Consider the following 144,179-nt stretch of genomic DNA (forward strand, 5'->3'; position numbering starts at 1 on the left):
AGACTCAGGATAGCCAACTCAATATTGAACCAAGTCAGAGAACTGGCAGAGGTCAACTTGAAAGCTTACTACAAAATTAGAGTAATAAAGACAGGGTGTACTGGTAAGAGAAAAGACAGATTGGGGGACAGAAGAGGGAACTCAGAAATAGACTCACATGTATAAAATCAATGGAACTTTGACAAAGGAACAAAGGCAATTCAGTGGAGGAGCTATAATATTTTCAACAATGATAGCGGAACAATTGAATATCTACATCAAAATAATAAACCTAAACAAGACCTTACACCTTTTCAAAAATTAACTCAAAATGAGGCATACTCCTAAATGTAAAATGCAAAACTAGAAAACTTTTAAAAGATAACATAAAATCTAAGTAACATTTTTTAGATGTAACACTGAAAGCATGTTGATTATTGATTAAAAAAAAGTTAATGGACTACATCAAAATTAAAAACTTCCATGCTGTGAAAGTCTCTATTAAGAGAATGAAAAGACTAGTCATAGAGTAGGAGAAAATATTTTCAAAATACATATCTGATAAAGGACTTTTTATGCAAAATGTAGAGAACACCTTAAAACTCAACAATATGAAAACAAGCAACCTAATTAAAGTAAAGGCAAAGATCTAACTGAACAGGCATCTCCCCTATGAAGGTATACACATGGAAAATAACCATATGAATCCCAGCACTGCAAAAAAAAAAGGAATAATGTTCAGTTACAACATTAATGAACCTTGCAATTAGGTGAATTATATCAACAAAAAAGGAAGGAATCCAATCAACAAGACTATAGTGTTACAGGATTCCATTTATATGCATTGTCCATAATAAGAAAATTTATAGAGATAAAAATATTAGTAGTTACCTAGGGCTCACTGAGAGTGGGAGAGGTGAGTTAGTAGGTGAAGTGATTGTAATTGGTATGGGATTTCTTCTGGGAGTGATAAAAATGTTCTAAAATTGAATGTTGTGTCTGACATAACTATGAATATACTAAAAATCATTATCTGTATACATTAAATAGACTAATTACATATTATGTGAATTGTATCAATAAAACATTACTTAAACATTAAAAAAATAACATCATACAATGAGGGAATTGTAAATTAAAACATGAGATACTACTCCACTTCTATTAGAATGGCTAAAATCCCAAACATTAGCAACACCATCCTGTTGATGAACAACATGAACTCTCACTAATGGCAAGCAGCATTGCAAACTGTATAGCCATTTTACAACACAAGTGTACCAGTTTCTTGCAAAATTAACATAGTATTATCATGTGATCCAGCCATTGTGCTCTTAGAAATTCACCCAAATGATCTGAAATTTTATGTCCCACAAAAATCTGCACATGAATATTTATAGCAGATTTATTCATAATTGCCCAAATGTGGAAACAACTAAGGATGTTCTTCAACAGGTAAATGGATGATCAGATGTACATCCATTATCCTTCCATCAGAATATTATTTAGTAATAAAAAGAAACACTATAACTCAATGGTAGAGTGCTTGCCCAGCATGCATGAGACCCTAGGATTGACCCCTAGTACCACAAGAGAGAGGGGAGGACTATCAATCTGAGAAAAGATTTGAAGGAATCTTAAATGCATATTGTTTAAAGAAAAAAAATCATTCTGAAGGGAGCACACACTATAAAATGCCAACTATAAAACATTCGGGAAGAAAAAAAAATTATTGAGACTATAAAAACATCCATTGTTTCCAGGGTTTGGAAGGAGAGAGGGAGGAATAAATGAATGGGGAGCACAGGAGCTTGGGGAGGCAGTGAAACAATTCTGTCCTGATACCTTAATGGAAAATACAGGAAAATCATGCATTTATAAAACAGTACAACTTAAAGGATAAAATACAATGTAAACTATGAACTTTAATAATGCATCAATATTGGTTCATTAAATGTACTGCACTAATGTAAGATGTTAATGATAAAAATTATATATAAGAGTAGAGGAAAGGGAATCTATTGGAACTGTATTTTGCACATTTTTTTCTTTAAATCTAAAATTGCTCTGAAAAAAATAAAGTCTATTAGTAAAACAACAATGACAACAAAGTATTACTTTGTACCCACAGGGATGGCTACAATCATTAATTGTGTATAATAACAGGTGTTGGTAAGGATTTGGAAAAATTGGACCACTGCCTCAACATGGGTTATTGGGAATGTAAGACGGTGCAGCCACATTGGAAACACAGTTACAATATGACCCAACAATTCCACGCCTAGGTACATACCTAAGATAAGTTACAACACATGTCAAAACACATAAGAATGCCTATAGTGTTATAATTCACAATAGGCAAAAATGGGAAAAATTCAAATGTCTATTAGCTAATGAACAGATAAATGAAACATGGTATATCTGTAAAATAGAATAAATGAAAGGTTAAAGCATGGATCAACCTTGAAAACATCATGTTCAGAGAATGAAGCCAGTTACAAAGGGCAACATATTACACGACCTCACTTATACGAAATGTCCTGCTTGTCAGAGACTGGAAGGAAGGAGAAATGGAAATAAGTACTAATGGATATGAGATTTCTTTCAGGAATAGTAAAAATGTGGAATAAAATAATGGTGATGTTTGCATAACTTTGTGAATCTAATAAAATCTCTCAATCACACACTTTAAAGGGGGTGAGTTTTATGGTATGTGAATTATATGTCACAAAGTTCTTATTTAAAACTTTGAAAAAAAAAAAGAAAAAGAAAAATACAACCCAGAAAATCTTTTATTTCAATTCTATAGGTAGCTCAACATGTCAATCTTGAAGATTTTCAGGGAAGTTAAATTTTGTATAAGAGTGGGCTGTCCAGAATCTTCTCTCTGCCTCAACTTCTGTTATCTGTAAAAAGAAGCTATTTATGCTATTTGATAGCTTCAGGTGAAACCTAAGTTATGTAATTTATGTTAGTTTATTTTTCTTTCCTGTTTATTTATTTTACTTTAGTTTTCTCTCTGTTTCCCCCTAGGGAACAAAATCAAAGCCGGTTCTTTGGACTCCTTAGAAAATAAATAAAAATCATGTACACAATCCATTCTCCATTTTGATCGTTAATATGGTGATGTTTATAAAATATTTATTTATCTTTTATAAAATATTTATTTTACCCATGAACCATTTTCATAAAGGTGAGCTTATGGGAATGAATCTACTCCTACCACATAATTCTTTCATGAGAGTGGAGTTCCCATGACCTAGTCATTTCCAACTCGGGCCCACTTATTAAAGGGTTCACCAGTTCAACTCTGCTATACTGGGGACAAAACTTACTGCAAAGGAAACTCTGGGGGACAAGCCACAGGCTAGCTGTGTCATCAACCTTGTCTTTTCTGAACCCATGTATACAACCTTAATTAAGAAATATAAAAGCTCCAACAAATACATGAAACAATGTTCAACATCTTTAGCAATCAGGGAAATACAAATCAAAACTACACTGAGATTTCATCTCCAGTTAGAATGCAATCATTAAGAATACAAAAAAATAATAAATGTTGGTGAGGATGCGGGAGGAAAAGAAATGTGTATATGCTATTGGTGGGATTGTAAATTAGTACAACCACTGTGGAGATTAGTATGGAGGGTCCTCAAAACATCAGAAATGGAAAAACCATATGGCCCAGCTATGCCACTCCTTAAAACACATCCAAAAGAGTTAAGGTCAGCAAACTATAGCAATACCTGCCTACCCATGTTTATTGCACTACAATTCATAATTGCTGAACTATAGAACCAACCTTGTTGTCCAGCAATGGATGAATTGATTTAAAAAGGTAGAGTTTTATAATGGAGTTTTATTCAGCCATAAAGAAGAAGGAAATTATGGCATTTGCAGGAAAATGAATGGAATTGGAGAACATCATGCTAATAAGATAAGCCAGATTCAAAAAGTCAAAGGTCCTAAGTTTTTTCTCATATATGAAACATAAGAGAGAAAAAGGAAAGAAAAGGACCTCATCAAAAATAAAATTGAGGGCTGGAGTTATAGCTCAGTGGTAGAGTGCTCACCTTGTAAGTATGAGGTCCTGGGTTTGATCCTTAGCACCACATAAAAATAAAAAAAAAAGTATTCTGTCCACCTACAACTAAAAAAAAATACTAAAAAATAATAGAATTGAGACCATTAGAGTAGACAAAGGGGATTGAGGATAAAGGTATGGAGGAATGTAATAGACATTATGTACAATTAGAATGCTCTAATATAAAATGGAAAAAGAGAAAAATGTAGAGCAAATTCCTACTGACAATGATTTATTGAATTATTTGACACTTAGAAAAGTAAAAAAGAAATATAAAACCTGGATAACTCAACAATTTTTCACTTAATGGAGTAAAAATTGTCATTGGTAAGTATCTCAAGAAGGGTTTCATCAGACTATAGCAGAGACGAGGAGAGGACTTTAAAGTTCCATATTTATTTTTGGGAGATGAGTTAATATTTATGTGCAAGCTGGACTCTGCTGCCCCAAACAAAGGTCTGGTAGTTGTTTTTGTTTTTGTGGTCTTGATGTAAGCATTTATGAGTTATTCATGGATGTTCCCCCCCCTGCTCCTTATATTCTAGTTTCCATTTAGGCTGTGCTATGGTTTGGATATGTGGCATCCCCCAAAAGATCCCGAGTTACTGTAGGAATATTCAGAAGTCAAATGATTAGATTATTAGAGCTATAACCTAGTCTGAGTGGACCAACTGGGTGGTAACTGTAGGCAGGTAGGGCATGGCTAGATGAGGAGGGTCACTGGGGGTGTGCCCTGGAATGCTTCATCTTCCCTGAATCTCTCTCTGCTTCCTGGCCACTATGAAGTGAGTACCACTCCTCTACCACATCCTCCCACCATGATGTTCTGCCTCACCTTGGGCCCACAGCAATGAGTCAGCCCACCATGGACTAAACCTCTGTTAAAAACTTAACATTATGAAAACAAACACTAATTAAAATAAGGGTAAAAGATCTATCTGAATGGATATCTCCCCTAAGAAGGTGTAAATGGAAATTAATCATATGAAAAGATGATCAGCATCATGTGATTAGGGAGTTACAAATTAAAACAACATGAGATACCACTACACATCTATTAGAATAAGTATAAAATATATTAGAAATCACGACTGCACATTGATATTTCCAATTCCAATGAACTTCCAAGAGCTCCCTCCCACCCCAACATTTCAGTTATGAGACTGTGAGACAAAATAAACTTTCCTCCTCTAAGTTGGTCTTATTGAATATTTTGTTCACAGATGTATAGAGCTTACTAACATAGGCTGCTAGTGGATTGAAGTAATTAGAATATAGGAATAATAGAGTTTAGAGACAAGACAGCAAGTGGAAATAGAAGGAACTAGAGGAACAGAGACCAGAGCTAGAACATAGAGCTAAAGACACAGAAGGGAAGGGAAACACTGGTAAGAAGAGGGCTTAGTACAAGTTATTGTATGACTCAGAGGTACATCTGTCCAGCTTCCTAAATATGTATACAAATACCAACGAGAATCAAAAAAGTTTAAAATGCCTTATTAAGGACATACTGTCCAAAATCTTTCATAGTTGAGTTAATTACAGGTACAGAAGTAAATTGCCCAAAGTATACTGAACCCAGTCTAGTGAATTTCTAGTCACTCTATATCATAATCAAAGTCAAAGCTTAAATTAAATCAAGCTAAATTATTATGTTATGTAACACACAGCACACAGATTCAGTATGTGTCACTGCTATTTTTGTCATTTCGCATTTAGTATGTCCATATTCTAAAATTTATTCTTTAATGAACTTATTCTTCAATATACTTGAAGGTGTTGCTTATTAATACTGAATTAAATATTAAGTTCAAATATTAAATATTAAAGTAAATATTGATATTGAATTACATCGTCATATTAGTAATATTAGTTACTTTGGCAAGGATAAAAATAATATGAATATGATGGAGTTTGTGCACAGGATAGAAGTTAAGTCATTTAACAATGACTACTAAGTATCATTCTTTTCAAATTCAGTGTGCATATACTAAGCAATTGTGCAATGTCTTAGGGATAGAAGAATTCTCCCAATTAATTCATCGATCATCTCCTTCCCTTTGAATGAAACATGCTGAGATAGGCCTAGAAAACTACACTAAGCATAGCATGAATGGCTTACAGAGTTCTAGTTGTTTTGTTGGTTTTTGAGGTATAGGACAACTTCTTCACAGATATAGGAAGTAGACCGGAATTCTTAGAAATTCTATCTTGTTATCACAGATACAATTTCTCCCAAAGTCCAAAATGCAGTGCTGTGCAAAATTATCACATAAAGATACATCTACCTTGAGGCCCGGCCCAGATCTACCCACAGTGACTTCCGTGGGACCCAGGCTCACAGTAGGCCTGGGTCCATCCGCCACTGGCAGACACCCGCTGGGAGCTTAGGCTCTGGCACAGGACCACCTCTTCTGACCAGCAGACCACTGTGGGAGCCCAGGCCTGGCCCAGATCTGCCCACACCAATATAAGTGGGACCCAGGCCCAGGGTAGTTCCAAATTTGCTATTCCCCTCCCCCACTTGGGAGCCAAGCCTAACTCACTTCCATCTTGGGACACTACAGACATCACCATAGCCTTCCCCACACAGTAACCCCTACCTTTTTGACAACAGACAGGGCCTAGAAGCAGTTGCTTCTCAAGCAGGCATCCCAAAGAGAGTGTGAGGCCACCGTGAGGCCCACCCTTTCAGCCCCATCTCTGTAAGACATTGCATCCATCTTAGGGCACCTCACTATTATCTTGAGTTACCTCAACTATTGCTGCCACTATCTTTAGTTGCAGTAGCATAAATTGAGGAACAACAGCAGGGTCTGGAAGCCCAACATCAAAGTGAGGTACAGACAATCTGCACAGGTGCTACAAGAATATAGGTAGAAACTGTAATATCTCAGATCCACGATGCAAGAAAGGAAGACACATAGACAAGTGCCCCAAACAAACCGGAACCCTACAGTAACAGAACCCATGAACAGAGAATTTGATGAAATGTCAGAGAAGGAGTTCAGAAGATTCATAACTAAAATGATCTGTGAATTAAATATTGATCTAAATGAGTAAATACAGGCAAAAACCGATCACTCCAACAAAGAAATAAGAGAGCAAATACAGGTAGCAAAAGATTACTTCAAGAGAGAGATAGAGACTCTGAAAAAAAAAAAAACAACAGTGAGAAATCCTTGATAGTAGAGGATAGGAAAGGTAGCAGAATACAACAGTTACTATTATGGCATTATGTAAAAATGTGGATGTGTAACCGATGTGATTCTGCAATCTTTGTAATGTTTTGAATAACCAATAAAAAAAAGAAATCCTTGAAATGAAGGAAACAATAAACCAAGTAAAAAACTCAATGGAAAGCATAACCAACAGACTAGAGATCACTTGGAAGAAAGAACATCAGATAATAAAGACAAAGTATACAATCTGGAAAATAAAGTTGGCCACACAGTGAAGAAAGTTAGAAACCATGAACAGAACATCCAAGAATTATGGGACAGCATCAAAAGACCAAATCTAAGAGTTATTGGGATAGAGGAATTAACAGAATTTCAAACCAAAGGAACACACAGTCTCTTCAATGAGATCAGAAAATTTCCCAAGCATGAAGAATGAATTGGAAAACCAAATACAGGAGGCTTACAGGATACCACATGTACAAAATTACAACAGGTCTACACCAAGGCACATTATAATAAAAATGCCTAACATACAGAATAAGGGTAAAATCTTAAAAGCTGCAAGAGAGAGGAATCAGATCACATACAGGGGGAGACCAATTCCTATCTCAGCAGATTTTTCAACCCAGACCCTCAAAGCCAGGAGATCATGGAACAACATATACCCACCTCTGAAAGAAAATGGATGCCAACTAAGAACCTTATATCCAGCAAAATTAAGTTTTAGATTTGATGATGAAATAAAAACATTCCACGGTGAACAAAAGTTAAAAGAATTTACAACTAGAAAGCCTGTATTACAGAACATCCTCAGCAAAATATTCCACAAGAGGAAATGAAAAACAATGATGAAAATCAGCAGAGGAAGGTATTATAATTAAAAAAAAAACTAATCAGAGGAGAAACCAAGTCAAGTTTAATACCCAAAATAAACAAAAATGGCTTGGAATACAAATCATGTCTCAATAATAACCCTGAATGTTAATGGCCTAAACCCACTAATCAAAAGACATAGACTAGCAGATTGGATTAAAAGAAAAAGGCTCAACAATATGCTGCCTCCAGGAGACTCATCTCAGGAAAAGATATCCACAGACTGAAGGTAGAAAAGTCATACCACTCACATGAACTGTGGAAGCAAGCAGGGTTTCCATCCTCATATCAAAGTAGACTTCAAGCTAAAGTTAATCAAAAGGGATAAAGAAAGACTCTACATACTGCTCAAGGGAACCATACACCAACATGACTTAACGATTATAAATATATATGCCCCAAACAAACTTTTGTCAAGTTCAAGAGTCAAACAGACCACAACACAATAATTTTGGGTGACTTTAACACACCTCTTTCACCACTGGATAGATCTTCAAAGCTGAACAAAGAAACTATAGAACTCAATAATACAATCAATAACTTGGACTTCACTGACATGTATAGAATATTTTATCCTTCAACGAATGAATATACTTTCTTCTCAGCAGCACCTGGATCCTTTTCTAAAACAGACCATATATTATGCCACAAAGCAACTCTCAGCAAATATAAAAAAGTAGGTATACTACCCTGCATTTTTTCAGATAATAATGGAATAAAATTAGAAATCAATGACAACATAAAAAATAAAAATTACCCCAACAACTGGAAACTTAACAATATGCTACCAAATGAACATGGGTTGTAGAAGTCTTCAAGGAGGAGATTAAAAAATTCTTAGAGGTAAATGAGAACATAGACAAAACATTTCTAAATCTCTGGGACACTATGAAAGCAGTACTAAGAGGAAAGTTGAATGCATGGAATTCATTCCTTAAAAGAAAAAAAGTCAACAAATAAATGACTTAACATTACATCTCAAAGCCATAGAAAAAGAAGAACAAATCAACACTAAAAGCAGTACAAGGCAGGAAATAATTAAAATTAGAGCTGAAATCAATAACATCAAAACAAAAGAAACAATTGAAAAAAACTGACAAAATAAAAAGTTGGTTCTTTGAAAAAATATATAAAATTGCGGACCCTTAGCTATACTAATGAAGAGAAGGAGAGAGAAAACTCAAATTACTAACATATGTGATGAAAAAGACAATATCACAACAGACACCACAGAAATACAGAGGATAATTAGAAATTATTTTGAAAAATTGTACTCCAATAGAGTAGAAGATATTGAAGGTATCAACAAATTTATTAAGTCATACGATTGTCCAAATTGAATTGGGGTGATACTTAAATATTTAAATCAGGATGGCACTATTTAAACAGATCAATTTCAAGTGACGAAATAGCAGACGCCATCAGAAGTCTACCAACCAAGAAGAGCCCAGGATAGGATGGACACACAGCCAAGTTCTACAGACCTTTAAAGAAGAACTAACACCAATACTCTCCAATTTATTTCAGGAAATAGAAAAAGAGGGAGCACTTCCAAACTCATTCTATGAGGCCAATATTACCCTGATTTCAAAACCAGGCAAAGACACATCAAAAAGAAAACTTCAGACTAATATCTCTAATGAATATGGATGCAAACATTTTCAATAAAATTCTGAAAAATCGAATACAAAAACACATCAAAAAGATAGTGCCCCACGATCAAGTGGGGTTCATCCCAGGAATGCTAGGTTGGTTCAACATATGGAAATCAATAAATGTAATTCATCACATCAATAGATTTAAAGATAAGAATCACATGATCATCTCAACAGATGCAGAAAAAGCATTTGACAAAATACAGCACCCCTTCATGTTCAAAATACTAGAAAAACTATGGCTAACAGGAACGTATCTCAACATTGTAAAGGCTATCTACGCTAAATCCCAAGCCAACTTCATTCTAAATGGGGAAAAATTGAAAGCATTCCCTCTAAAAACTGGAACAAGACAGGGATGCCTTCTTTCACCACTTCTATTTGACATAGTTCTTGAAACACTGGCCAGAGCAATTAGACAGATGAAAGAAATTAAAGGGATATGGATAGGTAAAGAAGAACTCAAATTAGCACTATTTGCCAATGTTATGATTCTATACCTACAAGACCCAAAAAGTTCCACCAGAAAACTTCTAGAACTAATAAATGAATTCAGCAAAGTAGCAGGATACAAAATCAACACCCATAAATCAAAGGCATTTCTGTATATCAGTGACAAATCCTCAGAAAGGGAAATGAGAAAACTACCCCATTTTCAATAGCCTCAAAAAAAATAAAATACTTGGGAATCAACAAAAGAGGCAAAAGACCCCTACAATAAAAATTACAGAACACTAAAGAAAGAAATTAAAGAAGACCTTAAAAGATGAAAAGATCTACCTTGCTCTTGGATAGGCAGAATTAATATTGTATTGACCATACTATCAAAAGTACTATACAGCTTTAAAGCAATTCCAATCAAAATTTCTATGACATCCCTCATAGAAATAGAAAAAGCAGTCATGAAAATTATCTAGAAAAATAAGAGAGCCAGAATAGCTAAAGCAGTCTTTAGCAAGAAGAGTGAAGCAGGTGGCATCACTATACCAGACCTTAAAGTATACTACAGAGCAATGGTAACAAAAACAGCATGGTATTGGCACCAAATAGACTTGTAGACCAATGGTACAGAATAGAGGGCACAGTGACTAAATCATTTAATTATAATTATCTTATATTTGACAAAAGTGCCAAAAACATACATTGGAGAAAAGATAGCCTCTTCAACAAATGGTGCTGGGAAAATTGGAAATCCATCTGCAACAAAATGAAATTAAACCCCTATCTCTCACCATGCACAAAACTCAACTGAAAGTGGATCAAGAACCTCAGAATTAAACCAGAGATGCTGTATCTATTAGAAGAAAAAATAGGCCCAAATCTCCATCATGTGAGATTAGGCCCCAACTTCCTTAATAAGACTCCTATTATCGCAAAAATTAATATCAAGAATCAATAAATGAGATGTATTCAAACTATAAAAAACTTTTTTCTCAGCAAAAGAAACAATCAGTGAGGTAAATAGAGAGCCTACTAATGGGGAACAAATTCTTACCACTTGCACATCAGATAGAGCACTAATCTCTAGAATATATAAAGAACTCAAAAAGCAAAACAGCAAAAAACCAAATGAGGCCAATCAATAAATGGGCTAAGCTACCGAACAAATGTTTCCAGAAGAAGATATATAATCAGTTATCAAATATATTAATAAATATTCAACATCTCTAGCAATTAGAGAAATGCAAATCAAAACTACTCTTAAGATTTCATTTCACTCCAGTCAGAATGGCAGCAATTAAGAATACAAACAACAATCAGTGTTGGCAAGGATGTGGGGGAAAAGGCACCCTCATATACATAATGCTAAGTGAAATTAGCCAATCCCCCCAAACCAAATTCCGAATCATTTCTTTGATTTAAGGATGCTGATTCATAATATACTACAGGGGGTGGGGAAGGGAGGATTAAATGAACTCTAGATAGGGCAAAGGGAAAGGGTATGGAGGGAAAGGAAGGGAACAGAGGGGTAGGAAAGATGGTGGAATGCGATGGTCATCATTAAGTACATGTATGAAGAACGAAGGATGTGCCTCTACTTTATGTACAACCAGAGATGTGAAAAATTGTGCTCTACATGTGTAAAATGAATTGTAATGCATTCTGTTGTTACATATAACAAGTTAAAATTTTAAAAAGATGCATTTACCTTTAAACTTGCTGTATGCTTCACTGTATGACAACTTTCCATTTTCCCCTTTAAAGCAGCCCCTGTATCCAACTAGAATTTTAAAAAGCTCTATAAAGTAATTCAATATTAGCTTTTAAAGTAAAATTTTTACTATTTAAAAATTAATCAACCCTAGCTTTGTAATGATTATAGATTAAATAAGTAGTATTTAATACACAAAGTTGAAAGATACTCATTTTCAGCAGAGGCAACTTGCTGAAGAATAATTTGAAAGACTCTTTTAATATATAAAAACAGACAGATTTGAAATTATGTGAAAAACAAATAGCCTTTAAGAAGCACATACCCTAGTTTTAGGAGACCAAAATAGAGATATATAATAAAACAAAAAAATTTTTAATCTTTGAATGTATAGAAAAAGTCTTAAGGAAGTATAATTAAAGTGAGTAAAACTAAAAAGTAAAATTATCTAAAAGATTTGAAATGTAGCTTAAGTGCAGTTCACATAATTGTGCGATCCTAAGAATTTTGCCAGCATTTTGGAAGAAAACTAATTTTGATAGACTAAAGATAAATATATTGATGCCATTTCCAACTCATTGCACCATAAAAAGCATTTTGTGCGAAGTAGCACAAAACCCATCTTTCATGCAGAATAATATCAAAGTGAAAGCAGGATTTTAAATGATCAAATTAAAAGTGCAAAGTTTATAACATTTTCAAAATGGTGTTCATTGAATTCCTTCTATCTAAATTGGTCCACATAATCAAGGTAGATATTGATGTAGCTTAGCTTAATTTAAATATGTATCTGTGTATTTGTGCAAAATTAAAGCACTGAAATTTTATAGACTATTTTTCTGAACCAACTAAAACACAGTCATTATTATTTGGAAAACTATTGATCTTAATGACTATCTTAATGATTTTCATACAGGAAATATGCTATATAATTATTATTATGTGGGGTTACATTTAGCATTTCCCTACATTTCATATTTAGTAAACTGATTCATTACAATAATAGTGATTTTCTTTTTTAAAAAATTTTAATTTATTCATTTAAAACTACCTAAAATGTTTTAAAATTCTGATTCACAGGTCATTATTGCCACCTGCTGGTTACATAGTTAAGTTGCTTTTTTTTTTGGTAAAAAATTACCAATTACCTTACTAAAAGACAAAGGGAACAAATAAGCAAGTTTTAGATACATGTGACTGGATTAGAAATCTTTATGCAAGGAAAATCAGTTGATGTATCATGAGGCATCTTCATTTCTAACAACATAAGGTAATGTAGAAATATATTGCATTATATCTAATTATATTGTGCTATTTAAATTATTTTATAATAGAATGAAATATCAGGAATATTGGTTTAAGTTGTTATTGTTAATAAGCATGTAGCTGAAATGTGACTCAAATAACTGTTTAAGATAACTAGGTTCAAAAGAGATCATTCTTACAGAAGATATAAAAAGATGAAAACATGCAGGATTCTAATGAACTGTGGATAAAATAAATGTCATGATTTCCCTCTTACACACAGATCTGTTCTGTTTAGTAACAGAACACATAACTATTTAGGCAACTGTTTCAGTTTTCTCAGTTAGCTAATGAACTTAGAACATGTAGTGTTGTTCAATAATAGAACTAATATATAACTTGATGATTATGAATCCAGGTGAGCAAAATTTTAATTGGAAGTAATACTCTCCAGCGTTCCATAAAATATTCCATCTAAAACATGGTAATGTAACATTAATTAAGTATGCACTAGGTTTTAGGTGGTTTACCATAATTATTTCATTCAGTGATACCATTCAGTAAGATATATGAACTTCACTCATTTTTCAAATGAAGAAATTAATGTTAGAGTGGCTAAATTACTAGCTCAATGTCACACTGTTGATTTTCCTATGAGGGTCCTCTATGTAAAAGATTTAGAACAGTGCCAAACACTATTAATTAATCCTATGTTTACTATATATCTGATTCAAAACGAAAAATACAATTACTGCACTGCCCTTATTGTTCCAAAATATTAAAACATAAAGTGTTCTATTTTGTGTATTCATTCAAGAACTCTTTTACCAACCACTCATAAATACCTTGTATTTTAAACTCAGTACTGAACAGGTAGAATTTACTTGCTGTTAAAAATTGGGCAAATTACTATATCCCGGATCTGCAATTTCCTATAAGTTGAGTGCCAAAACATAAAAACAAAAACAAACAAACAAACAAAACACCACAGTACAGGAATGTAGAAATGCTCCCTGGGGAGAAACAATAACAACCAACCTTGTAAAACAACACATTGACCATAACAGTACTTATTGAACTTTGGGTGTTTTTAAATATTTTTATTTTTGTGCTTAGTGAATTTAAACTAGTATCCAGATGAACAATACTGTCCATAAGAGCTCTAGACTCTCAGAGAAGGAGTAATTACTGCAGCCCAAAGGTGACAAAATTCAGGTGGGCAGGCAGAAAAGGATTTTTAAAAAGTCAGTTACAGAGCCTCCTGCTGTGGCCCTCTCACTTGGAATGACTGGAATGGAAGATCAGCGTCTGGGAAATGGGAAAGTTGAAAGGTAGATGTGGGCCGATTACTGAAGGCTTGATGAGCAAACCAGGGAGTTTACACTTTATGGGCTATGTGGAGCCATGAACATTTCTAAATGGTGTTGCATCAGGGTCACTAACCTGGCTACAGTGATTTATAGTTCTGACGGGGAACTGGGGATTAGGGAGTTAAATCTCATCGACAAAAACAAACAAACAAACAAACAAAAAAACCTCGAAACGAAACAAAACAGATGGAACGTGAAGCAGTATGACTGCTGCATTATGGACTGTGCCAGAGGACATGGAATATGCCACCCCGCACCCTCTAGCGTCCATCTGTACTAGCCACTCAGGCCTCCATGGGATGGTGTGGTGACTGTGACAACAAGCGCGCACCTCTTAGTTGGTCCTGGGTAAAGACTGATTTAGGAAAGTGCTGCACGCCTTGAACACAACCCTTCTATGGCAGAGGAATTCTGACGCCCCTGGTGGAATTCCAATAAAGGATAGTAAAGAGAAAACCATGGTATCACATTACACACGTCCACCTCAGGCTGTGGGGTGACATCTCCTGACTCACGCGGGCTGGGTACCCGTCGCTCGTGGGATGGCACGTGGGGGCTGGATGCCAGCGGGGCTGGATGCGCGCAGGGTTGTGCTCGGGAGGCGGTGCGCGTGGGTGGCGCGCGCGTGCAGCTGGCGTGGAGCGCTGCTCTGCGGAGGTGGCGTGCGCGGGGGTGCTGCGCCGAGGTTGTGCGCGCGGGCGGCGCGAAGCAGCGAGGCTCGCGCCCCCGCCCTCCACGTTTCGCGGTTGCCATGACGACTGGGAAGCCCGCAACGGCGGCGAGGACCAGTCGTTGAGGCTGCGAGGCCAGTCAGGCCCCTCGGGACCTCGCCTGAGTCGGCTGGGCCCGCTGCCTAGAGAGACCCAGCTCCATCCGAACAGGGACTATGAGAAAATGGTCGGGCAAACGAGGAGTAAACTCAAAGAAGCGACTTCAGAGCCACCTGAATCTACTCGCGCCTTGCAGTCGAAGCGGCGGCGCAAGGCCACCGGAGCCGGAGCCGGGGAGCCCGAGTTGGAGAAAGAGCTGCAGGAGGAGATGGAAAAGCCGGAGCTGCTTCTGCAGCCTTCGTCCCTAAGCGGCAGAAACCTGCCAGGGGGCTCCCGGGATTACACGCCGCGGAAGATCCGAAATTTGAACGCGCAAAACTGCTTGCATCTGGAACAGCTCGCCAAAACACTACTTTTCGGCCGCTTTCAATTTCTCTTCTGTTTCCTGGAACAGGTCCGCGAAAAGGTGCACGTATTGCAGACCCTTAAGGTCTCGAGCAGGACCACCTTCAGCATAGGTGAGCAGAGCAGGCAGGAGAGCCCTTGGAAGGAGCCTGATGGCGCTCCTGCCAGGGTCCCGCGGTGCTAGGCTTTTCCCTTGGAGCCTAGAAAGATTTGAAGTGGTTTTCTTGAGTCTTAATGGAGAAGAATTTAACAAGCGTTTGTGGGTTCCTAGCAGCAATAATGATGAGATCCAAGCGCTGGAGAAGCACTTGCCAAGAATTCCCAGCCTCCTTACTTCTTGTGTTAAAATACTTTTGTAGGATTTTTGGGCTTAGTGGTCACTTCTATGTCAATAAAATATTATTTAACCTAGGAAGCCAATTCTCACACTTTGTAAAAGTGATTGGCAAGATCTTTGGGTGGGAGGTAAAGATATTTTATGCTTCTTTTCATCTTAAATAAAGCAAAACAAAGGAAGTGTTTTTTCAAATTAGTTGACATCATTGATAGTGAAAATAAGGTCAGACTGGACAAAGATGACCCAGAGCTGATACCCATTTACTTTCGGTCTGGTGTGCTGCTTCCGTGCTTAAAATTAGGGATTTTGTCTTATTTAGGTACTTGAAATAGTTTTCTTCCTTCATCTTTTGTAGTTTGGGATATAACTTAAATGTTATTGTTGTCTCTATTCTGAACCCAATCCTTGATCAGACTGAATACCAATATAAATTGAGACATAGATAAATTGTCTTTTAATGCGAGTCATTGTATTTTCTTTTCCACCAGGTTAGTGGAAGCTCCACACATGGAGTGATAACAATACTTGAGAAATAATGATAGTTCTTGTTTAGATTTTTATCACATTTCTAATTATGTCAGTAGACATATTCCACATCCAGAATCAACATGGGTTTGGAAACCACACCATTTTCCCAAATCCAACTTCCAGTGCACTGAAGTTTGGTCCTTAAGAGGCAACTGATGAGTGTTGGGTGCAGTAATGACAGACGATATCAGTTGTTATGGGAGCTTAGAAGAACAAGTTAATATTTTAGGGCTGGGAGTGAGAAAGGAGACCAGGAAACACTGTTGGGGAAAATTGGGGCTCAAATTGTCACAAAGGGCCAATATTTGGATGTATGGAGCTGAGAACAAGTATTAGAGGCTGATGGAACTGTATGATTAAAGTTGTGGAAGTAAGACAACATGAAAGCCAAATTAGGCTGAAAGGAAAGATGTGGAAAAAAGAGAAAGTAGGAAGTAAATTGAAAAGGTTGATTGGGATTGGCCTTGAAGAGTCAAATCAAGGCCGAGGGTTGGGCATTTGACCTCTATTATTTATTAGTAAGAAGGCACTGATTGGTTCTTTTTTTCAAAAACATTTTTTTTAAGGAGATAATTTGAAATTACCACCTGAAAGGGAATAATTCAGTGGCATATTAGTACATTCACTGTGTTGACACTGAATGACTTTCAAATTGGAGAATGATTTGATGAGGCGTGTGCTTCACAGAGGTTAACTCAGCAGCAGGGTGGACACTGGGCTGGACATAGAAAAGGAAATAGAATGGCTATAATGGTCTTAGCATGTAGGAATGGGGAGGGCCAGACAGAGATTGACAGGACAAAATAGGTAGTTAGAACAGGAACTGAGGGAGGTGGAGGGAAAGAGAAAGTTCAGGTTTGAAGATCATGGATGTGGTAATAATTAGTGTAGAAATGATCATTGAGAATTTGAGATTGCCAAGAGATACCAATGTGGCGAGAGAAGGGGATATAGTAAAGAGACCTGGAGAAAACTTTTAAATTTAGTTTCAGAGGATGAGAAGAAAAGGGGAAAAAAAAACCAGGTAAACGTATAAAATGTTTTTAGGAAAATAGAATGGGGAGATTTGGTGTGACAGAGATGAGAGAAAAAAAATCCAAGAAACTGATCAAATGCTACAGGAAGATTGAAGAGCATAGGAATTGAAACAGAGTGTTGATTTTGATAACTAAGAGGTCATTGGTTTTTTAAAGAGTTTGGGAACTTCAAAGGAGAAAAGTGGCCAAGAGTCTTGTTATTAAATGGGAGAGAAACAGGGGCGGTCATATTCCACACTTGGAAGGGTTCTTACCTTAAGGCAAGTGTTTTCAGTTCTAGGAAAATGAAAGATCAACAAATGAAAGACCCAAGAAAGGAAATAATTGATGGAACAACGTTTTGGAATGTTTGAGAAGGGGGAGTTAAAAACACAAACTTGAGAAACTAGGGAAAAAAGGAAAGAGACTTTCTCTTCCGAGGTGGTAGAGAATAGAAAAAAACAAGGATTACTGTTTAGAGAAATGTTGAAGTGGAGGTAAAAGCAATTGGGAGTGCTGGTGGCCCTTGGTGTTTGTTTCAGTCAAGTTGAAGACTGGGTCACCCTCAGGGTGAGACTGATAGACACAGGGTGTAGGGACATACTTTTAATCACTATATAAAGACCTAATGCTAAGCACTTCATGCACCTGGAAAGCTGTATATTATACCCATGTTTGTCCTTTGTGGGGGAGGTGTGGAATATAGGGTGACGGGGAGAGAGTTACACAAAGACTTTTGAGGATCTTTGAAAAGGTTGATGGATTTGGTAGAATCTTTTGGTAGATCTTTTCCACTTAAAATATTATTTTTAAGAATTTTTGCCAGTGCATTTCATTTTCGGGAGAATAAGAGAGTACAAATATAGTTGAATAGTACAGTTACTGTATTTCTTAAAGTTCATGAAGCCTTATCAGATGGGCATCTTTTTCCAATTTAGAGAGAACGATGACTCAGACTACATTAGATAGGAAATGTTAACAAATGTATAAACAGTGAGTAAATATTTCAAATTTTGCAGGGCACATAGTGTCCATTGTATCATCATCTTCTTTTTGGTACCAGGGATTGAACCCAGGGACACTAAACCACTGAGCCACATGCCCAGCCCTTTTTAAATTTTTTTATTTTGAGAGTGGGTCTTGCTTAGTTGCTTAGGGCCTTGATAAGTTGTTGAGACTGGTTTTGAATTTGCGGTCCTCCTGCCTTAGCCTTCAGAGCTTACAAGCATGTGCCACCTGCTCAGTATCTTCATCTTTTTTTTTTTTTTTTACAACCTTTTAAAAACATAAAGACCATTTATAGCTTGTGGAAACTACAGAAACAAACCATAGGCTGCAGTTTACCCATCCTGATATAAAGCAGGTAAATTTTGTGGAAATTATTTAAGATAAATCCAGGATAGTAATATGAAAAAAGAGCTGGAGAAACATGATTGGGGATTTCATCATTGTAATTTTTAATTCCTTTATTGAATAACTTGCATTTATTTTATTAGCCAATTTGAGTAATTTTTAAATTTTTAAAAGGGTTAATGTTTGTGGTTTTTAAGATGACTTGCTAAGTATATTTGGGGCAACCATTAGAATTATTACAAAGTCTTAGAAGGAAGGCAGAACTTCTGAAATAGTAAATTCACTTCTCCCTGACAAGAAGGAAGATATTTAGGAGATTATCAAAATCAACTTTTTCATAACTTCAGAAATTAGCCAAAGGATTACAATAACCTAAAGAACATTAATTCAAGTAAAGCTGTTGAACCCTTTGAGAACGGTAGGGTTTGTGGTATTTTTGTTCTGCCTCCTCCACCACTGCCCACCCCTTCTCACCCCTTTCTTCTGCCCAGCTCCATGGTATTCTTATAAAAAGCAACTTTCTGGTCACCAGAGGGCACAGACTATGTTTGTTGCTCTTTAAAAAGCTCCATATCTAAAGAGTCCCTATCGGACCTCATAGCCCTCTAGTAAAGCCTCATGCACAGGGTGCATGTTATGGGCCATTTAGAGGTACCTAGATCTGGGAACTCACAAAGAGCTGACACTTCCTCAAGGTTTGAATTGCATAATGGTGTTTTCAAATGGGCTCTTAAGAAATGATTTTCTACGTTTAACCATTTTCTGATGAGCTCAAGGGACAGTGTTCTAGAGTGGCTCCTGTTGGCTTAAGTCTTTTCTAAAAAAATCTGAGCCTAGTATATTTATTTACTTCCTTTTTATTACACAATAGAGAATAAGAGACAATAGAAAATAATACTGAAAAAAACCCCAAAAGTTTCAAAAGCACATATTTCATCACTCCTTTACAAATTATCAAAGAGGCATATATAAACCTTTCAAGTCTTCCCCTTTGCTCAGTTGTCAAGGTCCCTTTGCAAAAGGTAAGTGTGATTTGCAATTTGTTTTGTGTCCTATGTTCACATGAACCAGAAGTAGCTGGCCATCTATCTTTATTTTCTATCTCTCTGGACATGTAAGCAAATGCATTTGAAATACTTGTTTTAAAGGTATTTCAGGTAAAGCATCTTTTAATTTCCTTTTTTTTTTCTTTTTCCAGCTGCTATTGTGGGAATTTTGCACTGGTAAGATTTAGTTTTCTTTTGGAATAAATAAAAAAATTTGGTTTATAACTTGCCATCAGTATTTTCATATAGTAAAACATAACTTCTAGCTATGTATATGGAATATCTATATGTGTACCAATTTATAAATGTTGTTTTTTAATAAATCTCATATGTGAAGCAGAATTTATAAAATAGATTAATTATGAGAATAGTCACTTACAAATTTAAATATTCTGGCTTTACCAAAGAATTCCCCACTGTATTTCCTTAAATATTTAAGTTTCCTAGTGTATTTTGTAGCTTAAACTAAAATACTTTCTTACTTTAGAGTACCAATGTGTTAAGTGACATGAGTTTAGAGATAAAATTTTATTAATACTTGTCAACTGGTGAGCAGGTAGAATTGAAGAGAAAGACTCTAGTAGTAGTAAAGGCAGAAATAAATGACTTTGAGCATTTTACTGTGCATGGGCATTTTATTTTACAAAAGTAATCTATTTGTAAAAATCATCTGTAAAATAATGATATTTTCCATCTGGAATATTTTTGTCTCAACTGAGCTCAGATTTCTACTTTCGGGAAGTATGGATGCTGTGTTCTGTTGGAATAGTGCTGCTCTGGTCATTGTGTCTACAGGAAGCTTTTGATGTTAGCTATAATGGTAGGAAGGATTCTTACTGATATTAGTCTCCTGACATATGACCCACGTGTAAATAACGGGGAGTGGAAAACCAAGTTGATAGATGGAATTTTGCTTTATTTCCAACTTCATTGGAAAGCACCACATAATTAAGGATCGCATAAATGTTAACTGCAACTAATTTATTTATCACATATTTTGTCATTGTCTACAGCTATTGATTTGCACTATTAAAATATCTTTTAAGTATAGTTCTGTGTTCTTTGGCACTTTAAAGTTGGTCCATTATATGATACTATACTTCTTTAAAAATCAATTTCATCTAATTTTACTTAAAATTATATTCTGAATACTTTTCAACAATTAATAAAGGTATTTCCCCAACCTGGTACATTTGAATCACTTCTTAAACTTAAAAAGCAAAACAAAACAAAACTTGCCAGTGTTCTGATTTAGAAGCCTAGGGTGGAAGGAAGGGAGGAGAGAATTGGAGGAATTTTGGATATACATAGAAATAACTTTAAGAACTAAGTTAATAAATTTCACATATGTGCTACACTGGATTATAAATGCCCCAAACATGTAAGTTAGTAAACAATTCTGCTATTATCTTAATATTTATTATAAAAATTTATTTTTTATATGGCTTTCTTACTTTAGCTATAACCTAAAAATGTTTTAGCATTGGTTTGACACCCGTTCTTATTATATTTCATTTTTTCCCTAGGATACATTTAATATCACTTTTTGAAAATGACCGTCATTTTTCTCACCTCTCATCTTTGGAACGAGAGATGACTTTTCGCACTGAAATGGTTAGCCTCTATCTTCTAATGAATTCATTTGTGATTTAAAAATAGAAAGAATGTAAAGAAGAAATTTATTAGGAATGGAAATGAATTTTTGTGTCTAACTTCTGTTTTATAAATTTCCAGAATATTAGGTCCTTTAGCCACTTCTTGTTTATTTTCATCTTTCTAACACCTGTAAAGTTTTGAAGAATTTGATTCATAAATATTTGCATAGCATATTTTAAGATATGAATATTTTAAAAAGTTATATTTCTGTGACAGGATATAAACTATTATTAAATAAAGAGGGTAGCTGTGACAGAGTGTGGGCTTTGGTGACAGATCACAGGACTCAGCAGTAATGTGCTTCATTGTTTGATGGCTAATCAGTTATCTTTCTCATCTCATCTATTAAGTAGAAATAATAGTTTCCTCATAGGGTTTTAGTGAAAACAAAGGGAGAAAATGAACAGAAGCAGGTATAACAAAATAATATCTTGTTATCAGTAACTTATTTAAATATGTACATTGCTTTCCTAAATACAGTCTTTTGCATATGAAATATCTTTTAATTGTTGTGTTGCTTGTCTTTCTGCACTGAAAGGAAAATACTTCCATGAACTGATATTTTGACAATCAAAACTATGAGAAAATGGCCAATCAGAGATGAGCTAAAACAGATCTTCAATTGAGGACCCATTAGTGTTGTTTGGCCTATCAAAAATTAGGTAGTTGAATTCCAGTGAGTACGATCTAAATGGCTAAAAGCTTACAGAGTAAGTAGAAAGGGAAGATGACTGCTGGAAAAAAAAAAAGTACTCCAAAGGAGCATAACAGACTTAAAATATTTCTCAAAGTATACAGTAATGTTTTAATGAAAGATGTTCAAGAGATAGCAACTGTTGTTACCCAAACAGGGCCACGAAAAATGCAATATATTGGTAAAAGATGAAAAAGATGAAATGAAAATGGAGACTGATAAATGGAGAGACAAAAAGATTCTTCTAGACCACCATGGACAGTCCCAGTACGGATCGACCAGAACAGAGAAAAAAGCTGAAGGCATAGTGAGAGAAAAGAAAGGGGAAAAGGGCTGAGGGTGTAGCTCAGTGGTACAGTGCTTGCCTACCATGTGCAGGGCCCTGGGTTTGATCCCCAGCACCACAGGGACAAACAAAGGCCTGGTGTGTGTGAGGGTGGGGTGAGGGGGGTGTTGCTGGGTTTTGAGCAAAGCAAACAGAAGCATTGGAGCAGCAAAGGCAGCAAAGGTTTGGCTTGACTCTTAAAAATGAAGCATGTTCCCTGGGACAGATATTTGATTGGAAGTACACACATTGATTTCAGTTCCCGCTAAATGAAAACTATTTGTTCTTATATTTTAACTTGGCCTTTTGAAAAAATTCAAACCCCAAATAACTCAAGCTTATTTTGGAAACTTGAATAATATTTCCTTTGATGAATGAAAACTATATTGATATTTTTATTGGCTGCTGCCTAATATCCAGGTATTATCACACGTCAAAACCTATAAAGTGTTAATGTGGATGTTTCCTTTGTTCTTACAACTTGGTGAGCATAGTTAGCAAAAAAACTAATCATTTACTGGCAAATTTGAGTGAACTCAGGTTTTTTAAATTTATGTAATATTATTTAAAAATAAATATCAGTGGATCTTATAAGTAATACTTGTTTGGGGTTTTGGTTTTGTATAATTTGGAATAAAAGATATTTTGTGTGTAAAAAAATAAAATAGTTGGATGAAGGAAGAATGAGTCTAAAGTTGAAATTATTTTTATTATTTTGGGGCCAGAGGGTATTATTACAAACAATGTAGACCTTTATTTCCTTTTATAAATCATGCAGTCCTTTATTTTCTATCTTATTTGAAAATAGCAAGTTGACAAAGTGATATGAAAAGTCGTGCTTTTAAAAAAATGCTTGAATTTTAAATCAAAGGCACTTTTACTCTCCTAATGAAGCCATTATTTCACATGCTGAAATGATATGTTAAAATAATTCTTTTTTCAATATACAGCATTTGTGAGCAAAAGTCAATGACATTTAGCTGTCACTTTGTGCAGTGATGATAGAGGTATGAAATAAGCAGGAAGCATGAAGTTCCACTCTCAAGCTATGTTTATGATCATTATGTGATATTTCTTAAAAGCATAGGAAAAAAGGAAATTTTTCATATGCAAAATTTGCAGAGGGTCACAGAAGCATCCCCATTTATGGTAAAATTCATTATATGCCAACAATCCAAGGACTGTGGGCACAACATATTTGGTAAAATTTAAAGTATATTGTATACATATGTTAAGGCCCTATTAGAAAAGCTTCTTCAAACATTTGACCATCCCTAAAATTCTTCATTTTGAAAAACTTTAAGCACTCAGAAAAGCTGATAGAATAGTAAAACGATATCTGAAAAAACTTGCTTTTTTAAGTCTACTAATGTAATATCAAGGTGTAATTAAAAAGTCTTATTATTGACCTTTTTTTCAGAAAAAAGTTCTAAAAGGAGATGTAAAAATATTTTAAAGTTTTATTTATATTTGACCTCTGTGCTTTTTTTTTTTTAAAATAAAGGGACTTTATTATTCCTACTTCAAGACCATTATTGAAGCACCTTCATTTTTGGAAGGACTGTGGATGATTATGAATGATAGGCTTACTGAGTATCCCCTTGTAATTAATACAGTGAAACGCTTCCATCTTTATCCAGAGGTGAGTAATATTTTGAGACAAATAATAGTTGTAGAGAGAATTTTTTAAAATAAAGGCATAAAATATAATGATACTACAAGAAAATCGGGTGGTGGGTTTCAGGTTTATTGATTATAAATATTCTTGTAGTTGAGCATAGTTCCAAAAATTTCTCCCTTAATATTTAAAGTCCACATAAACCATGCCCACATGAACTTAAAAAAATGAACATTAGTATGAAGTTAGGACCAGGATAATAGACAAGCCAAATGGGAAAGAGTCAGGAGAGCCAAAAAATGTTCTGCATGAGTTTGTTGGATCTGGAGACTGAATGGGTGGCTGTGAGGACCACACGGAGGGGCAGTGAAAATGGTGATCAGAGCAGTGACTTTGGAGTTACATCACTGAAGTAAGATTTAAGGAGCTTTGGGTGCAGCTCAATGGTAGAACACTTGCCTTGCATGTGGGAGGTTCTAGGTTCCATCTGCAGGTCTGGGGAAAGAAAAAAGGAAGGTTATATTAATATTCTTTTCCATTGTTTAGTTTACAATTTTTACAACTTTAAATTTTTTTTTCATGGGAGTCTGCCAACTCTAGAAATTTGAGAAACAACAGAAAATTTGTAAACTCAATTTTTGTACTCAAGATAAATGCTGAATTTATTTATCAGGAGGTAAACCTTGCTTTTTGGATTAAAGTTATCTCAAAATCCAGAATATGAATTCAAAGTTAGTTCCTTTGGTCTTTCATGTTTTTGTAAGTTTAAAAATTATTATTTTGATTTTGGAATGTTTAAAATTATAGAAACTAAAAAGAATAATATCAGAAATGTATAATCAACCATTTAGAATATGTAAATGTCATCTTTTGCTTCAGAATTTTAAAATAAGCATTAATAAATATCATTGAAGTCACCTTTGTTTTGTTAACAGTCCAGTTTGCTCCTTTGTCATTAATTTGATGTGCATAGTCATCCAATCTCTTATTTTAAGGATTTTTAAAATATATTTTTAGGTCTTCATAAATGCTCTTATACTCACTGTGTCTTTCTCCTCAGCATTAGATTTTTAAATTGTGTGTATATATATTTATTCCTTTAATTTTAACCATTTGTATGAATTCTAAATTTTATTTATACATTTCCCTATTTGTACATGTTAAATTATTTCCAATCTTTCTATTCCATTTTTAAAATATATATTCTTGTATGTGTTTATTCCTGTATGTGTGCAAAATTTTCTCTAGAATACACACATAGAAGTGTAATTGCTATGTTGTGGTATATGTGCTTTGTTATCTTCACCAAATATTGTTAAACAGATCTCTCAAGAAAATATAGAAATTCACACTGCTGTGTAGAAATCAGTTTTTCTCATATCCTTCAGATTTCAAATAATCGGATCTCTTCTTTTAGCTGGGATATGTTTTTGTTTTAATTTGTACTTCTATTATTATTTGTGAGGTTAAATATATTGCCATGTGTAATAGACATTTGGATTTTTTGTCTATCAGTCACCTGTATAAATCTTTGTCACCTATTTGGTGGTGGTTTTCTTATTGACATTTGGCATTATTAATATTTTTGTGTAGTTATCTTTAGTGAGATGTGCTGAGCATGTCTTCTTGCATTCTGACTTCTTTTGATTTAATTAGCTTTGTTGAGGTATAATTTACAGTAATGCAATAAAACACACTCATTTTGAGTGTGTAGTTCTTTGAGCTTTGACAAATCTATGAAACTATATACCCATCATGCTAGTCTAGTTATAAAACATCTTTGTAACACAAAAAAGTTTCTTTGTGCTCCATTGTGATAATTCTTTTCTCTGTTGGATTGTCTTAGCATATCTATTGAAAATGGACCATATTATTTTTGACCAACTTCTGGACTCTGTTGTTCAGTTAATTTCTCTATTTATACCAATACCATGTTTTATTATAAATTTTGAAAGAAAAAGGTTTTCCAGTTTTTTTTCTTCTCAAAATTGCATTTTAATATAAATGTTAGCTTGTTACTTTTAAAAAATATTTTTGCTAGAATTTGATTGAGATTACATTGGATTTATAAATATAGTTAGAAAGAACTGACATCCTAACAATATTAAATTTTATAATCCATGTTTGTGATATGTAGGTCTTTATTTTGATAATTATTTTTAATTTGATTCAGCAGTGCTATTTTCTATTATATAGTTATACCTAGGTACTTCTTTTAAAAAACTATTATAATGGCATTATTTGAAATTTTTAATTTTTTTGGTACTGTAGTTGATTTTGAATGTTGACTTTACACCTGTGTCACGATCGTGCTTTGAAGCTTTTTTTAATAGATTCTTTTGAATTTTCCTATGTATATGATGATGATGTCCATGAATAAAAGCAGTTGTATTTCTTACTTTCCAGTTCATTTATGTTAAAATAGCTATACTGAGGTGTCACTGACATCCCATAACTAGTCATGTGTAAAGTGCATCATTTGATATATTTTGGCCCATGTACCCACCTGTATCACCACAATCAAGACTATGGCCTTGTCCATCATCCTAGAAGTTTCAGTACTCCTTGGTAATATTACCTCTCCTTACTCCTCCTCTCAGCTTTTTACTGCTTTTTTACAAGCAGTGAAAAAAAAATAAAAAACAAAAATAAATAGATTAGAAAACAGATGAAACTCTAGAAGAAGAAGGGGTAGGACCACTTGTGAAAACTATACCTACAAGGCAGTTTCTAGGGAGCAACCCAAAAGGAAAAACCTCAAATCAAGCTGAAGACCAGTATGATTAGAGCAATTTAAAATCCATAGGGTCCATAGCAACAATGAACTCCAACTTCACCTACCTAGTGTGGATTAGCAAAGGAATTTGCAGTTTACTTGCAGGCATTTCTCACAGATCTCAGGGTGCTGAGCAAAGACTAGAGGGAGAGAGCATTGGTAGCTAGTTAGGGAAAGGCATAGAACCCACCCATACCTTCCTTTCATATCTTTCCTGTGGAAATAATAGTTATTAAAAAACTGGGGGATAGGGTATTAAACACTTTCCCCCTTCAATACTGGTATACAAATAGGGCACAGGTCCTGATTTGCCAAACACTGGCTGCAGACATTCTTGTCATTATATTGAATGCTTTCCAGAGACTGAGAACAAGACATTGGAGGTTCACAGTCACAATGGTAAAAGTTCTAGTCAGTACTGTACAGCATACAAGGGGAATAAAATGCATATAGATTAAGAAGAATTAAAACAGTCCCTATTGGTCCCTATTTGCATATAACATGGTAATCTATGTAGAAAATCCCAGTGAATCTAAAAACAACAACTAAACAATAGCACCCAAGAGCTAATAAGTGAGCAGGTTACAGGATAAAAGATAAACAGAAATCCATTGTATTTCCATGTACTAGAAATGGGCATCAAAATTAAAAATATAGTTCCATTTACCAATACTCAAACAGCATGAAATCCTTAGATGTACATCTAACAAAATACATTATTAAGATTTGGATGCTAAAAACTGAACAGTGCAGATAAAGAGATTTGAAAGAAAGATATACCAAGTTCATGGATTAGAAGACTGGAGATAGTAAATTTACAGATTTAATGCAATTCTTATCAAAATTTTAAGATTATTGTATATACAGAAAATATTATTGTAAATATATGCGAAAGCAAAGGAACTACCTAAACTAACTTTGAAAAAAAAATAATGTGAGAAGAATCAGGTTACCTGATTCTAATACTATTTATATAGATATATTAATCAACCCTATAGTATCAGTAAGAAAAAGATACATAAATCAATGAAATACAGCAGAGAACTCAGAAAACTATATAAATATGTACAGCTGATAAAAGCAGTTCAGTGTTGGTGTATTTACCATTTTACTACTCATATTTAATGTAATTATGTTAGAGATGAAGTCTGCCATGTTATTATTTTGCTTTCAGTTTGCTCTTGGTTTTTAATTTCTCTAATTTCTGCCTTCATGTGGGTTATTTGAACATTTTTTACTATTTTGGTTGATTATGTTTTGAATATACCTCTTTATGTAATTTTAAATGGTTATCCCAGTTGTTACATCACATACACACATGATTGTTAGAGTCTTATCACTGTTGTCATTTTATTATGGTATGTTTTAGACATCAAGCTTATTTTAAAAACTTGAGAGTGAAAATTATTTTATCTAGTTTTTGAATTTCTTTCTTCTAGATGTTCTAGTATTCCTCCTCTTATCATTTCATTTTTATTTAGAGATTTTTTTCCTTATCCTTTCCCCACCCCCAAGGAGATCTCTGCTGGCAACATATTTCCTTAGGTTTCCTTAGTTTGAGAATGTTGAATTTATTTTCATTCCTGAAGGATATTTTTGCCGGACGTGATTCTGAGTTGAAGTTGTTTCAGCATTTAACAGGTCTTGAGACACCTCATTCTCCATAGTTTCTGATGAGAAATAATACTGTTTGTTGAATTATTTTTCTTCTTTAGTCAAGATTTTGTTTATTCCTTACTTTCAATATTTTTCCTATTATTATTATTATTATTTTCCTGGGATTGAATCCAGAGACTCTTTACCACTGAACCACATCCCCACCCCTTTTAATTTTTTACTTTGAAACAGGGTCTCACTAAGTGGCTGAGGCTGGTTTTGAACTTGTGGTTCTCCTGACATTGGAGCCTGGGCACAGTTTGGTTTTTAAAGGTGTTCAAAAGTATATTGTTCAAAGTAGAAAGTCTTAAAAAGTATGATGTGTTTCAGTGTGGATTTTTTAAAAATTGCTCCAGTTTAAGGTTTGCTCAGTTTCTTGAATCTTTAAGTTGATATCTTCTACAAAACATGGGAAGTTTCAGACATTTCTTTGAATTCTTTGAAAAAATTAATTTTTAATTAACTGATAAATAGAAAATAAAATTGTATACATTTATGGGATACTATGTGATATTTAGATACATATATAGTTTGTATAATGTTTAAAGCTGGGTAAACATTTATTTCCTCAAACATTTATAATTTCTTTATGGTGAAAATGTTCAACTCTTCTGGCTTTTTGAAATACATATAGTCATTACCTGTAGTTATTTACAGTAGTTATTTTACTGTTCAGTGCTACAGCAGAACTTCTTATTTTTATCTGACTGTAACTTAGTACTCATTGAACAACCTCTAATCTCTCTCCATCCCACCCTTCCCCATTTCTCAACCTTTGGTAACCACCATTCTACTTTCAGCTCCTATGAGATCAATGTTTTATATTCATGCTCTACTTGTCTCTCTCTGTTTGACTTATTTCACTTAACATAATGATCTCTAGTTCCATCCATGTTTTCAGTGAATTACAGGATTTCACTCTTTTTTATGGGCTGAATAGTCTCCAAATGTATATATGTACCACATTTTCTTTATTCAGTCTTCAGTTGTTGAGCACCTAGGTTGTTTCCATTTATTAGCTATTGTGAATAATGCAATAAACGTGGGTATTTAGATGTCTCTTGAACATTCTGATTTCATATCTCTTGGATATATACTTAGTAGTAGGATTTCTGGGTCATATGGTAGTTTAATTTTAATATTTTAAGGAATCTCCCTCCTGTTTGCCATAATAGCTGTACTAATTTGCATCTCTAACAACAGAATACAAGGGTTTCCTTTCTATATCCTTGTCAGCACTTGCTATCTTTTGTCTTTTCTATAGTAGCCATTCTTACTAGATTGAGGTGCTGTCTCTTTGTGGTTTAGATTTGCATTTCCCTGATAATTAGTGATGTTGAACATTTTCTCATATACCTCCTGGTCATTTTGATGAATTCTTTAAAGAATTTTTTTGGGTCTATTTCTTATTTTTTAATTGGATTTTTGATACTATTGTATTTTTTGAGTTTCTTGTATATTTTAAACATTAACCCCTGTCAGAACTATAGTTGATCATATTTTCTCTCATTCTGCAGCTTATCTCTTCATTCTATTGTTGTTCCTGTTCAAAGCAGCTTTTTAATTGGATATAATCCCATTCTATCATGCTGCTTCAATTACTATTTTGTAGTATATTTGATGGTAGGAAGTATAATGCCTCCCGCTTTTTTTTTTTCCCCTCCTCAATAAGACTTGGCTGATTGGTTACTTCTTCTTCTTCTTCTTCATGTCTTTGGTCAAATATATTTCTAGGTATTTTATTTTTTGTTGCTATTTTAAGTGACATTACTTTTTATTTCAGATAATTCATTACTGGTACATAAAAAAGCTACTGATTTTTGTATATTTATTTTACATCCTGTGATTTTTGTTGAATTTTTTATTTCTATTAGTTTTTTGATGGTTTTTTGGTGGAGTTTTCTATATAATAAGATCATGTCATCTGAAAAAAACTTAGTTTGACTTTTACTTTTCTAATTTGGATGCAGCTTGTTTTTTCCATTCCTTTTCTTTTTTTGCGCTTTCTTTCTTTCTCTTGCCTAATTGCTCTGGCTAGGACTTTTAATAGTTTTTGTATAAAATAGTGAAAGTGGTTATACTTGTCTTATTCCAGATCTTAGAGATAAAGTTTCTAGCTTTTTCCCATTTAGTTATTGGTTTGTTATAAATGGTCTTTCTTGTATTGAGTTGTATCCCTGATATACCTAATTTGCTTAGCGTTTTTATCTTGAAGAAATGTTTTGCCTCCCTTCCCTGAAGCCTAAGGTTGGGGGAGGGGGATGACAGCAGTCCTTGGGCCTATTGGATAATGCAGTTCTAGTAGCTCAGTGTGGGTATTGCAGGCCTGGAGCAGGGGTTGTGGGGCTCAACCTCACTCTGGGTTCACCATGACAGGGCTGGTACTGGGTTTTAAGTCTAAGGCCTGGATTTAATTACCACTCCTTCCCCCAGGCAGAAAACATCTCTCTCTGCATTGCTGAAGTTAGTTGGGAGACTGGTGACTTGGGCAACATTTTCCTCCTACCCTTGTGTCTTTTATTATTATACTAAAACTAGTCAGTGTGGTGTCTCACTTGTCTTCCTTAGCTCTTGTGAAGGTAGTTTGGTGTGTTTATAGGGAGATGATCTCTGAAGGATTTTACTTAGCTGCCATCTGCCTCTGCTTCTTGTAGTAGTTGTTTTCAAATTGGGCAGCTGTACTATTCCTTTAGCAAAAATGTTCTCTGTATGGTGGACATTAAAATTCTTCTTTTGTTGTGGAGAGACCAGGTAAGTTTTCAAACTTGTAGGATGCTTCTAAAGCTTAACAGAACAGTAGTTCTTTTAAAAAAAAATTATTGGTTCTTTTTAGTTATATATAACATTAGGATTTATTTTGATAAAAGCATGGAATATAGTTTCCTATAATTCAGCCCCCAGTTCCCTTCCCCTTCCCTTCTCCCTCACCCTGTTTCCTTTCCTCTGTTCTACTGATCTTTCTATTAATTTATAGTTTTTTAAATTAGTGTCTTATGCATATACATAATGGTGAGATTCACTGAAGTATATTCATAGTATATTCATATACATACATAGGCCAGATTTAGTCCATTGTTATTCCATTTTCCTGACCAACACTCCCTCCCTCTGTTCTACTAATCTTTTCTCTATTTTTTATGGAATCCTACCCCTTTCTTTTTTCTTATATTTGAGTAGCTTCCATTTATCAGGAAAAAAAAAACCACCTTAACCTTTCACTTTTGGGGGGTATGGCTTATTTCACTTAGCATGATAGTCTCTGTTCATCCATTTACCAGCAAATGCTGTAATATTCTGTTGTGGATATATATCACATTTTCCTTAACCATTCATCTGTTGAAGGCCACCTGGTTTGGTTCCATAGCTTAGCTATTGTGAATTATGTTGCATCCTTATCATATGCTGATTTTAGATCTTTGGAGACCTAAAATACACTTTATACACTGTGGGGTGGGATAGCTGGATCACATGGTGGTTCCATTCCTAGTTTTATGAGGAATCTCTATTATTGCTTTCCAAAGTAGTTGTCCTAATTTGCAGTCCTACCAACAATGTGTGAGTATACATTTTTGTTTTTCCCCACATCCTTACCAACACTTACTATTATTTGTATTCTTGATAATTGCCATTCTGACTGGAGTGAGATGAAATCTCAATGTAGTTTTGATTTGCATTTCCCTAATTGTTGGAGATGTTGAACATTTTTCATGTATTTGTTGGTCATTTGTATTTATTTTCAGAAATATCTGTTGTTTTGCCCATTTATTAATTTGGTATTTGTTTTTTATTTTTAGTGTTATTTTTTTTTAGTTCTTTATATATTCTGGATATTAATCCTCTATCAGAGAGTAGCTAGCAAAGATTTTCTTCTATTCTATAGGTTTTGCCTTCATACTCTTAATTATTTCCCTTGATATTCAGTTTTCCTAGCACCATTTGTTAAAATGCTTTTTTTTTATCCAATATATATTTTTGGAAACTTTGTCAAGGATCGTGTGACAATAACTATATAGATTGTCTCTGTACTTCCATTCTGTTGCAATGATCTTCATGTCTATTTGATTCCAGTACCATACTATTTTGGTTACCATTGCTCTGTAGTATAATTTGAGATCTAGTATTGTGTTGCTTTCAGCCTTACTTTTGTTGCTCAGAATTTCTTTGGCTCTTCTGAGCCTTTTATTCTTCCATAAGAATTTTAGGACTGTGAAGAATGTCATTGGTATTTTGATGGGGATTGCATTGAATCTGTATAGGGCTTTGGGTAGTATGGACATTTTGACAATATTAATTCTGCCTATCCAAAAACATGGAGTTCTTTAAATCTTCTAAGGTCTTATTCAATTTCTTTCTTCAGTGTTTTGTGGTTTTCACTGTAGATGTCCTTCACTTCCTTTGTTAGAATAATTCCCAAGTTCTTCATTTATGTATTTATTTTTTTGAGTTTATTGTGAATGAGATAGTTTTCCTAATTTCCTTTTTGGCAAATTCATTTTTGGAATATAGGAAAGTGACTGATTTATGTATTTGGCATCGTATACTGCTAGTTTACTAAATTTATTTATCAGGTCTTTTAGTCACAGTCATACAAAAGTTGACTAAAACAGTCATTGCTGTATGAAACATTCTATAGATATGTTAGGTGCATTTATTAAGAAACTTCACTTAGTTATCACTGGATGATCTATTTAATGGTGAGAGAAGTGTGTGGAAATCATTCAGTATTATTGTATTGTGGTCTATTTGATTTTTAACATTGAAAAGAGTTTCTTTTATATATGTAAATGCACCATTTTGGGGGGCATAAGTATTTATAATCATATCTTTTTGTTGGATAATTCCTGAACCAGTATGAAATGACTTTCTTTGCCTCTTCTGATTAATTTTGGCTTGAAGTCTACTTTGTCTGATATGAGAATAGCTATACCTGCTTATTTATGGCTACAATTTGTGTGGTATATCTTTTCCTGTTCTTTCATTTTCAGTCTTTGTCAGAATGGCAAGTCTCTTGCAAACAGAATATTGTTGGGTCTTATTTTTTAAATTCAATCTGACAATCCATGTGTTTTGATTGCAGAGTTTAGCCCACTATTTGCATTCAGTGTTGTTATAGACAATTTGTATTTTCTGCCATTTTGATTTATTTCTAATGTCTCATTTAGACTGATTCTACTTTAATTAACTCAGCTCATCCCTATCCTGCTTTTTGTTTTCATTTTTATTGTTTATTCATGAAATAGTTACTTGAAAACATTTTGTAATACAGGTTTTGTCATGATGAATGCTTTTAATTTCTGCTTATTATGGAAGTTTTTTCATATTTAATTCTGAAGGATAATATTTCTGGGTATAGTAATCTTGGTTGGCACCCATTTTCTTTCAGAGATGTGTGTGTATTATTTTAAGCCCTCGTGGATTTTAGGGTCTGGGTTGAGAAATAAGTTGAAATCCAAATTGGTTTACCTCTATATATGACCTGCTAATTTACTCTTATAGCTTTTAAAATTCTATCCTTATTCAGCACATCAGGCATTTTCATTATAAGGTGTCTTGAAGAAGATCTATTCTGATAACTATTTGGATTTTTATATGACTCTTACATTTGAATTTCTATCTCATTCCTAAGATTCAAAAAATTTTCTAATAGTATTTCATTGAAAAGATGGTGCATCCCTTTTGTTTGTATTTTGGAGTCTTATGTACCCTTATTAAATTTGGTTTCATGGTGTAACACCATATTTCTTGAGTTTTTTTTTATATGATCAACTTTATTTCAAGATTATACAGTTTAAGCTGGGCATGGTGGCACATGCCTGTAAGCTGAGGGGCTCAGGAGGCTGAGTCAGGAGAATCACAAGTTCAAAGACAGCATCAGCAAAAGTGAGGTACTAAGCAACTAGGTGAGACCTGTCTCTCTATAAAATATAAAATAAGTATGGGGATGTGGCTCAGTAGTTGAGTGCCCCTGAGTTCAATCCCCAGTCCTACCCCTCCCCCAAAAGATTATATAGTTTAATTCTTCAGTGTCTGAATGTGTATCTTCAAAGTGGTCTAATCTATTGGGGATGAATTTTTTTTGATACCATCCCATTTATTGCTTCTTTTTAAGTTGATTAGATATATATGACAGTAGAATGCACTATGATACATTATACATAAATGAAGTATAATTTCTCATTTTTCTAGTTATAAATAATGTAGAATCCCACCAGTCATTTGGTCAGGTAGTCATATATGTACATAGGGTAATAATATCTGATACATTCTACTAGTCTTCCTACCTCATTCCCCTCCCCTCCCTTCACTCCCCTCTACCTAATCTAAAATAACACTATTCTCCCCTAACACCCACCCCTGGCCCTTATTGTAAGTTAGCATCTACATATCAGAGAGAACATTCGGCCTTTGATTTTTGGGAATTGGCTTATTTCACTTAGCATGATATTCTCCAGCTTTATCCATTTACCAGCAAATGCCATCATTTTTTTCTTAAGACTGAGTAATATTTCATTTTCTAAATGCCATCATTTTTTTGCAATCATTATGGCAAATTGGTGATAAATTTTTAATTGGCTCTCTTCAGTCTTCCTTTTCTAGGATTTCCACTTGGTTCTTTTTCAGATTCTTTCTTTATTGAAGTGTTGTTTCACTTCCTGTATTTTCTAATTTCATTCCTTATATCTTCTTTCAGCTCATTGAACATTTTAACCTTGAATTTTCTAAATGCTTTCTCTGACATTTCCTCCACTGTGACATCAATGGTGTCAGTTGTTGAAATGTTGTGGGCTGTTGGGGTGGTTTGTTCCATTGCTTTTTCATATTACTTGCATGTCTACCCACCTATTGGGATAGTTATGGCTTCTTTTAAGCAAGAGACTGTTTCATAAGCTTCTCCCTATTAAGAGCCCTGGGTTGGGAGCATATCCAGATATCGATTCTTAAACTTAATGTGACCTCTGCTATTTCCAGTATCAGCTCCACTATGAAAGAAGCCATTGAACCCTATTTACTACAAGCACTTTAGAGCCAAGTCATGTAATATTTAACCTTATAAGAAGCAATGAACTCGTTGGTACTGTTCTCCACAGTCCCTCTAATCCAGGTATAAACTTGTAGTAGTATAGTTCTCTCAGATCAGTTTTTCCTGCTTTTTTGTATTGAGGGGAGATTGGGAATTGCATCCTAGCCCCATTCTACCATGTCATCTCTCAGTAGTTCTTAACATTAACTTGCAACTCATTTCTTTTGAGTACTTTTTCAGATCTACCCTCTTTATTCTTTCCATCCAGGATTCCAAAGACCTGAATATCAGATTTTTAAAAAATAGTGTCATAGATTTGTAGGGATGTTTTGTTTTTGTGATTTTTATTAGTATTTTTTTTCTTTGTGGCTTAGATTTATTTCTGTTGTCTTATCTTTTTGTTCACTGATCTCTCCACCTCCATTCTGTTGTTGTGGTCATCCCCTGGTTTTGCAGTCCCCCCCCACTCCCTCCCAGGGATGTGTGTGTGTGTGTGTGTGTGTGTGTGTGTGTGTGTGTGTGTGTGGTTTGAAATCTCCTTTTGGTTTTTATTTGTTTTTCCATTTTTTTGCTTAGACTTTCTGTCTCACTGCTAACGTTTTCTGGTTTTAATTTGTTTAAAGCATGTTCATAATTGCTCAGTTGAGCATTTTTATGTTTGTTTTAAAATTTGGTTAGATAATTCTAGTATTTCTGTCATACCAGTTATTGAAACCTATTGATTCTTTTCTTTCAGTTTGAGAACTGTCTAGTCTAGTTTCACTTGAAAACATATCATGTTATGCGACTGGATCTTAGAAATTTTATTTTGGCTGGCTTCTTCAGGTACCACTCTAGTGAAGGAAGAGGGAGGGCACTGTTTTTTTATTGTCAGGTGGGTATAAAAGTCCAGGTTCACCTTTGGCCTCCATTAAGTCAAGATGAAGTGTTCTCCCACTGTTGTTTGGGTGGGCTGGAAATTCTGACTAGCCATATGATTTCTGCTGAAATTTTGGTAGGGATGGTCTTATCTCTATGAATGGTGACGAAAGTCCTGAAAATGTCCTGTTATATCTCTGATCTCACCACCCTGGGGAAAGGAAGAGGTACCTTTTGGCTGCTGCATGGGGTGGAAATCAATGATACCAAGGGACAGGGATTTCTCTAGTTATCCTTCTCTTACCCCATCCCAGCAGATGGATTGGGTGGCTCTAAAGGTTGGTTTCTCTCTTGGCTTTTGTTGTTATGATAGGAGTGAGGTAGTATTTGGCTGAAGCAAAGATATTATTGTTCAAAAGTTTTCTGTATTCCCTTGCTGTTTCTTTCCTGGTATTTTGCCTTTTATAGGTGCTTTTCATATTTGTGCCTGTTTTAGCCCATTTTGTGCTGCTGTAACAAGTTCTTGAGAATGGAGTAATTTATAAAGACCACAAATTTGTTCCTCATCATCTAGTGACTTGAGTCGTTGAGGATCAAGGCAATGGCAGGTGGGGTTGTCTGGTGAGGGCTGCCCTCTGTTTTTAAGATAAAGTCTTGCTGTTACATCTTCCGGGGAGGAGGAACACTGTTTTCACATGGCAGAAGGCAAGAGGGCCAAACGTCGCAAGAAGTGGTTTTTATAAGGGCCCTTTTATAAGGACCTTTATCCCTTTCACAAATGAGGAGGCTTTAAGGTCCCACTTTTTGATACTGTCACATGGCTATTAAGTTTCAACACTTTAATTGTAGAGGCATAGTACTGCCCACTGGAATTTCTGGACTGTCAGCCTCTTTAAGAATAGATGTCATTCTTTACATTTCAGGTCTGCTCTCTACTCTGCACTTTTTCAAGAATCTTATACTTGATTTACACATAATTCAAAGAAGTTTTAGTTGTAAAAAAGTAGGAAAAAGTACATCTATTCCATCTTCCCCAAAGTAAATATTTACATTACTTAAATGTCTATATATTGATTTTCCATTTTCATTCAGTTTAAATTATTTTTGGATTTCCCATGTTTTCTACTTTGATTCACTGGATATTTAGGTTGTGTTAATTTCCAAGTATTTGGAGTTTCCCAGATTTCTTTCTGTTTTTGATTTCTGCAAATTTTAAAATGTACTTTATAATAGTAACAATGTACAATATAGTCCTGCCTGAGATGTTAGTAGCAGTGTTCTGTGCCAGCTTTCTTTGCACTCCAGCTTACTCCTTAGAGGCACCACTCTGTATTTCCTCTGATGATTTTCTCTGATTGTTGTGTAAATGCAGAAGCCAAAGAGTTGAAAAACTTGTTTCCTATATCCTCAACTAAGGTTAATTTTTACTTAATCTGCATGTGTAACATGAGGATTTTGCTGATCCGTCTAACCCCCATTCTTCCAGTGTTCAATAATGATTGTTTTCAATTTTTGGATTACTTAATTATATAGTAATATCACTACTTATTGTTCCACTAATTTCTAGCAATACAGTTTTAGAGACATTTGCTGTTCTCTTTTTATTTATTCAACAATATTTATTGATGAATAATCACATTTTAGTTTATTCTTTAATGTTATGAAATAGCAATTATTATTACATTGTTTTTAAAACTTCAGAACATTATTAAGGATAGGCAATAGGAGATTGTTCTGAGTCATGTTTTCATGTTGCATAAATAGAAAATTGAGAAGATCTGGATTTATTGTCAGCTTGATGTAGTGCTATGATGTTGAGTTGTTTGCCCATTTGATGTTCATACTTTTTGTGTTCACAAAATTCTCATCTGAAGCTAAAAATTAAGCTTAGAAAAATTTGGAAATGGTAAAAGCATTTAATGTTCACTGTATGCCAGCATTTTACATATAAGCTCTATTCTTAACCTTTCTTGAAATTTGAAAGAGGACATGACAGAGGTGCAGAAGCCATAGAAACTATAGCTTGCAGTCAGAATTTGACTACAGTTCTGAACTTAAAGCCATGCTTTCGTTGGGCTCACTGGTGCACACCTTATTCCCAACCACTCAGGAAGCTAAGGAAGGATGATCTCAGTTTCCAGTCTGGGCAGCTAAGTGATATTGCTGTCTCAAAATAAAAAAATAAAAGAGGCTGGGAATGTAGGTCAGTGGTGAAGTGCCCCTGAGTTTGATCCATAGTACTGCTAAAAATAAAATAAAAGTGCACTCTCCCTTGTTTCAAAGTGTATCCACAGAAAAAAATGAATATAATTCTAGATTTAGTTCATATATTTAATGTGGTAATTTTTTATACATCTGATAAATTTGAGAGAATGGAAATAATAGATTTTGTCAGTGTCAGTTTTTTAAAATTTTCTTTTAGTAGTAGATAGACAGAATGCCTTTATTTTATTTGTTTATTTTTATGGAGTACTGAGAATCGAACCCAGTGCTTTGCACATGCTAGGCAAGTGTTCTGCCACTAAGCTACGGCCCCAGCCCTCAGTGTCAGTTTTTAAAAATAAAATTACAGAATTGTAATGTATAGTGATATATATTATGTGAATATCTATAATGTGATGCCATTATGTAGTATCAAGTGACTTCAGCTATGTGCTGCTTCTAATGCCCAGGGAGATGTCTGGAAGGATGAATACTAAAGTATTGATGTGTTAGTTCTACTTGATTCTTATTTTCTTTTTTTAACTCTTCTTTATTTTATTTTGGTCCCCACCCCAAAGGTCTCACATCCTTTTTTATAAAATCTTTATCGTTTTTTAAAAAATTTCTGATATCAACATTTTTTAATTTTTAATTTTTCTCCCCTCCTCCACATCGTTAGACTTTTAAAAGTGAATTGCAGATTGCAAAGAATTGGTTAATTTTCTGCTTGGCAAAAGTTTTAATGGGCACAGAAGCTATTATTCCATTTCATTCCAGTTTTTGATATATATAAATGGTTTCTATGAGTACTTAATAGACATAATAGGGGGATTCATTGTGACATATTTGCACATGCATATAACATGATTTGATCAGTCTCACTCCTTACTACCTCCCATGTTTCTTCTCCCCATCCTCTTTCTCTATTCTACTGTTCTCCCTTCTATTATTATTTTTAAATAGTACATTATAATTATATATAAAAGTGGGATTTACTGTGGTATATTTATACACAGACTTTGCATAATTTCTTTGATTTTATTCCTGAGTACATACTTCCCCTTCCCCTTTCCTTTTATTCACTGTCTTTATTCTGTCGGTCTTCTAATTTTGTGGGATCCTATTTTTATTTATTTTTTTCTCTCTCTAGTTTTCACATATGAAAGAAAAACCCTTAACTTTCTGAATATGGCTTATTTCACTTAGCATGATGTTCTCCAATCCCATCCATTTGCCAGCAAAGGACATAATTTCATTTTTATTTATAACTCAGTAGAACTCCACTATGTGTATATGACACATTTTTTTTATTCATTAATTTACTGCAGGGCTCTGTGGGCTCATTCTATAACTTGGCTATTGTGAATTGTGCTGCTATAAACTATGTTTTATATATTTTAATGAGGAAATAAATTCAGAGACCTAAATTAAATGTTATGAAATGTTCTGTAAAACTTAGTATTTTTATTAGTTTTATTTTAATTATATATTTTTAGACTTGATTTTATAGTTGATTATATAAATATTACATATATAATTTTAAAATGACTGTTTCCTAGATGCAATGGTTTAAATAAACTTGTGAAAATTTATAATGTCAAAGGTGACCATCGTAAATTGGTGCTTTGGAAGAATTATTATTTTAAGAGAGTATATTTTCTTCCATTCTCTCTTCTTGTTTTTATCTTTTATAGGTAATCATAGCCTACTGGTATCGCACATTCGTGGGAATAACGAATTTATTTGGGGTAGAAACTAAGACCTGCTGGAATGTCACCAGAGTAGAACCTCTTAACGAAGTTCAAAGCTGTGAAGGCATGTTTCTTCCTAAAATGCTGCTGTGCTGTCCTTGCTGTTTCCATAAACATCTCAGAGTGTTAGGACTCAATTACTGTAAACTACTGTGATTAATTTTTTTTCTCTAGAATACCTTAGAAATGTCTTACCCCAATAAGTATTTTACACTTTCAAGTAGATTTCTGAGAAGGCTCTGTATTTCCTTATTTGAGTATAAATACACTTCAATGTAAAGCAATCTTTTTTTCTTTTTTTGGGGGGGGGGTTGCTGGAGATTGAACCCAGGGGTGCTTAACTATGGAGCCACATCCCCAGCCAGTTTTTATATAGAGACAGGATACTGCTGGGTTACTTAGGACCTTGCCAAGTTGCTGAGGCTACCTTTGAATTCATGATCCTTCTGCATCATCTTCCACAGCCTTTGGGATTATAGGCATGAGCTACTGCATCTGGCCAGTGTAAAGCAATCTTGAGTAAAAATCAGTTTTCCATTTCAGAATGAGATAATACTGAAAAAAAAAGAGTGTTTCTGATGACTTCAGTATGTAAATGTTGAGGATAGATTAAACAATTCAACAATGCTAGTAATAGTTATTATATAACTTTAATTATGCACACATACTTACACATACAATATTTCTAATACAGTACTTGATTTTATTAGAAATATTGCTTTATTGTGTGTTTATATTCCATGAATAATTCTAAGTAAACTCTTTCTATGTATCTTCTACACTGGTGTCTTTGTCAAAGAAACATTTTTGGAATTTAAACAGTTTTTCAGGACATGTAAATAGTCATTTCTATTTAAGATACTTGTAATCTAGCACTTTTACAATCCAAGTCCCTAAAGACTTTAATTCAAAGTTATATACATCTACTTGCATAACATTTTTACAGTTGTTTTTTCTTTAGATTCTCCACAGAATGACTACTTGACTATATTTTACAAATGCATTTGTATAGTTGTATTTATATTTAACATTCAGCTCTTGAGATATAAAATAAATCTACATTTCCCTAATATTTTACTGATTCTTTTACATGACATTTATAAAATCTAAAACTAAACTGCTGTCTGAGGGAAAATTATATTTTTTATAACATAAAGGAATGGAGAAAATGCTTCATTAAATAAAAGTCTCAATGACTCAATCAATTAGAAGTATAACTTTTTCTGAGGGATGAAAAACCATCACCTTATATAGGAACACAAGAAATGCTTACTAAGTTCACAATAAGTAAACAGGTTATTGTTTGACACTTGGGACATAGCAATTGACTAGTGGACACGTGTCCTTGATCTCATAAACTGTATACTATTAGAGGGCTGTTAAGTGTTAGAACTGTGGTGAATATTACAAATGAGATAATAAGTTTGCTGAAGTTAGGAGTGAGAAATATTTCAAGAGAAATAGAGAGAAATGCTTCAAGAATAGGGACCAACATATTCAAAAGTCCAGAGGCAAGAGGGAACTGAAAGACTAGAAGTGGAACACAGAGATAGAGAAGAAAATTGGTGTGAAATGATGCTGGGAATTCATGCAAGGGTCAGATCATGATGGGCCAGATGCTGGTTAAGAATTTTGTACTTTATCCACTGAAGAACTTTAGTAGGTTCACATGTTAGACATGACTTTGACAGCTATATGGAAAGGCCATTAATATAAGGTACAGGTGGATTCAGTAAGGCCAGGTAAAAGAAGGCTGTGGTCTCAGCAAGCAATTGTAGAAAAATATTATGAAATCCTTGGATTTCAGAGAGATTCTGGAAGTAGAATAAACATGATTTGGCAGTTGATGGGAGAGAAGAGGGAGAATGAAGAGCCAAGTAACGCTACTTGGTTTGTAGCTTGAGTTCCTTTGAATGGTAGGAAACAAGAAAAGTATCAGGTTGAATCACTACATTTCATTGTGGATATATTTGTGGTAATTGAGAGACCTCAAAGTGGAGATGTCAAGTGGCTACCTGGATGTATAACATTAGGAATAAGAAGAGCATTGTGGGATAGACTTGGAGTCATCTCTATATAAATAATCATTGAGGTGAAGGAAGTGGAAGCAGATTGAGAAGAGAGCAAGTGACAGGCTAGGGTGGTCTAGCATTGAAGAGAGGTATGTAAAACCATAAAAGTTATTACAGTGGGCAGAAAGGAGTGGACAGGAATAAGAAGGAATCACATGGGCCAGACTTCAGATTTTAGATCCAACAAGTTGAGCACATCTTAGCAAGTAATTTTCTGTTCTGTTTTTTTAATATCAACACAGAATACTTCCATCCCAATAATCTTATAAATCTCATCTAAGAATTATATGAAATGATGATTATAAAACACACAAAGTGCTAGACATAAAACGAAATCTAACATACAAGATATGTTAATATTCTTGCTACATACAATAATTAATCAAATAACTGGATCATCTCATATAGGCTTAAGTTGCTCCTTGAGGTGGGGTACTATATTTATTCATCCCAGAGCTTGGCAAGAGACATGAATAGTATAACAAGATATGGCTTTTTTCTTGGAATTCATGAAGTGGTTCTGTAGAGAGTTGCAGACAAACTAGTGTGAAATTCCAACAAATCATCATAGTATAAGTGTGACTATAATAAAGCATAAATGTAATTACATAATACATTATAGAGGCTGGAAATGTAGCTTGGTGATAGAGTGTTTGCCTAGTACGCACTAGGCCCTAGGCTCCATTCCCCGTACTAAGGAAAGAAAAAAAAAAAAAAGAAACATGTACAAGGGTAAAGATTATTGTAACTATTAAAGAAAGCAGGTATTTGGAAAGTATATGCTTTCATCAGATTCATGAGCTCTTGATTACAAAGCACTAAGAAAAGTGTGCCCAATTGCTTTATAACATTTGTTCATTAAATACTGAATAATTTGTGTCTTTTCAAAGGATTGGGAGACCCCGCTTGCTTTTATGTTGCTGTGATTTTTATTTTAAATGGACTAATGATGGGATTATTCTTCGTATATGGTACATACCTGAGGTAAGACTACTGAATTAAAAGATCTTACAAAGAGATTATAAGGACTGGCTGATGTTTCTTGATTAAATGAAAAGGATAATTACTGAGGTTAATTAATTAGTAGAAGGAAAGTTTGTACATTCATTTGATTGTTTTCAGAGGCTTAACCATTATTAATACAACCAGAAACTGAAAATGTCACAGAAATATCTTTAAAGGCCTCTCTTTTATCTGTGTGGGGATTTTAAAAACTAACTTAAGATTTCTTAACAAAGTTTTTAATGAAAATGTCTCTAGTTTATGCATAAAATTACTATAGCATTAGAGGGGAACTCTGGTTGGCATTAATAGCAAAATTATTTCATATTTTAATCTCTGTAAATGTGAGATTAAGATAGCTATGGGAAAAAAAAACTATACATCACTTATGATGGACCCTTACATCGGTTAGCCTGTGCTTTTTGATAGAAGTACCACAGTTTTATTTGGAGTAGCAGTGGTCTCAGTCTCTGATGATAGTTGGAATTAATTATAACAATCATGTGTTTTGCCCTCACTCTCCATAGTTCTTGGGAGAGCCATATGAACTAACTTTTCTCAGGGGAAAATAGGGCAAAATCAGCCATGGTTTCAGCTAGTGTAGCATTGTCTTTGTCACAAAAGGACAAATTCAGCTGCCTCTTCTCTATTTTTTTCCTGCTTTTACTTAGTTATGATTCTTGGAGTTCCTGCAATCATCTTGTAACCAAGAAGAAAAGTCCATAAAAATAGCAAATATGTCTCTGTAAATTGCTTACAAAATTCTAGAATACCAAATACATTAATAGTCACTAGTCTTTAAGAAATACATAGATATAACCAATAGTGGCTATAAAAATGTCACCCAAACTGTGAAGAGACTAGGAATTATAGCATATGAGCAACAAAAGAAATAGAAATTTGGGGGAATTTTTGGCCACCCTCCCTCACTGGCATTAACTTGGAATGTAGATTATTTTTATTCTGTTAGTAATTAACCATAAAATGTTAACATGCACATCTAACTTGAAAGTCTAAAATGAACTGACATCTTTTCCCTTCTGATCAATCAATGTGAAGTATTTTAGGACAATATTTCAAAACAGCCTCTCACATCTTACATGTTAGTACCCTAGTTTAGTATTCCTATTACCTTTCCATAGCAGCTCATGTTATCATTGTTTTTGTTTTCAAATGTTTGATTCATTCACATGCTCCTAGTTCCTATTAGAATGAATCATCTGTTTCTCACACTGCTTCTTTCAACTTCTTCCTTTTTAAATTTCCTTTAGTTAGAGTCTGTCTATAGCAAATGATTCCCCATTAGTTTTCCTATTTTTGTTTTTGTTTTTTTCTTTGGTACCAAGGATTGAACTCAGGGGCACTCAACCACTGAGCCACATTCATCCCCAGGACCCACAGGATGATTGTGAGATCAAAGCCAGCCTCAGCAAAAGTGAGGTGCTAAGCAACTCAGAGATTCTGTCTCTAAATAAAATACAAAAAATAGGGCTGGGGATGTGGCTCAGTGGTCGAGTGCCTCTGAGTTCAATCCCTGGTACCCTCTGCCAAAAAGAAAAAAAAAAAAGAAAAAGAAAGAAAGAAATGGCTCTTAATCTTTGATGATTATTAGCCATCCTTGATCTGATGTTTGTATTCTGATTACTGCTTACTTCAGATTCAACAATAGAAAAATTGCAGTTACTTATACAATTTGAAATTACTATCAAATGAAGCTATTAGATTATTGTATCTTTCAGTCCCTTAAATCCAGTTTCAAAAGACAAAAATTTATCTCCATTTACATTTTTTTGAAGAATACAAACTCTGAAATGCTGACCTGTTTGTTAAAAAATAATCATGTTCAGACCTTATATCATCATTCAGAAAATATTTAAATATAATAAATTTTAAAATTTAGATTATTATATGTTTGTTTTGTCTCTTTATACATTCAAGGTTAAAACTTTGACTACCTGGGTATTTAAATTTTTTTTACAAGTAATGGCTTACTGTTATTATATTTTAAATACGGATAACCATGATTTAAAATTCTAACATAGTTTTGTGGAAAACTTGCTATACATAAATTGTAACTATGCTCTTTTTTTTTTTATAAAACAGTGGGACTCAGTTAGGAGGTCTAATTACAGTACTGTGCTTCTTTTTCAACCATGGAGAGGTTCGTTTTTAGAAAAAATTAGGGTCTGTATAGGAACAAAGAAATATCATTAAAACAATATGTAATTGCATATTATTTGTAATTTTGCAATATTTGTTGTAAGTTGATATTTTAATTGTGTTGATTTAAAGTTTTAAATCATTAGAACTAAATATATGAAATATCTTGCATGGGTTTTAGTAAATATTCACATATATTCTTTAGAAAAGAGGAAACACTATACTTGTCAAGTCAGGCACTTCACTTTACTTTTGTTTATTTCTGACGAATCTTTGGAAGTAGTTTTTTTTCCTCACCATACACATTATGGAACTGAATTTTAGAGAGATTAGTTTCTTATCCAAGATTCACTACCTGATGTAGCTGGGTTTCTCATTCTATATCTGAATTTCTCATTCTATATCTCATTCTAGATCCTCACTTTCCATTCTATTTATAAAGTATGTACTTAACTTTTAATTGTCATGAACACTGAACATAAGACCTGCTCTCCTAAAAAATTTTTAAGTATGTGACACAGCATTATTAATAAAATGTTGTACAACAGCAGAGCTATAGGACTAACTCATCTTGCATAACTGAAACCTTATGCCATTGCATATGTTCAAGGATGGAAGTGGCCTCAGGCCTGATGACATTCACTTGAGGCATTGCCACCCAACTGTCTCACTTCTTTCTATCATGTCATGGTCCCTTTTCAAACACAAATGCTAAATTCAAGATAGAAATTAGCTTACTAATTCATCCCAGAACAACATAAATTGCCTAAAAAAGAGCTCATAGAAACTTACTTGAAATATCATTGATTCAATTGACAAAATGTTGAGTATATATCATGTAACAAACTCCATTATATGCCAAAGATGTGGCAGTAAAAAAGAATCTTACTGCTAACTTTTGGAATGGCACAGATTACATAGGAGAAAAGTCTTTTTATCTGTTGTAAGTGGGTTAATAAGTTATATAAGGGAATAATAAAAATTGCACATAAAATGCTTCAAATATATTAACTTAAAGCAAACAAATGCCTTGTCATTCAGGTATCTGTTAACATAAAAAGCCTTTTACTTGAGTGTGACAGACAGCTGGTGGTATGAGTTGAGTTTGTGTGTGTGTGTATGTGCGCGTGCACACACGTTCATGTGTAGTGATGGGAATGAACCCAGGGCTTTGCATATGCCAGGCAAGCGCTCTGCCTTGCCTGAGCTACACTCTTAGCCCAAGTTGACTTTTTAAACATAATTAATCTTTGAAGGTTTACAATTTTGATTTCTTAGAAGAAGAACAATAAAAGACTCTTGCAAATTAAAAAGTTTAAATTCTTTCTAGAATTTCTTTTTTTTCGTTTTCATTTTTTTTAGTTGTGAAGCTGGGGATTGAACCCAGGGGCTTGTGCATGCAAAGCACTCCAGCCCTCAGAATCTTTGATAAATTTTTTTTTATAATTCTGACTCATACACCCATATGTCTTAGAAAGTGTTAAAGTATATATGAAAATTTAATGAATAATTTATTAAATGCATTAGTTTGAGAAAGACACCCCCAAATTTTCAAAATATGGATAATTACAAAGCTTATGTACATGTATGATTTAAGAAAATAATATAATTCCACATTCTATTAGTGTCTCTGTTTGATGAATATTAGTAATCAACATGTAAAAGATGTTTTTCAGTTTTTAAAATTTGCAGTAAACTCTTTTAAAGATGTATGTCATAAATTCAGTGGTAATCTTGGTATTTACAAATGCCCTAGGTGACATCTGTTTACATATTTTTTAGAGAGGTACACACCTCAAAGCCTGAAACTCCAGGATCAAGCCTGTAGGACTGGCACGTGGACCTGATCCAGGAGTCTCACAGTCCCTATCCTTACCCTCTTCTTTGGCCTTTGGGTTTCCTTGTGCTTGGTCTGAAGTATCTTTCACTGATTTCTAGAATAGGTAGTTAATCACTCTCTACTTAATGGCTGTGTGAAAGTGAGCTCCAAAACCTGAGAAGCTCTGCTAGTGTCATCTCAGTTGTTTTTCTTAGACACAGAAATAGGATCTAGTGAGCCTAGTATTAAAATTAGTTAAGTGAGCCAACCCTTAAGTTTTAAATTAATAATGTTTGTTGTAATGGAACATGACATAAATTGAGCATTTTACTGATTTCAGGCTACCCGTGTAATGTGGACACCACCTCTCCGTGAAAGTTTTTCATATCCATTCCTTGTTCTTCAGATGTATATTTTAACTATGATTCTCAGGTAATTTTCATTTATACAAGAAAATGAAATAAATTCTAACTTATGTTTATAAAAATTTACTCAATATATTGAATTGTAATTACCAAATATAGGTGATTTTTTAAAAGTTTTTTAAAGAGCTGGGTGTGGTGGTACATGCTTGTAATCCCAGCAGCTCAGGAGGCTGAGGCAGGAAGATCACAAATTCAAAGCCAGCTTAAGCAAAAGCAAGGCACTAGGCAACTCAGTGAGACTCTGTCTCTTAATAAAATACAAAAAAAAAAAAATAAGGCTGGGGATGTGGTTCAGTGGTCAAGTGCCCCTGAGTTCAATCCCCAGTACTTCTCCCTGCCCAAAATAAAAATAAATGAATGAATAAATAAATAAATAAAATGAGCATAGAGTTAAGATGATAACCTAAAAATTACTATGTAAAAATTAATCTCAATTTAAGAGTTTAGGCTACAGGTTTTAGAGTAATACATTATATCTTCATAGATCAAAATCTATGTGTTTATATATAGTTTGCAAAGACTAAATTTTTGTATTCTGACCCATCTTTTTTCCAATATGTGGTCTTGATGGAGCATTAATATAGGTGCCATGAAAAATGTGCTCTGTGTACAAATTTGGGAAATATTGTGTTACATAAAGATTATGTGTTCTCTCTCTCTCTCTCTCTCTCTCTCTATATATATATATATATATATATATATATATATATATATATATATATATATATATCCTCCCCTATTTCTTAATGGTGTTTCTAGCAATCACCCAGTGCCATCTCAGCTGTTTTTCTTAGACACAGTTTTGGCTGGGATTAAGTTTAGAAGCATTTCAGAAATTTAAGAGGTCTGAGAAACAATATAAAATTAGTAGCAGAGTACTATAAATAACTGTCATAGGAATAAGTTTGATAGAATGTTAGTGTGAGATCTCACTGAATGAAATAATGATCACTCCAAACTCTGAGGGAGCCTTATTTTGCTTCATTTTCGAATCCCTGGCAGTTTCCATCTTATATGAAAATCATCTGTGTACATATATCTTCTTTCTTTCTTAAAAGTATAAATTTATGAATCATGTTTACACAAATGTCTGCATCTACACATATGTATGTGTGTGATATATATATATATATATATATATATATATATATATATATATATACACACACACATATATACACACACATTTTAAAGTATACCCAAGCACAGACTGTGCCATACTGTGCTTTAACCACAGAGCACTTAGCATATTCCCATGCAAATATTTAAGGCCTTATATGATTGCTGATTAAATGAAGGCAACTAATACATCCAGATGTGCTTACAAATCTTGAGAGAGAACAGACTAACCCCTGATGTGTCACATCCCTGACAAGTTTATCTTGGTGTTGAATTTGTCTTTGGAAGTCTGCTTCCTATATACAGATTTGTATGGGTTTGTTTGGTACATCACCTCCTCTGAAAGATTATAGTGAAGGAAACCACTAGTACCTCTGCCAACCCTTACCAGTTAAATTACCAGGAAGATTTATTGAAATTATATTAATCTGGCCAGACAGGGGTTCCTGGATTGAAATGTCCTACTTAGATATTTTGAAATTACTCTTGAAGGCATGTACTATATTCTACACCTTAGTAAAAAATGATTTTGCTTGATAAAATGCAAGATCACCAAGTGCTTAATGAATATTTTGTGATAATATTACTGACATTATGTTTTAAATGCTGTTTTTGAAAAGTTATCTACTTTTATATAAGGATTTGTCAAAACCCAGTACAGCTTTTACAAAAGGAACTGTTGCTGTTTTATTATTTACATAAAATATATGTATTTCTTTTATCAGATTCTTAAATATACTCAACTTTCATGTGATAAAAGGAGTTGGTTACCAATGTGTTTTAGTATTGCAGAACAGACAATTTAAACTTCAGCCATAATGATTTAACTACATTCTGGAACTATTTTTAATTTGTTCTTTTAATTTTTTTTGCCTTAAAATGTTTCCATAGTTGTTAACTTATTTCCTCATTAGCACTTATAATTTTCCTCATTATTTTCTGAAACATAAAAATAGTAGTATATAAACATTACATCTATGCATATAAGAAAAAAATTGTGAGGCATGCCAGATTATTGTCATGTCCTATCTCTGACCTTCCCTGGGATATTAAATTCTGAATTTAAGGCATATTAACAGGGAAATAAACTTTTATATTTAAAATATTTTATCTAATTATAAATTTTGCAATATTGTTCCTAAAACTCTTTAATTATAGTTGTTCTACACTGGGCATTTTCTAGGCATTTTTAGTTCTTTTTAGTAAACTGAGTTCCAAAGTTAGCTGTTTTTTCAAAGGTAAGGGGATCATTTAGATTTTATTATTTTGCAAGTAGTCTTTTTCTTTATTTTTTTAAAAATGATTGACTATGTTCGGGCAAGACTTACTGGTATCATTTCTTTCCATTTAAGGACCTCACACAATAACGGAAAACATTTCATTGCACTCTGTGCTTCCAATATTGCTTTTATGCTTCCCTGGCAATTTGCTCAGTTTATACTTTTTACACAGGTAAGATGATTTTAAGCTAATTTAAATTAAATGTAACATTTTTTTTCTGTAGAAATTTTAACATGTGATTATATTTATTCCCTGAAAGACTTTTAAAATATAAATAATTATAACTGTATAATAAATGCATAACTTACAATGATTTAATTACACATTCTATTAGCGTATTGGTTAGTTTGATGAATATTAGTGATGAACATGTAAATGACTTATTATTTAACAAATTTTCTTTTTGGTTGCTGAGATAACATCTATCTACCTGTGTATTTTTCTTTTGCCTTACAACTCATTTTGGTGCCACATCACAAGATAGCTAAGTCTTTCCTGCTCTTTATGATCTACTTCTAGTGTAGGGTTTCTACTTCTAGGGTAGCTGAATTCTGGCCATTTTGTCTGAAGAGCAGAATTTGAGTAGGAACCATTTCTCAGAGCTTTTATCATGATATCACTTACAGGAATTGAGATATCCTGTTTCCCAAATCTAAGTAACTAATGGCTAGAAACTGAAATGGGTAGAGAAAATAAAAGAACAGTTCTGATGAAATTTCATACTAGGATTTCCATTAGGTTTCCTTTCCACCTAACAAACACTGATAATAACAATATTCTGTAAATTGAAAGTGAAAAATTCTACAAAGAGGCCTCATGCTGCCAATTGTCCACAAAAAGTGCAATTATAACCTCAAGTCAATTGACATTACATGTTTAAAGAATGTTTCAAGTATTTCCACTGCTATACTTCCTTACACAGAAATTACCCTCTGGTTTTCATTTTTTTGCACATGCCAACATAATGGAATATATTCTTAATAAGCAACATTTCATTGTCAGCAAATTCATTAATCCAGTGGGACTGATGAAACTTTTTTTTTATTGATTGTTCAAAACATTACAAAGCTCATGATATATCATCTTTCATACATTTGACTCAATTGGGTTTTTAACTCCCATTTTTACCCCAAATACAGATTGCAGAATCACATCTGTTACATACTCACATTTTTACATAATGGCATATTAGTGACTGTTGTATTCTGCTACCTTTCCTATCCTCTACATGAAACTTTTTAAGAAACTCTTTGGGTAGGTTTGAATCCCTTAGTGTTTTCCTATGCACTCAGGATATCTGAGGCTTTTATTTTTTTAACTAATGTGTAGAGTTTTGTTTCTTCATGCTAATGAAATAATTCATATGTTTTTCTGGAAATATTCTTCTCTATTGTGTTTTTCTTAGATTAAGGCTAAAATTAGTCCATGTCTCCAACCCACATAGTCTGAGAAATGAGAGTTATGGATTAAAAGTTTCCTTTTTTCAAAGGAAAATGTTATGAAAGACAATCATATAGATGTAGAATATTGAGAATGGTAAGACCATAGATGTTATCATTCTAAGACACTGAGAAACTGTGATTTAGTTCTGGCAACTAAGTATTCTATATTATATTTTATTGGGGAATTCCAGGCATGTAGGAGTGATTGTTATGACTAAGGAAAGAGAAAGGAATAGTTGCAGAAAAGAAACTGTAAAATCAGAAATGATAGAAATGTGAATTATTTTCAAAGAAGAGAGTGTTGATATTTTATACAAAACTAGTTTTCAATTTCATTTTCACTCACTATATAGCTGATTCTTTGGAGTACAAAATTAGGTCACATCTTTTTGAATATTTAAATGTGACTTCATGACCCCATCCTGTTTAAAACAAGAATGTCTACTACTCTCTTTGAAGTTACTCCTTCTACTGTCAACCATTTATGTAGGCAAGGATCAATAGTAGATGTTCTATCCTTACTCCTGGCCCAGAAATTCGGCTGCTTGAATCTGGAGGATTCGTCACTATCAGGGATTCTGTGTACTTTGGCAGATGCCACCACACTGCTGTTACAAAGCACTTTCCTCTTCTGCATGAGAACTTTCTAGCATGATGTTACTAGGCACATTGTTTGATGACTGCCTAATTGCACTAAGTTGGGAAGAATCTTAAGTGAACAAAGACTACCTGAGCTTTCTTGAGTAAGGAGGCTCTTTTAATGGCATTTCCCTTTTGGAGGCTCCTGTAGGCCAGGTGGCTCCTACATCTACCTAATGTGTATCTCATTCTTTGCTTCTGAGATGTAACCTGGGGGTAAGGCTGCTGTTTGGACTTCTGTGAGTTCTTTCTCTAAAGAGAAATGTCTGGCAAGTTAAATTTTCTGTCCTAAAGCTTTCCTAGTGATTTGAAGAAGACCCGTTGGTGGGCATGGAAAGAAAAAAACTCAATGTAACTTCTTAAAGACAAAAAGCTTTGGAACAGCCATATATTCTGGGTGCTTCATAATAAAATGGACCAGGATTCCCTGTTTACCCTTGTGAATGGCCCAACTCTTTTCAAGGGGAATGCAGCCATTCTGTCTCATAGCACACTGGAATTGCTAAAATATCTGAGTCAAGTCAAAGGTGGTTCAGCATCACCCACACGCCCTTTGTAGAACTAGCCTTTGACTAGGATAGGATCTGGGACTTTAGTGTTAAGTGAGCTCATAAGTTCAGAGTCTTCCAGCCCATACTCTTTGTGTGTTTTACAAGTTCTTGGGGTTCTATCTTGCTAGCTTAACTAAGTTAAAATTGCACTAGGTTTTCAGAGATGTTCAAATATTTGTATATTTCAGAAAAAGGTTTCCACTTGGGGAAACTCCTGGTTCCTATATGACATGTTTCCCAGTTCCTCCCTCTTCATTGAACTTCAAATCTCACACATCAAGAGTCTCAGTAATGATAGTCTTTTTTAAGTGAAGGAAACCTTCTGCTCAAAAAAACAGTGTGTACCTGTTTGATCTATAATAACTGAAAGAAGCTACCAAAATATCCCCATCCCTGAGAGGATTTGATGTTCCTTCTGCTGGAAGTAGATGCAGCTTTTCTTATTAAAAATATCAACCTCCCTCTCTACAAATTTATAATGATTTGAAGATTACATATACTTGTAAAAAACTAATTAATCTATTACTTAGTTGCTTTCCTACATAGGAATCTATGTGTTACATTTTTCAGAATTAGTAAATTTTTTCCTCACCAGGTTGATCTTTCTATTGCTCTTTCTATTGACACCTACAACTATTTTATCAAATAAACTGTATTCAAACAGCAAGCAAACAGAAAGCAACTTTGTCCCAATGCCCCTTAAAACCTGCTTTCTGGGCTGCTGCTTTTTAGGTGAAATCTCAGGGGATTCTATATGTTTTCCTTTCCTTTAGGCTGAAGAAAAGTATCACTTTATTAAATAAAAAATTCAAAATTCTTAAATGATGTGTCTTCAAACAAACAACATGATATACACTTTCACTTATTTAATTTCTTATTCAGTTTCTTTCAATAATGCTTCATAGTTTTTTTTTCTTAGACTTGTCCCCAGGAATTTCTATTTCTCATGCATTTAAGAAATGGTGTATTTTAAACTTAAATGTATAGTTCTAGTTAATTTTGTTAATTATTAAAATATTCTAGCATGATTTTTGTATGCTTATTTCAATTAATAGAGGGGGTGTGTGTTAAAATCCTATGGTAGATTTGTCTATATCTCTTTTAGTTCTGTAAAGTGTTAAACATTTTGATACATTATTATTATGTACATAATTATCATATATTACTTTCAATAAAGTGCCTATTTATTGGTAATGGTATTTTTGCCTTAAAGCTTATATTTCTATTATAATAGAACCATATCACCTTTCTTTTAGTGTTTATATTGATCTTTCACCATTTTTTTATGTTCAAATTTTTCTGCATCTTTACATTTTAGGTGTTTTATAAGCTGTAATTCGTTTTTTAAAAATCTAGTTAAATAATACTTTAATTGTGTTATTCAGTCCATTGATGATGATGTAATTATTGATAATTAATTTTATCATCTTTCTAAGGCATTTTCTTTGTATTTGCCCCATTTGCTATGTGATATTTATACACCTCTTTCCCATCTGGCCAGCTGAATGACTAAACGAATAAACACATTCCTACTGTGTTTATTCGTTTAGTGATACTATTTTTCACTCTTTTAAAGATGACCTTAGAAATTAAAGCATTTATTTTTGAGTTACAGTATAAATTAATACTATCACTTCTTCCCAAATAATACAAGCACCTTAAAACACTTTAAATCAATTTATTTTCCTTCTGGATTAAATGCCATTTGTTTTTTGCTAGGTGTGTATGTCTGTGTATATTTGCATATATATATGCATATATGTATGCTATATGTGTTTACATGTATACACACATACTTAGTTATTTTTAAACCTCATAGCATCTGTATTTTTTTATATAATTAACTTTTATAAGATTAAGTAGATTTTTCACGTGTTTATTTCCCTCTTGAATGCTTTCTGTCTCCAAGCTTCCATAGAGGATCTTTTTGCTGTCCAAAGAGCACTCATTAGTATTTTCCTTTAGTGTGAACCTGTTGGTGACAGTTTTTGCATTCTTGTATGAGAATGTTCAATTTGCCTTCTTTCTTAAAGGTAATTATCTCTGGTATAGAACTCAAGGTTGGGAATTTTTAAAATTTATTTTCTCAGTGTTGTGAAAATATCATCCCATTATCTTCTGATTCATTTCTGTTAAGAGGTTAGTTATAAATCTTGTTTTTGAGGGCATTCTCAGTCTTCCCACCTCATACCTACTTCATCCCACCCCACACAACCATATATTATATTCTATAATTATAGGGGATATATCATTATATTCTATAATGATATATCCCCTATAATTAGCATCTTGCATTAATATAGTACATTAGTTAGAACTAATAGACTAAAATTTGTATTTTATTACTAAAGGTCACAATTTATATTAAGGTTCTCTTTCTCCATTATACAGTTCTATGAGATTTGACAAATGCGTAATGATATGTATCCACCATTATAGTATTGTTTTAGTTATATTTTTCACTGCTGTGACTAAAAGACCTGACATCAACAATTTTGGAGGAGGAAAAGTTTATTTGGGGTTCATGGTTTCAGAGGTCGCAGTCCACAGACAGCTAGCTCCATTCCTCAGGGCTCAAGGTGAGGCAGAACATCATGGCAGAAGAGTATAGCAGAGGGAAGTTGCCCACATGTTGATCACAACATGGAGAGAGGTACAAGATACACTTGCCAGATACAAAATATATACCCCAAAAGTATGCCACCCAATGACCCACCTCCTCCAGCCACACCTTACCCACCTTCAGTTACCACTCAATTAAACTCATCAGGAAACTCATTCGTTTGGCTTTCGTAACCCAATTATTTGACCTCTAAACCCTCTTGTGTTGTCTCACGCATGAGCTTTTGGGGGACACATTACATTCAAACTATAACAAATATATAAAATATTTTCAACATTCTAAAAAAATTCCTCGTGCTTCACTTATTCAACCCTACAGCCCTATCTACAACACCTGGCAATGACTTTAACTGTATAATTTTACTTTTTTATAAGTCATATGATTGGAATTATACATTATGTAGTCTTTTCATACTGGCTTATTTTACTTAGCAATATGCCTTTAAGATTCCTCTATGTCTTTTCATGGCTTGATTGCTCATTTTTATTGCCGAATAATATTTAAATATATAATTGTACCATAATTGGTTTATCCATTCACCTATTGAAGGACATTATGGTTGCTTCTAGGCTTTGGTGATTATGAATAAAGCTATCATAAACATTTGTGTTCAGGTTTTTGAGTGGACATAAGTTTTCAAATGTTGGGTATGTATCCAGGCAAGCAATTACTGGATTGTGGGGTAAGGTTATGTTTAACTTTGTAAGAAATTGCTGATTCTATAAGTTTTGGGATATTAGCCATTCTGTCCTAATCATTTGTTATGGTTTAGGTATAAGGTGCCCCCAAAAAGCTCGTGTGGGGACTTGGGTGTACCTCAGTGATAGAGCGCTTGCCTAGCATGTGTGAGGCTACTGGGTTCAATCCCCAGTACCCACAGAAAAAATAGATAAATAAAAGTATTGTGTCCATCTCCAACTAAAAACATTTTTTAAAAAGGCTCACAAATGTGTAAGAATTTTCAAAGGTAAAGTGATTAGATTATGAGAAGTGTAACCTACCTTGGATTAATTCACTGATATGGATTAACTTGGTGGTAACTGTAGGGTGTGGCTGGAGGCAGTAGGTCACTGGGGGTTTGCCTTTAGGGTTTGTATTTTGTCTCTGGTGAGCAGAGCTCTGTTTCTGCTTCCTGGTTGCCAGGTCCCAAGCTGTTTTCCTCCTGAATGTCCTTCCTCCATGATGTTCTGCCTCACCTTGGTCCCAGAGCTATGGAGTTGACTGTCTGAACTGAGACTTCTACAACTAGGAGCTCCAAAATAAACTTTTCTTCCTTTAAATTGTTCTTGTCATATATATTGGTCACAGCAATGCACAAGCTGATTAAAGCAACAGTGATATCTCTTTATTGTTTGAATTTCAATTCTCTAATGGCATACAATGTTGAGTATCTTTATATGTGCTTATTTACCTTGTTTTCTGGTGAGGTGTTTCTTCAAAAGGTGTTTTGCCCATTTTTAATTAGGTTGTTTGTTTTCTTGCTTAGTTTTGGGAGTTCTTTGTGTATTTTGGAATTCTGCTATTTGAATTGTATATGTTTCGCAAAGATTTTCTCTGTCTCTAGCTTATTATTTAATTTTCTTAATAGTGTCTTTTGTAGAGCAGAAGTTTTTAGCTTAATGAAATTCAGTTTACAATTTTTTCTTTCATGGGATATTGGCTTTGGTGTTATATTTAAAAACTCATCATCAAACCCAAGGTCCACCTAAATTTTCTCCCGTATCTTCAGTTTTATAGTTTTGATTCATACCTTCAGGTTTAAAATCCACTTTAAGCTAATTTTTTGATGTAAGGTCCCTATCTAGAATCCTTTTCTTTGCATTTGAATGTACAGTTATTCCAGTACCATTTGCTGAAAAGACTATCTTTTCTCCTCAAAGTTTAGCTACCTGCCTTTGTGTGTGTTTATTTCTAGACTCTGTATTTTGTTCCATCGATCAATTTGATATTCAATCTTGATTTATAGTATAGCTTTATAGTATGTTAATTTCCAGTTGCTCTTACGAGTTTTCTCTTTGCTATTGTTCTTGTGCAGCTTTTAAAATGATATGCCTATGTCCTCAGGATTTTGTGGAGGTTTGTTTTGTATTGTTTTTGTTTTTATTCTTCCTTGGGAATTTGTGATACTTCACAAATCATTGCTTGATATTGCCTATAAATTTGGGGGAAGCTCCTTGCTATAATTCCTTTAAATATAGCTTCTACCTAATTTCCTCCTCTAAGATGTAAAGTCTAACATAACTGATCTTTATTCTTGTGTTCAGATAAATTTCTTGTACTTTTATCATTTTGTGCTTCCTTCCAGATATTTTCTTCTGACCTATCTTCTAGTTCACCCAGTTTTTTGTTTGGCTGTGTTTATCCTGTTTTTAAACTCATTTGTTAATGTCTTAATATTGATTATTTTAATATCGTTTTAAAATTTCATTTGGCTTCCTTTTTTTATGGTACTGCAGATTGAACCCACGCATGCTCTCTCTCTGAGCTACATCACAGACATTTTTTATTTTTATTTTTAGACAGGGTTAATTTGCCCAGTCTGACCTTGAACTTGTGATCTTACTGCCTTAGCCACCTGAGTAGCTGATTATGAGTGTATACCATGGTGCTCAGCCAATTTGATTTCCCCCATTTTTTTTAAAGACTTGTGCTGTCTTAGAATATTCAGTCCCTATTATTTCCTTGAACATGTCAAGCATAATTTAAATTTATGTTTGATGATGCTAGACATGTTTTTGAGTGATTCGCAAGCTAAGAATTGTTTTTATATTTCTAAAGTATTGCTGAAAAAAATATTAAAAAAGAAAAGAAGTCTATTCAACAGGGTCCATATGTGCCCCATAAAGCATCACATGTTTACTATTTGGCTTTTTACATGAGAAGTTTACTGATGCCTTATCTAGATCCTTTGCAACCTGTTTTTATAGTTTTTGTGATACTGTCTTATCTCCTCTTACGCTTGGCAATTATTTGATATGGCTTAGAGTTAAATTAAGGCTAAGTTGATATGAACTTTCTCCAGACAAGATTAAGTTTGCTTCCAGCAGGTAAAGAAAAGCACTAACAATCCTGAAATATCTTCATACAATTAGATTGAGATGATGCAAATGTGGGTTTCAGTCTTTCTGAGGGCTACTTGATTTTTGGTTCACTCTTAGACCAAAGTCTGGGAGCCTACCAAGCATTCCTTCCTTGGTGTACCCTACTGTCCTATCTACCTGAAATGCCTGCTCTGCTTACTGATCTCTCAGCTGCCTCTCAGCTAGAAGCATCTGCCTCTGTTGGAACTGAGAGAAAAGGAATCCAAAATGTCATGCTCATTAATATAGATTTATATCTTTTTTCCTGGTTTTATTTTGCTAATTTCTAATTTGCCTTGTTAATAATCTATGGTTTTCATACTTATATACTTTTTTATATTTTTACATATATATGCATATATATATATATTTATATTTTTTCTTAGCTATTCTACTTCTTAGTTGAAAGTGGTTCAAATTACTTTGCCTATTGTTATCAGAAATAGCTCTCCCTCTTATATTTACTTTGCCTATCAACAGTGAAGTATTTATTTATTATAATTTTTTCACTTTTGCATTTTATATATTTTTTTCAGATAGCCTCATTATTTCCCATGTACGTTGTGGGGTACATTGAGCCAAGCAAATTTCGGAAGATCATTTATATGAATATGGTAATATTTTAAATATTCATAAGTCAAATATTAAAATAAGCTTTCTGAGTTTATAAAACATAAATAATTCTGTTTTATGGGATACTTCCTTTTGATAGTATTAATACATAATGATGTCAATGGCTCTAGAAGGAAAACTGAACTGTATTATAGTTGATTATACTTTCAACTAAACTGTAGATGTGTTGTGCTTTCTAAAACTTTAAAAATTTTTAAAATTTTTGTTTTATTTATTATTGTCACTACTTTTGCAATTGTCTTTCTCTAATACCTGAGATTTTTGAACTTTGCATAAATATGACACTCTGCAATTGAAATTTTATGTTGTTGAACTTTGGTTTTTATCTTAGTTCACAAATGTATTTTCCTTTAAAACAAAACAAGAATAAAGCTTCATAAGTGATGCAAATTATGTAGTAATCAAAATAAGATTAGGAAAACTAATATTTGCTAAAATAATAAACTAATAGTTTAAATATTTTTATTATGTTATTCTATTATTGAAGCAATAGAAATAAGAGTTAATTTTTCCTTTATCCAAGTAGTAGATACAGAAAAAAAATTATTCTGTGTAGATTTTATGATCTTGAAGTTTAATACTTAGAACCTTATAGTAACTTAAAATTCTATTATAATTGGGCCAAGAACTATTAATTTTCTTTATACAAACAAAATTTGCATATTAGAAGTGGCTGTTTGCCTCTGAAGTTTAAATTATACTCTACATGTAATAACTATAAAACATGAGTTTGTTTTTTCATTTTTCAGATTTCACTTTTCCTTTGTTTTATTTTGATGTTTGGAAATCCAATGTACTTATCTTCTTATTATTCTTCATCTTTGTTAATGACATGGGTAAGTGTTGTTAAGCTCATGAGTTTTCTTTTTTTCATCCATCAAATAGCAAGCTTTTCTGTCTAATGTAAGCATAGGAGAATAAATATGGCCCCTTTCTCATTATCTTTTAACTTGAAAAACTTTTTCCCAAGTAAAAACTTTTTCTGTATCTCATCCTTGAAATACAGTATAGTATAGTTTCCCTGTTTAAAGCAATATACAGATAAATACTTTAAAAAGTATTATGAAGTAATAAGACTGACTTTTTTCCATGGAAAATTTAAATTTATTCATTTTTAGAATTAAATTGTCAAATTCCAAAAATAAATAAAGCAAATTTATCTTAAATGGATATACATTAATTTTAGATATGATATTTTGAAGCATGAACTTTTTAAATTATATTTTTGCTATTAAGAAAAGAATTGTAATAGATTTTATTCTCTTCTGAATGCTATACAATTTTCCAAGTACCCCATTCTCATAATACTCTGAGAATACTGCATTATGTTTGCTATTGTGTTTATCTGCTTCTCCTGCTGACCTGTATGTGGGGCTTATCATGAAGGCTTTATTCATGTTTATTTATATTTGTACTTTCAGAAATAGATTAATGTTTGAAACATCACAGGTTCTCTAAAACTATTTGCTATAAAATGAATGAATAATAAAAAGTTATTTTCTATGTTGAAGTTTTCTTAAAAGATATTAGATCATACAAAACACAATATTATAAATTTATAAATAACAATACAGTCTGTAGAGAATCAACGTTCTCTTATCATTTAGCTACATATTTGAAGCCACTTGACTTAGAATCACTATCATTAAGAAATTTAATTTGAAAGGACATTTTGAGTAGATAAGTAATCAGTTTGAGATATTTGTTGCTATTTTGCAATCATAATTCCTTTTTCACAAGCACAGATTTTATATTACTTAAAATACAAATTGAGTTAGACTTTTTCATACACTTTTTAATATCATAGAAGATTTCTTGGTTCTTTGGAGTCAAATAAGCTTTTGAAATAAACAGAATAACAGAGTTTTAAATTTTGTTGTGAATATTGATGAAATGAAAAAAATCTGCCATTAATTAAAAATAAGAGATATAAACAGTTATTTTAGAATGGAGTAACTTCAGAAAGAGTATCAAAGTTCTTAGTCACATATCAAAATAAATTTCATGATTCAACTTGTGTAATTTCCACAAAAAATAAGTAAAAGTTATAATTTTTCTAATATTTCACATATATAAATTGTATTTGTTAATATATTAGCTTTGTATACAAAGGAGATAGTCATATATTCTATTATATTCCTCTATCATTGAAATGGATGAAGTATTATTTGGGTTGAAGTATTTTAGATCTAGAAAGATTTCTGAATGAAATATGTTAATTATTTTTTATTATAAGGATGAATAATCTGAGAAATAACTAACTGGAGGTTACACAGCATAATAGGGTAGAGTGATGACTGAAGTATAGATTTTGTAAAAAAAAAAAAATTTTCTTAATCAGCCCCATTGCCACTTTCTGTTCCAAGACTGATATACACGAATTCTTTCTGTATTCTAAAATACTTTTGAGGTGCTGAATGATCTCATATTTTAGGTCAGATATAAAATATTTTTAAAGATTTTAAATTATTGCAATGTGAATATCAAAAACTATCTCATTGGGTAAAGTATTTGAAATTAACCTTCATTAATATAGCAAATATCTTCACTTGTTTCTTTTTCTCCATGTTTTCTAATGTAAGTATGCATATAGGGTTTTTTTTTGTGTGTTAACTAACACAATTTATTTATGAGTAAAACAAAATAAGGGAGGTAAAAATTTGGAGAGAGACTGATTTTATTTCCTTGAACAGTGACAACATAATTAGGATAAGTATATCGCATCTCCTCACCTAACTTAACTCTCACAGAATGATATTCATGTGGATAGGTTTGGAATAATGGTTCCATGGTCAGTTGTATTACTTTTAGGCACACTTTTGATATACATAGTATATCAAATTATATACAGAAAGAGTATCAAAGTTCTTAGTCACATATCAAAATAAATTTCATGATTCAACTTGTGTAATTTCCACAAAAATAAATAAGCCAGAATCTGGAATAGTCTCTGCTACTTTCCATTTCGACACTGATCAAATATGATACCATCCATAGTATTGCCAAAATATAGCACTTTGCCGTGTGCAGATGATTATGAGATTGTTTATAGATTTTAACATTTCTGCTTCCTACACCTTTTTTTTTCCTCATGGTAATGAATCCTTTCACTTTCTCCTTCCCCACAAAATGTATTCTTGCTGTTTTCAACATTGTCTCATACTTTTTAGCATTACAAAATGGTGGTGTCCATACCTTTTTAGGTGTTTAAACCCTACAGAAAAAGTCCATCATAACTATTTGAGAAATCAACTTAAGAGGCTAATTTTAGCACACAAAGCACTTAGCTATGTCACGTCCAAAATTTGAAAAGTCAACAATTAATTAGGAAAATGGCTGGTAATAGTTGAGATGGAAGAGTTCTGGCTTTGTAGTTTTTGAAAGGTTCCTTTCATATAAAATATAATTGTTAATTTTATTTTCATTTCCTGTTATGTGTATTTTAGGCAATAATTTTAAAGAAAAATCAAATCCAAAAATTGGGAGTTTCTGAACTCAACTTTTGGGTAAGTTTCAGTTTTTTTTTTTTAAACACAGTTTCTTTAATCTCAATAGCTACTTTCAAAGGTAGAAAATCATCTTCAGATGTCATTTATTCTTTTTCTCTGGGTCTTTAATGTATTTCTATTTTTAAAAAACCTTCAATATTGAAGAGTTAAATGTTTACACATTATATATTGAAAAAGTGAAACTAGAAAAGTTATATTAAGATGAGGAAATAGATTTTTCCACAGAATTCAAAAGAAGGAAATGGAAAGAGTTGCCTGTTTGTGCTTTCTGGAGGCATTTTTTAAAATCACTTTTGTTGAAAAAGTAGAAAGATTTGATCACTAAGTTGTTGGATGACATGGGACTTCTAACATATGATATTTTTCACTTCAGAAAAATTAGGCAATTTGATAACTCAAAAGAAAATCAAAAATTTAATTATAAACTATTGAAAAATAACAAGTAAAACAATGCCCTTAGTCATTTAAGGAATTCTGCAAAGCTGTACTTAAAGGAAATTTTTTTGACTTAAATTACATTTCGACTACATTTTCAGCAATAGATTTGGAACAATAAGAATTAACTAAGCTATAAACTCCTTATCAAAGAAACAAAAGTCTGAGTATAGAAAAGTTGGCAACAAACAGAAAACATAGTTTTGAAAATATGCTTTACATATCAGAAAGAAAAATATATAGTGTTTGATTAAAGCTAACAAAATACGACAATATTTACATGGTGAAACTTATGTTTAAATTTTTAAGATATAAAGAATATCCCACTAAATAGAAAAATAAACAATGTTTATGCATAGACAAACTCCTTATAATCTCACTTCTTCCCAGGTAATGTTTAGATTCCAAGGAATTTCAATAAGATTGACTTGCTGGTCAATTTTCAATGAATGATGCTGGAATAATTTGTTATTTATATAGGGAAAATTCACATTATGTACAAATACCATTGTGCCATCATAGATGGTTTCAAGCTGGATCTTTTATCCCTTTGACCTGCCTCCACAAGTCTTTGGATGCTTGCTTACATTCTGACTCAACAAGATGCACCAGGCTCATCTTGTATTTTTCTTGCCCCAACCCTAGAATCAATCCTGATTCCTTTTAGTGGAGAAGGGTATTTAGAACTCAAGACCTGAGTGGTAGGTATTCTCATTAATACCAGTGTGTTCTTGCTTCTAGGCCCTTTAGCTATGTACATGTATGTATGTGCATGTATACATTTGTGTGTATGTGAATGATTTCATGATTTTATAACCATACTTCCATTGCTAGTCCAGCATTATAAATAGGCAAAAACACAACAGGTCATCTCTTGAAACTCAGTGCAGTGGCAGAAGACAGTCTTGAGCCCAACATCTTTATGACTTTTACTAAGTAGCAGTCATCTGCTTTGGTAATTGTTTTCTTCATCAGGAGAGTGGCAAAGATGGAGCAGCAACATTATCAGCACTGGGAGACAGAGATAGAGGAAGGTATTCTCATAGTAGACACAGGGAAATTCTCTCCATCCCATGGGTCTGGTATCTACCATTTCTCATACTCCAGTGTCAGTGGACAGCTTCAGTGGCACCAGCAGGGATCGAACAGGAGCAATATTAACACTAGACCAGCCAAGAAAGAGCTCTTTGCGCCCCACAAACCTGGTGTCTCCAACTCTCCACCTAATGGCTAGAGTGCTGGAGAGGTACATTCTTCCCTATGGACAGCATGAGTGGGGACTGAAATGAAGCCTATAAGGGCATCAGGTGAATTAAACCTTCCAGAATAGCACTGCAAAGACTCTGAAAACCAAACTGGCATTGTTACAATAGTATACAAAAGAAGGTTGGAACTTGCATGATAAACTTAAACAAGGTGACTATCTGCTCATATAGAATATTAAAATAGGACCCAAAGTCTCTAATGCAATACCCAGAATGAACCAGACACAATAGAAAGCTACTTATTATAGCAAGAATAAGAAAAATAATATGTTGAATGAGAGGGGACAACATATGTCAACATTGAGATGAATAGAATTATGTGGTTTTTGAAATCTGTATATTACTTGTTACTAATTATTGTACATTTTTATGGTATTTCAATTCATGCACATTATATGTACTGATAAAATCAAAGCAATTGACATTTCAATCTCCTTACCTTTACATTGTGTTGGGAGCCTTCATCCTCCTCTCTCATAGTTATCAACAAAATATATGATAGGTTATAGTGAATTGTAGTCACCCTCCAGTACCATAGAACACTAGAATTTATTCTATCCAGCTATTTCATTTCTGGTTATATATCCAAAGGAAATGGTATCAGCATATCACAGAGACACCTGCATGCTCATGTTTATTGCTGCACTATCTTCAATAGCATCTATGCTATAAGTGGATGAATGGACAAAGCAAATGTGGTATGCATACACAATGGAATATTATACAGCCTATCATCTACAGCAAAATGGATGTAATTGGAGGACAACTATGTTCAGTGAAAGAAATCAGACCCAGAAAAGACAAAACTGCATGTTCTGTCTCATGTGGATGTTAAAAAACAGTGGGTTGAAACATATATTAGTGATCACTAGAGGTGGGGAGCGGGGAGGAAAAGAAAGGGAGGGAGTTTGGATATTGGATGCTGGGGATTATTTGATAAGGATTTTAAAGTAGTCATCATAAAAAAATACTTCATTGAGAAATTTTGAATACTCTAGAAACAAATGAAAAGATTAGAAACTATCACCAAAAAATAAAAACTTTCTTTTTTAAATTGAAAGTCACAGCTGGGGAATTATAGTCCTGAAAAATACAATAACAAATTTTAACAACTCAGTGAATAGGCTTGATAGCAGAGCAAACATGATAGGAGGCAATCAGTACACTTGAAGATAAAGCAGTAGAAATTACCCAAGCTAAGTGGAAGAAAATGTCAGAACCTCAGGGATCTGTTGGGGGAGCAAAAAAGACCTAATATTTATATCATCAAAATTGTGGCAAAAATGGGAAAAGAGAGGGACTGAAAAGTATTTGAAGAAGCAATGCTTGAAAACTTCCCAAATTTGGCAAAAGACAAACTTATAGAATCAAGAAACTGAGCAAATCCCACATGGGATAAACCCAATGAAACTCACACCATGATACATCATTATTAAATTTCTGAAAACTTAACACAAAGAAAAATTCCTGAAGGCACAAGTAGAAAGAAATGGCAGATTAGCTAAAGGGCAAACCCGTCTGAATTACAGTGGACTCACCTGAATCAGTGGAAGCCAGGAGGTAGCACAGCATTTGTGAAGAGCTGATAGAAATGTCAACTAGTACTTAGAGTTAAAGGTGTCCTTCCCCAGGAACAAAGCAGAAATGAAGACATTCTCAGATCAAGGAAAACAAAGAGAATTTGGTACTCACAGAGAAACTGTTGCAGAATGCTTAATTGAAATTGTTGAAACAGAAAGGAAATGATGAAAGAAACTTTGAATATTAGTAAGAAATAAAGAACAACGTATTCTCATATGGATAATATGATTTCTATTCATGAGAATTTCCTCTCATGCTTTCTTTTGGTTTATTTTGTTATGTCTTAGTCTAGAATTCTTAGATAAGGATTTAGTGAATTTATTTTCACTCTTTCATTTTTATTGATACAAGTTTTTGAGGTCGTGACTATTCTTCGGATCATTACTTTGAGCAAGTCTCCCTGGGTTTCTAACAGGGACATCATTTACCTGATACTCCTGTCACCCTTCTGTTTTTCACCTTTCTGAATCAGTTTTAGGATGTTTTCTCTTTTTAGCGTGAGTTGGGTCTCACATTGGAAAATCTTTGTTATAAATTTTCTCTGGGTTTTATTATATTTACTTTTTTTCTCTATATGATTCTCCTTTGTTTTAAACTTTCTTACTTGGGAGGTTAATATTACTTCTGCAATTATTCCATACGCTAAACCATTTTTCTTTGACTTTTATACTTGAAATTCAGATTGGTTATATATGGAGTCCTTGGTTCACAAACTTTCTTGAGTTTCTTGAAATGCTGCTACACTGTTTCTTTGCTGTGTATGTTTCTGTAGGTGTGTGTGGTGATGGGGTACTGGAGTTTGAATCTAGTATCTAGAGGTATCCTACCCCTAAACTCCATCCCCAGACCTTTTTATTTTTTGAGGCGGGTCTTGCTAATTTTCTGAGGCTGACCTTCAACATGGGATCCTCCTTCCTCAGCTTCCAAGTAGCTGGGATTACAGTCCTTCACAACTGTGCCTAGCTGTATGTTTCTTTTTTTTTTCTTTTTTTGGTTGTTCAAAACATTACAAAGCTCTTGACATATCATATTTCATACATTTGATTCAAGTGGGTTATGAACTCCCATTTTTATCCCGTATATTGATTGCAGAATCACATCCGTTACACATCCACGTTTTTACATAATGCCATAAAAAACAAGGGAGAGAATTGTATGTTTCTTTTATTCAGTTTGATGCTAGCCAAAATCACTTGCCAGGAGGTTCAGAGGATTTTTTTAAAATAGACTTATTAGAATATGTCTTGAGTTAGTTTACATACAGGTTCAGTTTTCCTAGTGCCCATTGCATCCTCTTCAAATGTACATTCAGGTTGTCTTATTTGTGGAAAGTTTTCTTGGATTATAATTTTCTGTGATTCATTGTTTTTCCAGTCTTCCAGTTCAACAGCTTTTTCTGATCTTTTTAACTCTTTTCTGATCTCATTTTCATTCTTTGTGGTTGTTTTATAGCCTAAAAATGTTCTTCTTATTTTTTTTTTTGAATCTTTTAGTCATTTTTTAAAAATAATAGTCTTGATTTTCTGGTATTCTCCTTTTCTTCCATTCCTCTTCTGTATTTAATAAATTTTGTTTTTTCTCATTTTTAGTTTTTAAATTTATTATTTAAGCTGATTTTTAAATATTTATACCTTTGGAATACTTACCTGATTGTCTAAAGATATTTAATTCAGGTGTCATTTCTGCATAGTGTTTTGTTTTGTTTCTGCATTGTAAGCTTTGTGTTGTTTGGTGGTATGGATTTCATCAGCTAAAATATTTGACTCAAATTTTTCTTATCTTTTTATAGAAGTTTTTTTTACAGACATATAGGCATCTTTTATCTAATTATTTTATAGACAGGATTGGTGTTTTCTAGTTCAAGTACAACTACTTCTATCAATATAGAAATTTTTTTCAGTAAATATAACTTTTTTCTTCCCTTTTTCTCTGTTTTTTTTCTCTCTCTCCTCTCTTATCTCCTTGCCCCCGCTTTGCCCCTCTCCCTCTCCCCCTGGTGATGGCAATCATGGCTGATTATCTTTTTATTTTTGGTTGATTGTTCTGCTGAATATTAAATTTCCCCTTCCTACTTCTATTCCCTTCACCATTATTTTTCCAAAGGATTTTATCCCTTTTTATCCTCCTTTCTATCCCAAAGGAATACTTTTCTGAGACCCAAACCATTTACCCAATCAGTAGCTGGCCTCAGTCTTGTAGGGCTTTTCTCTTTCCCAGGGTACTTGAGTTTAGTTCTGCCCCCTCACTTCCCTCTTTTCTTTTCTCTGTACTTTGTGGGTCCTCCTTCATTCTCTGCAAAGGCTTAGGTCAGGAATATGAGGTACAACTCTGCTGTATTGTTTACTTTTCCATTTATGGGTAGTTTGAAGTTCATACTGTTGTTTCCTGCATTTGCCATTGTGTTATTCTACTTGTTGGCTGGTATGTGGAGAGATCTGGATTTAGGCTGTTATAATTCCTCTCACTACCCTGAGTCTATTTTCAATCAATGCTGGACAAAAACTTAAACAACTGTAATAATAAGATCCAGGAGCCTCCTTGTCTGTTTTAGTACACAGATCTCTTCTGAAAATGAAAACTTCAGTTTTCAAATTTCAAATTTTAGACTTTTTTTCTTGAAGAGAGACTCATGTATTTCTAGAGTGAGAAAAGAGCTGTATTTTGAAAAATGCATTTTCAGCTGAGTAATAATATTTGGAAATAAGTAAATAAATAAACTGTCTTTTCTTAACAAAATTGGAAAGAAATACCTTTTTATAATTTCCTTTAGATTTAGGATATATAGTGCTCTATTATTGTTGTGTATTTTGCAGCAATGTCATCAATTGCAATTCCTTGCTGTTAAAATTTTCTAAAGGGGCATCTTTTTTTTATAGCTCACAATATATGTATTTTACTAATGTTCCTCACATGATTCAATCATTCCATGTCATATATAGGTATGATTGAACATTTTAATGAGTAATATGATATTTTTAATCTTGGGCTTCTGTTTATTTCCTAGCTAATTCAAGGTGGTATTTGGTGGTTTGGAACTGTCGTTTTGAAATTTCTGACCTCTAAAATCTTAGGTGTTTCAGACCATGTAAGTACTTTCTAATTTAAAGCATTAAGTTTCTAAAAGCATGTAGCTGCATTAAAACCTTAAAACAATCTATTCTTTTCTCTTCATTTTACAGAGAATCCCATTTCTTTAAGGTTCCCGGACTATTTATTTGCAGATTTATTAATAAAGTCCTGCAGATCAATGGTCTTTGCATCAGCTAGGAAAAAAGTGTATCAGTGATTGCTAACTCAGTCTTCTAGGAAAGAAAAGATTACTAATAATTTGTTTAGTTATTTATAATATTTTCGGTAAAATACATATAGTCATTTAAATGTTTTTTCGTGTTTTATAGATTTTAACATTGAAGTCTATACTTGGCTTCAAAATACAGAACTAAATATCTCAATGTGGTTTTATTTATGGATAATTAAGGACTAAATTAAGCTAGGATTTGATATTTTTAATCTTTAATGGTTATATAAAGAGAGAATGCTAAAAGTTCTCAGTCTTTCAACTTTTAAAAAATATATGTGGAGGGCCTGGGATTGTATGTAGCTCAGTGGTAGAGCACTTTCCTAGCATGTATGAGGCACTGAGTTCTATCCTGAGCACCACGTAAGAATAAATGATATAAAGGTATTGTGTCCATCTACAACTAAAAAATAAAAATAAAAGGAATAAGCTTTTTAAAAATATATGTGGAGTCTTATCTCTTGTGTGCTATTTATGTGTTTTTCAAAGCTAATATCTTAAGCGATGGTCCTTTTCTAGGCCTAAGTCCCTACTTAACTAGTTAGTTTATGGAATAGAAAACAATGCATAAAGTTACATTTGATTTATAGCACTTTCGTTAAGAAATAATCATACATGATCATATCATACCATAATGTATGAAATTCACCTTACTTAATACTTTCCAATAAGGGCCCTCTCTAATATTGAAATTATGCTAATTGGAGCAAGTGATTATGGTACTTCCTCTCTAAAAAGCCAACTACTGTTTCTATCCAATAAAACATGCATACATTTTGATGTTAAATAAAATTTCTAAATGTAAACATTCATTTACTATTTATTGCTGACTTTGAATGGTGATTTATTAGTTTTATTTGTTGTGCTGCTGTCTGATATATTTGACATACTCCCTTGTACCCTTCCTTTTTATTGTTATTAACTTTTTTAATAGATTATTTTATGATAAAGTTTATTTAGGCCTTCTAAGTTATTTATTTGTCAATTGAGATGGTCTCTGATTTTTGTTTCTTTTTGTCACCCAACTCTTTACAAGAAACAATGTATCCTCCCTTAGTAGTCTTCAATGAGGACTTGAAAAACTTGAAATTCTAGTGGTTTGATTAACTTCTTTTTAGCCACCAGGATAAACTCAGAATTGGAAAAAGAAAGAGCAATTCTAAATTTGTTTTGGTAGTGGTAGATAGGAGGAACAGTGAATGAACATGAAACACTCATAATTATCAACTTGGTATAAACAATTTCTGTCCCTATCAAATAATTTGAATTAGGGTTTTAGTGCCAAATATTTTTCTTTTTCTGGTCTTTTAAGAATTCAGTGCAAAAATAATTGTCTCACCAACTGTAGACAATAAATCATTAGTAGATAATAGGAGCTCCACAGTGGGATTGTGTGTGGCATATAATTTTAATGCCTTAAGAGCAAGTAACTAAATCTAGATATATAATTGTTCTGATTCTTATGAGGAATAGCTTTCATATTTAATGACTCAACTGTATGTTTAAAAAAATGTGAAGAAATACCAAACATAATCAGCATCTGAGGCTTTGTGAAAGTAACAGTGCACAGAAGGTTTGTTTATGATTTATACTGTGTGGTGAAAGGTGAAATGAAATCTTTGGGGTGAAATTAACCTTTTAAATAATAAATTATCTGATTATAAAATCTCATGATTTTGAACTGCATAGTCATTTCTTCCCAACAAGGGCTGATTTTAGCTTTATTATGTTCTCTGCTTATTTTTCTCTGACCTCTTTCTCATTTTTTTCCACTTGATATTTCTCTTTATTTTCAGTTTATCTTGATAAGTCAGCATATAGTACATTTGATTTACTGCATTTTAGATACATCTATGTATCTTGGATTTATCTGCTCTGTAGACTTCATGACTCTCACATCAAATTAAATTATTACCGACTATAATTATTTGTGTAATTTTAATTCATTTTACTTTATTTTTTTCCAGATTCGCCTGAGTGACCTTATAGCAGCCAGAATCTTAGGGTATACAGATTTCGATACCTTAGTGTATACCTGTGCTCCTGAATTTGACTTTATGGAAAAAGCGGTATGAACATTTCTTTATTTTTTACCTCTTTAGTTTTTCCTTTAATCGGAAATTCCAAACTTTTACACAAAAAATGCCCAACTTACTTACTATATCATTTTAACTATAACTTTGTTAATCATATGATCTGTAAAATCAATAAATAATAGTCCCTATCTTAAGTTAAAAATACTTCAAATATTATGAAACTTTTTAACATGTTATTGTCAAAAGGTATATTATTAATAAGTTAATAAATGTATAAAATTTATTATAAGTTTTAGAAATTCAAGTATTATCTTTTAAAAGTGCTCAAGTTTTATATAAAGTTCATGGCATTATCCTTTAAAAAAGCTCAAATTGTTAAGCTTTAAAATATTTGCTTTCTCATAGAATCATGAAAAATCAGAGCAGGAAAGGATCTTAGAAACTGTGTAATATAATTCTTTCTTTTGCAGATGCAGAAAGAAAAGCTTGTGAGTTCTAATTGGATCCTAGAACTCCCAATTTATTTTTCTTTCCTCTCTCTGAGGCTTAATTTTTTTCTTCAAAGACAATTAAGAAATTGTCACTGGATCAGTCCTTGTCTAATAATTAGTGGTCAATGTAATAATGAAATTTTACATTATTTTCTTTTCCTCCAACCAGTCATATATTCATTGAAAAATGGTTATTGACCACTAAGTATCTGTGAGGAAGTTTGCTGTGGGAATACAGAGGAAAATGACCTTGCTCTTCTTGCTTTCAAGAAATATATAATTTAATTACACAGCAAATCACTCCATATCACAAGAACAGGTCATGAGAATATCTACCTGATGTGCTGTTTCTGATTTCATTCATATTTTTAGTAATTACTTTGGCTAGTTTTCCTCCTTGTTAGCTCCAGTTTCACTAATGAAAGTAACAGAACTTTGCAGTATAGGAAATGACAGCATGTGGCCTAGGCATCAGTAGACTCACATGTTAATACTTAATATTATTAAATAAGGAAAAAAATCAAAAGAAAGGACAATATTATAGGACTAACTTAGGTTTAAGAGTTTTTAATTAATTTTTTGAACACTTAGTATTAACTATTTTTATAATTTTCATTCTTGCATTGGAATGTGACAGCTGATTAACATATATATTCTGCTAATGACAATGATATTTTACCTTTAAGAAATATCCTCATTGCATTCAGTTTGACATAGATTTTTACTAACAATGTAAATTTGAATAAATAACTATTTTTTAATAATTTACTATATTTCAGACTCCACTGAGATACACAAAGACATTATTGCTTCCAATTGTTTTGGTGATTACTTATTTTATCTTTAAAAAGGTATTTTTTAAAATTTTATTACTTGTTTTGGGGTTCAAGATAAAGATTATGATAGATTAATGCTAATTTCTCAGAATTTCTTCCTATTTTTAGAATTATTTTTTATCTTTCTAATAATTTTAATTCAGGTCTTACTTTACATAGTATTATACTTTTGTTGTAGAAAGACACATTATTAAAGAAATTTTATTCTTTCAAAAGATTTTATCAATCTCTTACTATATATGAAGACCTACATTAACATTGTAGGTATGTTGGACAAATAAAACACACCCACATCTGTCTTGAATAGTCTTGTGGAGTGAAAAGTGGCAAAATTAATCATATTAAAAGTTAAAGAATTATTAATTGTAACATGTGGTATGAAATCAAAGTAAAGTGTAGCTTTAGTATCTTCCAAATATAAAGCAAATTCAAAGAAATCTTGAGACACACAGGGAAAATTTGTATAGTCATTTAAAAATCTCTTTCTTACATGTTTACTGTCTTCACGGCAGAGGAAAATAATATCATAATAAAGAAATAAATCTTTAAAATACCACTGGCAGATGTTTTTGGTCTGGGAGTGGTTTATTTAAGAGCCTATTTAATGACAGTAAATTCCTAGGGTTATGTATCTATTTAGCAATTTTGAATCATGTTTATTTACCAATTGTCTTGCTACAAGTCATGTATTTATTTTAGATTTTAAAGCAATAACATGATTTCTCTACCACAATACTATTTATGGTCCTGTTGGAAGTCAAATTGCACACCTTCTCTAAGGAATTTCCACATCCACATTTCTCATTCCTCTGTTTCACATAGACTATAAAGTTGATGGGAAAGAAAAAATAGGAATATAGATATGTAGAGAAAGTGACTGTTTGATTCCTAATTTGCTAGAGAGGCCAAGATAAAATAGTCTCTGAAAATACATGGAAGAAGCTGACTCCTTTGTAGATAACAATACACTCCTACTCTACTCCCTGGCACAATAAAAATGTAAACTTACAATATTAGAAACTAGTTATCCACATTATAAAAGTTAGAATTTTGGAGCTGAAGTAGAACTTAAGATTTATTCTAAAACATTTTTTTTCTAATAACATCAGAAGTTATAATTTTAAAAAGTTATTTGCCTAGGGCAGAGCTGGGACTAAACTATTCCTGAGAACTCATTTTAATGTTCAAAAACCCTTCTTTCTAGTTTAGGATGTTTATATTAACTAATTAGAGCACTTGAAATGTTACAGTGTTCCTTAGAAAAATCTCATTGATTTGATTTTATTCACAGGCTTATCGTGATATTTTATGTGTCTTATCTACAAACACTTATCTAAGGTAATTATATCATAGTTGTTTTTAAAACATATCAGGTTAAATATGAAATATATTACTGAAATATTAATTTTTCAGATGAATGTACATTAAACATTATGGTTAAGAGATATAGGAACTATGGCTGTGGTTGTAGCTCAGTGGTAGAGTGTTTGCCTAGAGTGTATAAGGCACTGGATTTGATTCTCAGCACCACATATAAATAAATGAATAAAATAAAGGTCCATTAATATCTAAAAACATATATATGTAAAAGAAAGGAGAGAGATAGGAACCAAATTTAGATGTTTCTTTTTTTAAAAAACAAGACTGTTCCTATGGATTTCTTTTATGAATTCAAATTTGTTTTGGAGATATTTATATTTGTGAAATAGTTCAAAGTTTAAATTGATTAAATTTTAATATATCACTAGAATTTAAAGTAATAAACCTGAATTAAATTCAAAATTTAATTTGGTCAGGCTTTTTTCTTTTTAACTTTTAAAGAAAGTACAATTGGGGCTGGGGATGTGGCTCAAGCTGTAGTGTGCTCACCTGGCATGTGCGGGGCGCTGGGTTCGATCCTCAGCACCACATAAAAAATAAAAAGTAAAGATGTGTGTCCACCGAAAACTAAAAAATAAATATTAAAAAATTCTCTCTCTCTCTCTTTAAAAAAAAGAGAAAGTACAATTGTTTTTCTGAATATTAATGAAATGTTTTTATAAACTTATTGTTAAAACTGTTTGTTGTATCACATTTTTAGTGATTTTAGTGAAATTACTAGAATATAAGGCCTAACCAGATGCCAACAAAAAATAACATGTCTCAGATGTCACACTTAGATAAATTGCTTCAGGATACAAAAAGTGCATTTTGAACCTTCTGAGGGAAATATTATCTTGACTTACATTTTGTATCTGTAGTTGTATCATTTTATTTAGTGACTTTTATTTTTCAGAAGTTTTAGATTTATTAAAAAATTGTGACGTTTCTATGAATCTCTTGCCCCATGCTGAGTTTTTAATTAGCAGTTTTGTGTGGTTGCCAGAAGACTAATTAAGACCTTTGAGGAATTTGTTGAAATCATTTCAAAATAAAGGTGATAATAGACCCACTCAACTGTTCTAGACAGATGGAGGCTGTGGAAATGTTTCTTGACATTCAAAAACAGTGTATTGAAACTGATAACTACTCATATAAGGAATTCATGAGGGAAGTTGGGATGTTTAATTGGATAAAAGATTGAAGGTACATGACTACTGTCTTCAGGTGTTTGAGAGGGTAGATTGTGGAAGAAGACAGGCTCATGAGTCAATGAGTGGAAGATGCCTAACTCAGAAAAAGCAAGTCTCTTTTCATTGGTTATATACCAGAAATGACAGCCTTTGTGCATACAGGCAGAGCAGTCCTTTAAATCACAAATGTAATACATGCTTATAGCATATTGGAAAAACAGTATATCAAAAAAAAGAGAAAATATTCCCTCTCTTAGATCTACTTCACAGATATTGTAAACAGCTTCATATTTATCATTCTAGAAAACATATGTGGAAATATAAATTTTAAAAATTAGAATCATAATATTCCTATTATTTTGCAGCTTGTTACTTTTATTTAACAGTGTGTCATGGGCTTCTGCCTAAATATTTCTTACATTTCATAGTACTTTTGGCATTTCTTGTTTACCATCATGGGTGACCACCACGTGTTTTGTCATTGCTGTATCTATGAATATTTAAATTTTATTTATTTTTGTCATAATGTACAATGTTATGAGTAATAAACATTCTTGTATATCTGCCTTTTCACACTTTTGCTATTTCTGTACCTTACTGAATTTAGAATAGGACTGCTGGATCATAACTATAAGCATTTTATAATTTAATATATACTGAGAAATTATAATGATGAACATGCTCATTTCCCTGCATCTCCATGAACACCAATGATATCACCACTTGTCATTTTTTTTCTAATAGGTTAAAAACAGGAACACAACTCCTTCTCATTCCACTTGATTAAAAAAATAGCTTAAGAATTCAGATACACATTTCTGTAGAGATAACATGGAAATGGTCAAAAGCCATATTCTGTGAATTTGACTACTTTAGATACTTCATATAAGTATATTGAAATATTGAAACTTTATGAAACCGACTTGTTTCATTTAGTGGTAATGACCCCAGGGTTCATTTATACTGTCACATACTGCAAAATTTTATTTTTTAAAAGTATGGATAATATTCCATTATAACATTTTATTTTATTTATCTATTTATATATCAAAGGATATGAAGTTGTTTGCACATCTTGACTATTGTGAATAGTGCTGCACTACACTTAGGAGTGTTAATATTGCTTCAAGATCTCAATTTCAAATCTTTTGGATAAATATCCACACGTGTGAATACTGGGTTTTATGGCAGTCCTATTTTTAATTTTTTTTATAAACTTCTGTACTGTTTAACCATAGGAGCTAATATGCAAGGATTCTTTTTCTGCATATCATTGCCAACACTTGTTGCTGTTAATTCTCTTATCACAGCTATCTTAACATATATAAGGGATAAATCATTATGACTTCAATTTGCATCATTTGGCCCTTCCTTGTCACCTTTGGAGAAATATCTATTCAAGTTCTTAGTCCATAGTTGTAATTGAATTTTTTTTTCTTCTTCTTCCTCCTCCTCCTCTTATTCTTGTTTTTTTTTTTAAAGAGAGAGTGAGAGAGGAGAGAGAGAGAGAGAGAGAGAGAGAGAGAGAGAGAATTTTTAATATTTATTTTCTAGTTCTCGGCGGACACAACATCTTTGTTGGTATGTGGTGCTGAGGATTGAACCTGGGCCGCACGCATGCCAGACGGGCGCGCTACCGCCTGAGCCACATCCCCAGCCCTTATTCTTGTTTTGTTGCTCTTGAGTTACAGGAATTCCTCATATATTTTGGAGAGTAATCCTTTATCAGATAAATGTTTAGCAATTTTTTTTTATTCTGTTTCCTTCCTGCACAGGGGTTTTATAAATTTGATATAGTCCCACTTGTCTCTGTTTGCTTTTGTTACATGTGTTTTTAGTGCTGTATCTGATTTATTTCATTTAGAATGATGTTCTTCAGGTCCATCCATTTTTCAGAAAATGCCATGATTTTATTCTTCTTTAGGACTGAATAGCTACATTGTGTATATATACCACATTTTCTTTATCCATTTGTTCATTGATGAGCACCTCTCCTAGTTCCATAACTTGGCTATTGTGACTTGTGCTGAATTTATTACTATAGTATTTTGATTTTAGTTCTTTTGGATAAATGCTGAGGAGTAGAATAGCTAGGTTGTGTAGCGGTTCCATTTCTAGGCTTTTGAGGCGTCTTCTTAGTGCTTTCCGAAGTAGTACCAATTTGCAGTCTCACAAATACATATCGGTGTACCTTTCCCCCCACTTCCTCACCAGCAATTATTATTTGTATTCTTGATTATTGACATTCTATATGGGATGAGATGAAATCTTAGTGTAGTTTTGATTTACATTTTCCTGCTTGCTATGAATATCAAACATTTTTCCATATATTTGTTGACCATTTGTATTTTTTCTTTTGAGAAATGCCTATTTAGGTATTTTGCCCATTTATTGATTAAATGATTATTTTTTAATGTTAAGTTTTTTGAGTTCTTCATATATTCTGGATATTAACCCTCTGTTGGAGGAATAGCTGGAAAAGCTTTTCTCCCATTTGTTAGACTTTCTCTTTTTTAAAATTAATTTATTTTAATTAGGTATATGTGACTGAAGAATGCAGTTTGATTCATTGTACACAATTGCAGCACAACTTTTCATTTCAGTGGTTGTACATGAAGTAGTGTCATACATGTACCTAGGGTAATGATGTCCTAGGCTCTCTCTTTATGTTCTTATTTCTTTTGCTGTGCATATGCATTTTATTTTTTCCCATTATTTTATTGGTGTGTTATAGTTGTATATAATGGTATGATTAGTTGTAACATATTCATATGTGCACAAAATAGGTCAATATTATTTGTTGTGTCTTTCCTGAGCATTTCTTCTCTCTCTTCCCTCACTCCTTCCCCTGGTCCCTTTCCTCTACTCATCTCCCTTTGATTTTCATGAGATTTCCCCTGCCCCACTAACCATTTTTTTTCCTTCTCCTTTTCTAGCTTCCACATATGAGAATGACATATGAGAGAGAACATAAATCCTTGACTTTATGAGTTTGGCTTATTTCTCTGAACATAATATTCTCAAGTTCCATCCTTTTTTTTGCCAAATGATGTAATTTCATTCTTCTTTATGGCTGAATAAAATTCCATTGTGTATATATACCACATTTTCTTTATCCATTCATCTGTTGATAGATACCTAGGATGTTTCCACAGCTTAGCTATTGTGAACTGTGTTGCTATAAACATGGAAATGCATGTATTGCTACAATATGATGACTTTAATTCTGTAGGATAAATACCAAGGAGTGGTATAGCTGGGTCATATGGTGGTTCCATGCCTCACCTTTTGAGGAACCTCCATACTGATTTTCCATAGTGGTTGTACTAATGTACAATCCCACCAATAGGGTTAAGTGTTTCTTTTTCTCCACATCCTCTCCAGTATTATTGTTTGTATTTTTTATGGCTGACATTCTACCTGGAGTGAGATGAAATCTTAGTGTAATTTTGGTTTTCATATCCCTAATAGCTAATGATATTGAACATTTTTCATATATTTGTTCACCATTTGTATTTCTTTTTAAAAAATATTTTTTAGTTGTAGACAGACATAACACCTTTATTTTATTTTATTTATTTTTATGTGGTACTGAGGATCAAATCCAGTGTCTTACACGTGCCAAGCAAGCGTTCTACCACTGAGCCACAACCCCAGCCCCACCATTTGTATTTCTTGTTCTGTGTAGTGTCTGTCTAATTCATTTGCCCATTCATTGGGTAATTTGCATTTGGATGTTAATTTTTTTGAGTTATTTATATGTTCTGGACATTAATTATCTGTCAGAGAGTAGCTAGCAAAGATTTTCTTCCATTCTGTATGTTCTCTCTTCACATTTATAATTGTTTCCTTTGCTGTAAAGAAAGCTTTTTAATTTGATAGCATACCACTTATTGATTCTTGGTTTAATTTCATGAGATTTAATGGTCTTATTAATGAAATTAATACTTGCACCAATATGTTGACCTTAAATTTTCTTTTAGTAGTTGCAAAGTTTCTAGTCTAATTACTAGGTCTTTGATTCACTTAGATTTGAATTTTGTGCAGGGTGAGAGATATGGATCTAGTTTTATTCTTATACATATGAATATCCAGTTTTCTTAGTACCATTTGCTGAAAAGGCTATCTTTTCTCTGACATGTTTTTTTGTCACCTTTATCAACGATGAGAAGATAACTATGTGGGTTTGTTGCCATGTCTTCCATTCTGTTGCATTGATCTTCATGTCTATTTTGATGCCAATACCATCCTGTTTTTGTTATTATTGCTCTGTAGTACAACTTGAGATCAGGTATTGTGGTGCCTCCAGCCTGCCTTTTTTTACTCAGGATTTCTTAGGATATTACCATAAGAATTTTAGGACTGTTTTTTTCTAGTTCTGGTAAGAATGTCATTGGTATTTTGATGGGGATTGCATTGAATCTGCATAATGCTTTTAGTAATATGGCCATTCTATAAAGAATATGGAATATCTTTCCATCTTCTAAAGTCTTCAGTTTTTTCATCAGTGTTCTATTGTTTTCATTGTAGACGTCTTTCACCTACTTAGTTAGATTTATTCTCAAGTTTGTTTTGTTTTGCTTTGGTTTGAACTTAATGTAAACAAGGATAGTTTTCCTGATTTCCTTCTCAGAAGATTCATTTTTGGAGTATATGAAAATGATTGATTTATGAATGTTGATCTTGTATTCTGCTACTTTGCTGAAATTGTTTATCAGCTCTAGAAGATTTCTGGTGGAGTGTTTGGGATCTTCTAGATATAGAATCATGTCATCAGCAAACATCCCTTTAATTTTCTTCTCTTGGATGTTCTGCTAGAGTTTCAAGAACTATATTGGGTATGAGTGGTGAGAATTTCTTATTAAAGATTTTAGAGGAAATGCTCTCAGTTTCTCTCCATTAGTGTAATGTTGGCTTTAAGTTTGTCATATGTAGTATTTATAATGTTGAGGTAAGTTTGTTCTATACTTAGTTTCTCTAACATTTTTAATATGAATCAGTGCTGAATTTTGTCAAGATCCATCAGGATAACCATGTGATACTTCTCACTAATTCTGTTTATATGATGAATTACATTTATTGATCATGAATATGTTGAACCAACATTGCATCCCTGGAATAAATCCAACTTGATCATGATATATAATCTTCTTAATGTGTATGTGGGTTTTTTTTCTTTTTTCTTTTGTACTGGGGATTGAACTCAGGGGCACTCAACCACTCAGCCACACCCCCAGCCTTATTTTGTATTTTATTTAGAGACAGGGTCTCGCTGAGTTGCTTAGTACCTCTCTGTTGCTAAAGCTGGCTTTGAACTCTTGATCCTCCTGTCTCAGGCTCCTGATCCACTGGGATTACAGGTGTGCACCACCATGCCCAACTCTTAATGTGTTTTTGAATGCAGTTCACTAATATTAAGAATTTTTGCATCTATGTTCACTAAGGATATTGGTCTGTTTTCTGTCCTTATGGGACTGAAAACTTATCTGGTTTTGGTATGAGATTCATAGCCACTTCTTAGAATTAGTTTGTGTGTGTTCCTTCCTTTTCAATTTCATGGAATAATTTGAGGATTGGTCTTAGTTCTTTAAATGTCTAGTAGTGGAGAATCTATTGGGTCCGGGTTTTTTTTCTTTGTTGGAAGGCTTTTTATTACTGCTTCAATCTCATGGCATGATATTTGTTTGTTTAGATTTTTTTGTATTCTCTTGATTCAATTTGGACGGTATCTGTGTCTCAAAATTTATCAAAGCTTTTAGATTTTACAATTTATAAGTTTTCAAAAATAACCCCTAATGGTTCTATACTTTAGAAATATCTGTGATGACATCTCTTTTTTCATCTCTAATTTATTGATTTCATCTTCTCACTCTCTTGTTTAGATCGGCTATGAGTTTATCAGCCTTACTTATCTTTTCAAAGAACCAACTCTTTGTTGCATTGACCCTTTGTATTTTTTTCATTCTCTATTTCATTAATTTTAGCTCTGATCTTGATTATTTCCTGTCTTCCACTGGCTTTGGAATTAATTTTCTCCAGCTTTCCTATGACCTTGAGATGTACCACTAGATTGTTTATTTGATATTTTTCCTTTTTAAAAAAATGTATGCACCTAATGCTATAAACTGTCCTTTTAGAACTGATTTTGTACTGTCCCAATGATTTTGGCATGTTGTATCTCTATTCTTGTTTGATTCTAAGAACTTTTTAGTTTCCCCTCTCATTCCTTCTCTGACCCATTCTTCATTTAAAAGACTATTGTTTAATTCTATAAGTTTGTGGGATTTCTATAATTTTTATTACTGTTGATTTTTAATTTCATTCCAATATGATCTGATTAGATGCACAAGAGAATATCAGTTTTATTCTATTTGCTGAGACCTACTTGGTGACCTAAAATATGCTCTATTTTGGAAGAAATTCTATGAAATGCTAAGAAAGAATATTCAGCTGTTTTTGGATAAACTATTCTATAGACATCTCTTAGGTTCAGTTCATTTATAGTATTATTTAGCCTGGAAATATATTTATTGATTTTATATCTGGATGATTATCTATTGGTGAAATGGGTATTACCAGTATTATCGTATTGGAGTCACACACGTTTTGGGGTCTTTCTGGGAGGGAATGACAAGAAGTGTATACTTTATTTACCTAAAAGCATTGACATTTGGGGCATAAATCTTAACTGTCATATCTTATTTTAAAAATTATTTATTTTTTAGTTGTAGGTGGACACAGTATCTTTTTTTTTTTTTTAATGTGGTGCTGAGGATCAAACCCAGTGCCTCATGCATGCTAGGCGAGTGTTGTACCTCTGAGCCACAACCCCAGCCCTATCATATCTTCTTATTGAATTGTTTTAACAATATGTAGTCTTCTACCTTGTCTCTGACATTTTTTTACTTGAAATCTGCTTATTTTTGGACTCCACCTGTATGGAATTTCTTTTTTCATTCTTTTAATTTCAACTGTGGATATCTTTGCCTACAAGATGAGTTTCTTGCAAAGTGCATATAGTTGGATCTTGTTTTTTAATCCATTCTGCTAGTCTGTGACTTTTAATTGGTGAGTTGAGATCACTTATATTCAGTTATTATGGAGAGATGTTTATTATTTCCAGCCATTTTGGTTTATTTTATAAATTTAATTTGTTCTTAATTTTATTTCACTTAATTACTCTTCTGGAGAATTTTATCCATTTGAGAGCTTTGGAATTTATTTTTCAGTTTTTCTTTGTGTATTATTTCTGTAAACATTTTCTATAGTGCTGATATATAGTGGTCATGAATACTTAAGTCATATTATGAAAAATTTTTATTTGTTCTTTGATTCTGAATGTTAGTTTTACTGGATATGACAACCTTGGCTGACAGTTGTTTTCTTTTAGAGTATGGGTTCTCTCATTAAGTCATTCTGGATTTTAGAGGCTTGAGTTGAGCAGTCAAAAGCAAGGCTTATTATTTTACCTCTAAATGTGACCTGACATTTTTCTCTTGTGACTTTTATTATTCTATCTTTATTATCTATATTATGCATTTTGATTATTATGTGTCTTGGCAAGTTTTTTAAAAAATATTTTTTATTTTGTGTCATATAAACAATCCTGTATATGGATGTCCATCTCATTCCTAAGGTTTGGCCAACTTTCTGTTGTTATCTCACTGAAAAGTTTCTTAATGCCATTAGCCTGTATCTCTATGCCCTCTTCTATCCTGAGGATTCTTAAATTTGGTCTCTCACTATTGTCCTAGAGTATCTATATATTCTGATCTTGTTGTTTTCTTTTTTATTTTCTATTGATTGAGTGGTCCACTTCACAGACCCTGTCTTTGAGGCCTTGAAAATATATTTTATACATATTCTAATCTGTTGGTGATGCTTTCAAGTGAAAATTTTATTTGATTTATTGTCTTTCATTTCCAGAAGTTGTGATTGATTTCTTTTCAGAATCTCTCTCTTTTTGAATTGGTCTTTTACTTCCTGTATTTACTCTTAATTCTTTACTTAGGTATTCTATTAACCTACTAATTATGTTAATAATCTATTTTTATAGTCTTTTTTGAAATTTCATTCCCTTCAATGTCTGTGTGTTCCTTTGTTGGGGAATTGTAAACTTCAGGGGAGGACTGTTTGCCGGTTTCCTCCTGTCTTTACAAGTCGTGGACTTGCACATGTTGAGAAACATTCCTCATTCTGTATTGTGAGTGTGTCCTTTGTTGTCTAGTTCTCTTTTGTAATGAATTCTGTGTGGTTGATATCTATTAGTTTTGAGACAGACTCAGTTTAATCCAAGCGTTAGTTTAAACCACCTCAGTCACATCCACCAGGCACACTCTAAACTTCAAGGCAGGCACTTGCTGGAACAGTATGATAACACTTGTAATAATGCCCCACAGAAGAAAGCTGATGTGTGGCCACTTCAAGATGGCAATATGCCTTAATTCTCTACTTACCAGCAGAGAAACATGGAGCACTTTTTAATCACCAGCTTGTTGCACTACCTCTGGATCAGTTAAATCAGACTGTCTATGTGTTCCACATATTCTCCCAAGCCAATTTTTTTTCCATGGTTTTTCTTTCTCTGCCTGTGTGACCTCTTCTCTGTACAGTGAATTGGCACCATCAGCACTACAAGCAAAACCTCCTATATTCAAAGCAACTAAATATTTCAGTGGATTCCTGCTATCACCCACTTCACTGGAAAGCAGTACTCCCATTGCTTGAATCCCCCAAAATGGAACAACTGAAAAATACATTCATCCTCTAATTTAACACATTAGATTTCCCCCCTACCATACTGTTTTGATCACTGTAGTTTTGTACTATGTTTTGAAGTCAGGAACTGTGATGCCTCAATGTTGTGCCATTTTCTCAAGATTTATTTGGCTGGTCCTGGTCTTTTATTGTTTCATGTACAGAGTTTTTTTTCCCCTCTGTTTTGATTATGGATTGTTGAGTAGATCTATCTGGGTTTTATTCAGCATTTTGTAGATTTCTTTTTCATTTGCTAATATGGAGCATTGCAAGTGAAAAATCTTCTATAAAGTGTTTCTTTCTGGAAATTTGTAGAGGTGGGAGATGGGGAAAAAGAGAGGTTTATTTTGATCTGAGTATTTACTTCTTCAGCTGAGGGAATTGTTGCTCCCTTATTCTTTGACTTAGTCTCTCTTTCTTGAACTTCTGTTATGGCTTTTATCATATTATCTATTTTTTTCCTCTCTGTTTTCAGAGAATTACATGGCTTGGTTTTCAGCTTCAGCTATGTACACTATTACCAACTTCAGCTATGTACACTGTTTTTCAGTGTTATTTTGAAGTTTTGAATTATGCACATATGTTTTCTCAGAATTTCTGAAAGCTCCTTTTCATGGTAGCTTTCTGATTACATGGATGTGATATCCTCTCAAACTTCTCTGAAGATCATAGTTGGAATTTTCATTTACTAGTCTCTTTTATTTCTTGAATTAGCTCTGTTTTCTGTGAGGTCAGAGTTTTTACTCATTTGTCCTGGTGCTTCACCTTCATGCTATTTGTGTCTTATTTGTTCATATCTTAAATGAGCTCCTAAATCTGTTTGTATCAGTATTTACTGTTGCGGGGGGCAGTCCATGACAATTATAATATATACTTACCTACCAGGCATTTTCTCTGCATGCAATAGCTCACTCCAGGATTCTGTTGTGAGTGGACGATTTCAGGACAAATGGGAAAACCTTTCTCTCTCGGCTGCCTATGTAGGAAAGGAGCTGCAATGGTGGTAGAGTAATTGGTAACAATTGTCCTGAGATACATCCCCCAAACACCCTTTTAAAAAAAACTACAGATCTGTATACCCCTGAATTTCCTTTGAACACTGGCTTATTTTTCTCTTTTCTACTTTTAAATCCCTATTAGGGATCCTGGATATTATAAAATGCCCATACTTTCAGTGGAACAATAAAGTAGGCAGGCTTTTGACTCTCATGTAAGCTTCATAAGGATAAGAATTTACCTATACTGTTTCTGCTTTTTCACTATACAGTGGTTAAAACATAGTAGGTTTCCTGAACATACTCAATAAGTTGGAACCACTCTTCTAGAACTAAAAATATTCATGTGCTTTACCCAATAATTTTTCTTCTAGAACTTTATCGTAAGAAAATGTTCAGCGATGCTCACAAAACTTACTACACAAGAATGCTCATGTGGTTTTTAATTGTGAAAATGAAAACAATTCAAAACTCCAGTAGTAGTTTTCTAAAGTATTTATTATATGTAATATGAATATTTAATAGAGAGCCTTTGTATTCATCTTCCAGAATTACAATCTTCAAGGATCAGCAAAACATTTTTTATCTTAACCGAAGAATGACTTTTTGACATACTTTCAGTACAATGACTATAAATTATGCCTTTCAAATTACTGTACATTTTAGTAATGTTATCTAATCTTTTGTATTTTTTATTTAAACTCCCAAGTAGTTTTAAGAGAATAAAATTTTAAAAATCTAAGAACAAATCAATGAGGCTGTTTTTATGTAATTATAGTATAATGGGCATTCAGTAAATAGGTAATATTTTTATTTTATTCCAGAAAACAACTCCTTGAACGTGGTGAGGTAAAGTTGTCATTTTTTTTCTCTGGTAGACTTGCATATTAAGCTCTCGTTCAAGGATAATTCACAAAGCGTAGCCTGGCTGCTGGGGCACCCTTAGCAGTACTTGAGTTGTTCTGCACGGGTGGTTCTTTTCCCTGTTCCACTTTCTTGCCCATTTATCACTTAGTAATGGACTATATGAGGTTTATTTATTTTCTATGGACTCTAGTTGACTTATTTATTTTGCATGTCTATTTATTGTCAGTATCTTCATATTAAATTGTACTCACATGTTAGCCTCACAAGGGTAGAGCTCAGTGTTATATCTGAAGCACTCAGAACAGTGCCTAGCATTTACTGAATAAATAAACATTAATAGACATTATAGTTAGAAGATCTTTGTTCTAATGAATAATAATGGCTTTAATATACTTTATACTTATTAATAATAAAATATAAAAAATAAAGACTTTGTTTTGTTTTATAGCTGGTTTTTCACACTTTGCAGTTGATGGCATTTACTTCCCTTGCTGTTTTAATTATGAGGCTGAAACTGTTTTTGACACCACACATGTGTATTATGGCTTCCTTGATCTGCAACCGGCGGGTAAGGCACCATCTTGTGCAAGTACACTATCATATTGTAGCAACACTAGTATAGTTACCATGGCTTTGCTGAGTAATCCAAAACATAAAATGAGGCGCTTTAATTTAGTTAACTTAAATCATTAAAAATTTTAGTTCACAATTTACTATTGAGTGCAAGATGCTTCTTCAAGTGGCTTTAAATATTGTTCCTTGGTTGTAACTGATATTTCTCTGATGAGTGATTAGGTACACATTCTCCCCTGTTTAGTATTCAACCCACAATATAGTCTTTCAGAGTTGTTTGTGACAGTTTACAGCCCACCAAAACCACCCTCAAGTATTCATTCAGTAGTGAACAGATACAAAATAATTGCTCAAGTATAGTCCTGTTTGGAACAGAGAATTCCTAAAAAATAAGTTGTTGATCCTGGATTCCCTGGGTGTATCTAACATACAAAATAATTAGATAAATTACCTGGAGTTTTGGAACCTATAGAAACATCTTATTTAGTTTTGATTATGATTATGTAGTCTGAAAATATCATAATGTTTGTTTTCCTGAGAGGAAGATACACATTAGGGCTAATAAAGTTTTTCTGGTTCCCACAAGGCAACCAAATGTTAATGGATCTAATTTTAGGATTTTTCAAAATTGTGATTTGCTAATCCTAATCCCTGGTTACAAATCATTACTAGAAGGATCAGGTATGCCTTTTTAAATTCTTTTGAGAGGCCTAGTAATGTATTCATTGTTTTTAAGCAATAGCTGATGATAATTCTGTATTTATATACTGATATCAAATGTAAATCTTGGTTTAAGCAGTAAGAATCCAATAGTATTCTTCATATAAGAATTATAAATGTGGGTTTTTTTCATTTCAGCTCTTTGGCTGGCTCTTTTGCAAAGTTCATTTTGAGAATGTTATCTTTGGCATTCTGACAGTGATGTCAATACAAGGTTGTGCAAACCTCCACAACCAATGGAGCATAATAGGAGAATTTAATAATTTGCCTCAGGAAGAACTTATACAATGGATCAAATACAATACCAGACCTGGTATGTAGCTATTTAGTTATATGCATACTTAGTTTTACACATATACAGACATTTATATATACTGTGTAGTTAGGTTGTTATATGCATACTTAGTTTTACACATATACAGACATTTATATATACTGTGTAGTTAGGTGGTTAGCACTTTGTATGTGTGTGTGTGTGTCTGTGTGTGTATGCACAGACTGACTTATAATACTTTGACTTACAATTTTTCATGTTTACACTAGCGAGGAAACACTATACACATTCAGTAGGAACTGTCTTAAGCTTTGAGTGGTGATCTTTTTCTAGGCCAGTTGCATTGAGAGTATGATACTCTCTTGAAGCTGGGCAGTGGCACTGGGCCATAGTTCCTACTACATTGCAGATAGCTGGTCTTGCATTTGCATTCACAGTTACATTTAGAATGCTGGGTTATATTTGAAAGTAAACAGTTGCTTCAGTAGATCTGAATAGCACACCTTGTTTGTATTGTGCTAATTAAAATGATAACAACTTTCACAATTACAAGCATTTGTTCATTTGGTTTACCAGGAGACAAAACTGACACTGAAGCCAGATAGTTTTTTATGTAGTCCTATTTATGACTGAATTTATACATGCCTTTACATTAAAAAATAGTACTCACAGTTATAAAATGTTTGGATGAAATGTATAAATGGCATAAACTCAAATGGCAACTGAGAGAACATAATTATGAATATTTAAAGATCATCTAAAGAAAGACATCTATGTGTTCTCTGGCACATAGACATGACTGCATATCACAACATACAAAAATCATTTGAAAAAATGTGCTATTGAGCCTTGACACTTAAAACAGTTTCTCACTCCCTAGCATTTTTAAATAATTTTAAATGCTTTAATTTCATGATAACTCATGTGATTTACATTTTCCCTTGTCCTGGGCATCTCTGTAGTACTGGCTTGTAGTGCCATCCTGAAATGAGATAGTGGAGTGCCTAAGGGTATGAGCTTTGAACCTTTTAGCTGTACAATCTTAGACAACTCACTTTACTGTTTGTTTGCTTCTTCTTCTACAAAGTAAAAAAAAAAAACAGAGAACTCACTTCATAGAATTCTTATGCAGATTAAATCATTGGCTTCTTATAAAAATACTGAGCACCATTCCCAACACCAAGATAATACTTAACAAAAGTAGATGTCATATGGTAGACAGTGAATACTGAGTGAATAAAATGAATGATATCAATGGTTCTTATTCAAGTAAATGCTTCATCTTGCTTAATTTAAATTCAGATACTATGGATAAGTTTACTTTTGGTCTTTTTACATTTAATCTTATTTTTCAGATGCTGTTTTTGCAGGTGCTATGCCTACAATGGCAAGCATCAAACTGTCTACACTTCATCCCATTGTGAATCATCCACATTATGAAGATGCAGACTTGAGGTTAGTAACTGACTGAATATTTCACTCAGAATCATTTGCCTACTTGTTACTGGTTCTTAGGAATAGGGGAAATGTTTGCACACACACACACACACACTTTCATCTTCATATCATGTTGGAAATTAAAACGATTATAATCACTATCCAGAAATCATCCAATATGCACCTGTTTCCTTCAAAGTAGGTTTAATAAACATCTGAAAACTGAGCGAGAGAACAGGCTGTAGTAAAACTCTAAGCAGCAGCTTTGACCCACAGCCAGTTTGCCAACCCCTACTCTAACACAGGTCCCTCTGCTTAACCTAAGAAACTTCCTAGATCTTATTGGTAGAAAAAGTAATGAAATTTGCCTTATTACACCTTTTATGAAATTCTGGGGTATTTAACTGCTTATGAAAAATCTGGGTTTCCATTGTGGCATGAAAGTTTGTTTTTTTATACATGACTGGCTTCCAAAACTCATTTTGATTATTCTATTAATGGTCAGTGTAATCTTTTTCTTTTAGTGGATTTTTGGCCTATTCTTAAAGGAAAATTTTTGAATTATTTGAAGTTTTATGCCTGGTTGTGGTGATTGAACATCCCATATGCTTGAAGTCCTAAGTAACATTTAACATGTAAAGGGTGCTTTGTTCATTCTTTCATAAGAATTTAAAGTCAAATCATTCATTGTACCATATTTTGATGAATATCCCTGTTGTGAAAAATATGTAATGTGCTCCTTCTACCTCTCCGATACCCAGGATCTAAATATTCTATTTGCTACATTGAAATACAACTCATCTATTTTTCTGTGCTTCTTTAGATATTATTTATGAAATCTGTTTTCAGATTCTGTCTGAAAATATTCTGTGAGCAAATTAATTTGTGTATTATGTAAAGTAAATTTTATATTCTGAGAAATTATCCTGCTATTCAGTGTAACTCCATACTAGATTGCATACAAACAAGCAGTATTATTCAAAATTCAAACTGGTTGTTTTAGAGCATTCATAATATAAGTAGAAATGTGGAAATAGCTATTTCAAAAATAATTTCTGTTACATACATACCAATACCCCATCCTGTGAGGATTGAAATTTCAATTTGCTATTAAATTTTCTTTAGTCCATTATACTTTATTTTAAAATCTGTTTATAATTGTTGTTTAAAATTAAAGGGCCAGAACAAAAATAGTTTATTCAGCATATAGTCGAAAATCTGCAAAAGAAGTGAGAGATAAGTTGTTGGAGTTACATGTGAATTATTATGTTTTAGAAGAGGCATGGTGTGTTGTGAGAACTAAGTAAGTATTAACACTATACTATGATATAATATATTTTGAAGCAACAAATGTTTTATTTTATTACAATAGTCCTAATTTTTTAAGAGTTTATTTAAAATAAATTCCATTATACTATTACCTTGGCATTTTACTTAAAATCATTTCAGTTAGCAAAGTGAAATTATGATAATCTAATTTCAAAAAATTATTATAACGTTTTAGCATCTTGATTTTCATTTAGCATCTTTTTATAACATTTATTTTTCATTGATACATGAAAATATAAAAATTTTACATATTATTGGGGTTATGTTTTAGTACATGTATACATCATATGTTTAAAATCAGGTTAAACACATCTATCTTAAACTTAGCTTTTTTCATACTTCTTCATATTTTTATGACAATTTGTATTAGATGTAAGAAATGTAGATCTGAATTTACAACAACAGTATTAACATTTTGGTACTATAGCTGAACAACAATGGATTTATAAGACTTAAGAGAAAAGTTTCTCATAACTCAAAATGACATAATAAGAAAAATGTTACTAATTAAAATTTAAAATTTTTGAACTTAAAAAAATAATCAAAAAACTTAAGGTGTTTAAGGGATTCTTGAGGCCTTTCTTTAGACTCCTGAACAGAGATATTAGCTGCTATATATTACAGTAGATGTAGGCAAGTTAATTGCCTCCTAGAATGACAATGACAAACAGGCTATCAGAAGAACAAAGCAGACTCCAGAGTCTGGTGACTCCTTTAATGGCTAAGATTTAAAAAAAAAAAAATCATCATGCCAACTTTGCTGACACTGGAGTACCTACAACTCTCATACGTGGGTTGTGTGAATGTAATGTGGCATAACCATTTTGCAAGACAGGCAGTTCATAACAACTCAAACATACACCTGCTGTGTGTATTTGCATAGAAGAAAGCATACATCCACATCAATAATTTTATACAAATGTTTACAGCAGTTTTTGAATAATAGCCCCAAACTAAATATGTATTAACGGGTGGATGAGTAAACACAGTATTGAAATATTTCGACCATACAGTATTACTCATCAGTAAAAACTAGAATGAACTACTGATACAAAGAACAATATGGGTAAATCTCAAAACAATTAAGTAAAGAAACCAGACATGAAAAAGCAAGCAAGCAATAATTCCAGAAAATGTACACAAATCTATAGTGAGAGAAAGCTGGTATATGGTTGTCTAGGAAGGGATGTTGATTGGGACAAGAGAGTAGAGGTGCAAAAGGGGATGAGTAAGCTTGTGGGAGAGGTGAGTATATTTAATTACATGAACATAAAATGTTCCAAAGATAAAATAATATATCAAATATTAAGAAAGATTTTTCCACCTTTTAGTCTTCTTTTATAGTTTTACTAACAATGGGTCATTAAATTGGACTAATAATTCATTTAACTATAAACAAATGTTTTGAAAAGCAAGTTTTGAGGATATACATGCAAAACCAAATCCTATTGTTAATAATCACTTTTAACATAATCCATTTTCATTAATTTTATTTTCTAATTTTACTTGAATCTTATTTAGTTATAAGTTTTTAGCAGATATAAAAATGTATGAGTAATTACAAATTTCTTGCTCAGAGAAAAAGACCTTTCCAGTTGGAGCACATGTTCATTTTTCTCTTTGTTCACATGGATAATTGGATGTTTTAGAAAAGATTAACTGATATTTTGAAAATAAGCATATGTAGCTGCTCTAATAAGGAGTTTTATAAATCAAAGTTTTTCTTATAAAATATAAACATCTCATTTTTAATCAGAAATTGTCAGATTGTAATGTAATTTTTATTTATTACTATCTTAAATTTTGTCTTATATTTATGGTTTCTATTGTGGCCATAGTTTCACAAGTATATACATATGTTAAAATTTATTAGATTATACACTTTCAAATATGTGGAATATGTTGAATAATGGTTGATCAAGTATGCCTTAATACATCTGTTAAAATATCTTACAAGGACTTTTATCAGGAATATATAAAGAACTCTCATACATCACCAATAAGAAACAACACAAAATTTGGCAAAATATTTAAACACTTGACCAAAGAAGATATCCTGAATGACCCATAACAACACTAGAATGACAAAATTTACAAAGATGGATAATACCAGGTGTTTGTGAGAATTTGTACAATTTGTAGTACAACTCAAGTCTTACAGATTATTGATGGAAATAGAAAATCATGTATTGACCTTGGAAAACAATTTTGAAGTTGCTTAAAAGCTTAAATGTACATTTAATCAAACAACATCCTACTACTAGGTGTTGCCCTAAAGTAATAACACATGTCAATACAAAGCCTCCTCCATAAGTCATTGGAAAACATTGTTTATTATTATAAAACTTCAAAGTATCTCAAATATTTATTAGCTTGAAAATGGGTAAATTGTTATAACTCCATGTAATGAAAATTAAGAAATCACTGATCTATAATATTAGCTGTAGGAGGTACAACATCTAAGGTATGAATACAAAAACATTCTAAGGTAAAGAAACCAGAAATGGGAAGCCTACCTACCTAATATATTTGGATAGGATTCTGAATTCTGTAGTGCAGAAAAGAGATCAGGGCAGGCCTGGGACCTTGCTTGGGGAAGGGGATTGATTGCAGACAATAGGGGAAAACTGATGGACACTTTCTATAACTGTGTTGATGTTGATACATTCTATGCACATTTGACCATACTTAAACTTTTACCATATAGGATAGGATATGAGTAAATTTTATTTTACATAAATTATACCTCAATATAAATTATACCTCAATATAAGTATCAAAAATTAGAAACATAAAAATTAGAAATCAATTTGATTCCTTTGCAGGGTGAGAAAGATTATCTTAATTAGTCCACTCTAGTGAGAAATATTTTCTTAGTCTACTCAGAACCACCTAAAATAGGAAAGCATTGAAGAAAACAAACTTTCCCTGCCTTTGACTGTATGTTTTAATGCTAATCAAGGAAATTTATGCCAAACAAATTGGGATTAATCAGAAATTTGATTAGCTTTCCTTTAATTCATCTCATTTCACTACATGTAGGCCTGATAGTTGTATGGTGATAGTGCTTGGAAAATATATTTGTTTCATTTTGAAAGTGAATTTATAAATATGTATTTTTGAATGTGTACTGAACCTTTATTTCATTAAGTGGGACATGAAAATGCAAAATACTTAATTTCATTTTTATTATAATGAGCTTGTGTTCTTTGAAATGACACTTAATATCTTTAATTTGTTAAATAAGTTAGTGTTTGGAAATTTAGGAAATACTTTATAATTTATGTATTTTTCTCTATGCATGAATATATTTTTAATATAGATATATTTGTGTCATTTTCAGGCCTGGTTGCAGCATGCTTGAAATCTGGGATGTTGAAGACCCTTCCAATGCTGCTAACCCTCCTCTATGTAGCATCCTGCTCAAGGATGCAAGGCCTTACTTCACCACAGTATTTATGAATAGTATGTACAGAGTATTAAAGGTTAACTGAGAATTACACTGTGGTGCAAGAGGTGTGTTGAAAACAAACACGGTTTGCCTTATTTTTCACCTGGTGATTTAATAAAATCACAAGTGTTAAAAGAGACACTTAAAAACAAGATAATAAAAATGATTTAAAGTCTTTCTGATTACTAAAGGTAGATCACTTTATTGTTTTCCATTGAATGTCAGCTTTATTAAGCTTGTTCTGTAAATGATTAAATCATTTATATTGCAAAAAAATGTTCATCTTAGAGTTTTAAGGAAAAATGTATGCAAAAAAGAGTAATGGAATTTAATAAATCAAGGATTTGGAAGTCCTTTCTTATCCAACTAGGTGAATCATTTCAGGTTTCTTCTAGTACCAGGTGTATCAGCTCAGACTTCTTCAACCACTTAGAATAATGCAGCTCTGAAATGACACTTCCTGAGACCCTGATACTGCTCACAACCACTGTACAGTCTGTGAGGAAACTCTGTGTCCATTCAAGTGGTATTTTTTCTTTTACTTCAGAAAAGATCTTTAATAGTGTTCAAATGCTTTAAAAAAAACAGCTTGCTTTGTAATGTTTTGAATTTCTAGAAACTTATTTTATTTACCCAAACAGATTAATGTTTTCCACTGATCAGTTTTCATACTGAGATAAACAGGTATTAATCTGTCTTTAGAATCCAGTGGGTTTTTTTAAATCTCAGGTAAAATGAAAATTGCTGTGGCACACAATCAAATTTGGTGGTTAAACATAATCAGAAAAGAAAATCCAGTTAAATTTATCGAATGAGATTTTCAGATGCTAGATCTTGAATCAAGCAAAGGCCTTTCTTTTTACCTTGATGGCTTGATGGCCTTGTTGGATATAGTATTTCCAGCCACCATCTTTCATAATTCATACTTTTAAGTCTCATTTACTTTTGTTTTTGGATGAGGAAGGTCATGTTTTATAATTCCTTTCCCCCTATAAAACCTATCCAACAATAATGCTTTGAAAAGTGGTAATTATCTTGAAGATACAGTCGCCAATTGCAGAGTAACATTGTTTTTCTCTGCTTGATAAATATTAAATATGCCAGCTCTGCAGTATTTTAATGTGCATTCACGTTAATCATCTTGAAGTTTTTATATTTATGCTTCCCTTATGTTCTTGTGATAACAAAATGATTTAATTCCATAGATTAGTTCACTCATAGAAAGCAAGTAATCACACATAGAAAAAAAACATTAAAATTGTTTTTCAATCTTTGTAGTTTAAAATATTCAGTACAGAATATAAAACAGCTAAGAAAGTATGCACATTTTATTTATTTTAGAATTTTCAAATAATTCCTTTTATAAGTGTGGAGCAAAGAAGGAAAAGTGAAATAACAACTAATATTCATAAAATTCAAGAAACACATTTTTGATGATGTTTTCATAGGTCATATTTTTAAAAAAGTTGGCAGAATATGGCAAAAATGGATGAGTTTATTAACTATAAAATGTTCTATATACATATAATGATTTCATGTGGATTTTTATTTTTCTGTCCTCTGTATGTTAAATAATTAAAAAACACTTGAAGATTCTTTGTGTTTTCTATCTTCTGATCCTTAATCAAGCATACATTTTGAAATTGAAAGAGTTCTGATATAAGGAAGAAATTGGAGACTGCTGGATTTATTAGCCAAGTTTACATTGGCAATGGCCTTTATTAACTATTTTAGACAATTCTGCATAGCTGCAGCTAGAAGGGAAGGCACTGGAGATAGTTTGGCCTTTGTTACAAGATGGACTTAAGTTTGAATTCTGGCTCTTCTATATTAGGATATATTAGGTGTATCCATCCATTTAAACATATTTATTAAGTGCTATGTGTGCCGTGCACTGTAACCAAGCTCAGTCAAGTTGCTTAATTCTCTAGTTCAGCGAAACTAGTATCCTATAATAACTTTTTTTGCACATTGATCTGAAACTACGACTAGGAATGTACTGTACATAGGCTGCAGCAATCCCCTCCATCATCCAGCTCTCAGGAATTGATGCATGGCTTAAACAAATAATATGTGTGTTTTACCTTTTTATAGCTGATAGATACCACATCCAAAATATTAATTTTAATCAAAATGAAATTATATGTTTATATTTTCTATGCTTCTATTGTATAAGTAACATACTCACTGAAAATTAATTTTTGAAAAGATTGGAAATTTGAAAGAAAGGGAAAATATTCAGTAAGCTGTATTAAAATCTCATAAATGTTGTTCATTATTTTTGCGGGGGCAGGGATTGAACTCAAGGAACACTCAATCTCTGAGCCACATCCCCAGCCTTATTTTGTATTTTATTTAGAGACAGGGTCTCACTGAGTTGCTTAGTGCCTTGGTGTTGTTGAACTTGAGATCCTTCTGTCTCAGCCTCCTATGCCGTTGGGATCATTCTTGTTGTTTTTTTTTTTTTAACTATACTTTTTTTGCTCATTTTCTTCTATAGAATAGTTTAAAACTTATTCTATGCTTTTCTTTTCACATATAAACATGTAAGTGCTACATTGTTGTAAACAACTTAATGACTATATAATATCCTGTTTTGTATATCATTTATTGCTTAGTGATAGTGATACATTCTGAAAAATGTGTTGTTAGGCAAGTTTGTCATGTCTGAATATCACAGATGTACATAGACTAAAACAGCTGCAGCATAACTATAATTTATATCATATATTCTATGGGAATACTGCTGTGTATGTGGTTCATCACTGAAACATCATGCAGCATGATACTGTGTGTGTGCGTAACTTAACAGTTTCTGAGATACTTCCATTTTTGCTATTATTGTACAGTCATATATCTCTTAACTATAGGTATATGTACTGAGGGATGAGTCACTGGGCAACTTCATTGTTGTGCAAACATCATAGAGTATACTGACACAAACCTAGGTGGTCTAGCCTCCTAACCTAGGTATATGGTAGAGCTTGTTGCTCCAGGCTACAAACCTGTGCAGTATGTTATAGTCGTAAATGGTATAGGCAATTAGAGAACAATGGTAAGTATCCATATATGTAAACGTAGAAAAGCTATGATAAAGTATGAAGGATCGAACATGATGCAGCTGTATAAGACACTCACCATGAATAGAGATTGTAGGATTGCTCTGGGTGAGTTGGTGAGTGAATGTGAAGGCCAAGGACATTCCTGGATGCACATATAGACTTCATAATATTACCCTTTGGGTATGCTACATTTATAAGAAACATTTTTATTTCTTCAATAATAAACTAACATTTTTTCTGTATAAACTTTTTTATTTAAAGTTTCTGGCTCTTCTGTAAGAACATTACATGAATAAACACAGTTGCACAAAAACATTTATATCCTAATTCTATAAGGATTTTTTCCGATTTATTTTTTTGGGGGGCCTTTGAAACTTTTTTTGTTAAAAACTAAAATACAGTTAGCCCAAGCCTGCATAGGGTCAGTATCATCAACATCACTGTCTTCCATCTCCACAATTGTCCCACTGCAGGTCTTTAGGGACAGCAACACATATGCAGCTGTCATCGCCTATGGCCTCAACACCTTGTTCTCAGGCTCTTGAGGAGGTGGTACTCTTCAGAAACATGTCCATGGGGGCTTGTCTAGCTTCTTTTTCCATCATAGACTTGCTTGTAAGTAGATAGGGCACCAGGGAACATTCCTATTAACGAAAACCCTTTCAGGCTTGAAGTCCATGTTTTCACACTTTTTAAGGAGATTTTTGAGGTCTGCAAAAGCTTTTGCTATGCCCTTCACTATGAACTTCCAGTTTTTTATCTTCCCTGGCAGTTTCCTTTTCTCTTGCCTCTTCTTTAGCGATGGGTCCCTGTTCCAGTTCAACAACTCCTCATAGTTCCTCAGGAACCATCCCCAGGAGCTCCTCAGTTGCACCCTCCTCCACAGGCAGGGTACAGGTGTTTCTCATCTCAACCTCAAGCCTTGTTGAGTTTTGCAGCCTCTTCCTCCGTAGCAAATTATTTGAAGTGATGAATATACTTAAGTATATTCTTCCAGATGCAGATGTCATTCATATTCTATTTGGTGACATCACCTGTAGCCCAGGCTGACTTTTGATGTTGTCATAGATGTGTAATCCTTCTAGAACTGCAGCATTGTCTTCTTGGTGTCATCCTTAGTTGCAGCAACAGCAACAGAGGTCCTTGCTCAAATCACTATACATATTGTGCTATACTTTCATATGACTGGCAGTGTATTCAATTTATATATATATATATATATATATATATGACAGCAGAATGCATTACAATTCTTATTACACATATAGAGCATAATTTTTTATATCTCTGGTTGTATACATAGTATATTCACACCAATTTGTGTCTTCATACCTGTACTTTGGATAATACTGATCATCACATTCCACCGTCATTAACAGCCCCATGCCCCTCCCTTCCCCTCCCACCCCTCTGCCCTATCTCCCTATCATAGGGAGATAGGGAGCCTCTCTATATCAAAGAAAACATTTGGCATTTGGATTTTGGGGATTGGCTTACTTCACTTAGCATTATTTTCTCTAACTCCATCCATTTCCCTGCAAATGCCATGATTTTATTCTTTTTTATTGCTGAGTAATGATTGCTTTACACCAGTTTCACCAAAAACATATGAGTAATGTGTTACATCGTAATAGCTACAGTGTCACTAGACAGGAATTCTTCAGTTCCTTTATATTCTCATGGGACCACCATCATGTATGTAGTCCACTGTTGACTGACAGTCATGTGGCACATGACTCCATGTATAAAGCACTGTAATGCATGCTGTGATGCATTCAGATTTTTCTGACTTCAAAATTGTTTCCATAGGATAGATTTCATAAAATTAAATTTCAATAAAAGAATGTGGATACACTTAAAGCTTTCAAGGCAGTTTGCCCTAAATTACATCTGCAGAAGGATTATATTCCCCACTAAAAATTAATGTGTAACAGTGCTCATTTCACAACACTCATGCTAGCATTGGTCAGCCTTTTAAAAAATACATTTCTTGCTAATTTTTGAGACCCTAAGTGATATTATTATTTTCATTTTCAAATAAAAATTCACACCTCATTCTTTAGATGGACACTTCTCTGCAGTGGTATGTTAAATTCTTTGATAAATCCATTGAGTCTCCTTAAAACAGATGATGAAGGATAGATAAGAAAAATAATGCCCTTTGAAAATTTTTAACCATGAGAATAAAATATGTTCAAAAAAGTAGGTTGATATATGCTTGATGTACAGAACTCAAAGTAAGATGTGTTAAGGACTTAAATGAGAAGGTAGAACTTTAAACTTTGTTTTTTGATTGGGGATTGAACTCAGGGGGCATTACAACCAATGAACCATATCCCAAGCCCTTTTTATATTTTATTTAGAGTCAGGATCTCACTAAGTTGCTTAGAGCCTTGCTAAGTTTCTGAGGCTGGTTTTGAACTTGTGATCCTCCTGCCTCAGCCTCCCGAGCTACTGGGATTACAGATGTATGCCACAGCACCTGACCAGATCTTTAAAGCCTTTATAAAGCAATAGGGAATTGCAAACCAAAACTACATGGCAAAATTTACAAGTTGGCTAACTGGTGAGAACAGAGCAACAAGGAGTCTCATGAAATTATAGTAGGAATGTGAATTAGTACCACCACCTTGGAAAATGTATTACCTAAAGAATTTTTTAAGAAATGTGGTTCTGTAACTAAAAATTCCACCCTAAAGAAATGTTTGTGCAAATATAGCAGGGAAAACAGTTACAACCACATTCATGAAACTATTATTTGTACCTGAAAAGAAAAGCTTCCAATAGAATGGATAAAATGAAATATTTCCATACAATGGAATATTTTTAAGGAGTGAAAGTGATCTATGCCCACAAGCACCAACTGAAATGAAGCTCAAGTATAATGTTAATAAAGAGAAAAAATTAACTCATCAAAGTGTGTATGTGAGTATATGTGTGTATACACACATTTTATATCTAGCGTAAAAAGTAATCAAAACTATAATTAGAAGATATAGAGTGACAAAACTATGAAAGTACAGGCATAATTGATAGAAAACTGTTCAATTATAGGAGAGAATGTGATCCTGGACGGGTACTGAGTGCTTCAATATTACTGTCCCATTTCTTTCTCAGGTGCTAAGTAATACAGAAGTGTTCATTTTATAATTATTTAAGATGTGCATATTACATTTTATAAATATGAGTGACATATACTGACCTTGAGATTATGTAGATGAAGTTGCAAAGCCCCTTCATGTACTGCATTGGACTGAACCACACCCAAGGAACTAGGGATAAACTCTCATGCAAAAATAGCACCTCAGCTGTTGGAAGAGAAAGAATCTGTAAACAGAGCTTCATCAGAGAGCCCTTGGGAATACAAAAAGGGTTTTAAATACAAGAGTTATTTCTTAACTTGGATGTTGCTGCAGCCACAAAAGTGCACCACCCCCTTGAACCTTCCTCTGAGAAGACACCTGGTGTCCAGCTGCTGGGAGTACAGTTAGCTGACAACCTCCAGTGGTAGCACACCAGCGTCTGGCAGAGTAGTCAAGCCCAGGGCATGCTCTTCCCAGGCAGCCCCCAGTCAGTGACCCAGTAAGGCAGGGTGTTTGTACATGGCCATTTCTGCCCGACTCTGGACTCTTCCAAGCCTTTATTCTGGAGCTTTTCACTAGGTAAGCTGGGAAATGGTCAGCCATCCTCCATAGCTTCCTCCTTTCAAAGGTATCTGTGGACTTCTTAGCCTGAAGACTTTCCTGGCTCAATCCTTTCCCCCTACCTCCTCTACCTTCACCAGCTGTCACCCTTCCTAGTTCTACCCCTTCACCTGTCCTAATTTTCCATGAATTTTCCTGACCATGCAGAGTTGATGACATCAACACAGTTAATTATTCATTTTAAAGCCTTACTAGTACCCCCTTGCCCAGCCCTCAGAGAATCCTTTTGAGGCTACAGCACAATAGCAGTTGTCAGGAGGGGAGACAGGCTTGCCTGAGAAGCTCACCCTGTCTCAGAGGCCCAGGCCCTAGGATAGAGAAAAGTCCCGTGGGAACAGCAGAGGCTGAGCATTCAAACTTCTAAAGTTTGACACGTAACACCCTCTTCACTTCTGTGGAACACTATCACAAAATTATTCCAGCTAAGCCCATCTACTTTAAATAAACATATTCTGTGTTAGACTCTTTTTACAATAATGTGGAAAGTAAAACAACCTTAATTAGTTAATTTTATTCCCCACCTCCATGCTAGGGATTGAACCCAGAATCCAGGACCTCACACATGCTAAGCAAGAGCTCTACCACTGAGCTATATTCCCAGCCCCAAGTGGTACATTTTTATGTCTTGGATGTTTTTTGTTTGTGTTTTTCTGTTGCAGCACTGGGGATAACAGGGACTTGTCCATAGAGGGCAATAATTCTGTCACTGAGTTACAGCCCTATCCCTTAAAACAATCATAATCTGAGGTATGGCTATACTTACTTTCTTTTTTTTTTTTTTATATCAGAGTTTGAACTCAAGGGCACTATAACCACTGAGCCACATCCCCAGCCCTATTTTATATTTTTTATTTAGAGACAGGGTCTCACTGAGTTGCTTGTGCATCACATTTGATGAGGCTGACTTGTGATCCTCCTGCCTCAACCTGCTGAGCCACTGGGATTATAGCCATGTGCTACCATGCCCTGCAATTCCCCACATGTAACAAAATGATTTAGTGCACTAGAAAAACTGGTTTAACCTAAATTAATAAAATTAGAGATGAAAATGGAGAAATCTTCATAGACATCTCAGAAATCCAGCAGATCATTAGCAACTATTTTGAAAACTTATACTCCAAAAGTTGGAAAACTTAGAAGAAATGAATACATATCTAGACAAACACAATGGTGCAAAATTGAATCAAGAGGGGACTGGGGTTGTGGCTCAGTGGTCGAGCATGTGCCTTGCACATGTGAGGCACTGGGTTCCACCCTCAGCACCACATAAAAATAAAGATATTATGTCCATCTACAAGTAAAAAAAAAGTTTTAAAAAGTTGAATCAGGAGAACACAGAAAACCTAAACAGATCAAAAACCTGTAATGAGATACAAGCAGTATTTTTTTTTTTTTAAAAAAAGACCTTCCAAGAAAGAAACACCAAGGACTAGATAGATTCTGAGCTGAATTCTACAACCTTTAAAAAAGAACTAATGCCAATACCCCTCAAATTATTCCAAATTCATTCTATAAAGCCAGAATCACATTCACACCAAAACTAGATAAGGATACAGCAAGGAAAGAAACCAACAGACCAATTTAAAAAACAATAAAATATTAGCAAATCATGTTCAAAAACATATTAGATTTTTACCATGACCAAGTTGGTTTTATTCCAGAGACACAAGGATGGTTTAGTATATGCAAATCAATAAATGTGATTCATCACATAAAGAGAATTAAGGAAAAAAAAACTTAGTAATCTCAGGAGAGTCAGAGAAACTCTCAACAAAATTAAGCATCCATTTATGATAAAACAACAAAGAAACTAGCCATAGAAAGAATCTAACTCAACATTATAAAAGTTATACATGAAGAACCCAACTCCAACTTTACAGTAAATGGGGGAAAAAATAAAAGAATTTCCTTCAAAATATGGGACAAGAAAAAATTCTACTCTCACCACTCCAATTTAATAAAGTGCTAAAAACTCTAGCCAGAGCAATTAGGAAAGAAAAGGAAATAAAAGGGATAAAATAGAAAAGGAAGATGTCCAATTATCACTGTTTGCAGATGATGTGATTCTATACCTAGAATAGCCAAAAAGTTATACCAAAAGACTGCTACAGCTAATAAACAAATTTAGCAAAGTAGAAGGTTACAAAATCAACATACAAAATCAATAGCTTTATTATATACCAACAATAAATCTTCTGAGAAAGAAATCAAGAATATAATTTCATTCACAATAGTCTCCAAAATAGCTAGGAATAATTTTAACCAAGGAGGTAAAAGACTTCTACAATGAAAACTATTCAACTTTAAAGAAAGAAATTAAAGAAAACACAAAAAAGATGAAAATACCTCCTATGCTCCAAGATAGGCAGAATTATTATTGTTAAAATGGCCCTATTACCAAAAGTAAAATACAGATTTAATGCAATCCCCATCAAAATACCAATTACATTCTTCACTGAACTAGAAAAATATAGTCCTAAAATTCATTTGGAAGAAAAAAAGATGCAGAAAAGCAAAAGCAATTTTAAGCCAAAAAAAAAGCAATGCTCAAGGCATCACAATACCTGTCTTCAAATTACTATAGCTTCAAATTACTATAGCTCTGTAGTTGTAATATCAAAACTTCATGGCACTAGCATGAAACAGATAAGTACAATGCTACAGAATAGAATACACAGGACAAATCCACACATCTACAGTCATCTGATCTTTGACAAAGGTGCCAAAAACATATATTGAAGAAAAGATAGCCTTTTTAATAAGTGATGCTGAGAAAACTGGTTATTCATATGTAGAAGAATGAAACTGGACCCTTATCTCTCATCCTACACAAAATAAACTTCAATGGATCAAAGACCTTGGGATTAGACAGAAACTCTGCAATCCTAGCAGAAAACATGAGGTCAAAACTTCAACATATAGGTACAGGCAAGAACTTTCTCAATAGGACCTCTAAAGCTCAGGAAATAGTGCCAAGGGTTAATAAATGAGATGGTGTCAAATTAAAAAGCTACACAGCAAAGGAAACAATTAGGAATGAGAAGATAGAACTCACAGGATGAAAGAAATGTTGGCTAGCTACTCTTCGGACAGATGATTAATATCTAGAATATAATAAGAGCTTAAAAAAACTTTATATCCAAACCCCAAATAAATCAATTAATAAATGGTCAAATGAATTAGATACTTCTGAAAAGAAGAAATGCAAATGGTGAACAAATACATGAAAAATGTTCAACATCATTAGCAATTAGGGAAATGCAAATCAAAACTATACTGAGATTTCACCTCACAATCAGAATGGGATACAAATAATAAATTCTGGAGAGGATGTAGAGAAAAAAGGAATACTGTTACACTGTTGGTGGGACTATAAATTTGTGCAACTGCTATGGAAATCAGTATGGAGACTCCTCAAAAGGCTAGGCATAAGCCTGCCTGTCCTCCCTGAGCCACCACAGCCCGGAGTTCCCCGGGCAGAGCCACCCTGCACTGGGGTTCCTAATTCCAAAGCATAGTTCCACAGCCCAATATCAGGAAACATAAAGAATTGAGGCTGCCACCACTAGGAAACAGGGATATCGCCACTTCTATCAAGAGGCAGAAATAAGGACCTGGTAAGACATCAACAAGGTCCCTGTGGCCTGGCTGCAACAGAAGTTTCTCTACTAGGGCTGCTAACAGTTATCCTGTTGCTGAGGTAACAGGGGCTCTTGCATAGGGTTGCCTATCTCTTGTTTCTCTGACTAACAGCCAACTTCCTATGATTATCCTCTCACTAGTCATATAATCTAATACATCCATATTCTCACATCCTACTCATAAATATCTCAGCCAAACCCCTTGTTCTCCCTTCCACCATCAGAAACTGTAAACCATTATGCAAACCTATTGATTATATGGTTGAAGATAACTGAACTCATCATTTCTGTTTATAGTGACAAAACTGTAAATGTAAAAATAAAAGCTAACTGATATATGGCTACACATTGGGTACACTGAGTGCGATTTGGGTACACTATTGATTTCTCCCTTAAAAGTGAGGTATTGGTAACCAGTAGGTACACTGTGAAACAATAGGGCAGAAGCTGTAATACCTCAGATCTACACTGCAAGAGAGGAAGACACATAGACATCATGAAAAAACAAGAGAAGAAAGTGCCCGAAAAAAACCAAGACACTACAACAATAAAATCCATAGATAGTGAAGTAAGTGAAATGTCAAAGAAGGAGTTCAGAATATACAGAACTAAAATGATTTGGGAATTAAAGACTGACCTAAGTGAACAGATACAGATAAAAATCATGGCTTATACCAACAAAGAGATAAGAGAGAAAATACAGATTGCAAGAGATTACTTCAAGAAAGAGATAAAGATACTAAAAACAAACAAACAAAACAAACAGAAGTCCTTGAAATGAAAGGAACAATAAGCCAGTTTAAAAAACTCAATAGATAGCATCACCAACAGACTAGACCACTTGGAAGACAGAACCTCAGACAATGAAGACAAAATATACAATCTTGAAAATAAGTTGACCTCACAGTGAAGATGGTAAGGAACCATGAACAAAACATCCAAGAATTATGGGATACCATCAAAAGACCAAATTTAAGATTTATTGGGATAGAGGAAAGTTCAGAGATTTAAACCAAAAGAATACACAATCTCTTCAATGAAATAATATCGGAAAATTTCTCAAGCATGAAGAATGAATTGGAAAATCAAATACAAGAGGCCTATAGGATACAAAATGTACAAAATTACAACAGATATACTTCAAGGTACATTATAATGAAAATGTCTATCATACAGAATAAGGATAGAATTTTAAAGGCAGCAAGAGAGAAAAATCAAATTACCTATAAGGGAAGACCAATTGGGATCTCAGCAGATTTTTCAACCCAGACTCTCAAGGCTAGGAAGTCCTGGAACAACATATATCAAGCTCTAAAAGATAATGGATGCCAACCAAGAATCTGATATTCAGCAAAATTAAGTTCCAAATTTGACAATGAAATACAAATCTACCATGATAAACAAAAGCTAAAAGAATTTATATCAAGAAAGCCTGCACTACAGAACATTCTTAGCAAAATATTCCATGAGGAGGAAATGAAAAACAACAATGAAAATCTGCAAAGAATAAAAAAAGTCAACCAAAGGAGAAACAAGTCAAGCTAAATACAAAAATGACTGGTAATACAAGTCATATTTCAGTAATAACTCTAAATGTTAATGGCTTAAACTCACCAATCAAAAAACATAGCTGGTAGATTGAATTTAAAAAAAAAAGACCCAACAACATGCTGCCTTCAAGAAATTCATCTCGTAGGAAAAGATGCCAACAGACTGAAGGTTAAAGGTCGGGATGAAATATGCCATTCACATGGCCAATGTAAGCAAGCAGAGGTTTCCATCCTCATATCAAATAAAGTAGACTTCAAGCCAAAGTTAATCAAAAGGGATAAAGATGGACATTTCATACTGCTTAATGGAAACATACATCAACAAGACATAACAGTTATAAATATATATGCACCAAACAATGGAGCATCTATGTTCATCAATCAAACTCTTCTCAAGATAAAGAGTCAAATAGATCACAACACAATAATTTTGGGTGACTTTAACACACCTCTTTCACCACTGAAACAAAGAAACTATAGAACTCAATAATACAATCAATAACTTAGACTTAACTGAAATATATAGAGTATATTATCCATCAATGAGCAAATACACTTTCTTCTCAGCAGCACATGGATCCTTCTCTAAAATAGACCATATGTTTTGCCACAAAGCATATCTTTGTAAATACAGAAAAGTAGAGCTACTACCCTGCATTCTATCAGACCACAATGGAATGAAATTAGAAATCAATGATAAGACAAAAAATAAAAGCTACTCCAGTACCTGGAGACTAAATAATATGCTATTGAATGAACAATAGGTTGCAAAAGATATAAAGGAGGAGAATAAAAAATTCTTAGAAGTAAATGAGAACACTGAAACAACATATTAAAATCTCTGAGACACAATGAAGGCAGTGCTAAGAGAAAAGTTCATTACATGGAGTTCATTCCTTCAAAAAAAAAAGTCAGCAAATAAATGACCTAACTTTACATTTCATAGCCCTTGAAAGAGAAGAACAAATCAACCCCCAAATCAGTAGGAGACTGGAAATAATTAAAATTAGAGCTAAAATAAATGAAATTGAAGCAAAAAATTGTCAAAACAAAAAATTGGTTCTTTGAAAAAATAAATAAAATTGATAAACCATTAGCCATGCTAATGAAGAAAAAGAGAGAGAAAACTCAAATTACTAACATCCGTGATGAGAAAGGAAATATTACAATGTACACAACAGAAATACAGAAGATAATTAGAAATTATTTTGAAAATTTCTACTTCAATAGAATAGAAAATATCAAAGACATTGACAAATTAGATTCTAGAGACATGTGATATGCCTAAACTAAATAAGGATAATATATACAATTTAAACAGATCAATTTCAAGCAAGGAAATAGAGGATGCCATCAGAAGCCTACCAACCAAGAAAAGCCCAGGACAAGATGGGTACAAAACTGAGTTCAACAAGACCTTTAAAGAAAAACAAACACCAATACTTATCAAACTACTTCATGAAATAGAAAAAGAGGAAACACTTCCAAACACATTCTATGAGGCCAATATCACCCTGATTCCAAAACCAGGCAAAGACACATCAAAGAAAGAAAACTTCAGACCAATATCTCTAATGAATATAGGTGCAAAAATTCTCAATAAAATTCTGGCAAATCAAATACAAAAACATATCAAAAAGATAGTGCATCATATCATGGTCAAGTAGGGTTCATCTCAGGAATTCAAGGTTGGTTCAACTTATGGAAATCAATAAATGTAATTCATCACATCAATAGACTCAAAGATAAAAATCATATGATCATCTCAATAAATTCTGAGAAAGCATATGATAAAATACAGTATCCCTTCATGTTTAAAATGCTTGAAAACCTAAGGATAACAGGAACATACCTCAACATTGTAAAGGCTATGTATGCTAAACACCAGGCCAACATCATTTTAAATAGAGAAAAATTGGAAGCATTTCCTCTAAAAAGTGGAACAAGACAGGGATACCCTCTGTCACCACTTCTATTTAACATAGTTCTTGAAACTCTAGCCAGAGCAACCAGACAAGACAAAATAAATTAAAGAGATATGGATAGGAAAAAAACCCCCAAATTATCACTGTTTGCAGACAATATGATTCTATACCTAGAAGACCCAAAACATTTCACCAGAAATCTCCTAGAACTAATAAATGAATTCAACAAAGTAGCTGAATATAAAATCAAAACCCATAAATCAAAGGCATTTCTGTGCATCAATGACAAATCCACTGAAAGTGAAATTAGGAAAACCATCCCATTTACAATAGCCTCAAAAAAATAAAATAAATTTAACGAAAGAGGTAAAAAAATCTCTACAATGAAAACTACAACACGCTAAAGAAAGAAATTAAAGAACACCTTAGAAGATGGAAAGATCTTCCTTGTTCTTGGATAGGCAGAATTAATATTGTCAAAATGACCATACTGCCAAAAGCACTATACAGATTCAATGCAATCCCAATCAAAATCCCAATGGCATTCCTTATAGAAATAGAAAAAGCAATCACGAAATTCATCTGAAAAAATAAGAGACCCAGAGTAGCCAAAGCAAACCTTAGCAAGAAGAATGAAGCTGGTGGCATTACTATTCCAGGCTTAAAACTATACTAAAGAGCAACAGTAACTAAAACAGCATGGTATTGGCACCAAAATAGACCTGTAGACCAATGGTACAAAATAGAGAACACAGAGTCTAACCCACATAACTTCAGTTTTCTTATATTAGACAAAGATGCCAAAAACATACATTGGAGGAAAGACAGCCTCTTCAACAAACAGTGCTGGGAAAACTGGAAATCAACATGTAACAAAATGAAGTTAAACTATCTATTACCATGCACAAAACTCAACTCAAAGTGGATCAAGGACCTAGAAATTAAACCAGAGAACTTGTACCTAATGGAAGAAAAAGTAGGCCCCAACTTTCTTAATAAAACTTCTGTAGCACAAGAATTAAAACCAAGAATCAATAAATGGAATGGATTCAAACTAAAAGGCTGCTTCTCAGAAAAGAAACAATAAGTGAGGTGAATAGAGAGCCTGCAGAATGGGAGCAAATCTTTACTACAAGCACATCAGATAGAGCACTAATCTATAGGATATATAAAGTACTCAAGAAACTTAATACCAAAAAAAAAAAAAAAACAAACAAATAACCCAATCAATAAATGGGCCAAGGAACTAAACAGACACTTCTCAGAAAAGGATATACAACCAATCAGCAAACATATGGAAAAATGTTCAACATCTCTAGCAATTAGAGAAATGCAAATCAAAACTACTTTAAGATTTCATCTCACTCCAGTCAGAATGTCAGCTATCAAGAATACAAATAACAGGGGCTGGGGTTGTGGCTCAGCGGTAGAGCGCTCACCTAGCGCATGTGAGGCCCTGGGTAATAAAGGTATTGACAAGTACAACTAAAAATAAATATATATTTAAAAAAACAATAAGTGTTGACAAGGATGTGGGGGGAAAAAGCACACTCATACATTGCTGGTGGGACTGCAAATTGGTGCAGCAGATCTGGAAAGCAGTATGGAGATTCCTTGGAAAATTGGGAATGGAAACACCATTTGACCCAGCTATCCCACTCCTTGGTTTATACCCAAAGGAATTAAAATCAGCATACTACAGGGACAGAGCTATGTCAATTGTTATAGCAGCACTATTCACAATAGTTAATTATGGAACCAACCTAGATGCCTTTCAGTAGATGAATAGATAGAAAAACTTTGGTATATGTACACAATGGAACATTACTCAGCACTAAAAGAGAATAAAATCATGACGTTTGCATGATTTCAAAACATTTCACCTGGCGCATATTTCAAAACATCTCATGGAGAATATCATGCTAAGTGAAGCATTCCAATCCCCCCAAAACAAAAGCTGAATGTTTTCTTTGATATGAGGACACAGACATATAATGGTGATTGTGGCAGGGAGTATAGGAGGAATAGAGGAACTTTAGATAGGGCAAAGGGGAGGGATGAGAAAGGAGGGAGCAAGGGGTGGGAATGATGGTGGAATGAATTAGACATCATTACCATAAGTGCATGTATAAGACATGAATGGTGTGAAAATATTCTGTGTACAATCAGTGTCTTAAAAAAATCATGCTCTATATGTGTAATATGAAATGAATTGCATTCTGCCATCATGCATAACAAATCAGAATAAATAAAAAAGTATAAAAATATATTAAATAATGGAACATAAAAAAAGAATAAGGGCATAACTTGTAATTGTATAAACTTTATGTAACCACATCGGTCTTAAGATATTTGGATCCATTTCAATTTTCTTTGGATTAGTAGTGCACTTTTTTTAAAATTTGTGACGTCTCATAATAAGATCCTTGTGTATACATTCACTCATTTCCTGTAATTATACTACAGTGATATGTGCATACCCATATTTATAGCAGCACAATTCACAATAACCAAACTATGGAATCAGCTTAGGTGTCTATTAACAGATGAATGGATAAAGAAAATGTGGCAAAACAGAGTTTTGTTTTATATATACAACAGAGTTTTATTCAGCCAGAAAGGAAAATGAAATTATGGTACTTGGGGGAAAATATGGAAGTAGAGACCATTAGGTTAAGCAAAATAAGTCAGACTCAGAGGTCAAGAGTCATATTTTCTCTCATATATGGAAGCTAGAGAAGAAAAAAGAAAAGAAAGGTGGAGGTTTCCATGTATGTATAATAAGTCAAAAAACACTCTAATGCCATATGTGAGTAAAAATAAAAAAATTTTAAAAATGAAAGGTGGATGTGGATCTCCTAAAAATCAAAAGGGCATCAGTAGCAGAAAGGGTCCAAGGGTTAGGAGATGGGTAGGAAGGGGGAAGTGCTAGGGAGTGATATCGACCAAATTATATTGTTTTATATGTACACATACAAATACATAATAACAAATTCCATTATTATGTGCAACTATAATTTAAAAGGGGAAAAAGAAAAGAAAAACTGGTTTAATATTTTTTTAAATAGGAGGAAATGTCCACTTAAAAAAAGGTTCCTTTACAAGACTTTTTATGTATACCTAGTGCCATCTGCTGGCCACAAATATTATAACACTTGCTGAGAAATTACCTAGGAAACCTGCCAGGGTGCCAATTTGAGTGTTTTAATGGGAAACATGAGGAAAAAAAAAAAAAAAGAACTCTGGAAAATGAAGTAGACTTTTTTTTTTTTTTCGGTTGTGATAATCTCAGGATCAGTCCTGGCCCTTCTCTCCCTCACCCACCTCTCTACTATTTCTTCAATCTTTATCCTTCAGCTGCAGCGGGGCTCTCCTCCTTGTGTCCTGCCTCCTCCTCAGGACATTGACACTCCCAACATCACACTACTACCTCCACAACAATGAACTGCTACCTCCACAACAATGAACTACTGCAAGCTTCCTGCCTGTTCTCACAGCTTCCCCTCAGAAACTAGAGTCTCAAATGTCTTCCCCGATCCTTCTTCCCCCTGGTTCTCATATCTCTGCTCAGAAATCCCAGCCTGACCATCTCCTCTGTCATCCTATCCAACTCCACTGGGTCACATCATTTATAATGATCATTGTGACCTTTGAGCCATGAAGTACTTATATATAAAATACATGTTTAATTTTTGTTTTCCACCTAACGCAGTACCTGACAAATAGTAGGTACTCCATAAATATTGCATGAAAGAATGTGGTTAAAATATAGGGGAAATATAAAGGTAGGGTGATTGGTGATTTATTTGAGTCACTTTTTCTGTTCACTGTTCTGACTGTATGGTTGAAATATCATTCAAATTGCTGAACATTTCTTCATTCCTTAAAAAAACGTTTTATTTTCAATTGACATAAAAATATTTATGGGGTACAATGTGATGTTTCAATACATGAATGCAATGTATAATAATCAAATCTGGGTAATCAGCATATCCACCACTTTAAACATTTATCATTTCTTTGTGGTGAAGAAAAATCTTGAATTATTTAAAAATATACAATCCCTTAATGTAATTATATTTGTCTTATGGCTCAAGGGAACTTATTCCAAATTCCTTCCATCTGACTTTGTGCCCATTGGCAAATCTCTCTCATTCCTCCCCTCCTCCCTACTCTCCCCAGCCACTGGCAACCACTGCTCTACTCTCTACTTCTACTTTCCTATATTCCGTGTGTGTGTGAAATCATGTGATCTATGTCATCTTGTTGTGCAGACTTATTTTACTGAACATTGTCTTCCAATCTCATCCATGTTGTTGAAAATGACAGGATTTCATCTTCCTTTATGACTTAAGAGTATTGTATTGTATATACGTACCACATTGTCTTTATCCATCCATCCGTGCATGCCTGCATTGACTACCTACATGTGATATAGATGTGTCATGGGGATTTAGTTCAAATATTAGTATGTGAATGAAGACTGGATTTGTGTATCTGTGCCACATTTTCTTTACCCATTTATCCATCCATGGACATCTATATTGATTCTTTATTTATATTATATACCTATAGATTTATCTTGGGGATTAACTCCCAATATTAATACGTAAATAAAGACTGAATTTGAATCCCTGCAAATTAGCTGGGGAATTTATTTAACATTTTTCAATTTTATTATCTGAAAAAATTGAGACATTATAAGTATCTCCCTCAATATGATGTTTGAGGAAAAAAATAAAGTAACATATGTAAGACACAGAGGACAGAGTAAGCAAAGCACCGAGTTCATTGCTGTTGTTTTTGTTATTGCAGAAGTCTGGAAACTGATTGAAGATCAGATGGAGTAGGTCCTCCACTGGCTCATTGTCTTCCTTCTCTCAGGACTATTTCCTCTAGAGTGTGCTGTGGAAACTCAAGGGGGTTTTAGTACTGTTGTTTCTCTAATAAGGGCTAATTTATATATCTAATTTTAAAAAGCCATTGTGCTGGAATCAGCAAATGCACACAGTCTAAACATATAAATGTAAACCTGATACTGCAAAAATAGCTGGCTACTATAGCACCATGGTGCATGTGGTTTTTAAGTTTTTCTTAGTAACTTTCTATTTACTAGGTTAAGCTTACCCTCCAGGTATAAAACAGAAAATCTAACACCCTCAGGCCTCTAGAAACTTGGCTTCTAATTGACTTCTCACCAGTGAAGGAAAAGCAAATATTTTAAAAAAGAAAGATAACTGCTTCTCAATTGAAAATGAGCCCACATGCCATCCAGGGAGCCCATGTTCTATGTATAAACGTCACCTAACATCTCTGCCTAGTTGTGTGGAGTAGAGGAGAGCTGGCAGATTCTGTTTATTTTTAGGGGGACTTTGTAAATGTTTCTCTAAATTTCTGTATCTGTGACAAATGATTTTTACCTTGAGAGAGGGAATCAGAAAACAAAAAGGTCAACACAGATCAAGGTCCATGGCTTGGATCTTTAACAAACTGTTCTATTGTTCCTCCATCTCTCTCTCCTGCTACATGAAATGAGGTGCAGAAGGGGAGGGATGGTGGAAGAGGAGATGTAGAGTCCAAGGGAAAGAAGTGGTGGGGTAGATGGCAGTAGTTGTCTGGCATACCCCCAACCCCCATCAGAACCCTTTGCCAGAACATCTGAACCTCTGTTCATGTGATTGGGTAAAGCCATGATGTGATCAGTAATACCAGGAAACCTGGGTTACAAGACCAAGCTCTCAGATCATCCACTACCCAGGCTGGGGGTTCAATCCCACCCTACCTAGCTTTTCCATAATCGAATCCCTATATTAGATAGTTTTACTCACCATAAAGGTGGTTTTCTCTGGGTATTTTATATATATATATATATATATATATATATATATATATATATATATACTGTTTATAATCTGGGATATTATACACATACCACAATGAAAATAATATATACATACTCACACATGCATTTGTGCATGTGTGTGTATGTGTGTGTGTGTCCACCACATATATGTCACAACATCAGGCAAGAAATCTGGTATTATAACAACATTTTTAACTAGATGAGATTATGGTGACATTGTATGTTGAAAGATAAATGTGAGCATATTGCAAAAATATAAAAAGACTTTACAAAGTCAACTATTTTATTCCTCAGATCAGAAAAATAAGCAAATAAGCAGAAACACAATATCTGCTTCCTTTTATAGGTCTCCGCCACACTAATACACACTAATACAATTTCAAGATATACAGATTTTTTTTCTTGTGTATGCTTTTCATTCTCCACAATTTCTTTTAGGAGTATAAAACATGTTTTAATGGGAAAGAAATTTCTTTGTATGCCAAGTCCTAGCTGAATACCCAGATTCTTATAGGTACTTGGCAAATGTTTCTAGGATGAATTTATGTAAGTAAACATACCCTACATTCATGGTTTCAGTGAGGAACCAGAACTAAGCAAAAAGGGAGATCAATGGAGTTTTGAAACTAAAAAAAAAAAAAACAAACAAACAAACAAAAAACAAAACAGTAACTGAACATTTTCAATGTTGTATTGATGATTGATGAAATCAGTTCCTTTATGATCAACATATATCTTTTCTTTTTGCAACTATTATCTCCTGTCTGTCTAGTAGAATACCTTTTTTTTTTTTTTTTGCAGGCAACTAATTCTGCTTTAGCTGATCTCTGAGGACTCTCTGGCTCTAAAAAGTCTGTGATCTGTGTTGTGTGTGACTCATGGATACTGACATTTTTATTTCAGAAAGAAGCAGTTATTTAAATAGAAGACGATATACTCAAACCAAGTAAAGCTTTTCTGTCTAGATGGAAATATGTAGAAAGTTCTAGAGAAATCTATTCACATATATAAATTTAGAAGATAGATGAAACAATGAAAATAAATGCTGGAAAAAGCGGAAGTTAAAATGAGGAGCAAATAGACTGTACGGCATGTTTTCAACAGCTTTGTGTCACTGTGACCAAAAGACCTGACAAGAATAACTTAGAGGAAAGAAATATTTGTTTTGGCTCACCATTTCAGAGTTCAGTCATGGCTCTCTGACTCCATCTGAGGTGAGGCAGAACCATCATGGTGGAAGGGCATGGCAGCCAGAAAGTGGAGAGAAAGTGAGGTTCCAGGGACAAAATATAACCCCATCCCCAGTGACCTACTTCCTCCAGCCACACCCTACCTGAAGTCTCTACCCCATTAATCTATATCAGTGGTTTAATCCTCTGACTAGGTTATTGCTCTTCTGATCCAATCATTTCACCTCTGAACATTCTTGCATTGTTGCACACATGTGTTTTGGGAGGTGGGGGCACCTCATCTCCAAACTATAGCAAAGCAACATGTGCACCTTTCAAAAAGTAAGACAGTGTTCATTCATGCTTTATTAAGGTAGGCCTTCCTTTGGTGATTTTTAAAAACACTTTGACTCCAATCCAGCCGAATTCAGATAAGTACTTTGTAATCACCTTCTCTGTGGTTGCTGAGAGAAGGGAACAGTGTTAGAGGGAAATGATGGAAACAAAGAAGAACAAGCACAAAGACCATGTCACGATCCTAGTGTTCTACTGTGGATGCGTGTGGTAAGACCATGGTCTCAGGATCAGGCTCACCTGGCTTGGGAGCCCTGCTGCTGCCACTCACCAGCCATGTGACCTCAGGCAATCTAATTTATGTGAACATCAATTCAATCATCTACAAGATGAGAACAATACTGATGATCCCACAGGCTGCCATGGGTGTTAAATGCTATGTGCATAGAGCAGAGAGCCTGATTTACAGTAGGTGCTTAAGAAATAGCTGTTTTGTATGCCTGCCTCAGATTGATTGATTTCTCCCAAGGGGATCTTCACCCCTTCCATATGCCTCTGACAATCTGATGTGATGTTCTGAAGATAAAAGAGCCAATGAGAATTTATGATTAAAGGTATAAATAGCTTGCAAAATTAAAGAAATGGCAGCTTATCTAGGCAGAGAAATTTAAAAATTTTATTCGGTCCTTCCCTGTGATCATGGCAGTAGAAAATGTGATAAGGCAACCTACCAATAAGGACACATAAAAAGTGGTTTGGTTTTATTGGCCCCAATAATTTTGATATCTAAGGGTATATCTACTATGCCTCCAGTTTCCACCAGTTAAATGGAAACAATCACTAGTGAGATCACCTCACTCCTCTCCACCCCATTAGCATTGATTGATGTCTCCCATGACAATTCTTAAATCCTCCTTTGGTTTCTGGCTCAGATGCATGAGCTTCAATCACTTCCCTTTGCCAGGTAGGAGGACACTAGGAGAAAGTTTTCCCTTTGCAGGTTTTCTCCAGCAATTCTTCCCTTCACACCATCCTTCATCTCAACACAGGTCAGTCTTCTGAAGCCCTGGCTGCCATACATTCAGACCATGCTTCTGCTCAGAACTTCCTTACCTGCCACTCTTGGCAGGGAAACCTGGTTACCTGGTGCTGATGACCTTTTACAAAGCAGGTCTAGCCTTCCTTTCTGGCATCATTATTGCTCATCTGTACAAATCTAAGTACGACCATCTCCTTGGTTCATACTGTTTTTCTCCCAACGCTTCACATTTCTCCAAAATCCTACCACATTTTCAGATCTAACTCATCTTCCCACTGTGAAATTTCTCATGACAACTTTGAGCTGGGAATATAACTCAATTGGCAGAGTGCTTGCCTCACATGCACAAGGCCCTGGGTTCAATCCCCAGCACCACAAAAACCAACAATTTAATGTGAACTCTCCCCTGAACCACTGTGATATGTCTTGTTCTGCAACACGTAACTTGCTATACTTTACATTATACTTTACATTAGCTTTCTATGCATTATCTTATCACTGGGAGTAAATCACCAAAGACCCAAGATCACAGTAGGTTCTTAGTATCAACCATGTTTTTGCCAACTGGGACTCATGTATAGACAGTGAAGTTGACAAGACAATTGGCCAGAAGGTAGAGCAATGAAATTAAACATAGAGGCCACGCCTGTGGAATACCTATTATATTCATTTATTAGGGTTGTCATAACAAAATAGCTCAGACTGGAGCCCTCCGAAGGTTGGAAGAATGAGACAAGGGGTTAGTACAGCTGTCTTCTGAGGCCTCTCTCCTTGACCCACACATAGCACCTTCTCTTTATGTCTTCCTTGGAACTTTTCTTTGTGGCCGTCTATGTCCTAACCTCCTTTTTATATAAGAACACCAGTCATATTGGATCAGGGCCACCTCAATGAATGATTTTGCCTTAGTTTCCTCTTTAACACCCTATTTTAATCAGATTTTTGCTATATAGGATTGGACCCAAAAAATTATAGAGAAGGAAAAGTTGATTTGAGGGCTCACGATTTCAGAAGTCTCAGTCCATAGAAGGCTGGCTCCTTTCCTTGGGGCTTGAGGTTTTCAGAAGTCTCAGTCCATAGAAGGCTGGCTCCTTTCCTTGGGGCTTGAGGTGAGGCTGAACCATAAGGGGGAGGGAAGCAGTTCACATCATCGTAATCAGGAAGGAGGGAGAGGGAGAGGGAGAGGGAGAGGGAGAGGGAGAGGGAGAAGGAAAGGGAGAGGGAAAGGGAGGGGGAGAGGGGGAGAGGGGGAGGAGAGGGGGAGGGAGAGGGGGAGGGGGAGGGGAGGGGGGAGGGGGAGGGGGGAGGGGGAGGGGGGAGGGGGAGGGAGAGGGAAAGGTCTCCACTTGCCAGATCCAAATATATAGCCCAAAGCCACGCCCCAATTCCCACCTTCCCCAGCCACACCCTCAGTTAATCCTTGTCAGGAGGATTAATTCACTGATTGGGTTAAGATTCTTATGACCCAATCATCTCTCCTTTGAACCTTCTTGTATTTTCTTACTTGTGAGCTTTTGGGAGACATTGAAGCGTGAACATCCAAACCATAACAAACCATGTCTCTAAAGATAGTCACCATTAAGTTATCACAGATTAGGTCTTTGAAATAAGAATTTTGAGGGAGACTCAATTCACCCTTTAATGCCTACTTAGCATGTGCAAGAAGAAGAGAAAGAAGAAAAGAAGAAGAGGAGGAGGATCAAAAACGTTTTGGCAACATACATGACAGAACTGCTTTAAAATTTAGTTTGGTCATTTTGTAATAATTAAAAATGGTCTTGAAATAAAGCTTAGGCCTACATGGGGCATGAAAGACATGCAGCTTGAAGAAGAAAGAGCCATGAACAATTCCTACTTGAAAAGAGACCACCCTCTTCTATAATGGGAGAAGAAATAAAAGTATAATGCCCATACTTGGCTACAAATACTTTTGCTCAGTATATATGGTAATGAAATTTATGCATCTATTTTTTTTACAATAATTCTTCTTTTTGTGGTTCTGGAAATCAAAACCAGGACCTCACACATACCAGGCAGTGCTTTATCACTGAAATGCTCCCCAGCCCGTCTGATAATTCTTTCTTTTTTGGGGGGGTGGGTACTGGGGATTGAACTCAGAGCACTTGACCACCAAGCCACATCCCGGTCCTATTTTGTATCTTATTTAGAGACAGGATCTCATTAAGTTGCTTAGTTCCTTGCCTTTGCTGAGGCTGGCTTTGAACTCACAATCCTCCTGTCTCAGCCTCCTGAGCCACTGGGATTACAGGCGTGTGCCACCAAGCCTGGGGATAATTCTTAACTATACCTTCATTACCTTTATAAAGTTGAAATAAAAAGACTTGTGGTAGACATGAGTTGCTTTATTCCAAATGGATTCACAATTCTGAGCCCAGGTAAGGAGTCTTCCTATTGAGACTCATTGTATCTAATTTTCTCTGGTGTTCATTTGGCAGTACTCCTAAAGACTGTTCCATCCCAGAAGGCAGCTGTGAACTAACTCAGATTCAAAGAGTATGATCACCTTATCACTGGATGCACCCACAGCCATTTACTATCGCTTGAGTATTGCAATTATCTTTTCTGATACAAAGAGATCATTGGTTAAGTAGAGAAAAATACAAAATCTATCCTGAGAGTGTGTAAACCATTCATTTTACTGTATTGGTAGATGATATACATAATCATCAACATTCAGTCATTTGTCCACTAGTATGAGATATGGTACTTTACCTTTGAGGGAAGCTGTTTTTGCAGAATTTAAATTGCACAAGTTTGCTTTCTCATATGAATAAATCAAGGACTTCAGGAAGCAGAAAGTAAGTAATGCAGAGGGAAAAAGCGGGAACACTAATTCCAAGAAGACCAATAACCCATCGATGATCACCCAGGTGAAACATAGGATAAATCTATATATGAGAATTGGGCCAATGACTGAGTCTTTGGGTCATGACTTAAGGATGTACGATTGAAGAAAGGTAAGTCTGAAGAGCACTGGGAACCAGCCAACATCTTAGAGGAGATGGGCAGATACTAAGAAAAAATAATAGAAGGAAGCCATCATTTATAGGCCTTTGTGTGCTAGGCTCTTTTTACATTATGTAATTTAATCTTTAGAACATCTTAGTAGTTATTTTATAGATGAGGAAAGTGAGTCTCAGACATGTCAGGGGCCTTTGCTAAGGTCCCCCTAGAGAATGATGAGGATTAATTAGGTTTTGGTCTTTCTGATCCACTGAAACCATCAAACCAAAACTAGATGAAAGTCATTTATCTAAAGGAACATTTAGAAAGTGAGGGCCTGGGGACTTGTTATTTCATGTTTGGGGCCAGGTTGTGAAAGACATAAAGGACAAGGAATAGCTGGCTGAGAATAAAAGCAGTTGTCCTCCTGTAAGGGAAAAATAAGACATTGCAGTTAAAGAATTCACATCCCAAGGACAGTCTTAAGAGCTGTCTAAAAAATTACTGACCAAGCAAATTACCCAACTCTTCACATCCTGAACCTTCTTAGGCATGATATGGACTTGGACTTCAGATGAGGGCTGAACCTCAGGACCGGGGAGGTTTCAAGTTAGAGAGGAAAAGAGAAGCTGGCAAACAGGTTACTAATTAAATCCAATTAGCAGGGGGCTGTAGAGGTATTCCGAGTCCCACAGCTGACTACCTGGTGACAAATCACAGGAAAGCTAAGGGGATCCTGCTCCCTAGGGAGGAAGTATAGCTGTCTGGAGTCAGGGTTAGATAGTCGCAGATAGATCTGCTCATTTGCTGGACTTCATAGAACAAAAGTCTAGCTTGCCTTTGAAGCATGTCCTGTTTATTAGCATCCACATGGTGAAATTTCCAATGGTCTTGAGGAAGTCAGATTCCTAGTGAAGGTAATTTCATGACAGTGTGAGGTGTACATGTGAGTCAATGTGGCTCCTGAGGGTCGTCAGCTGCTCTTGGCAATAGGATGAGTGCAGCATTCAGTCTGTCTGGGTGGACAGATGACTGGTAGGACTCCTTATAGAAACCTCTTGGATGCTTTTTGCCATGTTCCAAGTAAGTAAAAGCCCTAGAAAATAAAACTGCCTTGACTGCACTCATGCCTCAGCCAAATGGAAATGCGTTTTTGGATTTTTTTTTTTAAACTAAAGAGCATTTTAAAGGCTTTTGCTTCACAGTAGGATGGAAATGATACATCCTGGGAGAAAGAGGTGTCAGAGAAGCATAGCTTAGTCATACATTTGGTGGTTAATGCAGTCAGAGACCGAGGGAATGTCAGCAAACCCATCCTAAAATGATGTCTTAATGCAAGAGGGAAAACGAGGGATGTGTTGATGTGCATTGAGCTGTCTACTATGCAGCTGAGGGGAACTGATCAGAACTGCCAAGCTGAGAATGGCTGGCTCAGATTCTCCACTTCAGTTTCTACATGGTGCTTAATAACTTTAGGCTGAATAGAAAGACACCAGCCTTCCTCATGCCTCTCTTCACCTGTCGCTGAAGGAGAGTAGGCAGGGTAATCACTCCCACCAGCTCCAGGATGCTGATATTGGTAAAGTGCTGGCCTCTCTGAGGCATGCAAGGATCTATAGAATAGTTCTCAGAGATGTATGATGCACTTTTACCAATGTATTTGATAAGATGTGAAAAGTGCTATTCCTCATGCCAAGAATCTGAAAGTCAATTTTAAAATAAAACAAAGTCAGATAATTTATATATATATCACATTCCTATTATGTGCCAGAAACTATGCTAATGCTCAGAAGGCAAAGATAAATTCTCTGTCCACAAAAAAAGAATTTCAAGGGGAAAACAGACATTATGCTAATCAGCTTATCATTACTGCAGCAAAATACCCAAGATAAACAACTTTTGGAGTAAGGGTCTATTTGACTCACAGGTTTGGAGGATTCTATCTGGAGTTAGCTGGGTCTTTTGCTTTTGGGCCTGTGGTGAGGCAGATAATCGTGTTGCTAGCATGTGGCAGAGAAGCTAAGCATCTCAAGGCAGCCAGAAAACAATGAGGAAGAGCAAAGGGCCAAGGGTCCTGAGATATTCCTTTTAAGGGCACATCCTCAATGGCCTAACTTCCTTGCATTAAGCCCCACCTCTTAAGGTTCTACCACCTCTCAGTAGTGCCATGGACTGGGCCAAGCCTTCAACACATGTGCCTTTATGGCATATTCAAGATCCTAACTAGCAGACATGTAAACTAGCAATTACACTAAGTAGTACAGGTAATGTTGACGGTGGTAGTAAGCTATGTTTCCAGACTGAGAATAAAAATGGGACACTGGATCATATGATTTATGGGCGGTTGAAGCTACAAATATGCAAATGGGTCCCAAGTAGACCAATAGACAGCACTTACATAACCAAGCTGTCACCAGCTCTCCCAGTGAAAATAGAAGTTAGATTCCCAAAGTCTTCAAATTCCCACTATCCAGTGTTCTTGAAAGACTTCCCAAAGAAGGAATGATAGGAAGAAGAGAATTTAATAGTTAATGGATGTCAAATATTACTGACACTATCATTGATGGCCAAGTTAAATTAAGTCTTTTAAACAATCTCTCTCTTTCACTAATTATAGCTAAAGAAAAAGAAATACAAAAAGTAGTTCTTTAAAGACTCAGAAAAGCAAACGATGAAAGCAAGCTAGAGAGGAAATTAAAACTTGAAGAAAAATTTTGACTGTATTGGGATGAGTATCTTGGGTCTCTTTTCCTCTTTTATCTCATTGCTTTGACCTAAAAGTGGTCCTATTTATGGAACTGTGCAGCAGGCACAGACATCCAAACTCTGAGAGAAATCTCCTTTGTCTACCAGGAAAAGGGGCTTCTGTTAGCTGAAAAATATAAGATACATCCCCATTCTTTTACTTTTATTATGTCTTGTTTCTCTAAACTCTAAGCCAGGGGTTTGGGGCATCACAGAAGTGCCTGGGACAGGAACATTGAAAACATAGGGACAAAACCTGTCTCTCTGGTTAGAAGATCTTGCAAAAGAATCCTTGCAACCTTATGGGAAAAAAAATTTCAGTCTTTGTTCTTTCTTCTTCTTCTTCTTCTTCTTCTTTTTTTTTTTTTAACCGACCCTCCTTTACCCTAAGAGCATGTCTAATCATGCGGAGCTGCATAACATAGTATTCTGCATAAAATTCTAAAAGGAACTCACTTTTGCGAGGGGTACTGGGGATTGAATCCAGAGGTCTTTAACCACTAAACTATATTCTCAGCCCTATTTAATATTTTTTTGGGGGAAAGGGTCTCACTGAGTTGCTTAGGGCCACACTAAGTTGCTGAGGCTGGCTTTGAACTCATAATTCTCCTGCTTCTGCCTCCCCAGCTGCTGAGATTACAGGTGTGCCCAGTTAGGAGCCCATCTTTCTAGTCAGAGGAAGCAGGAAAAGTGCTCTGTGGACCTGAAGGGTGAGAGGAGAATGATGGGAAGGAGAGAATGAGATAAAGGGATACTCTCTCAGTACAGATCAACACAAGTTCTGGGCTAGCGACCAAGCAGTGTATTCATGAAACAGATCCAAAGAAACAAAATGCTCACTGTGAGATGTGACCTGATGTTGAAGTCATTGTTCCATAGAACTTGTTATTTAGGTTGATTAGCCGCTAAAACAAATAAAAAATTGACATTCTTCAGGGGGTTTTAATAAGGCTCAGAATCTTACAATACAATATCAAATTGTCTGGAATTGAATTCAAAATTATTTGATATACAGAGAACCAGGAAAATGTGGAGTATTCCCAAGGGAAGAAAGATCAACAGATACCAACCCACTCTAAACCAGAAAAAATGTACTTCTAAAATTTCCACATTTGGAAATTAGAAAAGAAGAATGTACTAGAACCAAAGAATCAGACAGAAAAAAAGATAATAAAAATGAGAATAAGAATCAGTGGAATTAAAAACAGAAAAACAACAGACAATAAATATATCAATAAAATACATAAATCTATAGACTAAGAGAGAGAGAGAGAGAGAGAGAGAGAGGAGAGAAGGAGAGGGAGCAGGAGAGGGGGATAGAAACACACTCTGTTTGAACCAATACCAGGAATAAAAGAAACAATATCTTATAAAGTTAACAAGTTAAACAAAATGAATCCATTCCTTGAAAAATAAACTATCCAAACTTGGTGAAGAAAACATGGAAAACCTGATTCATTTTATATCTATAAACAAAACAATTTGTATCTATAATATTCTAGGGAGGAAAATTACAGATTCAGAAAGTTCACAGGATTATTTTCCATAACATTTAAGAAGGAAATGTGCTGTAGCTTAGTTCTGGGATGTCCTCAAAGGCCAATGGGTTGAAGACTTGGCCCTCAGCTTGGTGCTACTGGAAGGTGGTGGAAACCTTTAAGAGGTGGAGCCTGGTAGGAGGTCAATGGAACTGTACTCTCAAAGGAGATTTTGGGATACTGATATCTTCCTCTCTCTCTTACTTCCCAGATTACATGAGGTGAGCAGCTTTCTCAACCATGTACTCTTTGCCATTGAAACCCCCAATACACTGCTTCTTCTGGCTGGCTGGTAGGGTCTGCACAAGCTGCAGGCCTCTGCAGCCCAGAAGTATTGCAGCTCTGAATAGTGGGCCAGGCTCTCCAGTGTTGCAGCAGACCCCAGCAGCTCACACCAATTTCTTCTTCTTTAATTGGAAGATTTTCATACAACAGGTTTGGTGAGTATCATAGCAAAATTTATAGAAAACCAGGAACAGAACTCTTGGAGCAAGAGGGAGCCCAATAGTTTATTTTCTCTGTCAGTGTGCTAGTCTAGGGCTTTATATAGCACTTGGTTCACTGTTATTGGTCCAAACTTATACTGATTAGGGATTGGAAACATACTAATGCTATTGGTCATTTCAACTTTCATTCAAGTCTGCCCCATTTTTCATTTTTCTATGGCAGGTCAGGAAGTAGGAGGTTGAGGTTGTGAAATACGTCTGCAGAGCTGCATGGAGGGGGCTTCTGCAACTGGTGTCCATACCATGCCCAGTCCTGGTGGTGGAACATGCTTCCTGTCATCTATAGGTCATTGTGCCTTGGCTCATCTGGCTCCTATATGATGGTCTCCAAGTGGCACCACACCTGCCAACTGGGCTGGGACCCACCTGGCAGCCATTTAACTGCTCTATAGCGCCATGGCTCCACCAATCCACTACTCCACTGCTTCACTGCCAACTTCTCAGCAGGGACCAGGAGGCTAGCTACATGGCTTGGCAACAGGTCAGGCCACCATGATGTGCTTCCTCAAAAAGCAGCATCAGTCCATCATGGACTGGAACCTCTACAATTTGAACCAAGATAAACCTTTCTTCTTATTAAGCTGAATATCTCAGACATGTGTTACATGAATGGAAAACAGATTAACAACAACAGATAATGACAAAAGTAGTAACAATTCTGCCCAGTCTTTTCCAGAAACTAGAAAAGGAGGAAATATTTCCTACACCCTTTTATTAGGCTAGAGTCATATTGTTAACAAACCATATCTTGATAGCTTTCCATCATGGTGATGAAATAGCAGAGAAAATCAAGTCCCCTTCTTATTCTTGATTTTGCTTTCCAAGGATTTCAGTTATCCAGTCAACTGTGGTCTAAAAATATTAAACGGAGAATTTCAGAAATAAATAATTTATAAATTTTAAATTGTGTACCATTCTGAGCAGTACAATTAAATCTTGTACCATCATCCAACTCTGTCCAGCCCAGGATATGAATCATCCCAGCAAATTCATGCTATGTGCAGTTAATTATTTATTAGCCATGTCAGTTAACAGATTGACTGTAGTGGTATGGCATAGTAGAGAGGTCATGGTTGCATATTTAATATTACAGTATATTGTTTAAATTTTTCTGTTTTATTACTAGTTGTAAATCTTTTACTGTGCCTATAAATTAAGCTTGATAAAGGGTATATATATATACAAAGGAAAAAACAAAATATATGTACAGGGCTCAGTACTATCCTTGTTTTAGGAATCCACTGGGGGGGTCTTAGAATGTATCCACATGGATAAGGGGGGACTACTGTATATGTAGAAAGGCAAAATAATTAGAATAGCAAAACAAGTTTTAAAAATGTTGGAAAACTCACACAGCTTTATGTCAAGTTACAGTAATCAAGACCATGTGATATTGGCAGAAAAATGAACATATATGTCAATCAAACAAAATAAGAGTACAGAAATAGACCTATACAAAGATGGTCAATTGAATTCTGAAAAAAAAAATACAAAAGGTAATTCAGTGAAGAAAAAATAGTCTTTTAAAGAAAATTAATCAAAACGAGTCACAAATAAATATATAGTATAAAGCAATAAACTTTTAGTAGAAAATTGTTACTTCCCTGGATTGGGCAAAAAATTCTTTAGTGACACAGCCACATCTATATTTATAGCAGTTCAATTCACAATAGCTAAATTGTGGAAGCAACCTAGATGCCCTTCAATAGATAAATGGGTAAAGAAAGTGTGGTATATGGGCTGGGGATGTGGCCCAAGCAGTAGCACGCTTGCCTGGCATGCATGCATCCCGAGTTTGATCCTCAGCACCACATACAAACAAAGATATTGTGTCGGCCGAAAAAAACTGAAAAATAAATATTAAAAAATTCTCTCTCTCTCTCTCTCTCTCTCTCTCTCTCTCTCTCTCTCTCTCTTAAAAAAAGAAAGTGTGGTATATATAAACAATGGAATATTACTCTGCATTAAAAGAGAATAAAATTATGGCATTTGCAGGTAAATGGAGGGAGTTGGAGAATATCATGCTAAGCAAAGTAAGCCAATCCGAGTGTTCTCTCTGATAAATGGATTCCTTATCCTTAATGGAGAGAGAATTGGGAAGGATGGGAACTTTAATCGGGCAAAGAAGAGGAAGGAAAGAGGAGAGGCAAGGGAGCAGGAAAGATGGTAGAATGAAATGGACATCATTACCCTAGGTACATGTATGACTGCACATATGATGTGACGCTATATCATGTACAACCAGAGAAATGAAAAAGTGTGCTGCAATGGTGTACAATGAATCAAATCAAAATGCATTCTGCTCTCATATATACCTGGTTAGAATAAGTAAATAAAATTTTAAAATAAAATAAAATAATTTATTCATAAAATTCTTATATATAGCACCCAAACAATAATACATACAAACATTTTTGATAAACTGGAATTTATCTAAATTTTGTCTAAAAAAATGTCTAAAATTAAGATTTTGCCCTGTGAAGATATTGTCAAAAAAATGCAAAGAAAAGCCTCAGGCTAGGAAAAACACGTTTGTCAAAATATTTATATATGCCAAAAGACTTATCTAAAATATACAAGGAACTCTAAAATGCTACCATAATAAAATAATGAAATTTGTTAAAGGGTCAAAGATTTTCTTTCAGGATGCTTCAATCAGAATATAGATAAAAACATAGCAAATAAACTCATAAAAGAAACAGTCTACATCATTAGTCATTAGGGAAATACAAATTAAATTCACATTGACATACTTCTACACACTTACCCAGAATACAAAAGTTAAAATAAAATATAAAACTACCAAGTGCTAGTAAGGACTTGGAACCACTGGAGTATTTTGGAAAAAAAGATAGGACAAGGAAAAAAGAACACAAGACAACTTCTTGTGTCAAACAAACACTCACTGTTTGACCACAATCTCATTTTAAGGTATTCATACAAAAGAAATGAAAACTTAAACGCATACAAAACCATTATGCAGATGTGATCTTGCAGTGTTATAATGATCTAAAGCTGGAAACAACTCATATATTTAACTCATGAATGGATAAACAATGAAGAAATAAAAACAGATATAAAAGGGAATAAACTGGCTATATGCAACATGGAAAAATCTCAAATTCATCATGCTGCCAGGAGTGGGGAGTGGGAGAAGTTGTCCAAGTAGGATAGTTCGAGGGAACATGGGATCAGAAAACTAGATTGTGCTAGTGACTTACATAACTGTGTGCATTTGCAAAAATCTTTCAACTGTACATCAAAATAAGTGAATATCTTTTTGTGTAAATTAAAAATGAAAATAAGACATACTAAAAACTTTTTTTTAGTATTTCTTATATGTCAGGTGTTTTAAGTATGTTGTCTCATCCTATTCTCATAACAAATCAACAAAATAAGTACTTTTATCCTCATGTGAAGAAATCCAGGGTCAGACATGCAGAGAAATATATTTATTGCTATAAATTTAACAAGTGACAGAGTAGAGATATGAAGAAGATTCGTCTGGCCACAGATTTAAGTTTTTTCTCCTGCACAACGATCCATTGAATAATCTATATAGCATACAAAAATTCAACATGCACACACAACATTCACACAAATTGTACACACACACACACACACACAAACACACTTGCAAACACCCATGTATATATGGGTTTTTGAAATGCATAGTGATATGAAAATATAAAATTGAACCCAGGAGCCAGGTCCGGTGGTGCACACCTGTAATCCCAGCGGCTCAGGAGGCAGAGGCAGGAGGATCAAGAGTTCAAAACCAGTCTCAGTAATTTATCGAGGCACTAAGCAACTCAGAAAGACCCTGTCTCTAATAAAATACAAAATAGAGCTGGGGATGTGGCTCAGTTTTTGAATGCCCCTGACTTCAATCCCCAGTATCCCTCCTCCGCCAAAAAATTGAACCCAGGATCCCATTCATACTATGGAATATTCTCAGTCCCTTTTTATTTTTTTTTTAACTGAGAATTCATTTTAAATTATTTTTATATTTTTAAATTTTGAGACAGGGTCTCACTAAGATGCTTAGGGCCTTGCTAAGTTGTTGAGGCTGGCTTTGAACTTGTGATCCTCCTACCTCAGCCTCCCAGGCTGCTGGAATTGTAGGCATGTGCCACTGCACCCAGCTCCCAGTCCCTTTTAAAATTTCATTTTGAAATAATGTCTCAATAATATGCCCAGGCTGACCTTAAACTTGTGATCTTCCTGCCTCAGCCTCCTGAGTAGCAGGGATTACAGTAGAGCACCACCATGCCCAGCTAAAATTGTATTACTTCAATCATTATCCATATTGGTATATATAGCCTATGAAGAGGTAGAGACAGTTGTATTCATTCATCCATCCATTTCCTCCTGTATTCCCTCATTTCCTAGGTCAGGAAATAGCAATTGCTTTATTTGTGCTAGGTGCCATTCAGGACTCTGGCCACACTGCAGCAAATGAAATAAGACACCCCTGTTCTCACAGAGCTCCTGGCCCAATAAGGGGAGACAGTCAACAAACAAATAAATAGAAGGTAGGATATTAGGCAGTAATAAGTGCTGTGACTGAAAAGTCAGGTAAGCTAAGAAGACAAGGAAGAGAAGGAGCGGTTTTAGAGAAAATGTCTCTCTGAGAAGGTGAAAGTGAAGCAGAGAGCAGACTGAGCTAAGAAAGAGAGCTTTGGGAAGGTCTAGATTTTTCCAAGCAAGAGAATGTCCAGGAGAAGCCCCGGAGGCTGGGGTGCACTTGGCATGTTTGACAGACGGCAGCAAACATACCCTGTGGCTGGGGGAGCTAGCAGGGCTTAGAGTGGGAACAAGTAAATGAAGTCAGAGGACTTTCTTCTTCATGGCATATACTGGTGGTGGGTCTTTACTTTCCTGTACAAATTGATCTCCCTGGGTCACTGCAAGTTCTTCACAGGGCTGACTTATATTTATCTTATTTTAACCTCATTTTGTACTTGGCACTTTACTGGGCACAAAAGCAGATTCTAAATGGAAATACGATGGCTCATGGCTATCGCAGTGGTTCTACCCCAGGTAAGGCAGCTATGGGATCAATACAGGAGATGCCAAGAGAATAGAAATTGCCCAGCAGTGTTTCCTCTTGTGCCTCTTGAGACCAACAGAGAGTCCTGATGAGTGTAAAGTCCTCAGTTCATTATTGTGGCATTTAGCATCAATGGGTCAGGAGTGATTAGTGCTTCCCCTGGGTGAATGCTCCATGGGGAACTGATGGGTGTCGTCTGCATACCCACCTGAGAAAATCCAGGGATGACAAGATGAGCTATCAGGTGTCCCCTGTTCTTAGGGAAACTAGGTTCCTTGGAGAAACTAAGGATTCAGAGGAAGGGAGAGATTTAGGACCTTGTATCTCAGAATTGAAGAAAGGAGAAGCCATGGACAGTTATCGCAGCCTTTGAAAAAGATTCCAAAGTAGTATGTAGAGTCAGGGTCAGTCATGTTCAGCCTAGCTCTTAAGGGACTTCACATAACTGCCCTGAGACAGTCAAGTGTGACGCCAAGAGCAAAGATTTCCTTAAGGAACAGAGAGTATCTAGGAAGCTTGGACTTTTGATTTAGCTCCTGTCCTGAGTAGAGTGAGCTCCTGTCACCTCCTCTTATAAAGATAATCTTAGGATACCTTTGAAGGTAACTCTGCTATTTAGTAAGAGTCCATTATATACTGATCCCATTCCATTCCCCTTATAGACCAAGCTACCAAAGGCCATTTGTCGTAATTGTCACTGGAGCAGAAATAGTTGAGACCTGGCAGTGGCTTCAGGAAGTCTCAAGTATGAGGTGAGAAGAAACTGTGGCCACAGTGGTCAGTTCTTTGAGGAGGACAGAGAGGCAGAAGGGGTTGCTCTTACAGAACAGCACCATAGTGGGGGACCTGAGATGAAGAAACCAAATGACAGGGCTGTACCTGCTGCTAACCCATTTGCACAAGGCAGAGGTGTCAGGTCAGCCTTCCATGGGGGCCGACCTTTTGTAGGGGGCTGAACAGACCACCAGGGGAGAAAACCTCCCAAGAGGAGAGGGCACAGGGCAATAAACTGGACCTGATGACATGCGTTCATGGCCAAAGACAGTGAAGAGTCCAGGTTCACGGTGAAAGCAGTTACCCACCTATCCCCAGCCCAGCTCCTTTCCTAGGGAGAAAAGTAAGTATTTTTTAAAACAATAATGTGTCCATAAATTCTAACACAGGCGGCCTTCAAGGAGCCTTCCTTGGCAGCACTCCAACAACCAGTGACATAGTCACAGGCCACAGCACAGTTTGTTCTCAGGACATCAGAGCAGGTGGCTGGTCGAGTCTGTGACTACCATCGGGTTGTAGCTGTGCCAGGCAGAGCCAGAGTTTAGACTCCTGTGCCCTGTGGAGCTGTGACAGCTGGTGACAGGCATTCTGCTGACAGGTAGGCAGGGGCAGGCCTGCAAGGCACAGGAAGCAGCCTTGTTCTTGTATACCCTTGAGACACCCTCTGGAGAGTTCCAGAAACACTGGCATGGAGCCTACAGGGAGAGGAGGTAGAAGTCTGCAGGTGTGAGTGGAGCCAGGCAGTCCCTGAAATTTAAACTGGGCCTGCTAACCTGAGCTTATCTATATCCTAGCACCAAGAGGCTTTGGAAAGATAAGGAGAAGACAGACATGACCAGGAATGGTCCTTTGTTAGTAGCTATCATTGACCAGGCACTGTGCTTAATATTCTAAGTGTATTACTTATTCCTTATCCCAATTCTGAAATGAGGACATTTGAGATAAAAGGAAACTGAGGCACAGTATCCACATAACCACGGGAGCTTTGGCATGGAAAGATGTAGGGAAGCAGTGGGACAGAACAGATGGTCACAATAGAATCAGGCCCCACCAGAGGCTGTCTGTCTGTCCTCCACTGTGTTCCCTCTGAACACAGCCTGAGCCTCTGGACAAAAATAGCACTTTTAGGACTCTGTTTTGACCCGGGCATCTCCTTTTGGAGGGACTGAGAATTATCCGGAGGAGGCTTGGAAATGTTTGCGGAATAGAAGGGGTTTTGAGAAAGATCATAATAATGAGGCATCTCATAGGAAAAGGGCAGGAGGAGGTCAACCATCAAAAGCCTGAGGCATTGCAGTTATGGAGACAGTTTGATGATACAAAGGCAATAAATGCATCAGTAAATGTGTCAGAGTTTCCCTGACATTGGTGCAAGGGGAAAGTGACTGTGAGTTCAATCTTCTTCCGGAAGTTTTCCATCCTATTGAAAATCAGTACTCTACCTGTACCACCAGACTGCTTCCCACCTGGGGTAGAGTTTTGTGCAGAGCACCACCCTTACCTAACCTGGAGACAGGGGAGACCTGCCTGCTGTTACCTGCTCCTTCAGAGGATTTCCAGCACCACATAGTTCCATGGGCTCTCATAACAGTGATGTAAATGTAGAGAGCATTCCCAAATCTGGGGTTGGGGGTGCCAGACTAAACACACATCAAACAAGCTTTTTGTTTGGGGTGTCTCATTTTAGTTTTACCCTAGATTGTGCAGAGCCCTGAACACATTAAATGGAAGTATGATCACTAGGAGGGAAATACAGCCTTTCTTAAACTTACTTGAAAAATGAGCCTTTCTCTGTAAAACATTTAAGAACATCTTAGTGAATTGGTGTTCTGTGAAAGATGACTTTGCATTCTCTGTCTGCTTCACAATTACATGGTGCCTAATTTGCCGCACCTGTATTTTTTTAAACTTAGAAGCAAAATAATAACCCAGGTTTACCAACTGGGCAGTTCCTTCTTCCCCCTTCTCCTCCTCTGTCCTCTTCTTCCACTTCCTCGCTTCCTCTTCTCTTTGATGTACAGGAATACCATGAATAGAAAGAGACCTAGGAAACAGACATATAAATTTGGCAATGATTATTTTTAATTTCATGGCAGGCAAAAAAAAAATCTAGTCCTCATTTTCTTTTAGAGAAAAACAGCATATTTAATAAAATTATTGCTTAATAAGTATTTGTTGATTTAATTCATGAAACATGTGGATGGTAAATAAAAACAGGCTATAGGTACCTTAAAAATCAGAAAAGGTAACATTTTTTTTGCATGAAGCACACAACCTCAGGGCTTCTGTACCCTAGGGGGCACCATTAGCATGGTACCCTCTTGACCCATGCAGCACAACCCCAGGATGCTGCACCCTGAGTTTACTGTAAATAAAAAAAAATGACTTTTAGTAGGCACCCAAAACACACATATTTTTCTTGCAGATTCAATCAAAAATGAGTTCAGGGCCTTGGCATGATTCATACAGAACCAAGAAACACCCCACATGCAGATTGTGTGGCTTCCGCCTACCTTTTCAATACTGCGAGTGCTCAATTTCAAACACAGCCCATCAACTCATTAGAAAAGAGCGGGCAAAAATGCCGAGGCAGGCAGTAGGCTTGGTGCCACCTCTCCATGCCAGAGCCACCTGCACACTGCATGGTGCAGAAGGATAGCCAGAGCGCCCTGGAGCCAATTCCTGGAAACCAGCAGTGGCTCATCCATCCTGCCCATTCCCAGTGAGGAGGATGTGCCTGGGGACGACAGCGGAAGGAGGACACCAGACTAGCAGAGTGTGTAGTGCCTTAATCTTCTCTGGGCCCCAGGGCCTAGCAGAGTTGTCTGGTTAATTCTGTGTTGAATGGAATGAATTGATTTTAGCTCCAGCTTCACTGGGAAATCCCTGTGTGATCTGGGAAAGTCATTTCTCTTGGAGCCTACAGTAAAACAAGCCACATTGAACTTGCTAGCAAAAGAACATCCGCAAGCATTTATTATTATCTTTCAGTAATTTAGAGTTGACTGGGCTCAGCGAGACAGTGTTTGTTCTTCAATGTCAATGACAGACAGGGGCTGGGGCTAGAGTTGCCTTGATGGCTTTTCCATTGAGACTCTCTGGAAAGACCAACATAGTTGGTACTGGAACAATTGGGGTTTTTGGCATTGCTCCCTACCACAGTGTGGTTCCCTTCCCTCTGTATAGCATGGTGGCTTTGGCCTTCTGAAAGCCCAGGCTCAGCAGGGGATGAGGCACATGGATCAGATGCCCTTTGTGATCCAGCCTTACAGGTCACACAAAGACACTTTCACCACATTATATTCATGGAACCTGCCCATGCTCTAGGGAAGGGCCAATAGATTCCTCTTTTGATGGGAAGAGTATCCAATAATTTACAGACACGCTTTGAAACTTCCAGAGGCCTCAGTTTCTCCATATGTTAAATAGGGATAACAATTGATTCCCCTGGAATAGCCTTTCTTAGGGGGAAGGGGGGGATAACTGGGGCTAATGCTGATGAATTCACATGGTGGAAGTTAAGCTACTGTTCAAACACAAGAGAAGGACAATTTAAAAAGTTGTTTTACTAATTCTCAAACTGGACTATATCATTACCAATTCAGAGGCTGAAAAACATTTTTCTCATTGGCATTCTTCTCTTCAATAAATAAATTACCTGAACTGTTAAAAGATAATTTCCATCCCTGGAAGTAACATGAAAGCCATTTCACATGAAACAGAAATACAGCCTGTGAATATTTTGCTCTTTCCTAAATTTGTCCTTGATCCAAATGAGATTGCCCACCATTGCTATGCATCTTGTTACACCCTTTGCTGAAACTCAACATCTGGTGAGGATTGCTGTATATGAGTGTTTATGGTGGAAAGAATTTGAGAACACCAAGTTGTCATTGGCCTAATTATCATTAAAAACCATTGTCATCTTTGCTCTATTTGTATGAACAAAAATAGTTAAAAATTTGTTCCATATGTGCTTCAATTGTCTTAGCAATGGTACTTAATTACACTTATTTATTAGTTTTAGTTAGAACTCACAGTTGCAGATATTTTAAAACAATTCTGAGCAGGTTTATATAGAAAAATGACCTCAAGCACTGGAGTGTTGAAATGTGAGTGGACCTTGGGAAGGATCTGTAACCAAGGACTGGTGGGAAGCAGCAGCTTTCTCCAAGATTAATTCCCTTATTTATTTACCCTACACCCTGGGCCCCTGAATCTGCTGCATTCCACTCTGTATAGACTTGTTTTTTTCCTACGTCTCAGATGGCATAACATGCAGAAGTGGCTGCTCTATAACTGTTGTTTTGAGTCTTTCATTCACCAGGCTTGCCTACTCTAAGACCTCTGAGAGGCCCACATTCTTGGAAGAAACAAAGTGACTGTTCTTACACAAGTTGGTATGGGCTCATGGTCGAGTGATGCAATACCACTCTGCTGAAAGTTCCTGGGCAGAGACATGAAACTTAGACTAGGGGAGGTAGGTTTGGCAGGAGGTTCTAAGGGACTCTGAAATTCACAGTTGTTCCAGAAAGTGGCTGCTACAACTTAGACATTTTCTTGTTCTACTAGACTTAAGGGCAAGACTAGGTTTTGTTCATCTTTATTCTTAATATCAAGCCACTGCCCAACCCACAGCAAGTCATCAATGTGCATTGAATTTATGAATTGAAATTTCTACTGTCACATTTCTTAACTAACAAAACCATAGTCTGGGGCTGGGATTGTGGCTCATGGGTAGAGCGCTCACCTAGCATGGGTGGGACCCGGGTTTGATCCTCAGCACCACATAAAAATAAATGCATTAAAACAAACAAACAAACAAACAACAAAAAAACATAGTCTGGTGCAGACTGTGAGAATCTTGTGAAAATCAGTGTACCATAACTGAGGTCATCTTAAATCTATCTTGATGATTTGAACTGTAACCAAACGGCACACGTCAACGTTTGAAAACAAACTTCTTCCATATAATTTCTTCTCTTTAATAAAGCAACTCAAAATGCATTTTAGGCAGGGATGGAATGGGACAAAAGAGTGCATATGATCAATGAAAGTTTGTAGAGTTTAGGTATTTATTGATCTATACTTCAGATCGATAAGTTTTAATCTAAATAATGCTCATATAGATTGAATACAAGCAAGTATGTCTTAGTGTCTGTGAACCAGAGACACGCTAAGCCTCTGTGAAAAATCTATTCATTTGAAATGAATAAGAAAATAATTTGGGGGTGGATTGCTGGAAGAAGATTGAAGGCAGGAAGAAAATACGCCGTGAAAACCTAGCAATCAGAGCTAGCCCTTCTCAAAGGGATGCAAAATTATATTCAGCCTCATTTCAATCAAAGCTTCACAGATTCTTGGAGCTGAATGGAACTTAGGGAAACACATACTCCATCCCCTCAGAATTACATTGGGTAACTTGCCCCAAATCACAGAGCTGTCCTGGAGAGTCAGGGGACCAAAATGTCCTAGGAGAAGCAGCTGATTCTTTCCCTCCTGTGTGTCATTGGCACCTGTCATTCTTAGAGTAGATTCAATGTATACGATAAATGCTTTGGCTTTGGGTCTCAGGTCCTGGAGCCTTGGCCAGCAGCAGAATGCCCCAAGGTTTACCTCCGTAGACACAACCACAGCACCATGATACATTTGCTTTGCCTGCAGCTACTTTTTCTCTGCTCACTTTTCCCGGAAGGCTTTAAGCTGTGAGGCCTGACACACACTGCTGATGTCTAGTTTGATGTGCCTTCCAGCTACCTTTTCCAATGCAGTTATATAAATATCATCCTGCTCAGGTTTATTTTCCAAATCAGTGGGTTCCAGCCACGGTGGTGTCACAACACACTGGGGTGTAGCAATGGCTGTCAGCAATAGTGAAAGTCGTTTGTTACTAACAATAGAGTTCCAAAGCCTGCAAATGAATTGCTTTTAAACATATAAGTTAAGGAGAGTTCAAGTTAATCCCCCATGAAATGCCACACTCAGTTGCACCAAACATGCTTGTAAAATCCTGTGATTGTAGGATGGACTTTTATGGGCTTTATTTTCAAAGAAGCAATTTTGAGCTCTTAAGGGAAATCAGAAATATGGTGCCTGCCTGTCTTTTATGAATTTTCCACCTCACCAGATATTGTAATGTCAAAGGTTAGGCATGGTGGCCTATCTGACTAACTGGCTATGTGACCTGGAGCAAGTTATTGAGTCTCTCTGTGTTCTTTCTCTTACAGTCTGGAGGTAATGAAAATATGCACCTTATAGGATGTTTTGAGAATTATACAAGCTCATGTATGTGAAAGCCTTAGTCTGGGTCTGGGCCTGAGAACGGCTAGTTTTGTGGGAGGTATTGTTATTTGTTAGTGTGAGACTTTCCCCTGTTGAGTGTTTTCCCTGACATCTTATTGCTTTTCTTGTCTTTGGGTGTAAAGAACAAATGTATCATTACTATGTTCAGTCACAATCATACATAAATACATGGGTTGCCTAAGCCTGGATTTCTTTTGTTTTCATGACACTTCAAATTCCTTGGACCTCTTCCTTGGCTGGATCCTAAAATGTCTGGTCACTCCAGGAAAAGTGAGCTTTGACACAAGGAGATTTTCTCCAAAATATTTCATGACGCTCTTCACAGGCTCTCAGACTTGCACTTTGATTCATTTCTCTCTCCTACATCCATCACTTTCAGGCTTTTTCTGTTTCTTGCTTGTCCAGGGAGAGTGGGGGAGGGGTGACTGTTGGTTATATTCCCTGAGCTGGAACCAAGCTGGGGTTGGACACAGGGCAGTAGATGGAGTCTGAAAGTTGAATTTCTGGCATCCCAGTTTGAAATTCCAAACTATTTTCCAACCAATACTATGTACACCCTGGGTACTGCGGGTTAGATTCATGTCTATGACCTGGTCTAAGTGTTGGAGAGACTATACAAGAGGGGATTAATTGGAGATCAGTGCCAGGGACAAAGCCCCACCTTTGAAGGGTGATACTGTCCCAAGTGTTGACTTGTGGTGTGAGTGAGCTCCTGCGTTCCCAATGCTGTGGTTTGGATATAGTTTGAGTGTGCCCTCCAAAGGCTCCTGTGTGGAAGCTTCATCCCAATGTAGTAGTGTTGAGATGGAGTGGAACTTTCAAGAGCTGTGGCTGAGTAAGAGGTGGCCGGGTCCTGGGGGTACTGCCCTCGGAAAGGATGAATGCAGTTCTCCTTTTGTAGACCTTGGTCAGTTCCTGAAAGAGTGAGTTGTTATAACAGCAAGCCAAGCAGAGTGTGGTGACACACAATATTGTAATCCCAGACACTCAGGAGGCTGAGGCAAGTTCAAGGGCAACTTAGTGAGACTCCCATCTCAAAATGAGATTTTAAAAGGGCTGGGGATTTTGTTTAGGTGAAGCATCCCTGGGTTTAAACCCTAGTGTCACAAAAGAAGGAAGAGGAAGAAAAGGAGGAGGTGGGAGGAGGAAGTGGGGAAAGGAGCAAGCTTGGTCACTGAATCTGTCTTATTTCTTGTCTTACCATATGACTGCTCTCTCCCTTTCATACACATTCCCACCATGATGTCACCCACCACATTGTCATGTAGCCAGAAGGTTCATACCAGATGCTAAATGGATGACATAACCAGATCTTGGACTTTTAGCCTCCAGAACTGTGAGTTAAATGAACCTTTCTCTTTGCAAAGTATCAAGCCTCAGGTATTTTGATATACTAACAGAAAATGGACTAATAACACCTTGTTATCTCATTAGCTTTTCATTTAACAATACAGACACTATATAAAGACAAATAAGTATGTGTTAAAAATCTATCATAAGGAATATGATCTATCATAAGAAATAAAAACTATTATAAGGAATAAGAAAAGAGATCATTTATTTTTTTTCCATTTGGCAGAGGAAACTTTCTTGAGGAAACTTCTTAAAGATACAGAAGCTCTCTCCCTGTCTGGGTTTACTGGTCTTGACAGAGGTCTAAGCACTGGAATTTCTTATATCCTCTCAGACTAATGCTAATGTTGCCAAAACTTCAAGGATGAGAGCTGGCAGAACTGTGGGCATCCATTGCGAGCTGGGGGTACTCTCCTTCAAGTTCCAAGAAAAGAGTCAGGTGACCTCAATGGCTCTGGCAACACTGAAATATTCAAACTCAACATATCCCAAAATAATGTCGATGTAACCTCTTAACACCGTTTTATAAATAGTACATGTCCTATTGTTATCTACCTCATTTTCTTGGCAGTATTTTCAAGACCTATTTCCAAGATCTATCTTAAATGACTAAAGAGGAATTATTATAGACATTCAATAGTTATTCCTCCAAAATAAGATTCCAATAAAGATAGATGAAAGGTAAACTTTGTGAAAATGTACCACTATTATTTTTTTTCACAATTTCTACAGAAAAAAAATGTGTTTGCTTTTACAGAAAGTGTCTCTCACAAATGTATGGATTATTAAATATTAATAATCAAGGGATTTGAGAAAATATTTATGTATCTTCAAAAAAAAAAAAAAAAGAAAAACAGAAGCTAACAGAAGTAAAACAACAACATACTGGGGAGGGGTATCTCCAGCATTCAGGACTGATTATTTTGGAGTAAAGGAGATTTAGACAGCTTTCCGGGCTAGCACTTGGTAAAGTGGGCCAGGAACCAGGTGAATCACAGTCTTCTGGTCAGACATACAGACTAAGGCCCTACCCCCAATTCCCTCCTTTTTAGGGACAGGGGCTGAACATCTGCATTTTAAGCAAGCTCCCTAAGGATTTTGCTTGACTTTACTTTTTGCAACACATGTGCCATCTTTAAACTAAAAGTATCTTGGAATACCATTAAATACAATAGTGCAGGTGGGGGTCTTCCAGTTGCAGCTGAGGAGTGATGGGGCAGAATCAGCAGGTGACCTGTCCTGAGACTTCAGAGCAGCTTCCCTCAGGCACCACACCCAGTTGCATAAAGGACTCCAGTGTCACCTCTGCTTCCAGCTTCCAGGGAGCTGCTGTCTGCTAATTTATCCTCTTCCTACTCTCCCTCCATTTTGTCTCCATAATCTGGGCCACCCAATTAAGATTCTCAGTCTTCCTCTTGTCTCACCACACTTTCATACTTTTTCTCCCTCAACCAATTTATTCATTCAATGGCTTTTTCAATGCATGCATTTGTCAAAAATGACCAAAGTAAAGAAACTTAGAACCCATAAGGCTGCAGACAGGCAAACCAACTTTTAGAAATATTTGCATTTAACTCACGGAATTGTAGAAGTTTAACTTTCCGATGTTTTAATTTCACTGTCCATTGACTGTGGCTGGATTGGGATTCAGGATGCCCAAGCATTGTTTGATTGTCCAGGGTTGCTATTGAGGGCTATCTTGTATTAGATAGTTCTCTGTTATATCTGATAACTCACATCAGATTCTCCATGCAAGTCTAATTCCCATGAAGAAAAAAACATTGCAGATTAAAGCTTTGAAGCTGATAATGAAAAAATAAGAATACCACATAGGTAACTTTTTAAAATCCCAATTGTGCTTATTCCATCATGGGAGACGAGGAAAGATGAGCAGACAAGTCTGTGTGGTTTTCCATGCTGTGATAAGTTGTCAAAGGAAATGTAGATTAGTCAGTTTTGGCTTGCCCAAACTGTTTTTAGATCTGAGTGTGACTGATCTCTGATGGCACAAAGCGAGACATGGCATTAGGACCAATCTCTGGGTGGGATGATTGTGCATCTCTTCAGGGGATTCCAGAAATGCAACTTAACTCTGACTTTTACACTCTGAACAAATGAGAATTGAGAACGGCTCAGAATCAAGAAGATCACTGGCCCTAAAGGGTCATTAGCATCATTGTACCCATCCATAATCAGTGCCACCCAGGGGTAGAAACCTCTAAACCATGGGTGAGAGTCCATAGAATGTGTAGTTAAAGGACCAATGATGGAATTTTGAGCTATGTGCTCGGTTAATGTCACTTCTTACATCTTTGACCACTGTACCAAATAAACAAGCCATTTTAGGCATGTCAGAAAGGATTGTGATAAGTTATCATATTTCCTCTGTCCCCTATTTCCCTTAATAATTTAGGGCAAATGGCAACTGTGTCACAATTCCTCCTGACACTGCAGAGTTCATATACCACATTGCTCTCACAGCTGCTAGTATGGTACACACTGCATCACAGCAAGATCAAGGCTAGTGTATGATTTCATTTCACTTTCTACTTCAGGTCTTATAAAGTAGTCTTGTCTTCCCCAGACATAATGTCCATGATTCAGCAGTAGGAAACCATGTTAGTTTTCTCTGAAAAGACATAAACATAAGTCTTTACTGTTACTTCTCCCTAATCTGTGGCCAGGTACAGATACTATAAAACATGAAGCTTCCTTATACAATGAAAACTACAGAACCCTAAAGAGAGAAATTGAAGAAGACCTTAGAAGATGGAAAAATATACCCTGTTCATGGATAGGCAGAACTAACATCATCAAAATGGCGATATTACCAAAAGTTCTCTATAGGTTTAATGCAATGCCAATCAAAATCCCAAAGGCATTTCTTGTAGAAATAGAGAAAGCAATCATGAAATTCATATGGAAGAATAAAAGACCCAGAATAGCAAAAACAATACTAAGCAGGAAGTGTGAATCAGGTGGTATAGCGAGTCCAGATTTCAAACTATACTACAGAGCAATAGTAACAAAAACAGCATGGTACTGGTACCAAAACAGGCAGGTGGACCAATGGTACAGAATAGAGGACACAGAAACCAACCCACAAAACTACAACTTTCTTATATTTGATAAAGGGGCTAAAAGCATGCAATGGAGGAAGGATAGCATCTTCAACAAATGGTGCTGGGAAAACTGGAAATCCATATGCAACAAAATGAAACTGAATCCCTTTCTCTCGCCATGCACAAAAGTTAACTCAAAATGGATCAAGGAGATTGATATCAAATCAGAGACACGGCATCTGATAGAAGAGAAAGTTGGCTACGACCTACATGCTGTGGGGTTGGGCTCCAAATTCCTCAATAGGACACCCATAGCACAAGAGTTAACATCTAGAATCAACAAATGGGACTTACTCAAACTAAAAAGTTTTTTCTCAGCAAAAGAAACAATAAGAGAGGTAAATAGGGAGCCTACATCATGGGAACAAATCTTTACTCCTCACACTTCAGATAGAGCCCTAATATCCAGAGTATATAAAGAACTCAGAAAATTAGACAATAAGATAACAAATAACCTCATCAACAAATGGGCCAAGGACTTGAACAGACACTTCTCAGAGGAGGACATACAATCAATCAACAAGTACATGAAAAAATGCTCACCATCGCTAGCAGTCAGAGAAATGCAAATCAAAACCACCCTAAGATACCATCTCACTCCAGTAAGATTGGCAGCCATTATGAAGTCAAACAACAATAAGTGCTGGCGAGGATGTGGGGAAAAGGGTACACTTGTACATTGTTGGTGGGACTGCAAATTGGTGCAGCCAATTTGGAAAGCAGTATGGAGATTTCTTGGAAAGCTGGGAATGGAACCACCATTTGACCCAGCTATCCCCCTTCTCGGTCTATTCCCTAAAGACCTAAAAAGAGCATGCTACAGGGACACTGCTACATCGATGTTCATAGCAGCACAATTCACAATAGCAAGACTGTGGAACCAACCTAGATGCCCTTCAATAGACAAATGGATAAAAAAATGTGGCATTTATACACAATGGAGTATTACTCTGCATTAAGAAATGACAAAATCACAGAATTTGGAGGGAAATGGATGGCATTAGAGCAGATTATGCTAAGCGAAGCTAGCCAAGCCCTAAAAAACAAATGCCAAATGTCTTCTTTGATATAAGGAGAGTAACTAAGAACAGACTAGGGAAGAAGAGCACGAGAAGAAGACCAACATTAAACAAGGAGGAGAGGTGGGAGGGAAAGGGAGAGAGAAGGGAAATTTCATGGAAATGGAAGGAGACCCTCAGGGTTATACAAAATTACATACAAGAGGAAGTGAGGGGAAAGGGAAAAATAATACAAGGGGGAGGAATGAATTACAGTAGTGGGGGTAGAGAGAGAAGAGGGGAGGGGAGGGGAGGGGGGATAGTAGAGGATAGGAAAGGCAGCAGAATACAACAGACATGAGTATATCAATATGTAAATCAATGGAAGTGTAACTGATGTGATTCTGCAAGCTGTATATGGGGTAAAATGGGAGTTCATAACCCACTTGAATCAAAATGTGAAATATGATATATCAAGAACTAGGTAATGTTTTGAACAACCAACAATAAAAAAAATAAAAATAAAAATAAATTAATTCAAATTTGTATGTATGACATCAGAATACATTACAATTCATATTACACATATAGAGCATAATTTTTTCGTATCTCTGGTTTCATACAAAGTATATTCATGTCTTCATACATGTATGTATTTAGGGTAATTAATTATGTCCATCTCATTACACCATCTTTTTTTTACCCCTTAGCCCCTCCCTTCCCCAACATGAAGCTTCTTGATGGGCAAAAGTAAGGAGTTCCTTCACTCAAGCAAGGCTGAGCATTGTATACTTTGGTCATCTTGAGATGGCAATGACTCATCTGCCGTTATTTCCTTAAATTCAGTTTCCAGAGAATGAAGTGATTCCTGGCACGAGTTTAGGTGGATTGAATTAATATCTGCTTCATAAGTAAAACAGCTGAATCTCCTAAATCTTTTAGTTTTTAAGTATATCTGTAAGATTGTTCATAAATAATAACAATTTTGAAATATATAATGAATACTTTGAAAGGTTAGGCTTAAACCAATCTGTCTCCTAATCGTTAGCCATCCTTATTAGTGTTTTGTCATATAAGATTTGGTTCACTTATTTATTTAAAGAAATGTACTATGTATTGGTTTAGCTTTTTGTTATTGTTATGGTTTAGATGTGAAATATCCCCAAAAGCTCATGTATGAGACAATGCAAGAGAGTTTAGAGGTGAAATGTTTAGGTTATGGGATCCTTAACCTAATCAGTGCATCAATCCACTGACAGGAATAAACTGAATGACAACTCAGGTGGGTAGGGTGTGGCTGGAGAAACTGGGCCATTGGGGTTGTGCCTCTAGGGTATATGTTTTGTATCTGGCCAGTGGAGTTTCTCTCTCTGCTTCTCAATGGGCACGTCTTGGGTTGCTTTCCTCTGGCGTGCTCTTCGGCCCTGATGTTCTGCCTTACCTCCCACCCAGAGCAACTGGACTAAGGTGTCTAAAACTATGAGTCCCAAATCATATTTTCTTCCTCTAAAATTGTTAGGTCTTTTTTGGTTACAGTGGTGAAAATCTGACAAAATAAAGCAGGTTGCTGAGAGCCATAGCCAAGTAGAAATGATACATGGCATTTTTGGTTGAAAGGTGACACCAGCAAGCCATTGAGATGATAAAGATTATGTTAAGATGTGCATTCAATTGGAGATTAGATCCCTGCTTTCCACCTCGGCCTGCTACATTGGAGCTCTCTCGGGACTCCCAGAGAGTTCCCATTGGTTGGGGAAGTGAGGTAGGAGGGAATTCCGGAGGAGGGATTTCCTGTTGGTGTAGTATGTCCCGAGAGAACGCCGTGTGCGTGGTTCGCGGGAGAATTCCGGGGAGCATATGTGGAGTGTGCTGGTGGAGTTCAGAAATAAAGTTTGTTCTTGCTTCAGTGGCTCGTGATTTGTGCCCAGCCAGACTGCGGCGTTTGGTGGCCCATACGGGCAAAGCCTGAAGCTCGGAGGTAAGTGAAATTGCTCGCCCCTGAGGGAAGGCAAGAGAATGGGTGACCATTTCAAAACACAATGTGTTCTTGTTTTGTTTTTGTTTCAAGCTGCCTATCCCTAGAACTTTCTCAGGCAAACTGGGAAAAATGGTTGGCTCAAGGTTTGAAGTTGTTCGCCCCTGAGGAAGAGATAGAAATATACCACAATGCACATGTCAAGAAATAGGAAAATTGATACAACGATTTTTTGTTCCATTTTTGTTTCATTCTGTTTCGGTTTTGTTTTGTGTTGTGTTATCTTTATAGTGTATTAGAAATTAGTAAAAAACAAACTGAAAGAGTGTTAAGTAAATTGTTAGAGGTTCAGACCATGGAGAAAGACATTTTAGATCAAGCAAAAGAGAAGGTCTCTTGAGCTAGTCAGACAGAGGAAGAAAATTTAAAGGAAAAGGGGCTATTAGGGAAAAAGCTACAACAGAAGGTTGCTACTAACACTGTTCTATCACCAGAGGGCGTAATTCAACCAACAGCTCCACCTATAGAGACAGCTGAGTGGCCCTCAACCCCTGTAGTTGATAGATGGGATCCTGAGACAGGACCTCAAAGATTAGCATGCCCTGTATTGAGCAGGCAGGAGGGCAGTGAATTCACCGTGCTTTAGATTTCAAAACAGTGAAGCAGTTAAAGGAGGCTGTAACAACCTATGGTCCACAAGCACCCTTCACTGTAAGCATGGTCGAATCCATTACCAACTTGGACACGACGCCAGCAGATTGGGCTAGCATGTGTAAATCTGTGCTAAATGGAGGACA

The 144,179-nt window shown here is 34.8% G+C and overlaps 1 protein-coding gene across 2 annotated transcripts; it reads left to right on the top strand.

Annotated features, from left to right (window-relative positions):
* The first annotated feature begins 15,121 nt into the window (after positions 1-15,121).
* On the top strand, positions 15,122-95,400 carry Dpy19l2 (dpy-19 like 2). 2 transcript variants are annotated; one of them, XM_078039861.1, is made up of 22 exons: positions 15,122-15,828; positions 20,148-20,172; positions 21,522-21,609; positions 24,175-24,312; positions 40,496-40,616; positions 43,515-43,608; positions 45,730-45,787; positions 47,946-48,037; positions 50,502-50,601; positions 59,302-59,379; positions 60,148-60,234; positions 62,845-62,904; positions 69,193-69,273; positions 71,454-71,555; positions 72,793-72,864; positions 74,141-74,187; positions 85,978-86,002; positions 86,490-86,588; positions 87,452-87,626; positions 88,943-89,042; positions 90,202-90,327; positions 93,697-95,400. In XM_078039861.1, exons 1-22 carry the CDS (start codon positions 15,435-15,437, stop codon positions 93,845-93,847), a joined length of 2,313 nt encoding a protein of 770 aa, XP_077895987.1. In that variant the 5' UTR covers positions 15,122-15,434; the 3' UTR covers positions 93,848-95,400. The 2 variants fall into 2 exon arrangements, with proteins under 2 accessions (XP_077895987.1, XP_077895986.1); XM_078039860.1 differs by having other exon boundaries at positions 15,124-15,828; positions 86,469-86,588.
* The last annotated feature ends 48,779 nt before the right edge of the window (positions 95,401-144,179 follow it).

Source organism: Ictidomys tridecemlineatus, chromosome 2, assembly GCF_052094955.1.
Source record: "Ictidomys tridecemlineatus isolate mIctTri1 chromosome 2, mIctTri1.hap1, whole genome shotgun sequence".
In the NCBI taxonomy this organism is placed as follows: Eukaryota; Metazoa; Chordata; class Mammalia; order Rodentia; family Sciuridae; genus Ictidomys; species Ictidomys tridecemlineatus.

Coding starts and splice junctions, on each gene's coding strand:
- Dpy19l2 (XM_078039860.1), top strand. CDS start 15,435: ATGGTCGGGCAAACGAGGAGTAAACTCAAAGAAGCGACTTCAGAGCCA. Junction 15,829..20,147: donor CAGGACCACCTTCAGCATAG/GTGAGCAGAGCA, acceptor TTCTTTTTCCAG/CTGCTATTGTGGGAATTTTG. Junction 60,235..62,844: donor CATCTTTGTTAATGACATGG/GTAAGTGTTGTT, acceptor TGTGTATTTTAG/GCAATAATTTTAAAGAAAAA.